Source organism: Stenella coeruleoalba (assembly GCF_951394435.1).
Source record: "Stenella coeruleoalba genome assembly, chromosome: 13".
Taxonomy (NCBI): domain Eukaryota; kingdom Metazoa; phylum Chordata; class Mammalia; order Artiodactyla; family Delphinidae; genus Stenella; species Stenella coeruleoalba.
In genome coordinates this window covers 51,467,444-51,611,622 of record NC_137159.1, presented here as the reverse complement: position 1 = coordinate 51,611,622, position 144,179 = coordinate 51,467,444, and the positions used below count along the sequence as shown (strand labels likewise).

The 144,179-nt window shown below is 40.3% G+C and overlaps 2 protein-coding genes across 2 annotated transcripts; both read left to right on the top strand.

The window, feature by feature from the left end:
* Positions 1 to 41,867: 41,867 nt before the first annotated feature.
* Positions 41,868 to 54,221, top strand: EPCAM (epithelial cell adhesion molecule). Its single transcript, XM_079941021.1, has 9 exons — positions 41,868 to 42,827; positions 45,960 to 46,067; positions 46,347 to 46,587; positions 47,519 to 47,584; positions 48,620 to 48,683; positions 49,518 to 49,619; positions 51,022 to 51,222; positions 52,943 to 52,987; positions 53,768 to 54,221. The coding sequence occupies exons 1-9, from the start codon at positions 42,752 to 42,754 to the stop codon at positions 53,807 to 53,809; spliced, it is 945 nt and encodes a 314-aa protein (XP_079797147.1). The 5' UTR covers positions 41,868 to 42,751; the 3' UTR covers positions 53,810 to 54,221.
* A 9,134-nt stretch (positions 54,222 to 63,355) lies between these two features.
* On the top strand, positions 63,356 to 136,560 carry MSH2 (mutS homolog 2). The gene is made up of 16 exons (XM_079940640.1): positions 63,356 to 63,604; positions 68,502 to 68,656; positions 71,559 to 71,837; positions 73,085 to 73,231; positions 75,516 to 75,665; positions 76,334 to 76,467; positions 88,960 to 89,159; positions 107,458 to 107,567; positions 121,772 to 121,895; positions 123,335 to 123,485; positions 125,893 to 125,990; positions 129,063 to 129,308; positions 130,401 to 130,605; positions 131,843 to 132,090; positions 133,921 to 134,096; positions 136,130 to 136,560. The coding sequence occupies exons 1-16, from the start codon at positions 63,394 to 63,396 to the stop codon at positions 136,298 to 136,300; spliced, it is 2,805 nt and encodes a 934-aa protein (XP_079796766.1). The 5' UTR covers positions 63,356 to 63,393; the 3' UTR covers positions 136,301 to 136,560.
* The last annotated feature ends 7,619 nt before the right edge of the window (positions 136,561 to 144,179 follow it).

Genomic DNA, 144,179 nt, shown 5'->3' with positions numbered 1-144,179 from the left:
AATCATCGCAGATACAGATATTAACCTTCCTGAAATGGGGCAGAGCCCATCTGAACATCTGTGAAATTGGGCAACTTTGCTCTGAGATACTTCCGTCACTGTTTTGCTTTTTTCCCCTGTCTTTTGTGCTCACTGAACTTTTTTCCATGTCCAGTGCCCCTGGCTTCCTGCTTGCCATGCTCCCTCCCTCAATTATCCCACCCTCATCCCATTCCCAGGCTACCCTTCCCGTTAACTTGAAAAATTATTGGAGGGACTTCCCTGGTGGCTCAGTGGTTAAGAATCTGCCTTCAGTGCAGGGGACGCAGGTTCCATCCCTGTTCGGGGAACTAAGATCCCACATGCCGCAGGGCAGCTGAGCCCGCTTACCTCAACTAGAGAGCCTGTATGCCGCAAACTACAGAGCCCACGCACTCTGGAGCCTGCGTGCCACAACTAGAGAGAAGCCCACGGGCTGCAACCAAGACCCAACGCAGCCAAAAATAAATAAATAAAATATATTTTTTAAAAGGTATTGGAAAGACGACAGACTTTGCAATCATACAGATCTGGATTCAGTTCCCAGCGAACTGTGTGCACTTGGGTCAGATACAAAATCCACGCAAGCCTCAGCTTTCTCATCTATAAGATGGGGATAATGACACTTAGCTGATATAATAACACTTGGCTGATCAGGGGTGCTGTGATCATTATTTAAATTAAACAAAAATATACACAGAGTACCAGGCATGTAGTAGGTGCTCAATAAATGCAGATTCTACCATTTTTCTCTCTGGAAAGGCTCTGCCCTCATTTATTTAAGTCCTAGTATAAATTTGAATCATATCTTCCTTTTCCTATGTGTCTGGATATTTACACTTTTTATTATTAAAAAACATCTTTTGTTACTACAACAGCAGTGCATGTTAATTTGCTAAAAACCCAGAGAAGCAAAAAGAAAACATAAAAAACACCACACCACCACCATCTGCACATTTACAATAGCAGCCACTTGAGCAATATAAGCAAGGCAGCGGCTAAGCCCATTTGAAAATTTAATCCTCACGACCCTATAAAATAGATGCTATCTGAATCTCCATTTAACAGATGATTAAACAGTCTCAGAGAGACCAGGTGTGCTGTCCAAGTTCACACAGCCAATAAAGAGCAGAGCTGGGACTTGCAAGGCTTTATTCCTTATTAAGAAACTTTCAGGTGGCAGAGAAGGTATTTGGGATCTGGGGAGCTTTTCAGGGACTCAGAAATCTCAGTTCTTCAGCAGCCTCCCACTCCGGAGTTCCTTGCCTGGTTCCGCTGTCCCTGGCCACACCCACCTGCCCACATGTGCGAGTTGCCATGGACGCTTCTTCTTTGCCAGCTGCAGCAGCCATGTCTTTGCATGTAACCCTTTTGGGGGTACTACAGAGCGTGGACAGAACTCTCGCTGGGAGGGCTGCTGACACAGAGCCAGAGGTCCTGCCCATCACTACCTTTCAGCGTAAACTTGGACAAGTCTCTTGAGAGTCCCCATCTCTTACAGTCAGTTTTTCCTGTGGCTCTAACGGAGGTAAAGTAGATAAGACCACCCAGATAGTTTAAATGCCATATAAAAGACAGTTTCTGAGATAACTGAAAGCAAAAATAATCTACATATAATGTCTTTACAATGTTCAAAGGGCATTTGATGACTTGAGATTGGGAGAAGCAGACCAACCAATATCAAAGTTGCCTTAGACATGGTATAGGAGTGGGCAAATGCATATTGATCAGAAAATTTACCTGACATGCAAACCCAGAACAGATAGGTTCAACGTGGCAGTGGATGGGGGGAGGCTGGAACCCTGAGGACGAGACTGAGATTGGGTGGAATCAGGCGAGTCTGGGCTGAGGAATTCCCATTTCTCATCTGATCCGGTGGGACCCTTCCTGGAAGAGGCTGAGTTCCATGATCCAGGTCAGCCTGGTTTAGAGAATTTCTGGAACCTAGGCTTTGTCTAAGGGTCATTTACATCCCTTTGAACTTCGGAATAAGAAGATTAAACTGAGAAATAGGAGGAGAGGGTGGGCTGAGGCTACCCTCGGATGCTCAGAACCCCAGTGGTGGGTCCTGCCGATGTCCGCGTCCGAGCATGGGCAGCCCAGCCAGTCCAATGTGCTCAAATCCAGTGACTTGTTGGTCAGACTCATGGCTTTCTTGGTCTAAAGCCCTGTGACTTTAGATGGCCAAAAAGGACATGAAAAGATGCTCAACATCACTAATTATTAGAGAAATGCAAATCAAAACTACAATGAGGTATCCCCTTACACAGGTTAGAATGACCATCATCAAAAAATGTACAAACGATAAATGCTGGAGAGGGTGTGGGGAAAAGGGAACCCTCTTGCACTGTTGGTGGGAATGTAAATTGGTACAGCCACTATGGAGGTTCGTTTAAAAACTAAAAATAGAGCTACCATATAAGCCAGCAAACCCACTCCTGGGCATATATATGGAGAAAACCATAATCTGAAAAGATACATGCACCTCAGTGTTCATTGCATCACTATTTACAATAGCCAGGGCATGGAAGCAATCCAAATGTCCATCGATTGATGAATGGATAAAGAAGATGTGGTACATATATACAATGGAATATTACTCAGCCACAAAAAAGAATGAAATAATGCCATTTGCAGCAATATGGATGGACCTAGAGGTGGTCATACTGAGTGAAGTAAGTCAGAGAAAGACAAATATAATATGATATCACTTATATATGAAATCTAAAAAAGTGGTACAGGGAATCCCCTTGTGGTCCAGTGGGTAGGACTCCTGGCTCTCACTGCTGAGGGCCAGGGTTCAATCCCTGGTCAGGGAACTAAGATCCCTCAAGCCATGTGGCGTGACCAAAAAAAAGAAAAAGGGTACAAATGAACATATTTACAAAACAGAAATAGAGTCACAGATGTAGAAAACAAACTTATGGTTACCAAGGGGGAAAGGTGGGGGGAGGGATAAACTGGGAGATTGGGATTGACATATACACACTACTGTACATAAAATAGATAACCAATAAGGACGTACTGTATCGCACAGGAACACTACTCAGTACTCTGTATTGACCTATATGGGGAAAGAATCTAAAAAAGAGTGGATATATATATATACATAACTGATTCACTTTGCTGTACAGTAGAAACTAACACAACATTGTCAATCAACTATACTCCAATAAAAATTAATTAAAAAGAAACAAAGCCCTGTGGTTTTAAACCATCAGCTTCTGCAACAGGAAGAAGAAAGTACTGTATTTCTTCTGGGCTTCAACAGGCTCTTAAAACAATGGTGTTTCTGTTTCAGACAATGATGCCCCGAAATAACCTGCCTGACCCTCCAGCTTTGCACACACCCAGTCAAAAATTAATCGGCCAACTAGCATTCTTGGAGACACCAGTAAAGACCTGGTGCTGTGTTGGGCCTGAGAAGATACTCAGAGGTTCACAACCCTACTCCTGCCCTCAAGGAGTTTAGCATCCAGATGGTGTTTGAATCACCTAGGAGCTCACCTTGGGCACAGGAGAAAAAACTGTACAGGAAATGCCTTCCTTAGCATCGGCTTGAGCAATATACCACCCCTGATGACATTTGCCTGGGTCTGGAAATGTTTACCCAGGGATGGCCCTGTATGGAGCATTCATTATACATCTAAATTTGTCTTCGCAGGCTGCATTGTCCTTGCACGTTTCCCAGGGCTGAGAAAGGGAAGGCAAGGAATATTAATGAGTTGCTAGGTGAGGAATATTAATGAGTTGCTAGGTGAGTCAGCACTGTGGCAGCAGGTTTACAGGTGTCATTTCATCCCCACAACCACCTGGTGGGAAGTCTCATTGTTCCTGCTTGCATTGGGGAGACTGCAGCTCTGAGGGGCACCGAGGTGCTTGGACTCAGGGGCTGGAGCTGAGGGTCCATGCTTGTGAGCGAGTCGGGGTGAGGGGGATTAAGGAAGGTTCCAGCTCATGAAGGAAAAACCCTGGGTTCTGGCTAAGGAATGGGCCTTTTTCCTGGAAGCTACAGGGGCCACTGAAGGACAATAGTGAGAGAGGCATCTGATCAAATCTGCAGGAAAATTCTCTGGCAGCTGTGTGAGTGCTGGTGGGGCTAGAGGAAGAGGGATTGCAGAATGAGACCAGAAGAGAGGGCTCTGGAAGGGCAAATCTGTTTTCTCCCCCTCCCCAAGACACACGCAGAATAATGATCTCTGGATTCAAATAAATCATTTTAATAACCCAATTTAAAATTTTACACCCCAGTCAGTGGTCCCTATGTTAATCCGGATAATCAAAATTGGCTAAATGGAATCAGCTGAGTGAGAGAAGTTTGTGCTGTGGGCAGCAGCCCTGGTAGGTGGCTGCTATGAGAACAAGCTTGACTGAGATTTGGCATCATGACCGAGGGAGTTCAGGTGGGTGTGAGGGGAGGGACGGGAAGGCCCTGGATTTTCGATTTGGGCAGGCTTGAGTTTGAATGCTGGCTCGGCCATTGAAAAAGTCATTCAATCTCTCTGATACTGTTCACCTCTTTACCTTGTCTGTAAAATAGATTTCATCATCCCTCTCTTTCATGACTATGGAGTTAGAGCGTTCATAGTGCCTAGCACATCAGTGGTGCTCAGGAAATGCGAGGTAATGTCATCACTTTCACCTGGTTACTCCACTGGGGTGAGCTCCCGCCAACTTGGCTCTTCCCTGTGGAGCAACAGTGCCCCTTAGTGGCTAAATGGGGGAATGACAGGTCTGCCCGGTGCCAGGGCCCTGATCCTTCCCCACCCCATGTCCCACAGGCTAGAAGTCTCCTTAGTCCTACACTATCAGAGCTGACAACTCATGCCCACCCAGCACATACCTCTCACGAGAGCCACCTTCTCATCCTGGCCATCAAGTGACAGGCTCAGTTGTCCCCAGTACTGGAGGACCTCAAACCCAATGGGAACCGTGGGCTAGGAAGAAAACACAACACTGAGTAGCCTGGGAACAGTTTTCTAGACATGACCATGACCTCCAAGCCCTCCCACCCCACCCCCAAGAATATGTGAGTTTTAAAGCAACATGCCAGCTTCACAGACAGGCAGCCCTCAGCAAAACAAGGAAGGAAGGAATTCATTCAGCATGTAGCATAGAGGGCACCATCCAGGCCCCTGGCTCCAGACTGGGCTGCACATACAATGGCCAGCAAAACACAAAAGCCCGGCCGTCAAGCAGCTGACTATTAAGTGAAGAAAGGACGTTAACCAGACAATCACCCGGATACGTAATTATAGACTGTAACAGATATGAAGGAAAGGTTCAGGGTGCTGACTCCACCCAGGACAAGATATGTGTGTTCCTCGGTGCTGCTATGGGCCTCACAAGCATCCTGCCGGCTGAGGTGCTGCCCCTAGGCTCCGTGCACATAGCACACATTTAAATGTTCACAGCTTTTGAAGGTGGGCCCGTGTGGCTCTGGGCTGTCTACCCCTCCACCTGGTAGACAAGAGCCAGGGAAGTCACCAAAGAATGAGTAGGCATTAGTAAGTACTGTTGTTTGTTTGTTTTTTAAAAAGGGCATTCCCAGAAGCAGGAACAGCATGTTCAGAGTCCTGAGCTGGGATCTCATGGAGTATCTTTGGTGCACAGAAATCAAGAGTGATGGTGGTAACACTAGAGCAGTAGGCAGGAGCCAGGCCATTAGGCACTGGGAGCCATAGTCAGTAGTGTGGCCTTGACCAGAAGAACGGTGGAAAACCACATTCATTGCTCCTGCCTCCCTGCCACCCACCCACATACCCTGCCTGCCCCCGGGGACAAGCACCCTCTTGCTGCCCCCCTCCCCCCATCACTGCCCAAGGTACCTCCATCCAGTCTTTTCTGGACTCTATCCCTTTTCGCCTTCTCCCAGTAGCATCCTATCAAGCTGTGTCTGAGATTTGTTTCCCTTTCCTCCCCTCCTCCCTACTTTCCACAGTAAAATCCTATTAAATAAAAACTGACATTCAAAACCATACTCCCACTTCTAACTAAGCTGCAAGGGTTTCTTGCCAGCCGGTGTGACCAGCCCTATGGTAGCCTGGGTCTGAGGATGAAAGAGAATATATCCTCCCTCTTTACCCCAAAGGGACTTCGCGTCTTTTCCTGAAGCCAGAGACTGCCTCTCAGACAGAGGCACTCATATTCTGAGTCCTGTCAATGGAAACAACACTTATCAATCCTCTCTCTCTGAGTGTTCAGGTCCTCACACAGGAGTCACTCTGCTGGTCAGTCAGTTCATCTGGTTAATGGTTTGAGGTACACAAGCAAAGAACACTGGACCTGGAGTATAAAAACCTGGGTTTGGGGACTTCCCTGGTGGCACAGTGGTTAAGAATCCGCCTGCCGATGCAGGCGACACGGGTTCGAGCCCTGGTCCGGGAAGATCCCACGCGCCATGGAGCAACTAAGCCCGTGCACACAACAACTGAGCCCACGCGCCTAGAGCCTGTGCTCCACAACAAGAGAAGCCACTGCCATGAGAAGCCTGTGCACTGCAACAAAGACCCAACACAGCCAAACATAAATCAATAAATTAATTTAAAAAATAAATAAAGCGTGGGTTTGGACCTGCCATTTTTTAACTGTGAGTCCTTAGACAAATTTCTTAACTTCTCTGGGCTTTGGTTTCTTCATTAATAAAGTAGGGGTTAATAAGACTTTCTCTGCCTACTTTGCCTACTTTATAAGGATCAAACGAGGCCCCACAGTGGTCCCAGATGAGGGTCCTGAGACACTTATCACCCATGGGGACGTCTTCACCAGACCACAGTGAGATGAGAAAAGTAAGGAAAATGGAGGGAGACTTTTACAAAGGGAGATTTATTCAACGTACAGGGTGGCCTGTATTCTGAGACTGTGTCCTTTACACTGAAATTACATTTACTTTATTTTACTATTTTATGAAATGACTTTAGAAGATTTTTTAAATGTTTTTACATGACAAAATAAAAAATAACTCCTCAATGTGAGGGGAGCTTACTGGTCTGTGAAACCCCAGATCCTCCTGAGTAAGGGAACAAGAAGGCCCTCTGCAACCCCAGGGACTGTCTTCCTTCACAACCCCACCACCTGGACTCCTGGCCACAGCCTGGATCCTCGGCTTCTCACCTTGGCATTAAAAGCACAGATTCTGGAATCAGACTCTTAAGGTTTAACCACTGGCTATGCTGTCATTAAGCTGTGTATATCTTGGACATGCTGCTCGTGGTCTCTGTGCTATAATGTGTGTCTTAACAGTGAAGATTAAACCTGACTCATGTAGAACAGCATGTGGCACCAGGAGTACTCAGTGAATGCCAGCTGTGGTTATGATATCATTTTCCTCCCAGCCCAGCTCACCAGCTCCCAGCTGCCTGTGTCGTCTTAAGCCCTTATGCCCCCTGCTTCTCTTTCTCCATCTTCAAGGCCTTTTCAGATCTGCCTTTCGGGGCTAAGAAGCCATTGGCTTCTCTTGGAAAGTTCTTGGAAGGGAAACATACAGAAATGATCCTAATAAGCAGAAAGAAGAAGAGGGGCTTTACCTGTGCTTTTCTTTTTCACTTAAAAAATCTGCCCACTGACTCGCAAATGAGGAATTGCTTTCAGGTTCTCAGCAATTATTGGCCACAGCTAAGCCAGGGAGACAACTTGAAAGCCAAGAACCCGGGAGAATCACCTGTTGGTGGAGGCCAGGTTTTTTGGTTTGCTTGTTGTTTTTTTCTTTAGTTTATTTATTTTTTATTTTTGGCTGCGTTGGTTCTTCGTTGCTGCACGCAGGCTTTCTCTAGTTGCAGCGAGTGGTGGCTACTCTTCTTGTGGTGTGCGGACTTCTCATTGCGATGGGTTCTCTTGTTGCAAAGCACGGGCTCTAGGCGCGTAGGCTTCAATAGTTGTGGTTCGCGGGTTCTAGAGCGCAGGCTCAGTAGCTGTGGTGCACAGGCTTAGTTGCTCTGTGGCACGTGGGATCTTCCCGGACCAGGGCTGGAACCCATGTCCCCTGCATTTGGCAGGCAGATTCTTAAACACTGTGCCACCAGGGAAGCCCTGCTTGCTTTTTTTTTTTGAAAGGGGAACTTTTTCTACTTTAATATTCCTTCTTCGGGACCCAGACTCACAATCCCTCCCTCTTGTGTCAGATACGTGCGCTCTCTGCCGTTTGCTAAGAAGACAGTGCTGCGCTGGTCTCTCTCGTGATTACAGAGCACAGGGAGCTGGACCGTGCACGTGTCCCGAAGGCTCTCCTTCCAGCGCGCACTCGCCCCTGGGTTAGCACAAGAAGACAATATGCTTAGCCCTGGGCTTCTAGAACAAACTGAGAATGCCAGCTAGTTCTCACCTCCACTCTCCTGGGAGTCAGTGACTGACACCATCTGTAGAGACGGGCAGAGGTAATGTGCTTTTTCTCTTTCTTTTCAATTTTTAAAAATTGAGGTACAGTTGATTTACAGTATCGTGTTTGTTTCAGGTGTACAGCATAGTGATTCAGTATTTTTGCAGATTATATTCCATTATAGGTTACTATAGGATAATGGGTATACTTCCCTGTGCTGCACAGTAAGATCCTTGTTGCTTATCTATTTTACGTATAGTCGTTTGTATCTGTTAATACCATACCGCTAATTTGTCTCTCCCCACCTCCCAATCCCCTTTGTGAACCACAAGTCTGTTTTCTATGTCTTTAAGTCTATTTCTGTTTTGTATATACATATGTTTGTATTATTTTTTTTAGATCCCACACATAAGTGGTATCATATAGTATTTGTCTTTCTCTGACTTATTTTACTAAGCATAATATTCTCTAGGTCATCCATGTTGCTGCATAGGGCAGTATTTTATTCTTTTTTATGGCTGAGTAATATTCCTGTGTGTGTGTGTGTGTGTGTGTGTGTGTGTGTGTGTGTGTCTGTCTGTCTGTGTGTGTGTCTGTGTGTCTGTGTGTATATGACCTCTTTTTAATCCAATTGTCTGTCGATGGGCACTTGGGTTACTTCCACGTCTTGGCTACTGCAGTAAATAGTGCTGCTATGAACACTGGGGCACATGTATCTTTTTGAATTAGCGTTTTCAGTTTTTTCCAGATATATGCCCAGGAGTGGGATTGCAGGATCATATGGTAACTCTAATTTTAGTTTTTTAAGGAACCTCCATACTGTTTTCCATAGTGGCTGTGCTAATTTACATTCTCACCAGTAGTGTAGGAGGGTTGCCTTTTCTCATGTGCTTTTGCTCTTGCTTATAGCTTGTGGTATCTGCATGATTGGAAGGTGGAAGTTTCTAAGCAAAGGAGTTTCCATATTTCTTTTATACTTTGAATGACACAAATAATGGACTCCGAAGTGTTTTTGTTAGACTCCACTCTTTTCACCCCTAAGCATACAGAAGGTTTTGCCTTTCAGGGTTGCTCTATAAACCATACGTACTTTTTCTCTCCCCAAGGTGAAACTTTTTTTTTTTTGCGGTACGCGGGCCTCTCACTGTTGTGGCCTCTCCCGTTGCGGAGCACAGGCTCCGGACGCGTAGGCTCAGCAGCCATGGCTCACGGGCCCAGCCGCTCCACGGCATGTGGGATCCTCCCAGACCGGGGCAGGAACCCGTGTCCCCTGCATCGGCAGGTGGACTCTCAACCACTGCGCCACCAGGGAAGCCCCCCAAGGTGAAATTTAACCCTAGTACTTAACGCCACTGATTACTGGAGATCCCTGCTGGGAACATCTTTTCTTTTAGGCTCCATTTCTCAACCTAAGGGATTTGATGTACAGCATCCACTCTTCATTATGGAAAGTTCTGAAGGCCTCTGGAGAAAAGAAAAGCAGATTTTGAGTTAAACATTACAAAGAAATAGAAAATACTAGGGAAGTTTTCACTGTGATTTCAGAATTGATTTGTGGGAAATTCCCAAGAATGAAAGAAAGCCCCTAAGCATGGAGGCTTAATACCCAAACATAACACCAGGCAAATGAGAGCATTTAAGTTGAGTTATTTAGTCATACAAGTATATCTGAATAAATCCCAAATCTCTGCTGGGCCCCTTCTTCCTATGTCTGCACAGAAACTGGCACCAGGCAGAATGGAGCTGTGGCAGAGCGGAGAATCAGCAGTGCCTGGGCCCCAGTCAGCAGTGGAGCAGGAAAGTCCCTTCAAAGGGCTTAACTGGCCAAGAGGCTTTGTAGAGCCAGGAGCCAGCGAGAAGGGCACGACGGACTCTCCCTGGTGCCCACAGCCCCAGACCATGTGTCGCTAGCCCCTGAGAGCACTGCCGAGGCTCTGAGGGAGGCTTTGGGAGGTGGCCAAGACCCTGCAACCAGGTGGGTGGGGTTTGGAGCCACTGTTGTTTGAATATTTATACCAATGTGACCTATTTTGCTAAGCACAGGCTGGAGAAGCTAGATATACCTGTTTAAATGCAAACCCAAAAAACACTAAGGGGTGATTTCTGAGGGGGCGTGGTGATGGGAAAACCATTCCACATTTGATTTCTCTCCCACCTCATGTGGAGGGTCAATGCATCAGTCTTCCCTAGATTGTGGGAAAAGGACTTGGGAGTCATCTTTGGGTTTTTTTTGTTTTGTTTTGTTTTTTTGCGGTACTCGGGCCTCTCACTGTTTTGGCCTCTCCCGTTGTGGAGCACAGGCTCCGGACGCGCAGGCTCAGCGGCAATGGCTCACGGGCCCAGCCGCTCCGTGGCATGTGGGATCTTCCCGGACCGGGGCACGAACCCATGTTCGCTGCATCGGCAGGCGGACTCGCAACCACTGCGCCACCAGGGAAGCCCTCATCTTTGGTTTTGATGAGCTATACCCACTGTAGCCAGCAGAGGGAGTACTACGTTTCAAAGGGGCAGTCTGAGAACTATTAAAGAATTTAGACAAAGAATTTGAGTCCCCTCCTCACTCCCCACCCCCCTCACATTCTTAGTTACTTGTGTAAAAGAAAAGGCCTTATTTTCTTCTGTTTCCCAGTTCTCGGAAACCTTAAAGAAATTCTGGAATGATTCTGTGGCTGTCATGAGGGAAAAAAATTTTCTTCGTTGGATGGCCTTGAGCAAAATTATACCATCCTACACACCTCCATCACCAACCCCCTGCCCTGCCAGGCCAGGGCGAACTGGACTTTCTTTGTCTCCTTCAATGTCATGTATACCCTCTCTTCTTTCTCCTCTCACAGTCATTTTCAGCTTGCTCTTTAGTTCTGTAATGCAAGTCTTAGCTCCCTGTTAAAAGGAATGTCAGGAGTCGTTGAGCAGGTGGGGAAAACATTTCAGGGGACAGAGAGCTTTCCCAGCACACCTGACATCAATCATTCCTTGAAGGCAGGTCAAGCTAAGTAGAGTCTGAATCTGAATCTCTGGTCCCTGAAACACCTGCTGCTCTAACCTGAGGTCCTGCCTCCTAGCTCCGGACCCAGCTTTCCAGGGGGGTGACAGTCATGGCTTCCAAACTCTTTCTTAATCATGTCTGTAACTAAACGTAATGTGTTCACATTGTAACAAGGGGAAAATACACAAAGGAATTAAAGTCTGAAAGTGGGAATCCTAGCTTTGGGCAGAGACATATTTAAGTGGAGGAGACCACCACATAGGTAGCTGCCTCTTCACCCCTCACTGAAGCCAACCTTGAATCTAACCAGATAATACAGGGCCAGACACACCCAGCCAGGTTTGGAAAGCCACCACCTCTGCCAAATACTGTCTCTTTCACAGAACCCCAGGTGATCTCATCACGGAGGCTGCATTCCCTGTTGTCTGTTCTGAGCACAGAATCGCCTCTGATAACCTTTGCAAGTGATCCTGAGCTCATTCTATCCAGAGCAGCTCCTGTATATTCCACACTGGGCTAAACTCTGAAGAGGGGACAGTCAAAGAACCCATGATCCCTCGTGAAGCTTTCCACCCCCTCCTCCCAGGAGCTACCTTCCCTCTCCATGTTTTTCTCCTGAACTTTTTTTTTTTTTTTTTTGCGGTACATGGGCCTCTCACTGTTGTGGCCTCTCCCGTTGGGGAGCACAGGCTCCGGACGCGCAGGCTCAGCGGCCATGGCTCACGGGCCCAGCCACTCCGCGGCATGTGGGATCCTCCTGGACTGGGGCACGAACCCGTGTCCCCTGCATCGGCAGGCGGACTCTCAACCAGCGCGCCACCAGGGAAGCCCTGTCATGAACTTTTAATGGGCCACTTCAATAGTCCCAGTCCATTGAGCAACACTGCATGCTTGAAAGGGTGATGCCAGACTTTATGACACACTCCCATTCAAACTTCAGCTGTAATATTTACATCTGCACTGGCTCTCACCAAGGAGGTCAAAGCCATTTATGGACCCTGTCTCATTAGGTCCCACAGCAGCCCTGAAGGCAGAAGAGCAGATTCATTCTATCTGGGAACAAACAGGCTAGAAGAAACTTCCAGGCCTTCTCTGGTATAAGAAAAGAGTTAATCATGGCCATCAATCTGTGCTCTGTAGAAACATTGTGAGTTGATAATTCTAGGGCCATTTTGTGAAACTTGCATGTGCAGGGTGATAAGCCTCACTCAGGAGCCAATGTTTTCCTATCAAGTTAATGAGGCCAATTAGAACATTGTGAATTCTGTGGCAGGGGTCAGCCTAAGGACCAAGGCTTAATAGCCTGCCTGGATGGCCATCCAGACGTAACCGTTGCAAGGCCTAGGGGATTAGTCTCAGGTTGAAAACAGAAAGTAGGGCTTCCCTGGTGGCGCAGTGGTTGAGAGTACGCCTGCCGATGCAGGGGACGCGGGTTCGTGCCCTGGTCCAGGAAGATCCCACATGCCGCGGAGCGGCTGGGCCTGTGAGCCATGGCCACTGAGCCTGCGCGTCCGGAGCCTGTGCTCCGCAATGGGAGAGGCCACAACAGTGAGAGGCCCGTGTACCGCAAAAAAAACAAAACAAAACAGAAATTAGAACAACCTAGACATTTTTATTAGAATGGCAATTCGTTCTACAGACACACAGGGAAAGGTAAGGTAAGAACCCAGATGTGTGATGGCATATTTAGGGAAATGACAACAGGACAGTGTGTGGCCGGGAGACTGAGGGCAAGTGCAGTGTGAGAGGTGGCTGGAGAACCAGGTGGAGGCCAAACCGTACATACCCTGTGACTTTCAGACTTTCTAATGGTTCTCTAAAGAGTTTAAATAGGAAGGAGACCTAATTAGGTTTGCGTTTTGAAAGAATCTCTTGGCCTACGAGGAGAAGAATAAGTTAGAGAGACCAGAGTAGGTGCAGGGAAACCAGGCAGAGGACAGTCCCCTGTACCGGAAGGGTGGCACGGGAGGCAAAGAAAGTCGACGGATTTGACAGCTCTGTAAGAGAGAACATCCTGAGGGAGATGCGGAGAGAAACGACTCGATACTAGAAATTGGATTTCCCGGTATAAACTTGGGCATCTCTTACAGTTCTACAGCCCTTGAGCGTCCAGGTATCAGGGAGGATAATAAAGGGGGACTCTAACACCTGAATTCTCAGATTCCTACTATGTGCCAGGCACTGCCTCAAGCTCTTATAACCCATAGGTTAATATGGACTTTGAAATAAGAAGGGTTCCAGTTCTGCCTTTATCACGTATTTGACCGTGGACAATTTACTTAAACTTTCTCATCTATGTAATGGGGTTAATAATGTCTTTCATTCAGAGTTGTTGTGAAGTTCAAATATACGTGAGATACATAATATGAGTTACTTAGAGTGAGGCCTGGTGCATACTAAACACTCTGCAAACGGCAGCTACTACTCTAAGCATGTATTATCTCATTTAATCTTCATATTATCTCTGCGATATACAAATCATTGGCTCTGTTCTATAGAAGAAGAAACTTGGGCTCAGAGAGGTTAAGTAATTTACCCAGAACTTTCACTTCTGGCCCACGGTGGAGTTACAGGAATCAGAATTACCCTCTCACTGTAAACAACCAGAAAACTAGACAAAAATATATAAGACAAATGTTGTTAGACATTGGACGACAGGCAGCACAAGTCTGTGATCCCTAAGAGAAGGAAACAAAGGAAGTGAGACCTACCATTGCCCTGGTGCTGCCTGGAGGCACATTCTAGACCATGGCACAGGGAGAGCCCAGTGGTCTTGCTGAGTAGAGGAGAGAATCAGAGTTCAGGGGCCAGGGATTGAGGGTAGCTGGAATTAGTGGGGCTGAATTCCAGGGAGGGTGGGGTTACAAAGGAGAAAGGGTTTGGGGATCCCCTTGAATCTTTGCTGAACAGTAGGATATACATGAGGAGTGAAACTCCATGAAAACATGAACACACAGAAGAGAAATGGAAGATACTTTTAAAAAACCCAAATGGGGGACTTCCCTGGTGGTCCAGTGGTTAAGATTTTGCCTTCCAATTGCAGGGGGTGTGGGTTTGATCCCTGGTCAGGGAGCTAAGATCCCACATGCCTCGGGGGCCAAAAAAATCAAAACATAAAACAGAACAATATTGTAACAAATTAAAGACTTTAAAAGTGGTCCACATCAAAAAAATCTTAAAAACAAAAACAAATGGAACTTCTAGAGATGGAACTAACAGTAGACTATATACTACAAAAGAAAAAAAAAACAAACAAGATTACTGAACTTGAGACACAGAAAAAGAAACCAGTGAAAGTGGAACAGAGGGAAAAAAAAGACTTTAAAAACTGAACAGAGCCTAAGTGATCTGTGGGACAATATCAAGTGATCTAACATAATTGGAGCCTCCCCAAAACAAGAGAAGGCACAAAAAAAAATTTGAAGAAGGGAATCGCCATTGTAAATCAACTATACTCTAATATAAAATAAAATTTAAAAAACACTGCTGTATATAAAACAGATAATCAACAAGGACCCACTGTATAACACAGGAACTCTACTCAATATTCTGTAATAACCTATGTGGGAAAAGAATCTGAAAAAGAATGGACATGTGTATGTGTATAACTGATTCACTTTGCTGTACACCTGAAACTAACACAACATTGTAAATCAACTATAATATAAAATAAAATTAAAAAAAAAAAGAATCGCCAAAATGTTCCCAAGTTTGATACTATTTGAAGTAAAAAATAATAACAATGTCTTATGGGGTTTATAACATATGTCGAAGTAAAATGTGTGATCACACTAGCTTAAAGGATGGGAGAGAAGAAATGGAAATACTTTGTTGTGAGGTACTTACATTTTACATGGAGGTGTATAGTAACATTTGAAAGTATTCTAGGATACGTGGTTTAGCCAAGGTTGCACATATGGAACTGGGATTCAAATCATGGGTTCTAGCTGGCAAAGCCTCACATGGAGAGAGAAGATGGGAGAAAAAACTCACATAGAGTTAGAGCCATACATGCTCCAAGACAGAGTTTTACCACAGGCTGTGGGAATTAAGCTCTTTTATCCCTGCAATGGGTAGAATTATGTCCCCTAAAAAGACATGTTCAAGTTCTAACCCCCCTGGACCTGTGAATGTGACCTTATTTGGAAATAGGGTTTTCGCAGGTGTAAACAAGTTAAGATGAGGTCAGACTAGATTAGGGCGGGCCCTAAACCCAGTGACTGGTGTCCTTATAAAAAGAGGGAAATTTGGACATGCAGGGAAAATGCCATGTGACAGTGGAGGCAGAGAATGGAGTGTTTACATCTATAAGCCAAGGGACACCAAGGGTTGCCAGCACTACAGAAGCTGGAGGAGGTTGGGAGGGACCCTCCCCTATGATCCTCAGAGGCAGCATGGCCCTGCCCACACCTTGATTTTGGACTTCTAGCCTCCAGAACCATGAGAGAATACATTTCTATTTTTTTTCTTGTTTTTGAGTTGAAGTATAGTTGATTCACAATGTTTCAGGTGTATTATAAGATAGTGAATATGGTTCCCTGGGCTATACTGTAGGTCCTTGTTGATTATCTATTTTATATATAGTAGTGTATATTTGCTAATCCCAAATTCCCAGTTTTTCCTTACCCCTCCCCTTCCCCTTGGTAACCACAAGTTTGTTTTCTGTCTGTGAGTCTATTTCTGTTTTGTAAATATGTATCATTTTTTTTAGATTCCACATATGTGATGTCATATGATATTTGTCTTTCTCTGCGTTTCTATTATTTTAAGTCTCCAAGTTTGTGATACTTTGTACAGCAGCCCTAGGAAACTAATATAATCTCTAAAACTTTCTTTTCCCTGACGTCCCCAGTCTTTTTTTTTTAACATTAAAATTTTTTTTTAAATACATTTTTTTTTTTTTTTTGTGGTATGCGGGCCTCTCACTGTTGTGGCCTCTCCTATTGTGGAGCACAGGCTCCGGACGTGCAGGCCCAGCGGCCGTGGCTCACGGGCCCAGCCGCTCCGCGGCATGTGGGATCCTCCCAGACCGGGGCACGAACCTGGGTCCCCTGCATCGGCAGGTGGACTCTCAACCACTGTGCCACCAGGGAAGCCCCATTTTCTTTTTTTTTAATTAATTTATTTATTTTTGGCGGTGTTGGGTCTTTGTTGCTGTGCATGGTCTTTGTTGCGGCGAGCGGCGGCTATTCTTTGTTGCGGTGTGCGGGCTTCTCATTGTAGTGGCTTCTCTTGTTGTGGAGCACAGGCTCTAGGCGTGAGGGCTTCAGTAGTTGCAGCACATGGGCTCAGTAGTTGAGGCTTGCAGGCTCTACAGCACAGGCTCAGTAGTTGTGGCACACGGGCTTAGTTGCTCCGCGGCATGTGGGATCTTCCCAGACCAGGGCTCGAACCCGTGTCCCCTGCATTGGCAGGCAGATTCTAACCACTGTGCCAGCAGGGAAGTCCAGTCCCTAGTCTTTATAAGCTTAAAAAGCTCTGGGGGCCCAGGTGTGAAGAGAATGCTGAAAGCAGGGCTCTAAGCTGACAAAATAAACCAGCCTTAGGATATAAGAGCCATGAAGGAGGGAACTGGTTGGACTGGTTTTCCCATAAAACTCAGTGACTTTAATCCCCACCAGGTCGAATTTTAAAGTTAACTGATTCAGTGAGTGGGCCTGAGCAGCTGTGTGTGAGGCCCTGTGCTAGGCCCACTGGGGAAAAGCCGGAGGAGTCACATGCCCTCTGTCTGTGAGGAGCTCTTTCTAACAGGACTAGTCTGAGTGCAAGGTGTAATGGAATCCATGAGTGATTAATCAAAGTGTGACTAACAGGCTGTAGAGGCTCCAAATCAAGAGAGTGATTCATTCCACCTGGAAGACGATCAGCCAGCCCCTCCTCAGAGGGGGAGGAGGGGGTGGAAGAGATGTCACCAAATAATGCCTGACTGTGGAGTCCACAGCCCAGAGGAGATACCAGTCTTATGAGGTGATCAGAGACCAACAGGGGAAAGCAAATCTGCCAGGAATGCTGGTGTTTTTCCGGGGAGTGTTTCACCACCAATTAGGTAGTGTTGTCCGCTCTGTGGAGAGGAATAAAGCTGTCCAGCCCCTGCTTGATCAGGGGCAATTCTTTGGTCTCTTAGAATCTTCTCTTCTTTTTCTACCTGGTTTTCCACTCAAAGTCAATGTTCCTCACCATCTTCTGCAGAGGACGAGGAAGGTGGCGAAGTGGAGAAGGTATGGGGGGATGTGCAACTGCTAATGAATGATCCCTTAACTACTATGTTTTCTTCGAGAGATGGTGGTGTAAGAAGGAGGGGACAGGCCCTTGTCTGACATTTGCAGTTTCCAGGGTAAAAATACAGCCTGCTTGTCCAAGCTCTATCCACACTGCCAATAAGTGACACTCCTTGGCCCCAGGTGGGCCTCTTCAGTAGCATGGCCCACAGGTCTGGAAAAGGGACCCAGAGAAGAGACCATGTCAGCCTTGAAAGCAGACTTGACCGTTTTGAGAAAGGAATTTTGACTTGCCAGAATGTGATCCGGAAGCGAGGCGAAGGCTCCAGTGGGCATATTCCCTTGTCCCTGTTGGTCCCTTGTCCCATGGGAAGGGACATGGCTGGCATAGGCCTAGAGCAGGACCCTCTAAAGCCTAGGACCCCAAGCTGACTGACCCTTAGATTTATCTAAGGTAAAACTGGGCAGGAACACTCTTAAACTCAGCATGTACTGACATTAAGTTTCTTGGTTTTGTTCTGGTAGCTGGTTGAACTAATACCCATCATCACAATAGGCCGTATGAAGAATTTCACTGAAGGTAACTTGTCTGAGGCAGTGGCTCTCAACTGGGGGCAATTTTGCCATCGAGGGACATTTGGCAATGTCAAGAGACATTTGGATTGTCACGTTTGGGGGATGCTACTGGCATCTAGTGGCTAGAGGCCAGGATGTTGCAAAATCTCCTACTACCCCACAATCCTACAGAACAGCCCCCCTGCAACGATGATCCAGCTCCAAATATCAATAATGCTGAGTGTTTGATAAAGTGAATTTTAATATCTCGAGCCTGTGCATTCGGACCTGCCTGCTGCAGGATGCTGCCGCGCCTGGAAAGTGTAAGATCACAGGCAGTCAGGGCTCCTAAAGAAGGACCCGGAGTGACTGCTTCCAGAAAAAAAAAAATGGGTCAGTATCAGCAGAAAAGCAACTCGATGGCGCACTTGGAACTGTACTATCAGCCTCAACAAGTGCACCTGAGGCCCAGCAATTGGCCATGCCAAGCTCCCATGAGACCAACCAGTCCTGAACCATGGATCCCTCTTCTTTGTGCAACTTTGCAGCCATTGCCCCCCACCCCCAATCCCCTTGTCTTTGGTCTTCACAGGAGCAGCTCTCATTCAACTAAATCTCCAAGGTTGAAACGAATTGGCTGAGTTTTCTTTACAGCTTAACACCATGCCCCACAGTGTCTACTTTTCTTTTATCAGACTCTACACCTCAGGACACAGACAGAATTTGGACTTAGGTCTGTGTGGTCAACAGAGCAACCAGTACTATCTCCCCAGAGCAGCCAGGAGTCTGGGAGAGATGCTTTGGGCAACATTTTACCAAATGTTTCTGTCTTCCCTCTTGCCCATAGCAGAAAGTGGTGGTCAGGACTGGTTGGGTTCTAAACACCAAGCCCCCTTTACCCCTTCCCCAGGTTGATAGCAACTTTTTAAGGTGAGAATACTGCAGCCACTTAATTCTTCTAGACATAAAATAATCAGTAGCTGTGTCCACTCTGAGCCTGTGAGCAGGATGGACCAAGGTCAATACCACTGCCTTGTCTGCACCGTAAGGCCTGGGATCCCAGCAGTTCTGGGGTCTAAAGGCTTTTCAGTTTCCTAAAACTTCCTCTGTGTCCAATAATATTTTTTCTCTGAAAATTTCCCCAGTAATTAGCTAAGCGAAAAGGAAAAGGTGTACCTTTATTGACACTCAATTCTTTTTTTTTTTTTTTTTTTTGCGGTACGCGGGCCTCTCACTGCTGTGGCCTCTCCCGTTGCAGCCCAATACTCAATTCTTGATTAGGAGGAATCCTCCCATTTTAGATATCACCAGCTTCCTCTTTTGTTCCAGTGTTCTTCATTCATTCATAAATATTTATCTGACATCTCCCAGGTCCCTTAGCACAGGGGTGTACAGTGGTGAAGGGTCATTTTCCTGTATAAAATTACCCAGGCTGACTCTAAGATTTGACATCTCAGTCATGAAAAGGGGAAAAAGTTTTAATGAAATACGTGTCATGCAACTTCACCAGTGTAAAAACAACATCCCAGGGAGATAATTCTTTATACCTCAGTTATTTGGGTGATATATGAAGGTGACTTAAAAATAGTGATATCATCCTAGAAAGGGAAGGGAAGGATCCTGAGTGACTGGTTGTTTTTTAAAAGCACCTTGATCTCATGCATTTCCTACAAGTAAATATGCGCCCATCTTTCAAGATCTGAGAACTACTAGCGAGTGGCAGTTTTATGCAGAAATAGAACTAAGCTTGCTTTCTGCAGTAAGGATAGATTAGCTTGATGTTGCTTTTTAAAAAAAGTTTCCACTGACCTTAAAAACACTGAAATCTACGAAATTGGATACTGGAGGGTGAGGGAATCCCAGGGTTGTGGACACAGAGCCACATCGACGAAAAAACAAAAGGAAAATGACAAAAGGGGGCTGCTGCCTGAAAGACTAGGAATCCTGGTCTCTGCAGGGATCCCAGGGGACTGCGAGGCACACGGCTCCATTTGTGCCACGTGACCCTTCTCTCAGCCTCCCCGGGGCCTGGAGACAAAGGAGACGGGAGGAGACTTGAGGACAAAGAGCTGTAGAAACCAGCCCTCGGGTGAGAGTTTCTGCCTTTGTTTTTGATCTCACCCCAAGGAAGTTAAAAATTAACCCAAGCTGGTAAGAGGACTCGAGTCTGTAAAGGCTGTGAGGATCCTTAAGGGTCCCTGCTCCTCCAGTCTGTTCGCCGTTCTGAGACCAGAGAGCGGATGAGAAAGACTTTCGTGACAAGCTCGAGCCTCGCCCCTCCCTTCCGGTCTCTCCTACCCTCAGGGTCTCCCCTCCCACCCGCCCGGAAGCTCTGGGCAAACCTCCTCTCCCTGCCACCATCTGAGCGTTTGTGCCTTACGTTCCCTGTGCCCCGGCCGACTGGTTACAGAAGAGAAACTGTGCAAATGAGTGTCACCGAAAAGCCAAGTGGTGGGAAAGGAGATCTTTTATTTGTTATTTGATGTTGTTCAGAAAAATGCAAACATCATGATAATGAGGCCAGACTAGAACAGGCCGGAAAGCGGGACTGAGATTCAGGTCCCTGCGTGGCCGTGGAATCCATTTCCTCTGGGTATGGTGAAACTATTTCCTCTAGCTTCAAATTGATGACGATATTCATTATTTGGAGTGTTCGTGAGTTTCTCCTCACTCTCTTCTCCCCCTGCCCCCTCCCGGCCGCCCCCCCCCCACGCATACTGAGAGCGAGATGCAGTTTAGAAATCATATCTCTGTTGAACAGACTATGAAATTAAATTTTGGAGAAAAGGAATAAAAATCCCAGTTCTACAGCTCGATGTTGAGTTTATCTGCCTAGTCTTTTTATTAGTGGTTTTGTCTTGGTTTCCCATCTGCTCTCTTCCCCTCTGATTTATCTTCTGGCCGATGGAGAGGAATCTTGGAGTTGCAGGCTCTTCTAATCCTTTTCCAATCTTAGAGTGAGGATATCCATTGATGAGGTCAGGTTCTCGAAACGGCGCGGTAGGCAGATATAAGGAAACGGCGCGTCATATGTTTTCTTTGGTTGCTTATTAGTCTGTCATTAGCTCTAAGGACGCCATTTTCCTTTACTTTTCACTTTTTTGAAATTGAGATACAATTTACAAACAATAAAATGCACAGATCTTAGGGGTAAGGTTCAGGGAGGTTTTTTTGTTTTGTTTTGTTTAAGCATCTTTATTGTGGTATAATCTACACACCATAAATTAACTTAAGCATACATTTCAATGAGTTTTAGTAAGTTTATGGAGTTACAACCATCACCACCATCTAATTTTAGGACATTTCTCTCATCCCAAATCTGTCAACGTATTTTTTTTTAAATAAATTTATTTATTTATTTATGGCTGCGTTGGGTCTTCATTGCTGTGTGTGGGCTTTCTCTAGTTGCAGAGAGCGGGGGCTACTCTTTTTTGCATTGTGCGGGCTTCTCATTGCGGGGGCTTCTCTTGTTGCGGAGCACGGGCTCTAGGCGCGTGGGCTTCAGTAGTTGTGGCACGTGGTCCCAATAGTTGGGGCTCGTGGGCTCTAGAGTGCCGGCTCAGTAGTTGTGGCGCACGGGCTTAGTTGCTCTGCGGCATGCGGGATCTTCCCAGACCAGGGCTCGAACCCGTGTCCCCTGCATTGGCAGGCAGATTCTTACCACTGCGCCACCAGGGAAGTCCCAGTTCAGGGAGTTTTGACAAATGCATACAGTAGTGTAACTCACACCTCTATCAAAATAAAGAACATTTCCATTACCCACCCCCACCCAAATTTCCTTGTGCCCTTTCCGAGTCACTCCCCTCCCAATCCCACCCCTGTCCAAGGCAACTTTGTTCTGATTTCTATCACTTTAGATTGATTTTGCCTGTACTAGAATTCCATGTAAAGGGAATCATACAGTATGTCCTGTTTTAATCTGGCTTTTACTGCTTAGTATAATATTCTTGAGATGCATCCATGTTTTTGCAGTTATCTGCAGTTTGTTTTAAAGGTACTTTGATAACAAAAGCCCACAATTTACTGGGCACCCTCTGTGTGGAGGCTGATCTCAGGCACTGTGCTTGGTGTTGAGAGCATGTATGGCTTTGTTTTGTGTCAACTTAGCTGAGCTGGAACTATGGTTCCCAGAATTCCCTTCCCTGTATATTCTAGGTATGTGTTGGCTACAAGAGAAATTTGTGTGGTATTTGGAAGATGGAGCAGCAGCCGTGTTTTTCATTCTCTGAAGGCAGGTGTGGGGCACCAGGCACTGAGGCAGTTCACATGCTCTGCTAGTAGTTCATAGGCATGAGGCAACATCCAGTCCGCAGCTTTGCCAGCTCCCGCCAGATCTCCCTTAGCTTCTCCACGGTCCGGGTCAAGTGCGTGTGGCTCCAGGTGAAGGTGACAACATCTCTGGCAGGGCACCCGTAGCATCAAGATTGGAAGTTGTGAACATCAGGCCTGGGTTTTAGTTTGTCCTCATGAGTTCCCGTTGTCCTTGCTCTCATTCAAGTCCAGCTCTCTTTTCTGACTGTCAGTATGGTGACCCATAGAGCCTGAAGGCTAAACACTAGATACACTGGCAACAGCCTTGCTGTCTTCCACCAGTTTCCACGATTATGTAATTCTATATAATCCTTATAATACATCGCCTATTCTGTATCATTCATAAAGTTTCTGCTTCTCTGTTCAAATCTTGACTGATTCAGGAAGAACTAGAAGTCAATATTCCTTGTAGGCAGTAGGCAGTGCATCCAACATAAAACCTAGCCTCCTAGCTCCTTAGATTTAAAACCCAGTAGTCCTGGACTCTGAAAATCCCTGGAACTGCTCCACCTCTACACCTCCCAGCACAAATGCTCTTACTTACCTTCCCCTCACTACATCTGCTCCTGGACCCGATCTAGACTGTCTGCCCTTGACTGCTCCTTTTTTTCTGTCTATAGCCTTCTTCTGGCTTCCCTTTATCTCTTCTCCAGTCTGCATCTCATAGAAGACCGCCTGAATGACTTTCTTGCCAGCAGCTTCAATGCCGTTAAAAAACAATTTCCAAACTTGGAAACTAGGCAAGAGGATGACTACATGTCCTTTCCATGTTAAGCATGGTTTAACAGGCTTACCCATGATTATTTAGTTATCTAGAAGAAAAAATCCAAGATTGACTTTGCTATTTACTATTGATTACATCCCAGGCACTGTGAAGTTACACGTTAACTTACACTTAAGTGAAGTTACACTTAACTTAGATTGTTGTCCAATAGAGATGCAAATGATTTCTGTCCAGTGGGAAAGATAAACTATGGGTTTGTTGCCCTGTTGGCCATCAACCACTTTTGTATCTAACTTAGCAAACATATTCTAGCATTTTGTTTGTTCGTTTGTTTATACATACCCAGTTTCTCAGTGTTCTTAGAACAATCTTTACCATCTCACTGGTTCATTCATTAATTGATGAACCTTTGACACGTGTTTGTTTCATATTTGTGTCAGAATCATGTTTTTAAATTTTGAAAATTTTACTTTTTAAAAAAAAAATTTATTTATTTGGCTGCCCCAGGTCTCAGTTGCGGCACACGGAATCTTCGTTGCAGCGTGTGGGATCTTCAGTTGTGGCATGTGAACTCTTAATTGCGGCATGTGGGATCTAGTTCCCTGACCAGGGATCAAAACTGGGTCCCCTGCATCGGGAGCGTGGAGTCTTAGCCACTGGACCACCAGGGAAGTCCCCAAAATTTTACTTTGACAATATCTTCACTCCTGTCCATTTGGAACATCAGGTCTATAAACCACCAACCCTGTGTGCATCCAGCCATTTGCACCAAACTGTTCTGGGATGTGGTTTTCCTCCAGCAGTGTCCAGCAAGGCCAGATGTGGATAAGGCAGTTATGGTTACTCTGCAGTAGCTGCGTTAACCATCACTCTTTCCTATATCTTCCCCTTCTTCCTCCACTCCTCCCCCTCAGCCACCAAATATGCTCAAATTTCGCCTATCTTGAAAAAGTATCACTCTTGACCTGAGAGCAAACACCATGGTTGTTGCTGGGGTTATCACACTCTTGAATCACTGACCTTTCCTCTCTTGGAGTGGGATGAGCCAAGATTTAGGTAAGAAATTAGCAGGGAAGGAGGAAAGACAGGCCTGTTTTGATTCTTGACTTGAGGTTACCCTGACCCCAAGCAAAAGTAGTTCTTCATATTTTCTGTCTTTGCTTACTGGATCTTCCTAGAACCTGAATTTCGAGGCCAAAGTCTCACTTATAACACTGGATTCCTTTGCTAGCCACATACCTTTCCGTGTGTATTTCTTATGAGGACCCTCGTTCATTCATCACATATTTATTGTCTACATAAATAATGCACTGCACTAATTGCTGGTCCTTGCATCACAGAACCCATGGTCTGCTGTGAGAGATGGACGTTATTCAAATAATCCCCCAGTACAGAACTACATCTGTAAAAAGTACAATAAAGGAGAGCTACTTAGGACTCTAGGAGGATCTGACCTATTTGGTAGGATCAGTCAGGGTTCCTTTGAGGAAACCATGATTGTGCTGATGTCTGAAGGATAAGTAGGTATTAATTAGACAAAACTGAGGAGCCAGGACGTTTTGGACAGGGAACAGAGCACTGGCAAAGCCCTGCAGAATTGGGGAGGGCCAAGGGAGAGCACAGCGTGCAAGGGAGGAGCAGAGAGAAGACTAGAATGACAGGGGCTCCACGAGGCTGGACAGGCAGGCAGGACCAAACCACAAGGCACTTAGGAATTCGGATTTCATTCTTAGAGCAATGGAAGGCCAATGGAATGGAGGTGGGGCAATCAGATTTGTGTTTTGTAAGATTACTCTGGTTGTTGTGTACAGAAAGAGTCTAACGGGTACATGAGTGGATATAGGAAGGGGTGGCTAGAGGAGACCAGGATACAGCTTGATGCCGGGTCCCTTCACTAAGGGACCTTCGTCTCGCACCAAGCACTCCCACACACCTTCAACCTCTTCTCTGTTCCTCCTTGGAGGTCTCCATTACCCTATTTCTCCCTCTACCCCAGCCTTTATAAAAGTGTATAATTATTGTCTCTTTCACTAGCATGAGCACTTTTCAATGGCAACGACTGTGCCCATCACTCTCTCCCTTCCTCACCCTCCCGGTGTTTGTAGCCTGATGATAGATGCATAGTAGGCTCTCAAATAAATGTCTGTAGACCTAAAGTGTATCTTCCTCCAGTTTTCACTCCAAGGTCAGGGAAAGGCTGTACTCGCTGCCACCGCCCTTCCTCTCCCATTCATTTCCACCTCCTCTACGTTCTGCCTCCAACACTCCAGTGAAACTTCTCTTGCTAAGATCACCGCAACCTCTGGGGGTGGCCAAACACGATGGACAATTTTAGTTCTTGTTTTAGCTTGAACTCTGCCCATTAGTTTCTTTCAACTGTTCCTCCCTTTCGAAAACTTCTCTGCCCAAGTTTCTACAACACCACTCTCTTCTGGTACTTTATTTATTTATTTATTTTTAATGTTTTTTGCCGTGCCTGACGAGGATTGAACCCACACACTCGGCAGTGAAAGCACAGAGTCCCAACCACTGGACTGCCAGGGAACTCCCTGTTCTGGTACTTTAATCCTCTGATTGTTTCTTCTCAATAATCTTTTTTTTTTTTAATGGAGTTTCTTTCTTTTTTTTTTTTTTGGCTCTGTTCCGTCTTCATTGCTGCACACAGGCTTTCTCTAGTTGCAGCGAGTGGGGGTTACTCTTCGTTGTGGTGTGCAGGCTTTTCTCATTGCTGTGGATTCTCTTGTTGCAGAGCATGGGGTCTAGGCACACAGGCTTCAGTAGTTGTGGCTCACAGGCTCTAGAGCACAGGCTCAGTAGTTGTGGCACACGGGCTTAGTTGCTCTGCGGCATGTGGGATCTTCCCGGACCAGGGCTTGAACCCGTGTCCCCTGCATGGCAGGCAGATTCTTAACCACTACGCCACCAAGGAAGCCCTCAGTAATCTTTTAAGAACTCTGGTTCTTCCATCTGTCCCTCAAATTGATGTTCCTAGAGATCCAGTCTCAGCTTTCTTTTCTTCTCTTCCTGGCTGATTAATTCATACAAACTTACAATTTCAATTATGACCTTAGGTATTGATGACTCTAGTATCTATCCATATATCCATCCGAAAACTTTCTTCTTAGCTCCAACGTGTATTTAGAACAGTGCTCTAAATAGCTGTACCTCGATGTACAACAAACAACTCAGACTCAAATATGAACTCATCCTCTTCTTAGAACCCACCTCCAAACCTGCTCCCTCCCCTTCACTCCTTGATTCTGTAAATGACACAGCCATTTCCCTTGTCACCAAGTCTAGAAAACTAGACTCATCCTAAACTGCTGTCTTGTTCTTATCTCCTACATCCTGTTGACTCTACCTCCCAGGCACCTCATAGGTCTGTACCCTCTTCTCTGGGACTTTCTCCCCGTCAGTATCAGTTCAAGCCCTTGTTTGCTCTACCCTTTTTTATGGTCTCCCTGCCTTAGTCCTCTGCCCCTCCAGTCTATCCTCTGTAGCACTACCAAAGGAATTTTTCCATGCATCTGACCTCACCACTCTCAGGATTAGTCATCACTTAGATAAAATCAAACTCCCTTAACATCTGGCCTTTACTTCATCCATCTCTCATCATCTCCCTGTATGCACCTTTTACTCAGTTCGGGAAGCTAAACTACTATTAGCTTCCCAAATTTGTCACACAGTTTCCCCATCTTTAGACCTTTGTAGAGCTGTTCCTTCTGTTCCGAACGCCCTTTCCCCACTTGTTGACCTGACAAATTCCTGTTCATCTTCAGGACAATTTGAGCACCCTCTCCTTTGTAAAGCCTTCACTGTGCTCTCATAGCACCTTCACATTTGTAAACCACACTACTTACCTTCTACTGTAGTCATCTTGACCTGCCTTCTTCCTGACTATGAAGTCTTTGAGCAGGTTGACCATGTCTTGTCCATCTTAAGATCCCCAGTGCCCAGCACTGTGGTGAATCCAGTAAACGTTGATTGGAAAGACAGATGATTATGTGAAAAGAAAACCTCTTCAGTCAAGAATTTTACTATTGGATAAAAATAGCTAGTATATAAATAAAAATGCAAAAGGAATGTAGAGTTATATTCAAGTGAATGGAAATTAGTAAAATGCCATTAGACTAAGACCAGAACTTACTAATAAGACAAGCATCATGAGTCTCTTGGAATGAAATGGGTAATTCATTTAATGATATTGGAAATATATTTTATTTTAAAAATATATTAATTTAAGGTCTTGACCTCATGCCATGCCCCAAGATTAAGTTCATATGAGTTAAAGAATTACTGCAAATAATAAAATCATTTTTATACTATTATTATTTTTAAAAACTTTTTTTTAAATCATTTTTAAAAACTAGGAGAAAAATTCATCAAATAGTTATTTGTTTTCTGAATAGGAAATCTCTTTCTAAGCATAACAGTAATAGAAGAAAAAAAACCTGAAGTGGCTGATAGATGTGATCACATGAAAATATAAATCTTCTGTAAATAAAAAAATCATAAATTACAAGTCAAACAATAAACTGGGAAGAACACTTGTCTATAAATATGACAAAGAGTTTTCACCTAAGTGCTTACAAATTTTTTTCTTCCAGGTTTATTGAGATGTAATTGACATACAGCACTGTATAAGTTTAAGGTATAAGCATGATTTGACTTACATATATCATTAAATGATTACCACAATAAGTTTAGTGACCATCCATCACTTTATATGATACAAAATAAGAGAAAAAATATTTTCCTTGTGATGAGAAATCTTAGGATTTACTCTCTTAACTTTCATATATAACATAGACCAGTATTAATTATATTAATCATGTTGTAATTATATACCTAGTACTTATTTATCTTATAACGGTTACCCAGCTTGGGTCTGCTCACCTGATGCACAGTAGAGCCAATCTACTGACACCAGGTTGTGGTAAAGGAAAGTACAGCGTTCATTGCAGGGTGCCAAGCAAGGAGAACAGGTAGCTTATGCTCAGGAGACCCAAACTTCCCAGTGGCTTTTAGGGAAGGATTTTTAAAGACAGTATGAGAGGACTTCCCTGGTGGTGCATTGGTTAAGGATCACCCACCAATGCAGGGGACACAGGTTCAAGCCCTGGTCCAGAAAGATCCCATATGCCACGGAGCAACTAAACCCATGCGCCACAACTACTGAGCCTGCGCTCTAGAGCCCACAACCCACAACTACTGAGCCCGTGTGCCACAACTACTGAAGCCCGCGCACCTAGAGCCCGTGCTCTGCAACAAGAAAAGCCACCACAATGAGAAGCCCGTGCAACTCAATGAAGAGTAGCCCCCACTCTCTGCAACTAGAGAAAGCCCGTGCATAGCAGCGAAGACCCAATGCAGCCATAAATAAATAAATTTATAAAAAAAGAAAAATAAAGACAGTATGAGGGAGAGGGTTGAGGTGTATGTGATCAGCTTGTGCACAGTTCTCTGACTGGTTGATGGTGAAGTAACAGGGTTATGTTTCAGTAATCTCAATCATCAACCTTCTGGCTCCAATTTGTCTAGGGTCTACGTGCTGGTGGTTAGCATGCAGTTAATTTCTTCCACCTGGTGGGGGTTTTAGTATCTGCAAAACAACTCAAGGATATGTCTCAGAAAATTATCTGTAGCCCCTGAGGAGGAACTAAAGGTCCCTGACTTTGTTTTATGGCTACACTATTACTATTTTGTCTCACTTAACTGTTTTCCTTTGTTTCTGCATTTTCTCATGTCTCTGATTAAATCTGCTGTTTGGAATTTGGGGAAAGCCTAGGAGGCTAAAGCTCTTCTACAAACAAGAGGTAGGGGATACGGGGGGTGGTCCCTCCCCAGGAAGACCCTACAGGGTACTGCTCAGTTTCATAACTGGAATTTTGTACCTTTTGACCACCTGCATCCAATTCCCCCTCCTTCACCCAGTGCTTATAAAAATTTATTTTAAAAACCACTAAGATTTCAACAGAAAATATACAAAGTACACCTACACATAGTATAAAAAAAGAAAGTGTAATAGTTAATAAATTAACATCATTTGTTATCAAAAAATACAAATTAAAACAGTGATTAGGTACTATTTTTTTGCCTATCAAATTGGCAAAGATTTAAAAGATGGTAATAGTCAGACTTCCCTGGTGGCACAGTGGTTAAGAATCCACCTGCCAATGCAGGCGACATTGGTTCAAGCCCTGGTCCAGGAAGATACCACATGCCGCGAACAACTAAGCCCATGCGCCACAACTACTGAGCCTGTGCTCTAGAGCCTGCGAGCCACAACTACTGAGCCTGTGTGCCACAACTACTGAAGCCCGCACATCTAGAGCCCACGCTCCGCAATAAGCCACCGCAATGAGATGCCCGCGCACCACAACGAAGAGTAGCCCCCGCTCACCGCTACTAGAGAAAGCCCGCACGCAGCAACGAAGACCCAGCGCAGCCAAAAATAAATAAACAAATTTATTTTAAAAAATAGTATATACATTAAAAAAAAAAAGATGGTAATAGTCAGTGAAAATGAGGGTCCAATGAATCACACACTCATGCCCAGCAGGAAGAAGCTTAAATAGAATAACTTTCAGAAAAGCAATTTGTAAATAAGTATCAAGGGGCTAAAAATGCTCTCACCCTCTTACTCACTAATTCCATTTCAAGAATCCATCCTATGAAGAAAAGAGAAATATATGTAAAGGTTTATATGCAAATATATTTGTCTTGCCATCTCATACTGAAAAAAAAAAAGAAGCAACCTAAATGTCTAAGAATAAGGAAGTTATTGCTTAATTATAGCATATTCATACAATGGAAGATTATGCAATAATTTTTTAAAATCATGTTTTTGAAGAATAATTAATGGCATGGAAAATATTTATGATATAATGTTAAATATTCAGTGTATAAAACTATATACCAGGGCTTCCCTGGTGTTGCAGTGGTTAAGAATCTGCCTCCCAATGCAGGGGACACAGGTTTGAGCCCTTGTCCGGGAAGATACCACATGCCATGGAGCAAGATGCCACATGCCACGGAGTGCACCACAACTACTGAGCCTGCGCTCTATAGAGACCGTGAGCCACAACTACTGAGCCTGCGTGCCACAACTACTGAAGCCCACGCACCTAGAGCCCGCGCTCCACCAACAAGAGAAGCCACTGCAATGAGAAGCCTGCACACCACAACGAAGACTAAATAAAAAAAATAAACACTATATACCATGTGATCTAATTTTTTAAATTACATGTTCTATAGCATTCTAAATATGAATACAAGCAAATATTCTAGAAAAAAAGTATATGTGGATTTATGAGTGATTATGGTTTTCTTCTTTTTTAATGATTTTCTTCTTTATGCTTTTATATATTCCTCCAAGCATGTGTTATTTTCATAATTATAAATCAGTTTGGAGTTTTTTTAACATCTGATTATCAATATATTAAAAAGGTTGGTTTAAGCATCTGCAATGGTGACTTCAGCCTCGACTCCTGGCTCAATACTGATGGAAGTAATCTGCTTGTCAATCTTAGAAGGACTGTGCAAGTTAATGAGTCGCTTGTGGATCCTCAACTGAAAACGATCCCAAGTCTTAGAACATTTACCACAAGGAGTTTTCCTTGTAGTTATTCTCAGAGTCTTGGTAGGCATCCGAATGGGTCCTTTCACTTTGAGATTGTTTTTCTTTGCACCTCTGATCAGGTTAGCACAGACCTTCTCCAAAGACTTCACATTGCAGCTGGTTAGAATAATTTTAATTCGGTGAATTCTCCACCTCTGGCTCCACCGGACTCTTTCTGGTATCTTTAAAAGCCAAGGCTTTGGCGAGGCTTCCTGACCAACTCCTTGTGCGAGAGCGAACAGCGGTGAGTCAGAGAAGCAGGCAGTCCGGGGCTCCGTTGCAGCAGTGATGGGCGATCGTGTCTTCCTCAAAGAGCCAGTTTTGTTTTTTGTTTTTTGGGGTTTTTTTGACCCACATAGGTTTGAGGGGAAGCTGAAGTCCATGTGGAGGTGAGATCCATCAAGTAAAGCTGACTGCCCAGCAGGTGGCTGATGCCACCTTCACCTCTAGTCTTCCCATCTACTGGAGATGCATAAGTTAGCAGCATCAGTTAGGAAACTGTGCTTCTACCAGCCAGTCATCTATCTTGGGCAGAGTTAGCTCATGGGGAAGTGGTGTAGTTCCCTGGGTTCCAGCCTGGCTCTGCTATGCTCTACCACTCTCTCTACTCTTGGGAAGCTACCTGACTGCCCTGCATGCATTTATAAAATGGAGGCAGGGCTTCCCTGGTGGCGCAGTGGTTAAGAGTCCCCCTGCCGATGCAGGGGACACGGGTTCGTGCCCCGGTCCGGGAAGATCCCACGTGCAGCGGGGCGGCTAGGCCCATGAGCCATGGCCGCTGAGCCTGCCCGTCCGGAGCCTGTGCTCCACAACGGGAGAGGCCACAGCAGTGAGAGGCCCGTGTACTGCAAAAAAAAAAAAAAAAAAAAAAAATGGAGGCAGTAATGGTAACACTTAACACCCATTTCAAAGAAGGAAGGTCCCCTGTAAAGATGAGCATTCAATTACAAGCTTCTTTTGGAATCAGCCGGAAGTTAGTAAGTGCCAAAGTTTATCTGATACACAAATAAACATTTCTTTTTTTAAAATATTTATTTTATTTATTTGGCTGTGCTGGGTCTTAGTTGCAGCAGGCTGCTCCTTAGTTGTGGCACGTGTGCTCCTTGGTTGCGGTTGGCGGGCTTCTTAGTTGTAGCATGCAAAATCTGAGCTGTGGCATGCAAACTCTTAGTGGCGGCACGCATGTGGGATCTAGTTCCCTGACCAGGGATCGAACCTGGGCCCTCTGCACTGGGAGCACAGAGTCTTCTTAACCACTGCGCCACCAGGGAATTCCCACAAATAAACATTTCTGTTAGTTTTCATGACTTAGACATAAACTTTAGGGTTGACATCTGCATTCAGTGGGTTAATGCATATATCCAATCAATGATTTCACAAATTATTGAAATATTGTAGCTTAAGGTCTAAATTGTTACAATTTCTTAAAACTGGACTTGCATGAGAAATTAAAATATAATAATATGGTACTTAATTATTAACCAAAATGCTCTCTCAGCTGAAATGCTTACCCATTGGTCTGCCATGAATGTGTTCAAATAAGAATCATTCTCTTTGCTGTTAAGGAGAAGGTCAGTATCCAGACTGAACTTTGGAGCCCTGAAAGAAAAGCAATTAAGTTCTCCTGAAAGATTCTTCTGGAAATTAGTTCATGAACTCCCCAGACCTCAGTCTCATGATGGATTTGGGTACCGCAATGTATCTTTCTTCTGGAAAGCTTAATGTTGTACGCTAGTATTATTGTCTGGTGTTAATATGCAGCTCTTTAGTTTTTAACTTCACGTGTGTCTGATCTCTCCCAGCTGGGCTGGAGGTTCTTGAGAAAAGGCTCTTTTTCTTTTTCTTCCTACTCCTTGGATGCCATTAAAGCTTAGTACAGTGTTGTATAACTTAAATAATTTAAGTACTTAGTATATATGTATTAAGTAAACAAGTTACAATTTAATGCCAAGCCAGCCCTGTGCTTCAGGGCAGCGATTTGACAGGTACGGAAAAACCGTGCTACCTCGAACACCTCCCTCAAAGACATGCTTCTTTGCCTAAGATTCCTATCATCACTTGCCTCTTTTGGATAACAATTGCCTCCAGAAGGCCTGAATTAAAATGTAAATATCTAACCTTGGAGATGTCACTCACTAGCACATTGTCTTTAATAGTTTCCTAGCAGGGAGCTTGGGCCTAGGATTGTGTCCAGGGAAAGAGTCAGAGAACCTAACATCCAACTTTGGGGTGCAGATTACATGGAGTACCCCAACCACGTCTGTGACAGAGGAGGGGTGGAGCATAGAGCAGGAGTCCACTGGGCTGGGCACCGGTGGGGTGGGGCCGGGAATGCCTAACGGGGCCAAAGTGCATCTCCCGAATGGAGCTATAGCAGAGAGCCTTGGCAAAGTAACACAGCGCTGCTGGGTATGAACCAAGTATTAGAGTGAATTCCCATCTGACCAAGAGGCACAAATGACTGGTCCAAGAGCGTTGTCTGAGTGGTGACTAGAAGCTGGGTCAGTGCTCTTTGCAGGCTGTTCTACTTTCAGAAATAAGTGCTGATTTCATTGCAATTGCAAAGAGAACCAAAGCAGGAGAGCAGAGGAGAAACAATTTAGGAGGGAACCAGGGGGCTTTATTAACTCAAGCCCTCAAGAGTCATGGGGAGATGGGTCGATGTGGTGCGGCCCTTGACCCACAACCAATATAGCTTCTGAATTCTCAGCCATGTGTTCATAAACATACATGCCCATGTGCAACATACCTATGCTCAAGTGCCTCCACATATATAATTCCAATTTTTTTTTTTTCTATAAGTTTCCTGCTAGGGTGGGGTAGGAGTCAGAAGTCGGCAGCCTCCCAAAGTCAGTGGGAAGACCATGGCTAACAAACAGGGTCCTCTCTCCTCTACCAACCCCCAGCAGGAAGCAGACAGGGAGGGTTCCAATGGTTGTAAGGGCTTGGCTGCTTTATTATGTTCATTCTTATGGGCGTTTTTACAAGAAATAAGCAAAGTACAAAATATTGTATAGCCTCTCAGTTAGAAAGTATGACATCTTGTTTTAAAGAATGAAGGCCCCCTGTAAAGATGAACACCTGACTACAAGCTCCTTTGGGAATTAATCCAAAGTTATGAAGTGCCCGAGCTTATCTGATACACAAATGATTATTTCTCTAAGATTTGACAACCAAGACATAAGCTTTGGGGTTGATAGCACTGAAGCTACATGACGTGGGGAAAGAGTATAGGTTTTGGTGTCACAGATCTAGGGTCAAGCCAGCCGTGGCATCACCATTCATTAAGGAGATTTGGGGCATTATTTAACTTTGTTTAACCAGTTCTCTCACTTGTAAAATGGAAATAAGTGATACAGTCTCTGTGAAGATTAAGTAAGGTAATGTGAAGAACGCATCTTTTGAGTGTGTACCGAATGTTCATTTTCTCTTCTCTTCCTTTCTAAATGGTCAGCTGAATTAACAAACCACTAAGGAAGATTTCTGACCAGGAGCCAAATAAGGCTCTGAAAACTTTTGAGGGTAAGAAGAATCCAAAAAAATAAGCTGAAAAAGAGAAAACAGCCTGTTTCATTAACATTTACAATGATCTAGAACTGGGTAGTAGCCAGACCAATCCAGATCCTATTAATTCTACACACTGGAGTTATCGGTGTGGGTTTATGTCTCACCATTGAAGCTGGAAACTCATCGACTGAGAACCCTAAGAATTCTGTCTTACTGAAACAGGATCTCCACAGAAGCAGAATGGAGACCCACAGTTTGATTGTTGATTAAAACAGAATCATTTTAATCTCTCCTCCAATTGGTTCTGAATCATTTTAATCTCCCCTCCCCTCCCCTCCAATTGGTTCTGAAATATCATTAGGTCATTTTGGATCCCCTTAAGGCTTACTCATTGGCCAGCTTTCGCATTTTTGCCCCCACTTTATGCCTCCAAATGAATTTACCTATGCTTTCAGACGGACCTATTTCTACGGGGTGAACTAGCTTGGATGGCATATAAGCTGAGCTACAGCTGTGTCCTTATCAATACTTGTGAAATTCCACTGGTTAGCGATCTCCATTCAACACACCTGCAGCTTTCTCCTACAAAGCCCTTTGGACCTAAGGATAGAAGCAGAGTGTGATGTCCTCCATGTTCACATGGCTTACTAACCCTTCATCAGTCTGAGATATTCTTTGAACTATTGGCAGCATTTAGACCCGCATGCTATTTTTTCCGGGCTGTCTTTTTGACCAAAGAGGAGATAAAAATTGGTCCCTAACAGTACTCCAACTGTGTGACTTACTCACCACGCATTAGCCCCTAGCTGTATTCCAGCAAGTTCTGTCAGCAGCTGACCACAGGGGAAAATGCTAACTGTAGATTTGTTCTCTACAGGACTTTGTATCATCACCATCATCACACCACCCCTATTATAACCTACTGCTTGTTCACCTAACAAATCTTTTGTGGAAATGATAATGTGGTCATTACTTTATCACAAGACTTCCCTACAAACTCCTGGCAGTTCCCCTTCTTTTTTTTTTTACAAACAGGGAACCAACAAAGAGATGACATGCCCTCCCTCCCCTCTCCTCTATCCACATTAGTTGTTTCCTCCTCTCACTTCCTTCTACCAGTTCAAGGCAATCATTCTCCCTCTTACTCGGTCCTCAGTGACTGCTGATCCTTAGCACTAGGACAGGGGACAGCCCAGACTCCCTGGAACATTATCAAACCGAGTACATTCTGAGTCAGTACTATATGCAGTGATGTGTGTTGTATGTGGTTCAGCTGGACTGTGACACTTGGTAATTCACTCATCCTGAGTAGAAGTACCAATGAAATTAAGTTTGTGACATTCAGTTCATTCTTATCACACATCTTGGTTTTCTAGGGACATCTCAGGAGTCCCTATTGGGACATACAGATAATTCCAGAAAGGAAAGCAATCTAAGTGTGCATTTTTATCCTTTGTTGTTTCCTTATCATGCTTTGTAAACTGCCAATGCATTCATTCTCAACCAGCAACATGAGAACCCGGGGCCACTATCTTGTTGGGCCCTGTCTAGTTACTAGGACAGGGAACTTCCTCAGAATTGCGTATGTATACTTGGTTGCTTCAGAGATGTCATTAAACATAAACACTGAAAAAAGCTCTCAGGTTTCATCAAGGCTGTTGCCAACACCATAAATGACCCATCATAAAGACCCCACCCCTCTCTGATACGGATAAGGCAAAGGTTAAGGTCCATCTCTGTTTGTTACACTCTTATTTCCTTCTGTCTAGGCCAGAATACAATTTCTGGAACCAACTGATTCCTCTCTCAGCTGTCTTTAAGAACACTGTATTCTTTTTACACTGTTGAATTTACTCATTCACAAAGTAAATGCCCAATATTTGTTAATGATCATGACTCAATCATTCAGGTGGTTATGAGCTAAGACTGGTCACTCCATAGCCCCTATGTTACCATACTCTCCAAGAGACCACAGCCACCCCTCCCCATAAGACTGTCACCACCACTACACTCTGCGAGCGTGGGCAGTCATCCTGAAACTCCTGGACCTTCCTACTAAGTATCCAAAATCCACACATCTCGGGCTGATTTCCCATCTCCCTCCAAGAGCCTGTCAGGTTAATCCTGTCATGCTTTATATCTCATTTGCCTCAGTCACTGCCAGGAAAACAAGCCCTCTAGGAGACCCAGCATCAACACCGGACACTCATCCCAGAATCCCTGAGTTCATCACTTAATCTGATCCAACCCTTCCCTGCCCTCCCTGAACTCTTCCGCTGTTCCCTTTGCAACTCCAGATCCGCCCCCATCAAACATCCTGGTAACCTCCTCTTCTTTGAACATTCCCTCCATCTCCTGGCAGTAAGTGAAACTGGTGGTCCCTGATTATCCCATCTCCCGAGCAGCCCTCTCAGTAGGAGGTACTCATGTCCCAGGCACCTAAGGGCCAGCGGGTATAGTAGGTGTGCTGCTTGCCATTCCCAAATTCTTTCTTTCCTCTCCTCCTTCTAAACATCCAGCTCCTTTGAAGTCCCTCCTATCACCTCCTGTCCTTCCACATCACTTACTCAAGAGCTCCCATTGTCACAGCCCTTCAACCTTGTCTGGTAGCTGCTTTTCTCTCCTCTCATCTTCACTTCCAAACCCTGCTCAGGTCCCATGGCCCAGCATTTTCATCGCACTTCTGCAAACATCTTCCCTAACAATCTTGTCCTTCTCTCTTCTGTCATATTGGCCTGAAATATCCCATTCTCTTTGAACCCAACTTCCTACCTTCTCAGAGCCTGCACCCAAGCAGCTGGTCATTGCTGGAGGAAATCACACAAAGTAGTTGATAGATTTCACTTTGAGTTGGTGATCATGAACCTCAAATGGACACTGCACACTGCCTGGCAAATACTATCAAGTTTTCTGGAAAAGTTCACTTTCCCATTCTAAAATGACTTTCTCCGTTTTTCCTCAAAATCTCCCACATTGCAAAGTTTTAAGGAAAAACAGAATGTTTACATAACCTCAAAGTATCTCCCCCAGAATATCTATTAAAATTCTGATGCTTTCAGGGAACTCCCTGGTGGTCCTGTGGTTAGGACTAGGTGCTTTCACTGCTGGTTTGGGCCCTTGTCAGGGAACTAAGATCCCGAAAGCCACATGGCATGGCCCGACCAAAAAAAAAAAAAAAAAAAAAAAGCAAACAAAAACCCCCAACTCTGATGTTTTAAATTAATTAATTTAATTTAATTTATTAATTTATTTTTTGGCTGCGTTGGGTCTTCGTTGCTGCACGGGCTTTCTCTAGTTGCCGCGAGCGGGGCTACTCTTTGTTACAGTGCACAGGCTTCTCATTGCAGTGGCTTCTCTTGTTGCAGAGCACGGGCTCTAGGCACGTGGACTTCAGTAGTTGTGCCACACGGGCCAGTAGCTGTGGCTCACGGGCTCTAGAGCGCAGTCCCAGTAGTCGTGGTGCACGGGCTTAGTTGCTCCGTGGCATGTGGGATCTTCCCGGACCAGGGCTCGAACCCTTGTTCATTGGCAGGCGGATTCTTAACCACTGTGCCACCAGGGAAGCCCTGATGGTTTTAACATCTGTCCACAGTTTCTTTTATACTTCATCATTCAGGAGGTGATACTTAACTTTCCTCCCCTTGAGTGTGGGCTGGATAGAGTGACTCAAATGAATAGAGTATGAAAATGGAAATGTAGCAACTTCACAGTGGGAAAACCTGGCAGACACCACCTTATACAAATGATCCAAGTAATAAATCATGTTGATATCTTGTACCCCTGATATGATTCAATGTGTAACACCTCTGTGGCATTCTTCCCCCAAACACATAACCTCTGACTACTCATGAGAAAACCTCAGATAAACCCCAACTGAGGGACATTCCACAAAACTGTACTATACAAAATACTCTTCACAAGTGTCAAGGCCATGAGAGAAAAGGAAAGACTGAGAAGTTGTCACAGATTGGTAGACACTAAGGAGATATGATGCCTTAATGATATATGGGACCTTAGATTGGTTCCTGGAACAGTAAAAGATCATTAGTGGAAAAACTGGGAAATTCCCAATAAAGTCAACAGTTTAGTCAATAATATTGTACCAATGTTAACTTCTTATGGTTACGTGAGATGCTAACACTAGGGGATACTGGGTAAAGGACATACGGGAACTCTATACCATATTTTCATCTCTTTCATAAAATCTAAAATTATTTCAAAATAAAATTTAAAATAACTCATATCTCCTCATCCTCATACCCTTCTTGCAGCTGGTGAGCTCGCCTCATACATCCTTGATAAAATAAAATGGTCAGAACAGTTTCATTCTCCACCACCACATTAGTCAGTGTATCTGCATCTGCCTCCATCCTTCTGTTACGGTAGGAAACCTGTCCCTGCTCTTCTCAAGGGCTCACCCCTCCACTCTGGGTCCCATCCTCTCTCCTCTCTCCCTTTCTCTATGTCGTCCCTCCTCTGGTTATTCCACATCTCCCCTATTTCGTCAATCTCCCCTCTCTCCTGGACCATCACCATAGAAACATGTTATATTATCCCTCGGATTAATAAGACCCTTCCTTGAGCCCTCATGTCTCTCAGGTTACTACCTTATTTCTCTCATTGCCTTGGCTACATAATTTCCAGGGCCCAGTACAAAATGAAAATATGGGTTCCTTATTAAAATATTAAGAATTTCAATATTGTTGCAGTAGAGCATTATACCAAGTATGGGGCCCTTCTAAGCATGGGGTCCTATGTGACCGAGCAGGTTGTATACCCATGAAGCTGGCCTTAAGTGCTAGACTAGGCAAACTAATTTATGGTGGAAAAAATCAGAATTAGGATTGCATCTGAAAGGAGCAGGGATTGATTTGAAAGAGAAAAATAGAACTTTCTGAAAATGATGGTTATATTTATCTTGATAAGAGTCCATATCACAGGTGCATGAATTTGTCAAACTCATTTAATGTTACACTTACAATTTTTTTCTCCTTATTCTTTCACCACACCAAAAAACCCTCTAAGCAAACACTGATCTCTACATAATGATACACATACTTAAGTAGTTAGAGAAAAATGTGTAATGAAGCCTGCAGTTGACTTGGAAATGCATCAAAATAATAAGACAGATGAGTAGATAAATGGATAGCTATGTGATAAAGCAAGTACAGTAACACATTAATGGTATAATCTATAAGGCTGGATCTCTTCTCTCAACAACTGATAGAAGTAGACACAAAATCAAAAGGAATTTACAAGACCTGAAAAATACCATCAACCAACCTGAACACTCCACCTCACAAAATTGTTATTCTTTTCAAGTGCACGTGGAACATTCACCAAGACAGACCATATGCTGGGGATGAAAGACACCTTAAGAAAGTGGTTGCCTCTGGAGGAACAAGAATCAGGACAGGAAGGAAGCTCTTATTTTTTAAACTTTATAGTACGACTTGACTTTTATACTATGTACATGCATTTCTTTGATAAAAGTAAAACTTTACTGTATTATTTTAATTATAATAGATATCACTTAATAAGCATGTACATATTGATATTAATGTACTAAATAGTATACTAAGTGCTTATTATGTGGTGCTTTGTATTTTATAAAATAATTTCAGGGGTAGAAAGATATGAAAAGGGTTTTTTCATGGTAGGGGTTAGGCATTTTTGCTTTGGAGACAAAGTTTACTTTAATGACAAACATAATGACACTTGATAAAAATTTATGCACACATATGCATACGTATTAAGGTGGACTCTGAATATACAGACTATTTTTATAAACCTAAACCAAACTAAATAATATCTCCCACTCTGCAGAGAGTACATCCTATGTAACCAGGTTCTTTAGGATATGTGAGAAGTAATGAACAAGTAGTATGAATACCAAACTGTTAACAAGGATTATCTAGGAGAGAGGGGTTTGCTGAATAGTGGTCAAAAAGAGCTTTCATTCTTCATTCTATATAATGTACTTTTGTTTTCTACTAATGTATTATTCATGAAATAACTAAAATTTTAAGAACTAGTAGCCCTTTATAGCAAATGTTTACACATTACACTCTCCTCTAGCCATCTGCAAGAATAACATTCATCCCATTTAAGGTTTCATTAAATTTTCCATATTACACACATATACACACACACACACTCTAAAATCTATGTGAAGAAACTATACTATAGAATATTAAATAAGTAATTTTCTTAAATAGTACCCCTAATTGTTTCTTTTTAAGGAACATGATACTTAACTTTTCTCCAATACTATTTATATTTAACATGTTATCTTTTTGATTTAGAAGTATCTCTTAACGTTCAAGAGAAAGTCACAACCAAAATCCCTAACCTAGCAATACTTTGCACTACCCATTATATCTTTTCTTAACTAGTTTCTCTCCTTTTCTATCCATTCTTTAGCTTTGATGTTGGTTTTTTAATTGGGTTCTTAACTGATGGACTGCAAGAGTTTGGTCAGAAAAGTTTAAATACAATTTTTAGTAGTGTCATATTTTTTCTTAGTCAAATATATATCAAACTGACTACTGTGAAAATTAAAAAGCAACACCTGTAAATTTTAAGAACAATTTAAAGAATATACTTAGGTAGGAAATCTTACCAAGATTTTACGAAATGTTCTTAAATATGGCACTGGAACTAAAAAAGATTCACAAAGCATAAAATGAGAGCAATTTTGAGCAGTGACAAATTGAGAAGGTGCTAAAGAGCTATAAAAATAAATAATATCTTGGATGTGTACTCAGATACTATGAGTCAGATTAGTGTGGCGTTTTGTCATTTATTTAATAATCATGTTTTTTCAATTCACATTATTGAAATGAACCATTTAATAAACAGCTGTCAAGTTATAAAAAGATGAGGTTTTTCTTGATTGGGTAGGTAACAGATTTAGACCTGGCAAAGGAACATTTTGCAAATAAAGCCACAATAACCAGTTTTATTCTTGGGAAAAGTGTGTGCAGTTTGGGGGCTGGCAGTGTGTAACTTCTTGAAAACATCCAAAATGCAGAAGATAACAAAAATCTGGTTGATAGTTGTTCCTGACTTGATAGTACTATTCTTTTCATTTAAAGAAATTTTTGAACAGATCACCAAGCTCCAGAACTACGTCTAGCTCAGATTTAAAATACTGATAGGATTTCCTTAATGTGTCAATAATCAAATAGTTAAATAACTTATTTAACGTCCAACTAAAATTCACATTATACTGGTATTTACTGCAACAAAGTTATTATTTACATTAATCAACTGGCAATAGGCGGATACAACACACTTAAATTATTGCCCAATAAAAGCATAATCCATGACTTGATATATATTTATAGAAATTAATCAAATTTAGTTGAATCTTTAAATTGCCTGTTCACTTTTCCTCTTTTGAACTTTTTCCGATGATTTAAACTGAAAAAAAAAAGACTTTTAAAAACAGGTCATAATAATATTACAGCTAACAAAAATACCATTAAAAACACTTAATACTTTTAATAATTATTAAAAGCTTCAAGTCACTACTTAAGAGTGTAACAACAGCGTGTTGTAATTTGAATTCATTTGCACTGAAATAAATTATTGTCCTTCGTTTCTACTTCTATTTTCGAAGTACTCATCAACATTGTTCTCTAATATGAATCGACCCTGGTAATCTCAGTTTCCAGCATTTCGCTCCATGGGAACACCTTCAAGCGCTAAAAAGGCTTATAAAAAAAAGAAAAGAATTATTGAGAATAATTATAAAGATCACATGAGTTTGTCATCCCGAGAGCTAGGGAGATTCTCCTTTCTTTCTAGTTTCAAAGGAGTACAATTAAACGTACAGGTAAAGCTCGAAGGTCTTTTTTTTTATTGTGCGTGGGGCGGTCTTCCGCTTCTCTTTGTATTCCATTTTACCTTCAGCCTTCATCCTCCCGGCCCCCTCACTCTTTCCTCCAGGTCCAATTTCTTCGAGGTTTCAGAGCCGTGCTCCCTCCGGTAAAAAGAAGTCTCGGTATTTTCAAACTTTCTCCGTGGCCACCCAGGCTCCCACCCTCCCCGCCCCTACCGGCCGCAGGAGCAAGCACCTGGCGAACCCGGCGCGCACCTTGGGGGGGATGGTATCCCAACGGCCTCGTTCCTAGTGGGGGAGGGGAGGGGAGTCTGTTCCCTTCCCCCCGCCTCCCGGCGGTGACTCATAGCCGAGAACTGGCCGGCAGAGGTGAGCAGCCGCGGGCAGGGGCCGGGGGCGGGGCCGCCAGGTCTGGAAGGTCTGCTCCGCCCCGCCGAGCGTCCAAAGCGCGCAGCCCGTCGGCCAGCTCGCACCGTGCTCCTGGCCCCGGGGCACCTCGCTGTCGTCCTGCCGACGCGGACCCGCGCGTCCCAGGTCTCGCGCCTTCCCGCCGGCCAGCGGGCTCCCGGCGGCCTACTCTGTCCGCGCGTCCTCCCGCGAGCCCCCGGCCCGCCTCGAGCCCCTCGCGCCCTTGTCCTCGGCGCGCGCAACATGGCGCCCCCCCACGTCCTTGCGTTCGGGCTCCTGCTCGCCGCTGCGACGGCGGCGGTGGCCGCGGCCCAGGAAGGTGAGGAGCGGAGTTGCGGGGTTAGGAGGACCAAAGGGTGGCGGCCCTCGGCGCCCTAGACGTAACCTGCGGGGACTGGGCGGGCGGCCGCGCTTCTCCGCCCGGAGACGGACGGCGCGGGGCTGCCTAGGCTCTGTGCGGGTGGGAGGCAGCGGGAAGGCGCCCACTCACGCGGGCCGGAGAGAGCAGCCTCGCCTGGCGCTCTGCGCGCCTCTCTCGGGATATGGACCGGGGCAGGGGCGGAGGGGCAGGCGGGGAGCAGAGCGGCTGCGGCCGCCTCGACGCGCCCACCTTCTTCGGCCCCTGCGCACTGGGGTTTTGGCGAAGTGGAAACCTGCCCGGGCCGGGAGGGGACTCTGCGACTGCGACCTGCGGCCCCGCCCCTCCCCGGGCACCTGCGGTGGGCCCCGGATGTGGGTCTCGGGCGGGGACTAGCGGCTGTGGTGAGGCCTCTTGGGCCGCTACGCACCTGTGCGCGGGGAGGAGGGCCTTAACTACGAGGTGTGTGGATGTTTTCTCTTCAAGGATCATATAAATAATGCCAAGTTTATTGTAGGGAACCCAGATATATCGATAATCGTAAAAAGTAAAAAAAAGTCATATTGGGGCTTCCCTGGTGGCGCAGTGGTTGAGAGTCCGCCTGCCGATGCAGGGGACACGGGTTCGTGCCCCGGTCCGGGAAGATCCCACATGCCGTGGAGCGGCTGGGCCCGTGAGCCGTGGCCGCTGAGCCTGCGCGTCCGGAGCCTGTGCTCCGTAACGGGAGAGGCCACAACAGTGAGAGGCCCACGTACCGCAAAAAAAAAAAAAAAAAAAAAAAAAGTCATATTGGAACCACGTTAAGAGAATCCCGTAATTAATAATTGGGTATTTTTTTCTTTTAGATATTGCTCTAAACGTTACCCTAAACCTAAACACATTGTTTTATGTCTTGATTTTTTTCCCCCTACATAAGATCCAGAGTTTTCCATTTCCTTTAGTCTTGAAAAGCATGATTTAAATGGTACAAAACAATTTATAGCCTGGAAGGTCGCACCATTATCCTAATGTTGGACATGTAGTTTGATTCCAGTTTTTCTTACTCTGGAATAAACATCTTGGCTGCCATCTCTTGATTTATTTGTAAGGTCGTGGCTAGCAGTGAAGTGTCAGTTAGCCAGTTTTGTGGAAAGGCTTTTGTAGTCTCACCAGCAGGGCTCAGCCTAATTCACTACACTTTCAAAATAATGCAGTTTAATCAACTCATGTTTTTTCAACTTCAGTCTGAGGCCAAATACTTAATTTTAAATTGCTTTAAAGTGATGATAGCTGCTGTAGGAGTATGTTCAGAAAGGCTGATTGGTCTCTTTTAAATTTCACATTGTTTAGGCATAAATATGTGCTCTGAGCAGGTATAGCGTAGTGCTGCATAAGATTTTAACTCCTTGAGGACCGCTCTATACTTTCTCCTTTTATGACCCCGATACTGAGTTTAGTGCTGGACAGATTATATAGGTGGTTCGTATTGATTATAATTTAAACAGGGAAAAACTAAAGCCAACTTGAGATATGAAGGAGCAATATATAAATTCTTTGGTCTGTTGTAATTAGTTTTTGTTTTTAAAGATTGCACTCTCTTAGCTAGACGAAGAAATTAGATGTGCTTGCCATTTGAAGTTAAAATGAACTTTTGAGGGCTTCCCTGGTGGCACAGTGGTTGAGAGTCCGCCTGCCGATGCAGGGGACACGGGTTCGTGCCCCGGTCCGGGAAGATCCCACATGCCGCGGAGCGGCTGGGCCCGTGAGCCGTGGCCGCTGAGCCTGTGCGTCCGGAGCCTGTGCTCCGCAACGGGAGAGGCCACAACAGTGAGAGGCCCACGTACCGCAAAAAAAAAAAAAAAAATGAACTTTTGAGATAGTCGAAGATATAACTATTAAATTGACATCAATATCCAGGATGGGCTGCTTAATAGCACTTTCAAAATCAGGTTCTAGAATTTAATTTAGTTAGGAAACGCACATCCGGAGGTACCTCCAAATTCAATTGAAAGTATAATTTTTCTAAGATACGAAATTGTCCAAGGGTTGAATATGTTCCCATTAAGTCTCAAGAAGCATCTCTTATTAAGAAAATGAGGTGGGAAGAGGGAGGTAATGTGAGTTATTCACTGATCATAGAATTGGTACTTTTTTAAAGTTAATTTTTATTATATATTGGGATCTAGTTGATTTTACAATGTGTTTCAGGTGTACAGCAAAATGGTTCAGTTATACATATATCCATTCTTTTTCAGATTCTTTTCCCATATAGGTTATTATAGAATATTGAGTGGAGTTCCCTGTGCTATACAGCAGGTCCGTGTTATCTATTTTATTTTATTTTACTTTTTAAATTAAAAGAATTTTTGGCCACGCCGTGTGGCATGTGGAATCTTAGTTCCCCGACCAGGGATCAAACCCACGGCCCCTGTACTGGAAGTGTGGAGTCTTAACCACTGGATCGCCAGGGAAGTCCCTTGGTTATCTATTTTATGTATACTAGTGTGTTGTTGATTTTGGGGAAAAGACTCCGTGACCGACAGACAAATGTTTATCTAGCAGGACAGGAGGAGAGAAGAAGCTGAGTCTGGGAGTATCATGAAGGCAAAGCTGAATCTGGTGTTTGGAGGGTTTATTCTTGGTTTAAAACACAAAAATTGGAATGCATGCAAATTAGACTGTCTATATAATATGTACAAACTATTTAGCATAGTGTCAGCCACTCCAATTATAGCTGAAAAATGACACATTCAGGACCACTTTTTAAGGCTGTATGTTCCTGTAACTTGGGCATTATTGTCAGAACGTAATTTAGCTGATCCAGCATCAGAGTTGACAGTTGGATCCTCTTTTTTTTTTTTTTTTTTTTTTTTTTTTTTTTTTGCGGTACGCGGGCCTCTCACTGTTGTGGCCTCTCCCGTTGCGGAGCACAGGCTCCGGACGCGCAGGCTTATCGGCCATGGCTCACGGGCCCAGCCGCTCCGTGGCATGTGGGATCTTCCCGGACCGGGGCACGAACCTGCGTCCCCTGCATCGACAAGCGGACTCTCAACCACTGCGCCACCAGGGAAGCCCTGGATCCTCATTTTTAAAGTGGATTTTTTTCCCCTGCAGGATGTGTGTGTGAAAACTACAAACTGACCACAAACTGCTCTGTGAATGCACATGGTCAGTGCCAGTGTACTTCAATCGGTACACAACATTCCGTCATTTGCACAAAATGTGAGTAGAATATCCTCATTACCTTTAAGTTTTATTTTGACTTATACTTCTTTAATTGATTTGTCTTGAGTCGGGAAGCATTTAATTGGCTTAAATCTGAATCATGTTATTTTGTCAACATTATCTCATCTCTGAAGTTTCTTATGATTTAGAAAGTAAACCTGGGAACTTATAAGTCTCCGGTAATCTTTGGCCCTGGAAGTTTGGAGTAAATTAAATTTTTTCCTTAAGCATACAACAGCAGTTATTTTTCACTTTGACGTGATGCTTTCTTTTCAGTGGCTTCCAAATGTTTGGTGATGAAGGCAGAAATGAGTGGCTCCAAGGCTGGGAGAAGAGTGAAACCAGAGGGCGCTATCCAGAATAATGACGGGCTCTATGATCCCGAGTGTGACGACAAGGGGCTCTTTAAAGCCAAGCAGTGCAATGGCACCTCCACGTGCTGGTGTGTGAACACTGCTGGGGTCAGAAGAACCGATAAGGACAGTGAAATATCCTGCTCCGAGCCAGTGAGGACCTTGTGAGTTGGGCTGCCTATAAATTACTTGTTTTCATGCTTTTAGGATTTGTTTAATTAAATTTAGTTTTGAACATGTAATATGATTTTGTGATTTAGAATTCAAAAGATAGAAGAGAGTGGACAGTGACAGGCCCCCATCCCATCTCAATCCCCCATGTACTCAGTTTACTTCCGTAGAACAGATGTCATCAGTTTATGCCGTAACCTTCCAGAGATCTTCTGTGAATTTACTAGCAATGTAGTTTTTCTTATTTTTAAATTTTTTTCTTACGGTAGCATACTAAACATAATTTTCCTTAATTTATTTTTACTTAACACTCTTCAGTATTTTAAAGTACGATTAGTGTTAAATGTATATGAATGATTTAAGTTATGTATATATTTGCTCATTTATTGTGTCTTACAGCGAGGTATGATTGTTTCAGGGATTAGGTAATGGAAAGGAATGGAAACACGCTGCAGCTAGCTTAAGCCAAAAAGATTTTACTGGAAAGGACTAGAAAGACCAAGGCAGAGACTCTCTCCACTTCTGTCTTCTGGAGCCTTGTGGCCACTTTTCTGTTTCTCTCAGTGCCTTTTTGTCTCTTCCCATGAACGTGACCCAACATGACCAACTAAGCCTTAGCTGCCTATATGTTATTTGTTTTCGTGCTTTTTGGATTCATTTAATTAAATTTAGTTTTGAATATGTAATATGTGATCTTGAGTGTGGTGACCAGAGGCCAGAGGGTCCATGTTAGAAAGCCTGAGTTCTTTATGAATGATGTGTGTGAGGGCCAAGGAAGAAATGAAGGGCATATCTTTTGTATAGATCCTTTTTCTGTTAATTCTCCTGTAATTCCACTTGGGAATTTGGGTATTAGCATATTAAGAAAATAATATAAAAGGCTGAGTTGTTATGGTCAATCAATACTGTCTTTTTACTTTATAGCTGGATCATCATTGAACTAAAACACAAGACAAGAGAAAAACCTTATGATGTTCAAAGTTTGCAGGCGTAAGTGCTCTTAAATGCATTATGTTTGCACAGTTGGTACTCAGAACTTCCATCCCACACCATTAGATAAACTAAAACAAGTCTCAATGCATTTTCATATTTCTGAAAAATAAAATACTGTAAATAATATTTTTAACTTTTTTTAAAAAATAGAGGTGCAAGAATTGTATATTGTAGTACAATTGTATCCTGTAGTACCCTTCGCTCAGATTTACCAGTAAACATTTTGCCACATTTTCTTTTTATATGTGTATGCATATGTGTGTGTACTTTCTATATCTGAGCATGTATAAATATTATTTCCCCAGAACCATTTGAGAGCAAGTTCTAGATGTCATGCACCTTGACCCCTAAATACTGTGGTGTATCTTTTCCTAGGAACAAAAGGCATTCTCTTACATAACCACTATACAGTTATCAAATTCAGGAAATTTAATGTTAAACCGCATCGTGCCAGTTTTCCCGATGTCCTTTGTGGCAATTTTTTCCCCTCTGACCCAGGACCCAGTCTAAGATCATGCATTTAGTTGTTATGACTGTTCAGTCTCTTTAAATATGGAACATTGCTTTGGCATTTCTTTGTCTTGTTTCTCCAATAAAATTTAAATTTTTAATTAATATTTGAATTATAAACCATGACATTGATATTTTTGAAGAGTATGGGCAAATTGTTTTATAGAATGTCCCTCAATTTTGGATTTGTCTCATGTTTCCTCATAATTAAATACAGGTAATTCATTTTTGACAGGAAAGCTACTTAAAGTGATCTTGTGTCCGTCTCAGTACTTCACATTGGGAGGCACATAACATCAGCTTGTCCCTTTACTAGCGATGTTAACTGGTCAGGTTGGTGTCCACCAGGTTTCTCTGCTATGGAGTTACCACTTTCCTTTTTGTAATTAATAAGTATAACCTGTGGGTAGATACTTGGATACTGTGTAAATATCCTGTTTCTAGTCAAACTAGAACTCAACAGTTTTTGTATCAATTATTATGATGATAGTTGCAAAATGGCATAAAATTTTTTATTTACAGTGCACTCAAGGAGGTAATCACAAGTCGTTATCAACTGGATCCAAAATATATCACAAATATTCTGGTAAGATTTTTTTTTTTTTTTAGCAAGTGAGCTTTAACAGAAAATTGGTCGGATAGTTTGGTTTGGGTATGATTTTTGATAGTGGTTAAACTGCATTTGAATAACAGTTTAAGCCCTGGGCACTTAATCCTGCAAATCCCCTGTTATTGTTTTCCTTCCGTAGTCTTTGAAAACCTCAGTTTACCCTTAAAGAAAATGTAGTATCTCTTACTATTCCTAACACATGCCAGTCTTCACACCTTGGAAAACCTCTCTCTGTGGTTGTTTTTGGCAATACTTAGGATGCTACGTAGTCCTGTTTTCTCTGGTTTCAGGAGCTAGTCTTTAACCAGTTAGCCCTTCCTTAACTCTTTCAACTTTGGTTGAAAAATGCTTGAATAGTGTGATGGAACTCTTTCAAGGCAGAAAATTGCTGTCATTTTTTAGAAGACTTTTTGGTAGGGACAGACTGTTTTCCTTCCTAAAAACAGAACATGGTAAATGCCACTGCGTTTTGGATTGCATTTCTTTAGCATTTTAGCATTAAAGTAGTTCTAACCAAATAAGGTACTTTAATATCTTGTTTAAAATCTTTTAAAAATTCTCTTTTGAAAAGAAAATTATAATTATCTTTGGTTGCATTGCTATTTTAATTCCTTTGGATAGATTTTTAAAACCTCCCAAAGATTTTGAAATTATTAGTGATAAACCCAATTATCCACTAATGGCAAGAAACACTGACACATGCAGATTACAGAAAATCAAACACTGAATATTCTGATTATTGAACAATGGTATTTTCATACAGTTTCGGTTATAGTAATATTAATTTGTATTTTTCAATTTTTCCCCCAGTATGAGAATGATGTTATCGTTATTGACCTGGTACAAAATTCTTCTCAGAAAACTCAGAATGATGTGGACATAGCTGATGTGGCTTATTATTTTGAAAAAGATGTGAGTATAATCTTCCTCATTTTATTCCTGTGTTTAGAAATGTAATGTCTATCATGCCTCAGTGGTTTCAAGATCTTTCACCTGTTTATCTACTTTTAGATCAACTGTATGAATAACTGTTCTCCAACTGGTTCTCATGCTGCAATTAATTTTGTCCTCCTTGTCGTTCACACTCACCTTTCTTATACCCCTTTCTTACTTGCTTGTATATTTATGCCTTTTTATCACATTGTTCTGCCTAGAATATCTTCTCTCCTATGATTCTTACTACCTCCCTGGCAGTTATTTAGTTTGTGAGTGTAGCCTTCCCCTACTATAATTTCCATTAACAAGAGACTATGTAAAAAATGCTGTGTGGGGCTTCCCTGGTGGCGCAGTGGTGGAGAGTCCGCCTGCTGATGCAGGGGACACAGGTTCATGCCCCGGTCCAGGAGGATCCCGCATGCCGTGGAGCGGCTGGGCCCGTGAGCCATGGCCGCTGAGCCTGCGCGTCCGGAGCCTGTGCTCGTCGGCGGGAGAGGCCACAACAGTGAGAGGCCCGCGTACCGCAAAAAAAAAAAAAAAAGCTGTGTAACTGGTGTGATTAAAATGTTTGTTTAAACTTTAATACACTGAAGTGAGCTATTTTCTTTTTTTTTTTTTTCCTGAGCCCATCTCCTGGAATTTCAGTTATGTGTATGTTAGACCACTTGATAGTAACCACAGGGGCACTGCGGCTTTGTTCTTTTTTTAAAAAGTTTTTTTGGCTGTGCTGTACAGCATGGGAGATCTTAGTTCCCTGACCAGGGATCGAACCCGTGCCCCCTGAAATGGAAGCATGGAGTGTTAACCACTGGACCACCAGGGAAGTCCCTTAAGTGAATTATTTCCTGATGAAATCTGGGATTCACCTCAAAATAACAAGGCCAAGGAATTCCCTGGCAGTCCAGTGGTTAGGACTCTGCGATTTCACTGCCAAGGGCTTGAGTTCGATCCCTGGTCAGGGAACTAAGATCCCAGAAGCCAAGTGATGCAGCAAAACAAAACAAAATAAAACCCCACAAAACAAACAAACAAAACAAAAAACCAGGCTGGGAGAGGCCGGGGGGGTTGGGGATAGAAGGAAGAGTAGATAAAATAAGGTTGGCCATGTGTTTATGTTATTGAATCTGAGTTAACAGGTACATGGGATCTCATTATTCTCTTCTTTCTACTTTTGTATATGTTTGAAATTTTCCTGTCATTAAAGTGGTGGGTATTTTTTGTTTTTTCTTCCTTCTGTTTCAATGGATGAGATTGTTATCACCAAAACCATAAAGGTTCTTGGCAGCAGTTCTTTTGGTACATAATTGGCACGTAATTCTATGTGGCCGTGGTAGGTTTTCTTAACTATTTTAAATTGCTTTTCTCCTTCTCAATGTAGGTTAAAGATGAATCCTTGTTCCAGTCCAACAAGATGGACCTGAGAGTAAATGGGGAACTACTGGATCTGGATCCCAGTCGAACTTCAATTTACTATGTTGATGAAAAACCACCTGAATTTTCAATGCAGGGTCTACAAGCTGGTATAATTGCTGTCATTGTGGTTGTGGCAGTAGCAATTACTGCTGGAATTGCTGTGCTGGTGAGCATAGGACAAGTAAAATTTCATTTCAGGGTCTCTTCTTTGAAGAAAAGGTGATAATACGAAAAAGCCACAACGGTGTGCCAAAACAAGTTAATGAAACCAAGTCTTCATTTTTTGTAATCCTTTATGCTGAATGAATCTATTGCATTTCCGGTCCCTTTTTATAAAATAGTCAACCTTATGAAGCAAGAAAGGATACTGATCTGAGAAAAGCTTGTAGCTGAGCACCTCACAGGTTGGTTACATTGCTGTCAAATAGCAAACGTCCTTCAGCTGTCCTCACTGCACACAGGAGTGCAGTTCAACACTGTTGCCAGGGTTAGTGCAAAGTAACCTGAATTCCCAAACCATTCAGTGAGATGAAACTACAGAACACAAATTAATGTTAGCATAAAAAAGAATTAAAAGGGATAAGTGTGAAGCAACAGTTCAAAATAAAAGATTTAATGTAAACTGAACTTAGCAGTGCTTCAGAAGAAGACTGTATCACCTGAACAAGCAGCATCTGTTCTAGATATGTAAGGGTACTTCAGCATCAGGAAATTTTACCAACACAACAAATTCAGAAATAGATTTGATGGTATATGAGAAGTTACATTTTCAGTTCAGCAGCATTATCACACTTGGCTATCCATCTGGAAGAAAACAAAAGTTGGATTCCTGTTTCACCCCACCAGGGCTGGCCGTATTGCTCAACTGTGTGTGAATAGCACGTTTTGGAGCACAGCAGCGTGAAAGGAGTTGGGCAGTATACCCATGTTCAAACACAAATTCTAGACGGGTTATAGTTCAAAATGGTAAAGAATAAAGTAAGTCTCAAAATTAATTTAGGAGATGTTGTACAACCTTGTGATAAAAGAAACCAAGTAAGGTGGGAAATCTGGAATCCGTGAAGGAAGAAGTATATATTTGACTTCATTGAAATTAAATATTTTGTATGGCAGAGATACTGTAAAGTGAAAAAAATGTCAGTGATAGGCTTGGGGAAAATATTCACTACGCATAAAACAAAAGATTATTATGCATACTATATAAAGGGTTCTTAGAAAATGATGAGGAAACTAAAGAAAGAGTGGTAACAGGTGTGAATAGACAATTTACAGAAGAGGAATTCCAGATGGCAGATAAACACATGAAAGGTTCATCATAGAAATCTAATTGTCCTACAGAAATGAAAGCGCAAGTACATAAGGAAGCATGGTCAAGGTCATGTATTCCAGCGTTGCTAGTAAGGTGAATCTGGAAACAACCTGAGTGTACATCCAGCGGAGGATGGATGAGTAAACTGTGGGGTATCCATGCCATGGAATAAAGTGGCTATTAAAAAGAAGGAGTTCAAAAAAAAAGGAGGAGTTCAATCTATAGCTTTTGATCTGGAAGGGTTCCTGTGATGTGGATACAGGCTGTGCAAAGAGGGAAATGATACTCTGCATGATCCCATTTGTTTTTTGAGACCCCCTAAAACTTACATGCATATGTTCATATATTTGTGTTAGGATGGAAAAAGATGTGGAAGAATGCCCACTACGCTGTTACATTTCACTCAAGATTATTCATTGTTTTCTCAGTGCATTTGAGAAACAATGTCTACGGATAGATTTTAAAATTAAATTTGTTCATATCAGAATTGTGTTCATTAAAAGCATATGTGTCAATTTAGACTAACTTTTTGTTTGGGTAGCAGTCCTCAAATAGTAATCATTTTTCTTCCATATAGGTTGTTTCCAGAAAGAAAAGAATGGCAAAATATGAGAAAGCTGAGGTAAGTGGATTATTTAATTAAAAGGCCCTTGTTTTAATCTCTTACTCCTAATAATCCCTATACCTTCCAGACACTGACAGGTCTCAATTACACTTGAGTCCCTTTATAGTATAGTCCTTAGGGTCTTAGGGAGAGTCTCACAATACTAAATTTTCTTGCACGAGTTCCATAGCAGACCAGATTATATTGAATTCTGACCACTTATTGGCTAGGCAAGTTATTTAACTTCCCTTAAGCCTCCATGTTTCCTTTATCTGTAAAACGGGGATGATAGTACAGACCCATTGTAAGGATTTAATAAAGTAATCTGTGTAAAGTGCCGATCCCATGCTTGCCGCACAGCAAGATGTTTGCCATCCGTAGTAGTTGTCATCTTGTCTCGGTTCTGCCTATAATTAATTGTGTGATCTCAGACAAATCATTTAATTCTAAACTTCAATTTCCTCACCCATAAAGTAAATGATTCAAAATAGAAAATGGATTAGTTCTTCCTATATTTAAAAATGGTATACATTTAACAAAAATATTACCCATTCTTAAAGATTTAGCTTACCTGCTACTTCTCTGTCACTTTGGCCATCTTATCTCTAAAAAGCAATTTGGATCATGTACTTAATGTGTGTTTCCTTGTAATATACCTTTTTTAAAAAAAATTTAAATAAGTCATAAATGTGGAAGAGAATTTTCTTGCGTTCCTTTTTGTTTTTTAAGCTATTTCCAGAATAAACAAAAGACTGGGTGCAAAATTATTTTAATTTTTTCTTTTTCCCTCTATTTCAGATAAAGGAGATGGGTGAAATGCATAGGGAACTCAATGCATAACACTCATTTGAAGAGTAACTATAAGAAGGGAAATTAGCAAACAGACTCAGATTACAAACGTATGAACATGGGGCAAAGAGAAGATCTTTGAAGACCACTATTGTGTTAGTTAACATCATATATTTGTAACAGTTAAACCTGTACTCAAAATATAAGCAGTTTGAAATTGACTTTACTAATCTTAAAGTTTGACCACAAGTATCATATATATGCAGATCTGATATAAAACCCAGAATTTGAACTGCATAGTTTGAATTATTTATGCCTAACATTGAAGGGTATGCATTAAATATGCTTCCACAGTAGAGTCTGAGTGACTACTGTCTCGTCTGTTTGTGATTAAATAGCTGCCTTTCTGTCTGCTTTGAGTCTTGTACATATAAATGTTTTTTATGAACTATGAAATAAAAGATTTAAAAAATGACTTTCCTAACTTCATTTCAATCATATTGAATCAAATTTCATAGTATACAAATAATAGGTTAAGAAATGCTCTGAATCCTAGCTACAAATTAGAATTTGCATGAGTCCTTATAATCATGTATATTCAATATAAAATTTATAACCTGTAGTGTGTAACTTTTTTTTTTAATAACATCTTTTTAAAAAAAATATTTATCTATTTTGGCTGCGCCAGGTCTTCGTTGCGGCACGCAGGCTCTTTAGCTGTGGCATGTGGACTTCTTAGCGGCATGCAGGATCTAGTTCCCCCACCAGGGATTGAACCTGGGCCCCCTGCATTGGGAGCACAGAGTCTTACCCACTGGAGCACCAGGGAAGTCCCTGTAGTGTGTAACATCTACACAGAAAAACCAAACAATTTTATTCTGCATGCATCTGAGATTCTATTTTAGTCAAAGTGACATTTTGACAGACACTTAATAGAATTGATGGAGAATGTTGTGAACCATGAATTCCATGGTTGGTTGAATTAGAAGCACCATTTTTTTCAACTGAATAACTATGGTACAAACACATTTTATATGAAGTTAAAGTATCCTGAAATGTTTTGCTTTTCTTAGGAAATTTTTAAAAACACTATGAAAAGAACATTAAAGAAAATATAAAAACTAGATTTAAACATTGGGATATGTTTTTTAACATATGTTTAACATACGTTTAACATTTTTTAACATTATGTTTTAAACAAGGGATATGATTTTTGTCCCTTCCGTAGTAGGCAAATCCTAGGATGGCCCCTAAGATTTCTTACCCATGATGTATATGCTCTATGTAATTTCTTCCCTTAGAGTGTAGGCAAGATCTGTGGCTATGATAGGCTATCACCCCTGAGATTGTTATACGGCAAAGGTGAAGGGATTTTGTAGATGCAGTTACGATCCCTCATCACTTGACTCAATTAAAAGGGAGATTACAAAAGAGTGCCTAAAAGTAAGAGACAAAAAGCTGAAATAGACGTGCTCTCCTGTTAACCTTAAAGCAAACTGCCGTGTTTTGGAGAGAGTCACCTATCAGGAAATGGCAGGCCGACCCTAGTGGCTGAGGGCATCAGTCCCTCAACCATGGAAGTGAATTCTGTCAACAACCAGTGAGCTCAGAAGAGGACCTCAGCTCCTGATGAGAACAACCCTGGTGACATTTTCACTGCAGTCTCGAGACCCTGAGGAAAAGACCCAGTCACGCTTTGCTTGGACTCCAGACCTATAGAAAGTGAGGTGATAAATGTTTATTGTCTTAAGATGCTAAATTTGTGGTCATTTGTTACACAGCAACAAAAATTAGTAGTAGAAAGTAATGAGAACTTTAAAGACAGAATAGCAGATACAGGGAACAGCCACCACCCCAGGGCTGAGACAGTACCCAGAGAAGAGACCCTCTACTTCCGCCAAGCCCCACACCCTGGGCTGGAATCCAGACCTTGTGGGAGAGGGCATTATGGTTTGATAAAGAGCAGAGAAGTTGCTGTGGTGCTGCACTGGCAGAACTTCTTGAAAATCTCTCTTGTGGAACCTACTGGAAAAATTTGCTCTTAAGGGCAGGAGTCATCAAACTATAACCTGCAGCCTGGTCTGCCATCTGTTTTTAAACAGTCTGGGAGTTACGGATGGTTTTTGCATTTTAAATGGTTGAAAAAATTTAAAGAACATTTCATGATATGTGAAAATTACATGGAATAAAAATCTGTGTCCATAAAGTTTTATTGGAGCACAGCTACACTCACTTGTTTATGTGTTGTGTGTGGCTGATTTGCACTACAAGGGCAGTTGAGTAATTGTAACAGACCGGGCCAGTGGAATGCAAAGCCTAACTATTACTCTGGTCCTTTACAGAAAAAGTTTGCTGACGCCTGCTCTAGGGTGCTGAGGGATAGCTCCTCATAGGGAGGTGTCCTGCCCGACACCTACGGCACTGTATAAAGCTGCCTTTTATAGCTGGGGTGTAGCAGTTGGTGCTCCGGGAAGCTGCCATCTGCTGTCCAGGGCTGCAGGAGTGCTGCAGGAGCTGGGCACTGGGGAAGCAGCAGGTGCCACAGGGAAAATAATACCCTTTCTTCTTGCAGTGTCTCTCCAGCGCCCTCTACCGACAAAGCTTCAGAGCATGCACAAAGGGTGAATTTGGAGCTAAGAGGTAATAAATCAGTAACTCTTCAACCCAGTGCCCTCTAGTTTCTGTTCTACCTCTTCTGAAGCTACTCCTGCCAAAAGTCAACACTGACCAGCTAATTGCCAGTTTCCCTGGTATTGAATCATTTGATCTCTCCACAGCTTATCACCACAATGACTGCCCCATATCCTACCCCAGTATGTTGCCTACAGATTTTCTTCTTTGGCTTCGCTGGCATTACTCTCCTCTGTTTTGTTTTCTCTTCTGCTGACTCTGAAATACTGATGTTCCCAGGATTTATCCTTTCTTCTATTTTTTTCCTCTCTTTTTCTTCCGGGAGGATTTCATCATTCCCTTGCTTTAGTTACCATCCAAGTCCTGATGATAACAGAAATACCATCTCCATTCTTTTTTATAAAAAATTTATTTATTTATTTTTGGCTGTGTTGGGTCTTCGTTTCTGTGCGAGGGCTTTCTCTAGTTGCAGCGAGCGGGGGCCACTCTTCATCGCGGTGCGCGGGCCTCTCACTGTCGCGGCCTCTCTTGTTGCGGGGCACAAGCTCCAGACGCGCAGTCTCAGTAGTTGTGGCTCACGGGCCTAGTTGCTCCGCGGCATGTGGGATCTTCCCAGACCAGGGCTCGAACCCCGTGTCCCCTGCATTGGCAGGCAGATTCTCAACCACTGCACCACCAGGGAAGCCCCAATCTCCCTTCTTGTAATTCACCCTGAGTTCTACACTAAACTACGTTTCACTTAACTAGCCTTTAATGACCTCATCATCTTCCTCCAAAAACCTAGTGAACTCTTATATTCTCAGAATCAGTTAATGGCATTGTCACCAGGTACCAAGTCCCAAGTTCTTTCTTCTCTCTTAACTTCTCCATTTTTTTAGTCATCAGGCCCTGAGATTCTCCCTCAGGAATAATTCTGCCTCTAATTTGCCTTTCTTACACATTTTCACTGATCTCTTCACCACCAATCTATTCCCTTTCTAAACCAAATCCCACGTTGCTCCCAGAATTATTTGCCTAAAGTTGATCATAGCACTTTTCTGCCCCTTCCCCCTGCCAGTCTGGCCCTGCACTGGGTGCTGTTTCCCCTTTTGGCTGCTCAGCTTCCCATCTCCTCTTCCATTTGGGGAGAATCTTCCTGTGTATGGTATTGGCAGGCAGTTCTCCAACTCCCTCTGCAGAAATTTAAGGGTGGGTATCCTCCCTCTGCTCTGAGCATCAGGGTACAGGCACCTCCACCTAGGACTTGGAATCTTGTGATGAAAACAAAGAACAGTTGAGAAAACTCTCAAGGGCAGCGATGGGGTGAGACCAATGGCAGCCACAGGAGTGTTCCACGAGTGGGATCCCAGCCCTCTAGCTATGGTCACTCTGCCTGGCCTCTCTTGGTTCCTCCTTTGTCTCCAGTGCCAATACCCTGCTCCAAAACTTTACCACTTGCCTAGATGTAATTTCTGGCTTCCTTCCTCTTCGCTCTCAATCCTTCCTGTGTATTATTCCCAGAACAACGAAAATGGTCACAATCTACCTTATTTCCCATTATACTTCAATATATCCAACTTTGCTGCATTCAAGATTTTCCTTCCCATTCCTCAAATTTTCCTGTTCCCCAGTCCTTTTATACTTTGCTTGGGCTTGACCATGCCTTTGCTTATGTTCTTTCTTTTCTTTTTTTTTTTTTGGCGGTATGCGGGCCTCTCACTGTTGTGGCCTCTCCCATTGCGGAGCACAGGCTCCGGACGCGCAGGCCCAGCGGCCATGGCTCATGGGCCCAGCCGCTCCGTGGCATGTGGGATCTTCCCAGACCGGGGCACGAACCCGTGTCCCTTGCATCGGCAGGCAGACTCTCAACCACTGTGCCACCAGGGAAGCCCTTTTTTCTTTTTTTTTTAAATTGAGGTATGGTTGATGTACAATGTTATATAAGTTTCAGGTGTACAACATAGTGATTCACAATTTTTAAAGTTTATATATTTTTTAACATCTTTATTGGAGTATAATTGCTTTACAATGGTGTGTGAAAGGTTATATTCTTATGTTCTTTCTTACATCTGGAATATCCTCTACTTAGTCAAGGCCCAGCTTAAGATTCCCTTTCATGAAGCCTTTCTTAACACTTTAGTCTCAGTTCTTTCTACTTCTTTCAACATGAAGGGGATCAGGATATGCTACCCCCAAATATGCCACTTTGGCATAAGGATTTTTTTGAGCTAAAGGCAATTGAGAATCAACAGATGCAGAAAGAGTTCTCTGCCCTCCACTTATCTGCCTAAAATCAGGACATAAATTCCCTTTGTGAAGGTGTTTCCCCCATCCCATCACCAGAGAGAGAGTTGACACTGAGATGAGTTTGCATAACTAGACCTTACTACAACAGCCCTTATCTTCCATTAGTTCTCCCATATATTTCCTGGTTACTTCCCCACAATTGTCATCTCTGGAAGCCCAAAGCCTCTTTCCTTTGTTAAGAGGATATATGAGACCCTGAGTCTAACCGATTCTTTGATATTTACTTTTCTGTGAACTCCTGTGCATGTATATATTAATAAAAATTGTGCCTTTCCCCCCATTAATCTGTCTTTTATTAGTTTAATTCACATACTACCAGTAACTGAACTTAAGAGAGTAGAGAAAAAGTTTTCCCTCCTCAATAAACACAACGGTTTCTGTAGATACAACATAATTTCAGTTATTTCCCATCATCCTAAAACATGGCCCCCCAACCCCTCTAAAAATTCCCACTGACCTTGCTTCCCTAACAAGCTGCCATTTCTATCTCTTTTCCTTTCTTAACAAACCTCTTAAATAGAACTAACACATTTTGTTTTCAGAATGAAAATTTCAATCTATAGAGCTTCTGTTGCCCACATCAACCAACCAAAGAGCTTTCTCAAAAACCAATGACTTCTTCAGATCGTTTGCCCACTTTTAAATTGGGTTATTTATCTTTCTATTATTGAGATGTAAGATGTCTTTATGTATTCTGAATACGAGTCCTTTGTCAGATATATAATTTGCAAATATTTTCTCAGAAGAACATACAGAGCACATGAAAAGATACTCAATATCATTAGTCATTAGGGAAATGAAAATCAAAACCACAATAAGATACCATTCATACCCACTAAGATGGCTAGAATCAAAAAGACAGACAGGGGCTTTTCTGGTGGCGCAGTGGTTGAGAGTCCGCCTGCCGTTGCAGGGGACACGGGTTCGTGTCCCGGTCTGGGAAGATCCCACATACCGCGGAGCGGCTGGGCCCGTGAGCCATGGCCGCTGAGCCTGCACATCTGGAGCCTGTGCTCCGCAACGGGAGAGGCCACAACAGTGAGAGGCCCGCGTACTGCAAAAAAAAAAAAAAAAAAAAAAAAGACAGCAACAAGTGTGGGTGAGGATGTGGAAAAGCTGGAACACTTATACATTGCTAAAGAGAATGTAAAGTGTTGCAGGCATTTTGGAAAAGTTTTACAATTCCTCAAAATGTTAAACATAGCATGTTAAACATATGGGTTATAGTTTAACATGAGGACTACAGCTAAACATATATTAAAAGTATGATATAGTAGTCCCACTTCTAGGTATATATCGAAGAGAAATAAAAACATTTGTCCATATAAGAACTTGTAAATGAACGTTCATAGCAGCATTGTTCGTGATGGCCAAAAGTGGAAACAATCCAAATGTCCACCAACTGATGAATGAATAGATAAAATGTGGTATAGCCATTCAATAATACATTATTTGGTAATAAAAAGGCGTGAAGTATTGACACATATTATGACGTGAATGAAATTTAAAAACATTACGCTTAGTGAAAGAATCCAGTCACTAAACACCCTATATTGTATGATTCCATTTATATGAAATGCCCAGAAAAGGCAAATTTATAGAGACAGAAAGTTGATCTGTGGTTGCCAGGAAATAGGGGGAGTAGGAAATAGGGAGTGACTGCTAATTTGTATGGAGTTTCTTTTTGGAGTGACAAAATGTTCTAAAATTAGATTGTTGTGATGGTTATACAACCCTGTTAATATACCAAAAATCATTGAGTTATAGACTTTAAATGGATGAATTATGCAGTATGTAAATTATATCTCCATAAAGCTGTTTAAAAAAGAAAAAGATGTCTTAATACTGAGCTCCAGGGGCCATTTTTAGTCATCCTTTCTCTGCAACTGCAGCTTCTGACATTGTTGACAGCACTTTACTTATTGTCATTTTTTAATAATGGAATAATACAACCAAATTACAAAAATTTGAGAAACTAGAGAGTGGTGGCAAAATTAGTGTTGAATATGAATTTCTCATGGGCATATTATCATAGAAAACTGAGCTAACAATAATTTATTTATTTTTATAAATTTATTTATTTATTTTATTTTTGGCTGCATTGGGTCTTCATTGCTGCGCCCGGGCTTACTATAGTTGCGGCGAGCGGGGGCTGCTCTTTGTTGTGGTGCATGGGCTTCTCATTGCGGTGGCTTCTCTTGTGGCCAAGCATAGAATCTAGGTGCGTGGGCTTCAGTAGTTGTGGCACGTGGGGTCAGTAGTTGTGGCTCGCAGGCTCTAGAGTGCAGGCTCAGTAGTTGTGGCACTCGGACTCAGTAGTTGTGGCACACGGACTTAGTTGCTCCGCGGCTTGTGGGATCTTCCCAGACCAGGGCTTGAACCCGTGTCCCCTGCATTGGCAGGTGGATTCTTAACCACTGTACCACCAAGGAAGTCCCTGAGCTAGCAATAATTTATTTTTAAGATTAAGTTAAGATGCAAGAGGGAGGAGATATGGGAATATATGTATATGTATAGCTGATTCACTTTGTTATAAAGCAGAAAATAGCACACCGTTGTAAAGCAATTATACTCCAATAAAGATGTTACAGAAAAAACGATTAAGTTAAACACTTTAAAATTTACTAAACACTTCTATTTTTGGTTGTTTAAAAATCTTAATTATTACTTCTTTGAAGAGTCTCTTTGTTAGGTACATGTGCCTTTTTGCCCAATACTTACTTACTCTGATTATAAGTAGGTAACAGTCATTATGAATTTGGAAAATATGAGAAAATTAAAACCCATTTGGTGGTAATGATTTTATTGCATCCTATCAATAATATTGTACCATGTCTTCCAGTTATATTTTTGCAAAATCCCTCTTTTCTGTTATTTTTAGAAATTCATAGTTTCCTCTGTAGGACTAGAAAATATAAAAAATTTCTATAAGACAACTATTTGACATAACTTTCGAAATCATAAACATTTAATATGTGCACATGGCTTTAAAGAAAAGATATATATATATTTTTTAAATGAATTTATTTATTTATTTTTGGCTGTGTTGGGTCTTCGTTTCTGTGCGAGGGCTTTCTCTAGTTGCGGTGAGCGGGGGCCACTCTTCATCGCGGTGCGCGGGCCTCTCACTGTCGCGGCCTTCTCTTGTTGCGGAGCACAGGCTCCAGACGCGCAGGCTCAGTAGCTGTGGTGCGCGGGCTTAGTTGCTCCGCGGCATGTAGGATTTTCCCAGACCAGGACTCGAACCCGTGTCCCCTGCATTGGCAGGCAGATTCTTAACCACTGCGCCACCAGGGAAGTCCCTGAACATATATTTCTAAAACAATGCAGCAAATATAATAGAGATATGAACAAAATCATACTCCAGAAGATAATTCAACTAATTACACCTGGGGGAACTGGGCATACTTAAGCCCTGAGGACGGAAGAGTGACCAGTAGTTTGCTACACAAAGGGCAGGGCAAGCCCATTCCAGAGCACAGGGACAAGTTTGTGTTAGAGCCACAGGTATTGAAAGGTAAGGGGAAGTTTATTGCTCCAGATCACAGAGCTGGGGTGGGAGGAGGGAGCACTACAGGAAGTGGGAGATGTAGTCAGCAGTCAGATGGTTCAAACTTTCTGCTTCTGAAACTATTTGAATTAAGTGGTTTCTAAACTGAGCTGATTGTCAGGAATGTCCAGGGAGCTTTCTTACAGATCCCAAGATCCCACCTTCAGAAATTCCAACCCATTATGTGTGGGTGGGGCCCAGGAACACCTTTGAAAAGCCCCCGGGGTAATTCTGCTGCTGAATCAGGGTTTGGGGCTGCTTTTATGGGGGAAGGGTGAGCAAACAGGAGAGTGCAATACCTTTTGTAAGGCAGGTAACTGTGCAGGACGTATCCTGACCTCCTTCAAGTCTTTGCTCAACATTAAAAATAAAAATCACCCCCCCCCCATCTTTTTTACCTAAACACTTATCTTCTAGCAGTTTACTTACTCTAAGTTTACTTAGGATATTATCTGAATCCATTCATTAGAATGTAAGTTCAACAAAGGCAGTGGTTTTTCTCTTCTTTACTAGTGATCCTCAGATCCTAGAAGTCTGGCGCATAGCAGGCCTTGTTTTTGAAGGTATCAATCAATCAAGGAGTGGACGATACGAGAATTTGGCCAGGACAGAGGCTGTGGAGAAGAAACGTGTAAGCTTGATGCAGGCAATTTGCTTAAAAACGAAAACTGAGGCAGTTGGAGAGAGAGGGGCACAGGTTAAAAAAATACTGTGATAGGGAGGAAGGCTAGTTTTTCCTTGTTTTCAAGTTTCTTTCTGATTTCACTCTCTTGCTTCCGGGTACATAACAAACTCAAAACCTGCCAGAACTTTCCACCTGGTCTCCTAAACTAGCTAACCATACACCTGGGACCCACACCAGTGCAGCCGAGAAAACCCGGATAACTGTATTCTTTCAAGGACGGGTGTCTGCCGCGGCGGCCTGCGACCTAGGCTCAAGCATGCGCAATAGACAGAGTCACCAGCGTGCGCGGGAAGCTCGGCCGCGTCCGATTATGATTGGCTGTCGCGGCGCACTCCCACCCACCGAAACGCAGCGCTGGATGCTGATTGGGTGTCTCCTCAGAGGCCGGACGCCTCACGGGGGGCGAGGGAGGGGAGGCGGGAAACAGCTTAGTGGGTGCGGGGTCGCGCAGTTCCATCAGGCAGGCGGCGGAGAGGTTCCGAAATGGCGGTGCAGCCGAAAGAGACGCTGCAGCTGGAGAGTGCGGCCGAGGTCGGCTTCGTGCGCTTCTTCCAGGGCATGCCGGAGAAGCCGACCACCACGGTGCGCCTCTTCGACCGGGGCGACTTCTACACGGCGCACCGGGAGGACGCGCTGCTGGCCGCCCGGGAGGTGTTCAAGACCCAGGGGGTGGTCAAATACATGGGACCGGCAGGTGAGGGCGGGGACGGCGCGGGCTCAGGGGAGGACCCCGCGGAGTTGGCTTCTCTCAGGAAGTGGGAGGGTGTCGGGCAGGGAGACACGGGGGCGGGGACGCTGGTGCCTCGTGGGGCCACTGCGCGTGCTCCGGCCCCTGCCTGGCCGAATGGGGCGCCACCCGCCCCCTGCCCTGCCTCCATCCTGAGTCTGTCCCTCCGGAGCTGCCCCGGATCAGACCTAATAGCGATCGCTTCGTGCGAGGCGTTTTAACACATTGTTCTATTTAATTTTGCTGCAGTCCGCGTGGGTGTCTGCTTCTCGCTCCAGCCTTGGCGCTGTGGATATCATCACAAACGCCGCCAGACCTCTTTATCACAAACGCCAGTCCAGGATTGAGATTTAGAATAGAAGGGGGTTAGGGAGACCGATTTATGTCCCTAGCGTGATTTTGCCTGTTTAGCGAACGTCATTTATATCGCTGTTCAGCGCAGGGACCTATAGTGTCTACTGTTAATAGGCAGTATTGCCAAGTGGTCAGGACCTCGAACTGGAGCCAGATTGCCTGGCTTCAAGTCGCAGCCCCTCCACTTACCAGCTGTGTGGCCTTGAGCTAGTCATGTATGTCTGCCTCAGCTCGGCATTCAGTGCCCTCGGTAACCCATCCCCATCTCTCTAGCATCATCTCTCCCTGGAAAGCTACAAACTTCTCACCCTCTTGTAGTTAGATGTTCTGAACATCGAGTTTTATGTTAATCTCTTTTATCCTTGGTTCCTAGGAATGAACATAATAGAAGGAGTAAGGAGTTGTGGGTTTTAGTCCTGCCTCTGCCATATGCAGATGGAAGGTTACTGACAAAAGCTGTTTCATTCATTAGATAGACATTTATTGAGTGCTGCCTTGTCGAGCAGGGTTATGGACACTGGGAGTACATAGATCAAAAGGCAGTATCCCAGGGCTTCCCTGGTGGCGCAGTGGTTGCGAGTCCGCCTGCCGACACAGGGGACACGGGTTCGTGTCCCGGTCCGGGAAGATCCCACATGCCGCGGAGCGGCTGGGCCCGTGAGCCATGGCCGCTGAGCCTGTTGTGCGTCCGGAGCCTGTGCTCCGCAACGGGAGAGGCCACAACAGTGAGAGGCCCGCGTACTGTAAAAAAAAAAAAAAAAAAAAAAAAAGGCAGTATCCCCACCTTCACAGAGCTCCCCCTTGTGGAGAGCAAGGCAGAAGTAATTCCAATTCCAGGTGAAGACCTATGGAGGATGCTCCATAACAAGTTGCCAAAGAGGCAGAGGCAGGATTGCCAAAGACTGGAGCCATCAGAAGAGGCATTATAAGAGAGGTTAAAGTTCACTTGAGTCTTGAGAAACCCTGTACCCATTAGCAGGAACTTTCCGTTTCCCCTGAGTCCTCCCAAACCCAGGCAACTGCTAATCTGCTTTCTCTCTCTAGATTTGCTTATAACATTGGTCTTTTGTGACTGATCTCTTTCACTTAACATTTTAAGGTTCATCTGTGTTATCAGTACTTCATTTCTTTTTATTGCCAAATATTCCGTTGTATGGATATACAATATTTTGTTTAATCCATTCGTTAGTTGATGGACATTTGGGCTGTTTCTTTTTTTTTTGGGCTGTTTCTTGAACCAATACTTTTAATGTCGTCTGTACCCATTCTCTCCTTCCCTGTTGTGCCAGTGAAGAGATGAGCCTTTTGCTGTGGTCTGGATCCCCTCTCCTCGTCTCACAGATGGCTTTTCTGTTGATCATTTCTTCTCTCTTTGGCTCATTCTTTTGGCATTTAGACTTATTCATATCCTTTTAGCTACTTTTCTCTTACTTTTCAACAACTATCAAAACATTATTATAGGGGCTTCCCTGGTGGCGCAGTGGTTGAGAGTCCGCCTGCCGATGCAGGGGACACGGGTTCGTGCCCCGGTCCGGGAAGATCCCACATGCCGCGGAGCGGCTGGGCCCGTGAGCCATGGCCGCTGAGCCTGCGCGTCCGGAGGCTGTGCTCCGCAACGGGAGAGGCCACAACAGTGAGAGGCCCGCGTACCGCAAAAAAAAAAAAAAAAAAAAAGAAAAAAAATTATTATAATAAAGCTCTGTGAGGTGGGTTAGTACCTAGCTTCAATTTATAGATAGGAATCTGAGTCCCTAAAAAAGGAAGTTCCTTATCTTTTGCCTCTTTTGCTGTCAGAACTCAGCTTAGAAGCATCTCCTCTTGGAAGCCTTTCTTAACTCCCATCTTAAGGCTGCCTGGTTAGCTGCCCCTCTCATGTGTTCCTTGCCCTAGGACCTTCTCCTTACCTTAGACACAGCATTTATTTTACTCTATGCCAATATACTGAAAGCTCCCAGAGGGCAGGAACTCTGTCTTAACCAGTCTCTGCCTTAGAATCCCAGCACCTGGCACAGTGCCCACATGTAAGCAGACACATTATCAGCTGAATGAAGATGGGGGCTCCAAATTATTCTTGAAGAGGAGAATCTTGTATCAACCTGCGGTTTTTTTTCTGCACCACGTGGAGGCTGGGTAGCTTTCTCTTCCAGTTCCCCTTCAGTCTTACTTCCCAGCTTTCAGACTTAAAGCATACAGCCAGGCTCTTCACCAGGAACATCCAGTGTGTCACAAACAGTCCTTTGAGAGAAATAGTATCTTCGGAGGATAACCTTTTTTTTTAATATAAATTTATTTATTTTTTTTTTTGGCTGCGTTGGGTCTTTGTTGCTGTGCGTGGACTTTCTCTGGTTGCGGTGAGCGGGGCCTACTCTTTGTTGCGGTGCGCGGGCTTCTCATTGTGGTGGCTTCTCTTGTGGAGCACGGGCTCTAGCCGTGCAGGCTTCAGTAGTTGCAGCACGTGGGCTCTAGAGTGCAGGCACAGTAGTTGTGGCACACAGGCAGCAGGGATTCTTGTCCACTACTTATAACTAGTGAACTGATATTGAAAGTATCAGCTGCGTTTTGCTGTACAAAACAATTGTATTATGTCATTTAATTAATCTTTATGCTTATTTGTATTTGATATTTGTACTTGATATGATCTATTGTTAAATTTAGGTTAAATCTTTCATAAGATCCAGAATTGTCAGAATAATCTACAACTATAATCTGAATTACCTTTAAGTGAATAATTTGTATTACCTATATTATATGAAAATTGAACTTTAATTCCATTTGATGATGTGGGTGATTTTATTTATTTTGTAAAGAAATTGTTATTTACAAATCAGAACTAAGGTGAGACACTATATTCCATCTAAGACAATTTTTTAGCCTTGGCACTATTCATATTTTGGACCGAAGAATTAATTTGTTACTGTGAGGGGCTATCCTGTGCACATTTAACAACATCCCTGCCTCTTCCTACTAGATTCTGTTATTATTCCCTTTCCCCAGTTGTAACAACCTAAATGCCCCCCAGGCATTGACAATTGTCCGCTAAGGGAGCAAGATCTTCCCTTTTGAGAACCAGTGATGTAAGATGAAGGCCAGGAAGTTCGAAAACTCAGTTGACTGGATAGGGGAAATAGGTGCGCTCATACTTTACGGGTGGTAGTGTTAATTGGTACAGCCAACCAAGGGGGATAGTCTGCAATATTTATAAAAATCACACATATCATCCTTTGATAAAATCCAGTTTTAGGACTTTGTCTCACAGATACACTCAGATATTTGGAGAGTGAAGCACATACAAGGTTATTCATGCAACACTGTTTCAGTAACAAAGATTGGAAACAACCCATAGGGAAGAGGCTAAATTATAGAAATTCCTTAGGTTCATTGGAACGTTTGCAGCTGTAAACAGAAAGAAGCTGATTATGTACTGATGGAACAATCTCCAAAATACTATATCAAAGTTAAAAAAAAAGATACAGTACAGTATGTATAGTGTGCAATTATTTATGTAAAAGAGGAAAAAAGCAATGCCTTATATTTGCTTGTGTGTGCCTAGACTATGTTTGGAAATATATTCTATAAAGTGATAACTTGGGTGGTGAACTGGATGTGTAGGGGACAGTGGTGGAATGCAAGTCTCCTTTTTGATGTACCTTTTTGAGCCTTCGTTTTTTTTTGAGGTGGACGATTTTTTTTTTTTTTTTTTTTTGCGGTACTTGGGCCTCTCACTGTTGTGGCCTCTCCCGTTGCGGAGCACAGCCTCCGGACGCGCAGGCTCAGCGGCCATGGCTCAAGGGCCCAGCCGCTCTGCGGCATGTGGGATCTTCCCAGACCGGGGCACGAGCCCGTGTCCCCTGCATTGGCAGGCGGACTCTCAACCACTGCGCCACCAGGGAAGCCCTAAAGTCTTTATTGAATTTGTTACAATATTGTTTCTGTTCCGTATTTTGGCTTTTTGGCCGCAAGCCATGTGGGATCCCACCTCCCTGACCAGGGATCGAACCCACACCCCCTGCATTGGAAGGCCAAGTCCCAGCCACTGGGCCGCCAGGGAAGTCCCTGAACCTTCAAGTTTTGAACTATGTTACCTAGAACATTTTATAATGAATAATAACTAATTTATTTTTATAGACCTTTTGAAAAAAATCCTATACAAATACTATTGTAGTTATTACATAAGAGTTTTATTCAAACTTGTGAAAAACAAATGATAAAAAAGGACAAGTAGGATTAGCTGTATGTATATTGACCCATTCTTTTGTCTTTGTGTCTTCTCAATTTTTTATTTTGATGTGTAGGCTCCACAGGTGCAGGGGGTTATGTCTATCCACCATTTTATACCCTTCATCTGCTAAAGTATCTAGGACATGTAATAGGTGCTTGATAAATAGTTTATTGAGTGAATGAATTACTGGGAAAACAACATAGCTTGGGGGGAGGCATTGTGTTAGGTCTTCAACACTTATGACTTCAAATCCTCAAATCCGTAACATGTATTTTTAATATTTTTCTTTAGGAGCAAAGACTGTGGAGAGTGTTGTACTTAGTAAAATGAATTTTGAGTCTTTTGTAAAAGATCTTCTTCTAGTTCGTCAGTACAGAGTTGAAGTTTATAAGAACAGAGCTGGAAGTAAGGCCTCCAAGGAGAATGATTGGTATTTGGCATTTAAGGTAATTATCTTCCATTTAAATTTAGTTGTGTTTAAGAGTAGACAAAATAAAAACATGAGAGAATTCTGTGTTGGTTTAATATTTTAGCCAGGTTGTGATAGTAAAATGCTGTGAGAAGCTTTAATATTCTTTAGCATGTGGTTTTTAACATAACAGTTTAATAGCAATTCAGAAATTCAGTAAATCCTTATTATGAGTATGAATACTCTGAGCTTTGTCACTGTCCCTAAAACCTAAATAATAAATAGCCTTTACATAAAGTTGAATACCAGCATTAAAGAATATTTGATTTTACTGTTTCTGAAGTAATATCACGCAAATTTACATATCCCAAATATCTATTTATACACGTTTGTAATGTGTTTGGATATTTGTATGTTCCTTTCTCTTTCATTAGACTGTAATGTTTTTAGAAGTGTGGAACTTTGTTTAATGCTGATCATATTCCTAGGTGTGCCTAGAAGGGCTTATTGACGTGCTTCTAATGCCTTCATGGAGATGGGGGTACTATTTTGTTTTATTTAAGGACTATCTTTATTTTTAGTCTGTAAAATCATGTTTCTGTTTGTTCACGCACAATACCTTCACATAAATATTGGATAATGGTTAAAATGTTGGGGAGATGAGATTTATCCTTGAAAGGGAATAAATGTGTGGTAAGGCGGGACAGTGTTCTGGCCTTGTATTTGGCTGATCTCATTTCTCCTCTGTCCCTCTGCATGACCTTGGCAAATTTCCCAGCCTTCTCCTGTATCTGTTTCTCTTTAAACAGTAAAATTAGAAGGTTTTTAAGATGTTTTCTGACCTGAAAGGCCTGTGAAAGTTTTTTTGTGAGGTTTAATACAACATTTCAACATTTGATGTTGGTGTTGCCCCAAATAGAATATTCTTCAGTATTCCTTCCATATTGCCTGCTGTCACCACCCCCCGCCTTTGTAAATGTTGACGTTTACTGAAGATTATATCTGAGATCATTTATTCTTTATTATGGAATTTCCTTGGAATTTTCATTGCTACTTTACTGAGAAAAGTGGGACTTATAGTTTTATCCTACATTTTGAAAGATTTTAATAGAAAATTGAGGGTACCGCAAAGTGATGTTTTTCTATCTCATTCTTCACAGAGCTCAGTTAGTAACAACACCAAAATGTGGGATCATGAGTTCAGCTGATTAACTGGATTATCAGTCCATCACACCTCACTCCTTTGTGTCATCAGAATCCTTTGAGATGCATTGTTTTTAACCCCTACCTTTTAGGTCAGCGGGGAAAAAAATCTTCAAATATGTATCTTTATCAGGTTAAAAGATAGTATCTTCATCCTGATATTTATTTTAAGAAGTTCAGATCTAAAACTGCTAAAACTGATTTATCTTTTAATTTTTAGCTTATTGATTCTATTGTAAAGTATGTGATATTTAGGATAGTTGACCTCTATAATTGACTTTTTGTTTGTTTGTTTGTTTAATTTTTGGCCTTGCTGTGCGGCTTGTGGGATCTTACTTGATAAGCTAGCTACTAGTTCACTTTTGAGAGTTTTTTTAAGGTGTGCATAACCTGTGCGTGTAAATCCAAAGCGTGTATGTGAAAATATGTTCATATTTGTGATTGAATCAGTGCTTTTTAAATTTGAGTATCAGGTAATACTAGCTTTCCATTTTTTTTTTTTTTGGTCGCAGGGATTGAACCCAAGCCCCCTGCAGTGGTAGTGCAAAGTCTTGACTGCTAGACCGCCAGGGAACTTCCTCCATTTCATTTTTGATCCAGATTTTAATCAATAATCCATACATAGTTACAGGATATTCAGAACCATATTGAGAAAACATAAATGATTATCATGATTATGATGCTAAAGACATTTGAGAACTATTGATGGCTACTGGTTGCTTAAATTTGGCTTGTCACTGTGCTCATTTGGACTGTTTCTGACTATCTCATGTTTCATACTGTGGTCCATCAGTTGCCCCAGAAATGCCTCACGTTAACAGCAACCTGTTAGCTTCTGATCATGTTGAAGTACTGTTACCCACCAGCTTGACACAGGTGGAGCCAAAAGCAAAGAAACTTGACCCTTTACTTACACTGTACAGTCTTAAAGAGATTTCTAATCTTTTTGAAATTTTGAAAATAGGTCAGGAACTTCTCTGGTGGTCGTGGTTAAGACGCCGCACTCTCAATGCAGGGGGCCCGGGTTCCATCCCTGGTCGGGTAACTAGATCCCACCTGTCACAACTAAAGATCCCGCATGCCGCAACTAAAAGATCCCGCATGTCTCAACTAAAGATCCTGTATGCCTCAACAAAGATCCTGCATGTGGCAACAAAGATCCCATGTGCTGCAACTAAGACCCGGCACAGCCCAAAAAAAAAAAAAAAATTGGTCAAAGACCCTTTATTTGGAAATCATTGATTTAGAATAATCTTTGCATTTTACAAATAAATACATTGATATAGAGAGATGTCTATCCAAGGTTAATATTTAAGCTAATAATACTGTTTTTCTATGTGGTATAACTACTCAGGGAAAATTCTGATACGTGCAACCAGTAGGTAGTTTGGCAGAGTGTAGAGGTTTAGGCATACCATTGAGAGGGTTATCACCTTGGGTACCTCAGTGATTGTGTGAGTGAGTGTAAACTTAGATGCCAAATTTCAAACTGAAAATCGCTTTTGATACTGTTATTTTTAGATGTGCCCAAGTGTTCTGAAATTAATTGGAAAAGTAGAGAGGATACTTTATAGAAAATGTGGTAATATTAATTGGACTATATGGTTATAAGTAATTTTTTTTGTAAGAAAACGTTTCATTAATAAAATTCATCTAGGTTGGGTAATTTCTGTTGGTTAGTAAAGTTTTAAAGTACATTCAACAGTTTCTTAAAATTTTTCTTTATTTTTGCTTAGGCTTCTCCAGGTAATCTTGCTCAGTTTGAAGACATTCTCTTTGGTAACAACGATATGTCAGCTTCCATTGGTGTTGTGGGTGTTAAAATGTCTACAGTTGATGGCCAAAGACAGGTTGGAGTTGGGTATGTTGACTCCATACAGAGGAAGCTAGGACTGTGTGAGTTTCCTGATAATGATCAATTCTCCAATCTGGAGGCTCTCCTGATTCAGATTGGACCAAAGGAATGTGTTTTACCAGGAGGAGAGACTGCTGGAGACGTGGGAAAACTGAGGCAGGTAAGGAAATGGAGTGTAGAGATAGAGGAGGATCCAAGGCTAGGAATGGCTCTAAATTAGCATAATACTGTTTTACTGAAGGAAAAAAAATTTAAAGGCAAAACCTTTTAAATCTAATCACAACAGGATTTTGAGGAATGTCTTGATGTTTATCATTGATAGAAACTTTGTATCTTTAATAGGACTTCAGAAGGAGCTGTTTCTTGTTTAAGACTTGTTCTACCTCAGATCATCCCCCCTCCCCCCACCTCCCGAAAGAGTAACTCAGTGCCATTTTAAAGAGATCACAATTGATAAAAGGAGTGCTTTCACAGTTGGGGGGTGCAGGGTGGGGAAGAGGTGATTTAGGGCCATTAAAGAAAAAAAAACTATGACTGTATTTAGCCTGGATATATCAAATAAGTTGCAGTTCTTCAGGATTAATTTTTAATAGTTCAAGTGGAACTTTAGCCTATTATTATTATTATTTTAATTAATTTTTGACTGCGTTGGGTCTTCGTTGCGGTGCTCTGGCTTCTCATCGTGGTGGCTTCTCTTGCTGTGAAGCACGGGCTCTAGGCACACAGACTTCGGTAGTTGTGGTATGCAGCCTCAGTAGTTGTGGCTCGCAGGCTCCAGAGCGCAAGCGCAGCAGTTGTGGCTCACGGGCTTATTGCTTTGCGGCATGTGGGATCCTCCCGGACCAGGGCTTGAACCCATGTCCCCTGCATTGGCAGGTAGATTCTTAACCATTGTGCCACCAGGGAAGCCCTAGCCTCTTATTATTTTACTGATTCTTTTATTTTAACAAAGTTCGATTTTGCTATTTGTATAGATATATGGTTTATTATTTAGATGTTTAAGGGATGTTGTATTCCCCCCAAGGATTCTTTTCTTCTCATGAGCCTCAAATACAATAAGAACTACTTGAGAGTTAGCATATCTGTGATGGGCATTTTTAGCATAAATAGTATTTAGGCAACTTTCCACAAGTATTATTCTGTTAAGAGTTTTTACTATTTAGACTATTTTTTGAAAGCTTTATGTGAGCCTAATTTTAAATTTCCATGAAAATTTCATTTACAGATTTTAAAAATACATGTTAATACATATATTACCAGTGTCTTCTTGCATGTTGTATAAAAATTTAATGTGGGTTAATAATTTGTTAAGCTGTTGTCACTTTATATTTGTCAGTGATACAGCATTCCTTATTGCTTTTCTTGTTCCTTTTCTCCTAGTAATTTAAAATATTTCTTGTAAAATAGGTTATTCAGAGAGGAGGAATTCTGATCACAGAAAGAAAAAAAGCTGACTTTTCCACAAAAGATATTTATCAGGACCTCAACCGGTTGTTGAAAGGCAAAAAGGGAGAACAGGTGAATAGTGCTGTGTTGCCAGAAATGGAGAATCAGGTATGTGGATTACAAATGTGAATTTACCATTAAATAGTGACTTTTTAGAAGGCTGCTTCTGTCATCTATATCTCAAAGCCTAAACTAGATCACTGATATTTAAGCTTATTTTAATCTATGAAGAAGCTTGTGAAAAACTCAAGGATTGACTAGAAAAATTTAAACATAACCTTAAATATAATTTCATTATATTTACACAATATGTATCCTTGGGGTAAGGCAGAGTTTATTGTTTTATTGGTTTCACCTGAAAGAGCCTGATTACTGTCACCTAAGTAGGTGAGGTAGCTTAGTTGTTTAGGGGGAAAAAGACCTATCAAAGTTTTATAATGTACGAGCTGTGGGGTTTTTAATAAATTACTTCAGTTTCATTATCTGTCTTAAAGGATCGTTGTGGAGATTAGGAAGTAATAAGGGTGAAAGTATATACAGTGCATAATAATTGCATAATAAATGTTACATTTAAACAATTCAAAAATTGGCACTGGTTATGTATGTTCAGTGTAGAAATGAATATGCAAACAATGTAACTTTTTATAGGATTTTTCAGTGGTTGAAGTTTATCTTCAGTTTTTCAAATCTTTGAGGCAAGTATGGTTTGAGGGATGTATTTTTATGATAAAATATTAGAAACTCTTGACAGGTTATTTGTGGATCACTGATAAGTAAAATGAAGAATTGTATATTTAAATAAGACCAAGCTCTAGCTTATAATTTTGAAAATTGATTTCAAACTACAATAAACAGACTATTATTACTATCATGATTTTGCAGTGATTGCTTATCACATGATAGTTTGATCCTTATAAGCTAAGTTTACCTGTTTTACTTTTCTTGTGTGACAGAATCAGAAGCAGTTGTGTATGAGCAATAATCCCAATATAGACGTTCCCTGACTTATGATGGTTGAACTTACAATTTTTTTTCACTTTACAATGGTGCGAAAGTGATATGCATTCAGAAGAATCTATACTTCGCATTTTGACCTTTTCCTGGGCTAACAATACCAGTGCAATTCTCTCGTGATGCTGGGCAGGGCAGTGTGCAGCAGCTCCCGATCAGCCACGCAATCACAAGGGTTAAATGGCCGATACACTTACAACCATGCTGTCCCCATAGAACCATTCTGTTTTTCACTTTCAGCACAATATTCAATAAATTTTGAGTTATTCAACTTTATTATAAAATAGGCTTTCTGTTAGATGATTTTGCCCAACTATAGGCTAATGTAATTCTCTGAGCACATTTAAGGTAGGTGAGGCTAAGCTACAATGTTCAGTAGGTTAGGTGTATTAAATGCATTTGACATTTATGATGCGTTTATTGGGATGTAACCCCATCATAAGTCAAGGCAGATCTGTATTAGAGAAACTTACTTCAGCGTTGAAAATGGGAAGAAGCTTTTAGGGCTACTAAAAGGTGTTATCATCTGTGCCTTGTGGTGACGTAGCAGGAGATTCTTGTGACAACCTTATATATTTGTTAGAGTTTGGCAGAGGCAGATAGATGACTGTGTTATCAATTAGGAAATATACGCACATTCACAATGAATCTGGTATCGAGTATAAGTAGAACTTGTCATTGGGCTATCAGTTTGATGTCCTTAGCTTCTTTATTTTATGTAGTAGTAATATAGGCAGTTTATTTAAACATTTTATTTAAATACACATATAGGAAAGTGCATATATCATAAGTGTATAACTAAATTTTCATAAATTATAAGTACCCACATGACCAGCACCCATGAAACAGAATAGTATCAGGATCGTAAAGACCCTTTTTGTTTTCTTCCAGTTGTTACCTCCACCAGGGGTAACCCTGCTTCTTACCTGACAGTATGGATTAGTTTGGTCTATTTTTGTAGTTTATATAAATGGACTCATACAGTTCATGCTCTTGTGTTTGATTTGTTCAGTATCGTGTTTGTGAGATTTATCTATATTGTCGCATGTTGTTGTGGATTGTTTGTGCTCATATCTGTTGTTGTGTGTAGTATTCCACAATGTGAACATGCCAGGCTGTATCCATTTTACTCTTGGTGGACATTTGCATAATTTCTACTTTGGCTATTATAAATAATGTTGCTGTTACAGTAAATTTTCACTTTCTGAAAATCATTTTTTAGTCTTAGGTTTATTTAAACTTTGATTTTCTTGCTTTGGATTGGGAAAGAACAGGGAAAATGATAGTGTTTGAAATTTATTTTCATCTTGCCATTTGTTTTTTTAAAAAATCTCTGGAATTCTGGTGATAGTCATCTTTTATTTTAAATTCTTAATCTTAGGTTGCAGTTTCTTCATTGTGTGCAGTAATCAAGTTTCTAGAACTCTTATCAGATGATTCAAACTTTGGACAGTATGAACTGACTACTTTTGACTTCAGCCAGTACATGAAATTGGATATTGCAGCAGTCAGAGCCCTTAACCTTTTCCAGGTAAGAAAAAAATACATGGGTTAAAAATATTGAGTGGTTAAAAATGTTTCTCTCTCTCTCTCTCTCTATATGTATATATATAAGACTCTTACTAAGGAGCTTAAATATTTAAAAATATTATACTTAAAAGAGATAGTTTTGAATTACTGTATTTTTCTGATTGCAAGCTATATAAATAGTATTTGTCCTGGTTTTATGAATAATTTTGTGTATTAATAGCAGTTTTTAAAAATTACATTCTAAGAAGTTTTATGTCTAGAACTGCAGTAATTTTGTGGGTTTGGTTTGGGGAAAAATATACAGCAGAAAATCAGATTAACAGGTTGAAAGTTTGATTTTCGGATGAGGAACCTTTGTGTACATTTCTATTTAATATTTGAAGAATGTTAAGTGTTTTTTGTTTGTTTGTTTTTACAAGTTTGGGGAGTGTAGGGGTTGGTTATTTTTTAATTTTTTTTGGCTGTGTGGCTTGTGGGATTTTCGTTCTCCGACCAAGGATCAAACCCAGGCCCTCGGCAGTGTGGGCACAGAGTCCTAACCACTGGACTGCCAGGGAATTCCCAGTGTTAAGTGTTCTTGTTCCCCAAATTACTTAATCATTATTCATGGCATAGTAAAGTTTTCACTAATGAGCATGCCATTTTTCTGTTTTATTTTTTGTTCACTAGGGTTCCGTTGAAGATACTACTGGCTCTCAGTCTCTGGCTGCATTGCTGAATAAATGCAAAACCCCTCAAGGACAAAGACTGGTTAACCAATGGATTAAGCAGCCTCTCATGGACAAGAACAGAATAGAAGAGAGGTATATTACTAGTGTATTCTTTTGTAAGCTCTGAGTAACTTCCAGTCACTCCATATGATTATACCACTTATTGTAACATGCAATTTTGCACCTATATTTTAGCATCTAGCTGCACAGAAAGCTAATAAAGTAATAGAGTAGTAATGATTTAGATTGATTAAATAACTTATTTTCTTAATTATTTTTTTTTCCTCCACTATGAAAAAGTAAAATTTTATTAGGGAGGTGGTATGGATAATGTCTCAGCATGAGCTTGGGAGCCGGATGACCTTGGTTCATGTTAAGGCTCTACCACTTAGGAGCTGTGTTATATTGGGTGTTATTCAACCTCTGTGTGGCAGTTTCTTCCCTTTTGAAATGACAGTAATAACACACCTACTTCTTAGGGTTGTTATGAGGATTTGATGATTTTCTGAGGATTAGATGATCTAATGTGTATAAAGTACTTTGAACAAGGTCTGGCACATAGGAAGCACTTATGCTTTATTATTCTAGAAAGGATTTAAGGCAGCCTAAATGTATTTCAGAAAATCTTCAAAATTGAGGAAATAAAAGTTCTATAATGCTGCTGTCCTAATATAATTAGCATTGGAGTAGGTTTTATTTTTATCTTTTGTTTTAGATACAAGTTTTAAAACTTAAATGAAGTATACTGTGCATAAGAGCACAACTCCTAAATGTGCAGTTTGATGGATTTTCACGAAGTGAACACATTGGTAATAACACAAGTCAAGAAACAACATAACTAGCATCCCAGAAACTCCCCTCAATTATCCTGATAGTTACTACCTCTCCTCATTTCAAGAGTAATTACTATCCTTCTAACATCATAGATTAATTAGTTTTGCCTGTTTTTGAACTGCATATAAATAAAATAATTTTCTATAGTGCACTGTTATGTTTGATAGTCTTTTTAAAAACATAATTGTAATCCTGATATAGTTTTGTGCCCTTGTTTTTTCCCACTTGTGCTTACATTATCATAAGCATTTTTTAGTGTTGTTTTATGTTCATATTCAGCATTTTTAATAAGTACATAATTTATTGACTGGATATACTTTACCTTTTTCAGTAATTAGGTTTTCATGTGACCTTATTGTATACCTAATGTTTTTTTTTTTAATTAATTAATTTATATTTCTTTTTGGCTACTTTGGATCTTCATTGCTGCGTGCGGGCTTTCTCTAGTTGTGGCGAGCAGGGGCTACTCTTCCTTGCGGTGCGCGGGTTTCTCATTGCGGTGGCTTCTCTTGTTGCAGAGCACGGGCTCTAGGCGCGCAGGCTTCAGTAGTTGTGGCGCACAGGCTTAGTTGCTCCCTATACCTAATGTTTTTGATTTGGTAAATTAAGATATATTGCCAGGATAGGTAAAAGAGAGTCAGTATTTTTATGGATTTGATGTTGTCAAATTGTTCAAGAATTTGTTGAATATCTACTGAATTCTGATGGTATAAAGCATGGTGATCACTTGACTATTTGGGACTCTGTGTATGCCAGGCAAACGTAAAATAGTTGATCAGTATCATAAGACACCCTGCAGATAACTACCAAGCTAAGTGTTGATCCTGTGGATTCTCAAGGGTCTTACAATAAAAATAACTTATGAAGTCAGTGGGTATGTTGATATATCATTGAAAATGCAAAAATGGAAATGCTAAGGCAACTTTCTGAAGGTAGTTTTGTTGGGGAAGAAAAGTGGAATTTAGTAACTTAAAATAAGAAATAGGGCTTCCCTGGTGGCACAGTGGTTGAGAGTCCGCCTGCCGATGCAGCGGATGCGGGTTCGTGCCCCGGTCCGGGAAGATCCCACATGCCGCGGTGCGGCTGGGCCCGTGAGCTGTGGCCGCTGGGCCTGCGCATCCGGAGCCTGTGCTCTGCAACGGGAGAGGCCACAGCAGTGAGAGGCTTGCATATCACAAAAAAAAAATAAAATAAAATAAGAAATAGGAAGGATTGGATATTTGCAAGTAATTAAGGCAGTTTACAATTTTTTATTTTAATTATTTGTGAGTAAGTAACTACATTAACGTGTGTCAAAAGTCCAACAGAACAGAAGGATATACAGTGATGAGTCTCTTACTTTTGTCTTCCAGTTTCTCAGCACTCTTTTCTCAGGGCCTCTGCACAGCTCCAGGGACACATTTCTTATTGTACTCTCTGTGAATTGCCAACACCTGCCCTGGGAGCAACTGGTCTTAATCAGTTTCTTGAGTATCCTACCATGGAAAGCCTGTGCCTAAACAAGTAAAAGTTTATGTCCTTCTCTCTCATCTTTTAGTTGTTTCTTAAAAGAAATATTAGGTAATTTAAATAATTCCCAAGATCTAGGTCATTGGTTTTATTTTTAACTTTGGGCTTGTGGGAACAGGGCACCTGTCAGTGGTCCTCTTCCGGCTTAACAACTAGAGCCTGCATGTATTTAAACCCTTCAAAAACCTTACATACTGTTACCAGAATAACAAATTATTTAGAAGACAAGATATCAAAATTAATTTTTTTTGACTGTAAGTAAAGGTTATTTTCATAGGACATAGCAATAATTTCCAAAATCTGGTGGCCTTATAAGACTTATTAATTAGAAATAACGTTTGCGAGAAAGGCTTTATTAGTCAAAATATGATCTACTAAGATAAGAGGAAATATTTTCCCCTTTTTATCTTGGGGAGAATTTTTTTTTTTTAACCAGCAGTTACTAAGGCCTGTGGTTTTCAAAGCCAAATGCTGAAATTCCATAGACAGGAAGAAAAAGTTATACTCCTTAAGGCAGACTTTCATTGGAACAGTCTCTTTTTTTTTTTTTTTTTTTTTTTTGCGGTACGCGGGCCTCTCACTGTTGTGGCCTCTCCCGTTGCGGAGCACAGGCTCCGTGCGCAGGCTCAGCGGCCATGGCTCACGGGCCCAGCCGCTCAGCGGCATGTGGGATCTTCCCAGACCGGGGCACGAACCCGTGTCCCCTGCATCGGCAGGCGGACTCTGAACCACTGTGCCACCAGGGAAGCCCCAGTCTCTTTTTTTTTTTTATCACCGTTTCTCAATTCCACCTGCTGTGATACCTCATGCTTTTTAGTTAATGCCTTCCTGGGGTTCTCAGGGCAAGTCTATTAACTCCCTCTCTAAGCATTTAAGATTGATCTTCAGGATTACACACTGAATCAAGTTTTTTCTTTTTTAATATTTATTTATTTTTTGGCTGCGTTGGATCTTAGTTGTGGCATGCGGACTTAGTTGCCCTGTGGCATGTGGGATCTTAGTTCCCTGACCAGGGATCGAACCGGCGTTCCCTGCATTGCAGGACGGCTTCTTAACCAGTGGACCACCAGGGGAGTCCCCAGTTTTTTCTGTTTTTTACTGTCATTGTTTTGGGATGATTTTCTAACAGAGAAAGTGGTGGAAATCTCTACTCCACCCTCTTAAACAGTAAGTGAGGAGTTAATTTTAAAGTGTGTGGCTGTGTGGTGAATTCTGTTAAGGAAAGGAAAGATTTCTCTTTTTCTTCTATTTTTATTAGAGCAGACATAGGGACAGTTATGGCTAGATCTTTGAGTTTAATGCATACATCTTGTCCAGGACTATAGCCCAGTGCTAGGTTCAGGAACAATGATGAAAATAGGATTATTTTAAGTTACTGTCAGGCTCTTAGGAGGAAGAGAAGACAGGTTGCCTGGCACTGTGCTAAGCATCTCATGTTCATTAGCTGTGTGGTGATGGAGGCTGGCTTTAAAGCCAGGCTGGCCTGACTCCAGAGCCCATGCCCTTAAACGCTGTACTGTATTTCTTTTTTTTATATAAATTTATTTTATTTATTTACTTTTGGCTGCGTTGGGTCTTCGTTGCTGCATGCAGGCTTTCTCTAGTTGCGGTGAGCGGGGGCTGCTCTTTGTTGCGGTGCTCAGGCTTCTCATTGTGGTGACTTCTTGTTGCAGAGCACGGGCTCTAGGTGTGCGGGCTGCAGTAGTCGCAGTGCGTGGCTCAGTAGTTGTGGCTCGTGGGCTTTAGAGCTCAGGCTCAGTAGTTGTGGCGCATGGACTTAGTTGCTCCATGGCGTGTGGGATCTTCCCAGACCATTAGCAGGTGGATTCTTAACCACTGCGCCACCAGGGAAGTCCCTGTACTGTATTTCTTGTTTCTGTCAATTGTATTTAATTTGATCCAAGTTGGATTAACATCAGAAGTGAAATGTACTATTTTGGCTTTTATTTAAGTTATATCCATGGAATTGCGTTGTGTGTTCTAATGCTCATTTTTCCATTCATTAAAACCTATTTGCACTGAGACTACAAATACTTTTTAGCTAATGGCTTAAATACTTTAATCTCCAAAGAGAATTGATACGTTATTACCTTTTAGAAGTGAGTTTCTGGGTATTTCTTCCTTTTGTGCTTTATCTAACAATCAAATTAGGAATTATAAGAACACTGTCCATATTACTATTTTTGCACTTATTTTCTGATAGGTCCAAAGAGTCCTCGTGTTTGCACATACACTAGGACTGTTACTGTTACTTTTAATCTTCTGGGATTGTTTTTGTTTTTGTTTTTTAGTCTTTCCATAGATTCATCTGAAGCCTTGGTAATTTTCCCATGTTTTTTCAAAGTTACAATTCTTTAAAGAACATTGAATATATGTTAGCATATGAAATAGTTCACTTGTGAAATTGCTGATGATATCATTTGCATATGTTGAATTTGGTATTCTTATTGCCTTCTAGTTTAAAACTAAGTATTTTCTTTTTTTTTTTAATCAGGGGTGATATTATTTATTTATTTATTTATGGCTGTGTTGGGTCTTCGTTTCTGTGCGAGGGCTTTCTCTAGTTGTGGCAAGGGGGGGCCACTCTTCATCGCGGTGCGCAGGCCTTTCACTATCGCGGCCTCTATTGTTGCGGAGCACAGGCTCCAGACGCGCAGGCTCAGTAATTGTGGCTCACGGGCCCAGTTTCTCTGCAGCTTGTGGGATCTTCCCAGACCAGGGCGCGAACCCGCGTCCCCTGCATTGGCAGGCAGACTCCCAACCACTGCGCCACCAGGGAAGCCCAAAACTAAGTATTTCTTTTTCTATGACATTTAATATGATTAATGTAGCAATCTTATTAGAAATATATATCTCCAAATAAAAGTGGTTCTGGGCTTCCCTGGTGGCACAGTGGTTGAGAATCCGCCTGCCAATGCAGGGGACACGGGTTCGAGCCCTGGTCCGGGAAGATCCCACATGCCACGGAGCAACTAAGCCTGTGCACCACAACTACTGAGCCTGTGCTCTAGAGCCTGCAAGCTGCAACTACTGAAGCCCACATGCCTAGAGCCTGTGCTGCACAACAAGAGAAGCCACCACAATGAGAAGCCCGCGCACCGCAACGAAGAGTAGTCCCCCCTCGCCGCAACTAGAGAAAGCCCGTGTGCAGCAACGAAGACCCAACACAGCCAAAAATAATAAATAAAATAAATAAATTTATTTTAAAAAAGAGTGGTTCCTATAAATGTAGAAATGGTGGTGGTGCTTATGTGATAATATATCATGCTTCTTGAGGCAGTGTACTTCCAGGGTTATATTAAGACTTAGACCTAGACTTCTTTCCAGGTTATATTAAGTATCCTTTTGTGCAAGGATGTCTTTAGTTAGTAGTCTGTATTCTGTAGAAACAGAGAGGTCTGGAGGTCATACAGTGAGTGCAGTTTCTTTAAAACAGCAAAGCATTGCTCTGGCCTCAGAGGAAGAACAGGAGGGCTATCACTCTACTGCTTTTCCACCATTTTCTCTGCTTCCAAATCAAGTTTAGTGGAAACCCCTTTTTTCTGGTCTCTGGGCTGATCTGCTAGTCCCTTTGAATTTTATTTGCCTTCCTGTCCAGTCTGCACCACAAAGGCAACCCTCTTTCCAGTGCTTTCATGGGGGCCATAGAATTTCTTGCCCCATTGGTTCTTTGTCATACTGGCCCCTCTCTCCTTAGCTTTCTTTCTCAATTAAAAGTTTCTGGGGCTTCCCTGATGGCGCAGTGGTTGAGAGTCCGCCTGCCGATGCAGGGGACACGGGTTCGTGCCGCGGTCCGGGAAGATCCCACATGCTGCGGAGCGGCTGGGCCCGTGAGCCATGGCCACTGAACCTGCGCGTCTGGAGCCTGTGCTCCGCAACGGGAGAGGCCACAACAGTGAGAGGCCCGCGTACCGCAAAAAAAAAAAAAAAAAAAAAAAAAAGGTTCCACTGTACTTTCAAGTTATCTAGTTTTCACTGCTGCCTGGTATTACTTTTGTTACATGACTCATTTCAGTGACCAATGACCAACATTTTTTATTTTCCCTTCAGCTGCCTCCTACGTGTAAGCAGATGATCTCCTCCCTGATTCTTACAATCTCAAAATGTACCTGTATTTTCAGTCTTTTACTCCCTGGCTCTTTCTCAGAAGAGGAAATAATGCTTTCCTTTCCAAAGGCAACCTTTCCATTTTGCCTTGGTTATAGTTTTTTTCCCTATTCCTTCTCTGCTTCAGTTTTCTTCCAGTGCATCCTGTACTGTTCTCTCTTCAAGTCTCTGCTCTTGCTGTTCCACCCTCCCCACCCAAGCATTTTCCTCAAGATCCTATCTCTTTAAATCCCAACTATTTAGAATATAGGCAAATGAAATACCCCAAAATGAGGTTCCCCAGCTCCCATAGGAATTCTCTGCTTTCTTACTTGTATCACATTTCATTGCATTTTGTATCTTGGTTGTTACTCAGCACTAACTGTAAGATGCAACATGTCCTCCTCCACTAGATTGAAAATTCCTTGAAAGCATGTTCCTTTCTCTTATATTTTGCCATACTCTTTTTTCTTTTTTAATTTTCTCAAGCCTATGTAGCAGATTATCTGCTATTTAATGTATCAAATGAGTGGTTCTGTCTGCGTTAAACCATGTGAAGAACAGATAAAGAAGAGGCTCAAAAACTTGTATTTAGGTACCAGATTTGTTCTCAGCCATATAAATAAGCTGTCATGAAATTCCAGTCAACTGTTTTTACAGTGAGAGATCAGAAGTGCTGGTTTTAAAGAACACAATGGTGATTTTAAAATATCAAAAATTTCATGACTAATTTTATAATTTATTCTTTTGGAATTTTAGAGATTAACTGACCCTAAAAATTATCTTGTATTCCAGTCAACTTTTGCATTAATGTATCAAATTGTGACAGCTGAGTAATTTTGAGTAGAATTGACAGGTATACTCTGTTTTGCCAACACTAACTTTGGTACTTCTGAAGTTGTGATTTGAAAGTGGGATTGTCATGGAAACAGTAGAGCAGTCTTTTTTTAAAAAAACCTCTGTTAGCCAGAGCACAAACTAATACTGTAATTATTTCTGAAATGGCATGTCGAATAGACTTGTGAAACTAGCAATTTATTAGACTTTTTAAAAAAATAAATTTATTTATTTTTGGCTGCATTGGGTCTTCGTTGCTGCGCACGGGCTTTCTCTAGTTGCGGTGAGCAGGGGCTACTCTTCACTGCGGTGCACGGGCTTCTTATTGCAGTGGCTTCTCATTGCAAAGGACGGGCTCTACCTGCGCGGGCTTCAGTAGTTAGTTGTGGCACGTGGGCTCAGTAGTTGTGGCGCACGGGGGCTTAGTTGCTTCATGGCATGTGGAATCTTCCCGGACCAGGGCTCGAACCCGTGTTGCCTGCATTGTCAGGCGGATTCCTAACCACTGCGCCCCCAGGGAAGTCCATTATTAGACTTTTAATGATATCCAGACCAAAGACTGAGGGGGCTGTGTATCTTGCCTTGTGCTATGTGTTTTAGAAGCTTTTTCATTCCCTTGCTGTTTTACTTAATACTCTTTCTGGAACTTTATGCTCTTTTTTTTTTTTAAATTAAAGTATAGTTGATTTATAATGTGTTAATTTCTGCTGTACAGCAAGGTGATTCAGTTATATATATGTATATACATTCTTTTTTTATATTCTTTTCCATTACGGTTTCTCATAGGATATCGAATATAGTTCCATTTGCTATACAGTAGGACCTTGTTGTTTATCCGCTCTATATATAATAGCTTACATCTGCTAACTCCAACCTCCCACTCAATCCCTCTTGCCCTTGGCAACCACAAGTCTGTTCTGTATGTCCATGAGTCTGTTGCTGTTTTGTAGATAGATTCATTTGTGTCATATTTTAGATTCCACATATAAGTGATATCGTACGGTATTTGTCTTTCTCTTTCTAACTGACTTAGTACGGTAATCTCTAGTTGCATCCATGTTGCTGCAAATGGCTTTATTTCATTCTTTTTCATGCCTGAGTATTATTCCATTATATATATGTACTACATCTTCTTTATTCATTCATCCATCAATGGACATTAGGTTGCTTCCATGTTTTGGCTCTTGTGAATAGTGCTGCTGTGAACATAGGGGGTGCATGTATCTTTTTGAATTATAGTTTTGTCTGGGTATATGCCCAGGAATGGGATTGCTGGATCATATGGTAATTCCATTTTTAGTTTTCTGGGGAACCTCCATACTGTTTTCCAAGTGGCTGCACCAACTTTCATTCCCACCTTTTCTCCACACCCTCTCCAACATTTGTTACTTATAGACTTTTTTAGTGATGGCCATTCTGACTGGTGTAAGGTGATACCTCATTGTAGTTTTGATTTGCATTTCTCTAATGATTAGTGATGTTGAGCATCTTTGCATGTGCTTATTGGGCATCTGTATGTCTTCTTTGGAGAAATGTCTATTTAGGTATTCTGCCCATTTTTCGATTGGGTTGTTTGTTTTTTTGTTGTTGAGTTGTATGAGCTGTTTGTATATTTTGGAAATTAAGCCCTTGTCAGTCACATTGTTTGCAAATATTTTCTCCCAATCTGTAGGTTGTCTTTTCGTTTTGTTTGTGGCTTCCTTTGCTGTGCAAAAGCTTCTAAGTTTGATTAGGTCCCATTTGTTATTTTTGTTTTTATTTCTATTGTCTTGGGAGACTGAGCTAAGAAAACATTGGTAGGATTTATGTCAGAGAATGTTTTACAAAATTATTATCTCTTCTAGGAGTTTTATGGCATCATGTCTTATGTTTAAGTCTTTAAGCTATTTTTTTTTTCTTTCTTTTTGTGGTACGCGGGCCTCTCACTGCTGTGGCCTCTCCCATTGCGGAGCACAGGCTCCGGACGCGCAGGCTCAGCAGCTATGGCTCACGGGCCCAGCCGCTTCGCAGCATGTGGGATCTTCCCGGACCAGGGCATGAACCTGTGTCCCCTGCATCGGCAGGCGGACTCTCCACCACTGCGCCACCAGGGAAGCCCTTTTAAGCTATTTTGAGTTTATTTTTGTGTGTGGTGTGAGGCTGTTTTAACTTCTTTGATGTACATGTGGCTGTCCCAACTTTCCTAACACCACTTGCTGAAGAGACCGTCTTTTTCTCATTGTATATTCTTGCCTCCTTGGTTGAAGATTAATTGACCGTAGGTGTGTGGGTTTATTTCTGGGCTCTCTATTCTGTGGAACTTTATGCTCTTGAACAATGTTGGTTACTTATGATTCTGTGGTCAGCTTGAGAGGAAACAGTGATAAGATACTTGGTGGAACAGGAAAGAAGCATAGGGAGATTCTAGATCAGAGATGTCTTCTCTGTGAATACTTACCATTTATGGAGAGTGGCCTAAGGAGTTTTAGGAAAAGAAGAGGAAAAGAAAGATGAGGTAGGTGAAGCCAACATCAGGTTTCTTTCATCCTTTTCCTGACCCCCTTAAACTTCTCTTCCTGTTTTATCATGAGAACTCAGAAATTTCTTGTGATTGTTAGAACTCACTTTTTTAAACTGTTCTGGGCCGAAGAATCACTTGAGAAGCTCATTGCAATTTCACAGGTGGGCCCCAACCTTGGGGATTCTGTATTCCACCTCCAAGTGATTTTAATATGGGTAATCTTGGATCAAACTTGGAGAAGCCCAGTTAGAGCCAGAGGATTAGCTAGGAAGGCCCAAATTTGCTGTGATTTGGCTGCATCCCTGACTCAGTTTTGTTTGCTTTGTTTTTAAAATCTAGAGTACAAGCCATAGAAATATTTTCTGGAGCAGTGAGTGCCTGAATAATTGCTTGTTTATATAGCCTGTGACTGGTTCGTAATACAAGCTTGGTAGCAGATTATTTCCCCACTAATTTGGCATTTGCTACAACAAATATATCTACTACCAACTCCCTGAATATTATCTTGACATTCTATAGAGTTTGTTATTTTTCTCTTTACTTTCATCTTTTAAAGTGATTCAAGGTCCTTTAAACCAGTGGCCTAGCCTGGGGCTGTCCTCCCCTCCCCCGCCGCCTCTGGGACATTTGGCAGTGTCTGGAGACATTTTGCGTTGTTACTCTGGAAAGAGTATAGTGGGTGGAATTCAGGGATGCTGTTAAACAGCACAGAACAACCCCTCACAGCAAAGAATTATCTAGCCTAAATGTCAGTATTGCCAAGGTTGCAAAATCTTTTTTTTTTTTTTTAACTTTTTACTTTATATCGGAGTATAGCTGATTAACAATATTGTGATAGTTTCAGGTGCACAGCAAAGCGACTCAGCCATACATAAACATGTATCCATTCTCCCTCAGGCTCCCCTCCCATCCAGGCTGCCACATACCAAGGTTGCAAAATCTTGCTTTAATATTTGTAGTCATTATATGATAACTACAGGGACAGCATATTTTTCCCTTCATATGACATGCTAGATGAACATTATGATAATGCAGGAATTGTAAATGCTGATGAAGAGATCAGTAAATAGTTAAGAAATTTAGAAAGCTGATTTGGCTCCTTTTCCTGTTCCTGTGCAATTTGAGGATTAATTTACTACTCATATAATTTACAAATGTAAGGAAAATGGTTGTTCATCTGATAGCGTTCTAAACCTAGGATCGTCTTCTGTGCCCACGCCATTTCCCCTACCTTTGAATGTTAAAGTTTACCTTTCAGCTATTACTTCAATACCATCTACTACATAGTTTTTCATAGTGCATGTTGTGACCCAGTGGTGGGTTGTGAAGTTAGTGTAGCAGGTGATAACTAGCATTTTTGAAAAGTTAAATACAAGAGAAAAATAAAAGAGTGCACCACATATAGTAAGAGTTAAGTTTTGTCTTGCAAAACCTATTTTAATTATATGTTGTCAGGGAAGAAAGTTTCTTTTTCCTACTACTCTCCTAGTTCTTTGGCTGTGGCCCTATGAATTGGACTGACAAAAGACAGATTAACAAGAGAAAAAACAAACATGTTTATGCTTACATGTGGGAGCGCTCAGAGATGAGTAACTCTAGGGTTAGTTGGAACTTGGGCTTATATAGCATCTTAGCAAAAGAACAATAAATTTTCAGAGAAGTGACAAGACAAAGGAAAGGGACTTTGAGTTCCTAGGGCTACAAATTGTGGGAAGGGAAATGTATGGAAACTAAAGGTAGAGAAAGGCTAGCTGGTAGGGTTATGTATGTTCCTCTGTTGCCATCTCCAGGCTGTTAAGGGTCTAAAGTTGAGATTAATTGTTGTCCTTCCTGGTAAAGAAGGAAGGGAGAGCACCTTCGTAAATTTATGTCCTGCTTTTGGGCAAATAGGGAGAAGGCAAAGAGCTTTCCTTCTTTCTGCTCCTTCTCAATTGTCCTCGACTAAAAATAGTCCTTAAGGACCAAAGTAGTCCTTATGGACACTAGAGTGGCATGTTTTGAGGTGGCTTATTTTGCCCGCTACAGTATCTGTGCATGTGTGTGCTGGGTCATGATGTAAAACTATATTTCTTGCTGTGGATTACAGGGGAAAAAATGGGAAGCCACTGATTCCAATAAATTACAAAAGCAATATAAACTGTGTGTTTTATAGTTCTTGAAACAAGCTAAGATTTTATTTACTGATTTTGTGAAGCAATAAACTTATTTCAGTTTTTTAATTAGAAAATTTTGGCTTTTACTATCATGAGGTAATTTTAGAATGCATTTTGAATTTATAAGACTTTCTGATAGAATAAGTACTGAATTTGGCAACATTCTTGAATTGTAATTCTGTTTCGTTAAAGATGTTTCATTAAAGATCATTTTGGCTTTGTACTATCATGAGGTAATTTTAGAATACATTTTGAACTTATAAGACTTTCTGATAGAATAAGTATTGAATTTGGCAACATTCTTGAATTGTAATTCTGTTTCATTAAAGATCATTGTTTCCATGTGCAATAATGTGTCAATATCAACAGTCCCAATAATGAGATTCCTCTATTTAAGAAATGTCAATTTGATGAAAGGCAAACAAAATTGGGTATATTTCAGTATCATATGATACTACTTAACTAAACATTAATTTGGTTATTAACTAATCACAAACTGCTTACATCACAGTGTTATGGAGCTTTCCATCCTCTACAAAAAACTAACATTTCAGAATAGATTCAAGCTTCTTACGTGGAGTTTTTGAGTTGAGACATGCACCTAGTTGCCAAATTTTAGTTTCACAGTAAAATATTTAAGATTAATTCTAGTATAATTTATTTCAGGTTAAATTTAGTCGAAGCTTTTGTAGAAGATGCGGAATTGAGGCAGAGTTTACAAGAAGATTTACTTCGTCGATTTCCAGATCTTAACCGACTTGCCAAGAAATTTCAAAGACAAGCAGCAAACTTACAAGATTGTTATCGACTCTATCAGGGTATAAATCAACTCCCTAATGTTATTCAGGCTCTGGAAAAATATGAAGGTAATAAAATGATTTTGTTTTTGTTTTCCTTCACTCTCAATATACTTAGCAAATGTTCTGTCCTTTTAAAGTTGGTTCTGGTGACTCATCTTTACGTTTTCCTAATAGGTTTGTGTTGCCCTCTGGCTGTATCACAGACAGAAGTCATGAGACAATTTAGAATTTTTGTTTTTTAGAAATGAATATTAGGATTACGAGGTTTATTAATAGGTGTCTTGCACTAACAGTGGCAGTTAAACAGGGTTTGATTGCTAAAGACTCACAGGACCCGAAATGACAGTGCTTACAAACACATGGTTTATTACTGGAAAAGGATACAGTCTAGCAGCCGCACTAAAGTAAGGATAATGCATCACAGCGAAAGGCTGTCACAACAAGGGGGCCGGGGAGGTCAGGTGCAGGTACCTATAAAAAGGTCCTTGGTGAGGTGCACCTTCTCCTATCAGGGACCATTATTGTATACAGAACACCCTGGAACCAGGGAGCCTAAAACAGTCTTGCTGGGCTTCTTAATATTTTGCTGGTCTTGTGGGCGTATTCCTGTTCTGTAACTAGTTTCTACAGCAGAGCCCTCTTGGGGCCTCAGTGAGACCGGGTGCAAATCATCGATCACATGGTGCTAAGCTGAATGAACCACCTTGAATCTCCTGGGACGAGAGATTACAAAACAACACGATTAGTATGTTTCATGCCTTGACCAGGGGTCATTGCCATGCAGGAACTTGAAGAAAACACCGGAGGCTAATTCCAGGCTACTGGAATTAACCTTTCCAGTACACCTATGAAAGAAAGTTAAGACAGAAGGTCTTGGTGGTAACAGTTGAAGTCAGAGGGTAGTTACTACAATAAAGTAAGCAAAGTCATATATTAGTTAATCAATATAGTATTGGTGGATAAAATCAACTTGCTCTTACAAGCATAGTTTTTAACTTTAAGTGAACATTAGTTTCTACAACAAATATTTTAGTAAGTACAAAGTTATATGTCTAATACATAAAGCATTTTAAGTTTCAGAGTTAAAAATCAACATCTCTTGGAGCTATGGAAAACAAACCTTTCAATATTATGAGAAAGCTTTATGAATTTTTTTGTAGGCAGACTTAAAAAGCTATGATGACTGGTACAAAATAAGTATAGATTTAATTTAAATTTTATGGTAACCTTCCCTCTTATTTATCTAACAGAGTGTAAAAGAAGAGCTAACTGCTTATCGTTTCAGAGTACTACTGTATGAAAAGTATTGCTATTCTAGTCAAGGCTCCTCATTAGACTGATGAGGCTTAAATGCCCTAGATTTTAATTTAGTCCCACCAAAGTGGAATTAAAGAAAATGGGTCTTTAATCTTTTCTGTTTCACATTTCTTTAGTGTGGCTTAATTTCCCTCCTTTGTGCCTCAATTTCCTCATCCTGTAAATGAATATCTTCTACTGCTACCATTTTCTGATTGTCTCCTCTGGCCTCATTCCAACAGGATCAGTTGGAAGCACAAGGGGATTGACAGGTGTTAGGGATGTAATCATGGAGATAGGCTCTCTAAACAATTTACTCTTACCACTTAACATCAGCTGTTTTAAACATATCTCTCACATCTCTTCCCTCATGAGGTAAAAAAGCCATCCTTGTCCCTGTGTCCTCCTCTTGTACCTGTACTCAGTGAAGTTTCTGAAAGCCTACATTTTCATATTCCATTCACTCCACTGGCTTTAGCCCTGACCACTGTACTGAAATGGCATTTGCTAAGTGACTTACTTGTTGCTAAATTCAGTGAACACAGTCCAGTCCTTATCTTACTAGGTTTCACTGGTGAGTGTGACAGGCTTTTTTTCCTCCCAGTTTTACTGAGATATAATTGACATATAACATTGTATAAATTTAGATGTACAACACGATTTGATATGTATATATATACTACGTAACTGATCACCACAATAAGTTAACATCGTCACCTCACTTAGTTTTTTTTCTTATGATGAGACCTTTTAAAGTCTAATCTCTTAGCAGCTTTTCGAATATACAATACAGTTTTTGTTTTTTGTTTTTATTTTTTTTGCGGTACGCGGGCCTCTCACTGTTGTGGCCTCTCCCGTTGCGGGGCACAGGCTCCGGACGCGCAGGCTCAGTGGCCATGGCTCACGGGCCCAGCCGCTCCGCAGCATGTGGGGTCTTCCCGGACCCAGGCACGAACCCGTGTCCCCTGCATCGTCAGGCGGACTCTCAACCACTTCGCCACCAGGGAAGCCCTTATTTTTGTTTTTTAATTACAGTCACCATGTTGTACATTACCTTGCCAGGACTTAAATCTTATAACTTGAAATTTGTACCTTTTGCCCACCTTCACCCATTTCCTCCACCCCCTGCCTCTCGCAACCACCAGTCTCTTCTGTGTTTATGAGTTTGGTTTTATTAGATTCCACATATAAGTGAGATCACAAAGTATTTGACTTTCCCTGTCTCACTCTTTTCACTTGACATAATGCCCTCAAGGTCCATTCATGTTGTTGCAGATGGCAGGATTTCTTTCTTTATGGTTGAAGGATACTCCGTTGTACATATGTATCACAGTTTCTTTATCCATTCCTTCGCTGGTGGACACTTAGTTTGTTTCCGTGTCTTGGCTGTTGTAAATGATGCTGCAGTGAATGTGGGGGGTGCAGATATTTCTTCGAGATAACGATTTTGTTTCTTTTAGATATATACTCAGAACTGGAATTGCTAGATCCTTATATTTTTTGCCATCCTCTTCAGTGTAGTCACCCCACGCCCACCCCACAATCCCCAGTTGTATTTTTGGGCCCCTTTTCACTCAGTACCTGAAACTTTAAACCTGGGATTTTTGAATGAGTTCTTGAAAGTATCCTGAAATTTTATGCAAAATTTTGTGTATATGTATTTTTGGAGGGGTAAAGGATCTGCAAGTTTCATCAGATATTCAAAAGTATATGTAAACCACCACCACCCCCAAAAAAATGTAAGAAATATTGCTCTGCATATTCTCTGGGGAATCTTTCTTATTCCCTGAGATAAGCATGGAAGTTAGGAATTGGATTTGAAAGGCTTGGCTCTCTTCATGAACCTCTCTGCATATGTGTAGATTAATGTACTTGAGAGTTTTCAACAAGTTAGTAATTCCCTACTTTTTTGGTGTTACACTTAGTATAAGTCCTGTGAGATATCATACCATTAGACATCATCACATATAGACCTGTGAGATATCATAACATTATGTAAATCAACTGCTTTACATTATCAGTTTGATAACTGATGTCCAGTTAAGGTATTTGAAATCACCCAGCCTAGAAAATATTAAAGGAGGAAGACTGTTCCAAGTTTCGTGGTGCTTAGAGGTGTGTATTTTCTTTCAATAACATGGAACACTGGAGAATCTAGATATATCCTAGTCACTGGGAACCTAACTAATCTCTCTTGAGTTGATTTACAATATTAGTTTCAGGTGTACAACATAGTGATTCAGTATTTTTATAGATTATACTCCATTTAAAGTTATTATAAAATACTGGCTATATTCCCTATGCTGTACAATATATCCTTGTAACTTATTTTACCCATAGTAGTTTGTACCTCTTAATCCCCTACCCCTGTGTTGCCCCTCCCCCCTTCTCTCTCCCCACTGGTAACCACTAGCTTGTCCTCTATATCTGTGCATCTGTTTGTTTTATTATATTCATTTGTTTGTTTTATTTTTTAGATTCTGCATATAAATGATAACATACAGTATTAGGCTTTCTCTGTCTGACTTCATTAAGCATCATACCCTCCAGGTCCATCCATGTTGTTGGAAATGGCAAAAATTTCATCCTTTTTTATGGCTGAGTAATATTCCATATATATATATATATATATATATATATATTTTTATATATGTATGTATATGTACACACACACACACACACACACACACACACACACACACACACACACATCTTCTCTGCCCATTAATCTGTTGATGGACACAGGTCCCTTCCATATCTTGGCAATTGTAAATAATGCTAATAGGAATATTGGGATTTGTGTATCTTTTTGAATTAGTGTTTTCATTTTCTTCGGATATATACCCAGGAGTGGAATTGCTGGATCACATGGTAGTTCTGTGTTTAGTTATTTTTTTTCCATACTGTTTTTCACAGTGGCTGCACCAGTTTACACTCCCACCAACAGTTTATGAGGGTTCCCTTTTTTCTACATCCTCGCCAACAATTTCTTATTTGTGGTCTTTTTAATGATAGCCATTCTGACAGGTGTGAGGTGATGTCTCATTGTGGTTTTGATTTGCATTTTTCTGATGATTAGCGATGTTGAGCATCTTTTCATGTGCCTCTCTTGAGTTTAAAATGGCATTTTGCAGAGTTCAGCATAGCTCCTTAGCCTACTGACTTCATGGAGAAAGTCAAAACTGAGGCTAATTTATGAGGAAAAACCAGATGCACTCTCCTTAAAAGTAAAATCATTAAAAGATTTTAAAAATATATTTGTATATTACTAGAAATTGAGTGTATTCTGCCATCTTGTGATATTTTGGTTTTGATTAAATCTAGGCTTAATGTTATTTTAATGTTATTCCTGGGAAAAAAATGAAAAAAAGTAAATTCAGTGACAGCAGAGGGCAGCAACAGTTTAGAAAGTAGATTTGCATTGAGTGATAAAAGCTCTACTCTAAATTATCTTTCTCCTGTTAAAAAAAAAAAGGCTATGTGAAAAATGTACTTGGCCTCCCTTATTCCTTATCTTTTAAAATTGAAAAGTTGAGACACACATTTGCAGCAACATGGATGGATCCAGAGTTTATCAAACTAAGCGAAGTAAGTCAGAAAGAGAAAGACAAATACCATATAATATCACTTATATATGGAATCTAAAATACGACGTAAATTAACCTATCTACAAAACAGAAACAGATTCATAGACATAGAGAACAGACTTGTGGTTGCCAAGGGGGAAGGAGGTCGGGGAGGGAAGGATTGGGAGTTTGGAGTTAGCAGATGCAATCTATTATATATAGAATGGATAAAAAATGAGGTCCTACTATATAGCAAAGGGAACTATATTCAATATCCTGTGATAAACCATAATGCAAAAGAATATGAAAAAGAATATATACACGTAACTGAGTCATTTTGCTGTATAACAGAAATTAATACAACATTGTAAATTAACTATAGTTCAATAAAATTTTTTTAAAAAATGGAGGCACAACCTAAAACAGTGGTATTCTGCATTTGGAGCAAATTTCTGATAGTGCTTAAAACAACTCTAAGTATCTAGATTTTGTTGATGAATTTTATTGTAACAGCTATCACACTGAGGTATGTAACCCTTCCTTCTGCCCACATCCAAGTAATCATCCTTTTCTGTTTCAGTATATTTAAAAACCTTACATGTGCTATTTTCCCTCCCCTGGTCATTGCATCCTCCTCAGTGAACCCATAGTAATCTTTCTTAGCACGTCTGATCATATCATTTCTTCACTTTTGGTTATGAACACATTAATTTGCTTCCCATAACCTACCAGAAGAAGCCCCATTCCTGTGCCTGGCTGGCTGTTACTTCTCAGTCAGCCTCCCTTATACTCCCTCACCTACTTTTCTCCTCACTGTACTGGTTCTCCAGACTGCTCTGATTTTTTATGCTTTTCCCCATGTTTTTCCTTTGTCTTAAATGCCCTTCACTACCTTGTCCACGTGATGGAACCCTACTAATATTTAAGATTGAGCTCAAATATCACCCTTTCTGTGAAGCTTTCTCTGCCCTCCTCATGCAGTTTTCTGGTTTCCATAGCACCTTCTGCTTATCTCCATTGCTTTTTAACCCTAAATAACATAGTAAGTTAGTCTAATAATAATCCCCCCTTTTAACCTGATTGCTCAGTTTCCTTCTAAATAGAAGATAATATGAAAGCAATTTGGCATTTCTGAAAAGGAATCTGCTTTACTAATGTAGCACTTTTTAAACTTTAGCCTATAAAGTTGCAATTTAAGATCTGGTTGGATTTTGTATTTTGGAGATATTTCCTTTAAATTTTGTCTTTATCAGTTTATAAAAGCAAGGTAAACTCTTTGTAGTAATTATTCTACCATCCAGAGGTAACCATTATTAATATTTTGCTTTATGTTGTTTCATTCTTTAAGCAAAATTATAGAAGGTCAGTTATGCTTAACACTTTCTTTGACAAGGAAGACTTGTTGTAATGTAGTTCATATATTAGGAAACAATTTGAGCATAATGTGAATTTTTTGTTGCTTATGCACATTTTGCCCATGGGAAACACTGGGTGAATGCAGAAAATTGCACCCAGCTGAACTGAGCAGTGTAGGCATACACAAAATGTACACAGACACACACCTCCAACATCCACCATGTGTTCATGAGCCACACTCATTTGCATGTGGTGTTACAGCTTTGCACTCACTGCACTTCAGAGGACTCACCATTTCACAGTAACTTACAAGCTGCAGCCTTTTGGAAGTCCACCTCCACAAGCAAACTTCAAGTCTTTTGTGAGGTAAAATGCATTATTTATTGTAGTATTTTTGTATTTCCTATACATTTAACTTAATTTAACATGTGTAAAACTGCCCTTTAAATTTTTTTTTGTTTTTTATCTCTTTTCTTAATTTTATTTATTTTTTCATGGAAGTATAATTGACTTACCCAGTTAGTGTCAAGTCATAGAGGTTAAATTATGGCAACTAACAATTAGTACTATTTTTACTATTGTAAAATCAGTACTATTTATTTATTAAATGTATAATTAGAACATTTTTATCCCAATATATTCTGTTACACTTTTGCATACAGCCAGTTCTGTTATAATGCAACATATGCATCCCTGTGCAAAACTGTGCAATAAAAACTAGTTTACGAGATAAAAGAGGTCAAGGCACAACACTCAGAAACTTCATCAGTTACATTTCTGGTCACCAAATGTGTGGAGGTTTTGCCCCACACCAAGTGATTTCCTGTGACACTAACTGGGTGTTCTGCAGTTTAACTCAGTTGTGACACTGTCTCCCATCAGATACCATAGGTTAAGGGTTCAATCCCACAAGCCTGGTACCCTGCAACCTCTCTACCCAGTCTCAAGCCCAGGGTATTACCTGTACTTCTGACCAACCAGTTACAGATGAGGTCCCAATGACCCCCTTCTTGGGTTTAATCAATTTGCTAAAACAGCTCACTGAACTCAGGGAAACACTTATTTACACTTAACAGTTTATTGATAAAGGATGCAGATGAACAGCCAGATGAAGAGATACGACGTCTGGGGCGGGGGCGGGTCCTGAGCACAGGAGCTTCTGTCCTGTAGAGTTGAGTTGCGTCACCCTGCTGGTGGACGTGTTTGCCCTCCTGAAAGCTCTCTGGACCGAACATGCCCCCTGCCACCACTACTGGGGTTTTAGGACGCTTCCTCACGTAGGCATGATCAATTATGAACTCCATTTCCAGCCCCTTTCCCCCTCTCTGGATGATAGGGGAGTGGGGGTAGAGCTAAAAATTCCAAGCTCCTAATCATGGCTTGGTCTTTCTGGTGACCAGCCCCCATTCAAGAGCTCATCTCGGGTCACCTTATTAGAACAAGAGATGCTCCTAGTGCTCTTGTCACTTAGGAAATTACAAGGGTTTTAGGAACTCTGTGTCAGGAACCAGGAGCAGAGACCAGTACATTTTCTCTTATCTCACAGAGACTAGCATGGTGTAAAATGATACTCATAACTAATCAGTGGAATCAGAAAAGAAAGTCAGCATAGGAAAGAAAATTACTGTTTTGTCAAAATGACAATAGTAAGAAAGGAAAATGAGGTATATTGTCAGGGAAGGTATTACCTGCAAATGAAGGAACGGAAACAGGTGGCTGTGCTCAACAAAAGGGGTGACGTGACCCGAGAATCTGAAAAGGAAGAGAGGGCGGGGGCCATGAGGGAGGATAAGAGGCCAAAACTATAGGGCGGCTTGTTGGTGGTGGAGGAATAACGGAGATGCCCTTGTGCTAAAGGTTGTTATTCAGAGCGATTGAATTATTTTGATCTTTTACCATGATGGACTGCATTTCAACTGTTGGCTTCTTTGCTAATTTGGTAATGTTTTGGCTCCAGCCTCATATTTGTGTGAATACTGTAAACTTTCATTAGCAGCATCTTGCTAGCCTTTTTTCCACTTACATGAATTTTTAAATCCATTTCATAAATATGTTTAAAGGGTCAGATAAAATTTAATTGTACTTCATAAAACTTCTAGGTTGGAGTTAAGGAAATTACGTTATATTAGTCAAGGGAACGTGGGCATAGAATAAATTTTTAAATCTTTGTTAATTGAAACTCATGTCTTTTTATTATCATTTACCAAAATATTTACTAGAACAAGGATGTTAATACTAACTTGATAATTAATTTAGACTTTAGGTTGGTTTTTCCAGTCATATTCTATTTGGAAAGTCTGATTCAGCAGATTTGTGACTAGTGGTAGGCCTTGGACCTGAGTTAGTGTCTGGAGGACACATGTAGGGAGGCACCTCATATCTGTTACCCAGAACTCTCCTATAGTTCATTTTGATTTTAGTGTTACTTGCTCATTTAACTTGATTAGAAAATCTTAGTGTCTTTTTCTTAATTATTTTGCCAGCCGTTTCCAGTTACTTCTCAGTTACATTAAATAAAATGTAAATGATTTGAGAGAGAAGACGTTTACCAGTGAGTATCAATAATTTAGGTGCAATTACAGCCAATTTACCCAGCAACCTCAATTTTGCCAGACACAGATCTGGGAGAGTCTTCTCGTGGTGGGAAGTTGGGGGCCTGTGGTGTGGTTGGTGTCTGCCTGTGGTGAATAAGACCGGGCATTGCAAGCTCGTGCCTGAAGGGGCCCGTCAGTTTACAGATAATGAGGCAGAATGGCGGGCTGATATTCTGATGAGCTGGGGAAGTCATGGTCTGACTAAAGTGGACCGCTGCTGGTTGGACTACCTGATTATCACTGAATGGGAATTCTGACTGAGGATTTCTCATATGGAAACATGTTTCAAAGTCTACTCTGAATTCCTCCCTCTAAACTCTGCTTTTGGTGTTCTGTCTCTCAGTAAATGGCCCCATTATCTACCCAGTGGTCTAAGCCTTGGGAATCAGCCTTAACTGTTGCCTCTCCCATTTTGCATTCACTCAGTCACCAAGTCCTGTTGGTATCGCATCATATATATTCTTCACCTCGGACACCTTTCCATCCCACTGCCAGCACCCTAGTCCAGGCTATAGCATTTCTTACCTGAATTAATTGTCAGCCTCCTAATGCTTTTACTGTCTCTTGTCTTGGCTCTTTCTAATCCTTTCTCTTTGCTTCAGCCAGCTGTTTTTCTCAATATGTAAATATATTTATAAATAAAAATATAAATGTCTTGTTAACCCTTCAGGGGTTTTTCACTGCCTTTATATATTTACTGCCCTTATATTTCACTGCCTTATATTTTTGTGCGATTACTTGTCTAATGTCTGTTTCCCTCACGTGCTATAAGGGCAGAGACAGGGCTGTTTTGGGGTTTGACAGGCCCCTCATAAATTGTTGCCTCTGCCTATCTGTCTATCCTTTCCCTCCTAGGACTCATTGCCAAAGTTTCTCAGACTTTTTTGACCATGTCTCACAGTAAGATACACATTTTCATTTGACTTAGTGCATACCCATGGGTGTGTCTATGCAGTGTTAAAAAACAGAATTCAACTGAGTGAATTTTAAAGATCTTATTGGCTTTATTGAACAGTTCATGAATTGGGCAGCATCCCATCCAGGAGATAGAAAGGAGCTTCCTAGAGCTGTACAAAATGAAAGACTTTCATAGGCAGAAGGGAGCTGAAACAAGGAAGTTATAAAAAGCAGGTTGGTTATTGTAAGATTACTTTCCTTTAGGGTATTGTAGGGGTCTGTCAGGTGTATTACCTAACTGGTGCTGATCAGGTGATTCCTGATTGGCTGGTTTAAGATTCCATTTCTGGGAGAGCAGAAACTGTAATTAAGGTAAGCCTTGATTTGGGGACATGAGGCCTAGCATAAGCGACTCCATTTGGGGCCTGTTGTCTGTTTTAACAACATGTATACTTGGTATATATAAAAACTGAAATAATTATATAATAAATTGTATAAGCTGAAATAATATGTAAAACTGAAACAACAATACAGTGTACTTTGACATTTTTCAATGAAAAATGCTAAGATTTATTAAATTTATGATGGAGAAAAGTCTGCAATTTGAAAGAACAAACTGCATTTGTTTTTTGCATCTGTTCAAGTGAACTTGAACATCCTCCGGATCTCAAATATACTGCACACTCTTTGGCCTTTGTATGTGCTGTTCCTTTAGAATCAGACATTTATCCCTTCCTGTCTCACCTGGCTTTGTTGTCTTCATCTTTAGATTTTCACCTTCAAAGTCATTTCTTTGGCTAGACCTACATTTGAGTACACTCCTGTCCTAGTTATGCGTTTCCAAAGCACCCTGTATTTCCCTGTCATTATACTTGCCATCCTTCTTAGTAATTAGTTTAATGACTGTGTCATCTCTCCCCGACACCTGCGTGTATGGTATGTCCCCAGGGAACAAGTATTCCAGCCCAACTTCTGACATGTAATAGCCCTTCAGAAACTTCTTTTGGGAGAATGAGAAAATACCACTTAGTGTAGGAGAGAGAATGTGTCAGAAAGGAAACTGAAAAGCAGTAAAAGAATGGGAAAGTACTTAGTGATGAATGGTTGTGCTAGGGGTTCAAGATGCTCTGTCTTGCCATTGTTATTTAAGAGGTCCTGAAAGCTTACGCTGTTCTTTATTTTACTTTAGTGTCTATACTAATAAAGGTATGTTAGCAAAAATTGATTAATTCATTGCTTATATCATAACAAAGGACTGGTACCCAGAGGTTGTTAGGGCAGATAAGGGAGAAGCAGAAACAGCGAGAAGGTTTAGCAAACACTTGGAGTACTCACTGTGTTCCTGACACTGCTAGCTGCTGAGGCTGTGATAGGACCCCAAAACAGTCTCTGCCCTTATAGCATGTGAGGGAAACAGACATTAGACCTGTCACACAAAAATATAATTTTGATAGATGTCATAAAAGGAGAATTCTAAAGTGGTATATCAAGAAAGTGCAACATTTTATTTTGGGGCAGTGCACATGCCAAAGTGGTTTTCATTGGTGTTTTTGCCACTTGATAAGTAGCCGTGCGGTTTGCGGGCTCCTAGTTCCCTGACCAGGGATTGAACCCGGGCCCCAGGAGTGAAAGTGCTGAGTCCTAACCACTGGACCGCCAGGGAATTCCCCTGAAAATTAGCCTTTCTAAATTCACTAAGGATAGTTTCCATAGTATTTCTCTCAATCGATGATTAAGTAGCATGAACATAGGCAAGATGGAGAAAACAAGTCCCCAAACTGGTGTTAATATACCAGTTAAGGCTTAGATTTAAAGCTGGCCAGGGCATCATTCCAGGAGTATATTTAATGAACCACTTACCTTTTTTTTTTTTTTTTAGTATTTAAATATTTATTTATTTATTTATTTTTGGCTGCATTGGGTCTTAGTTGCTGCACGCGGATTCTTCGTTGCGGCATGCGGGATATTTCCTTGCGGTGCGTGGGCTTCTCTCTAGTTGTGGCGTGCAGGCTCAGTAGTTGCGGCGTATGAGCTCAGTAGTTGTGGCTCATGTGCTCAGTTACCCCACAGCATGTGGGATCCTAGTTCCCTGACCAGGGATCAAACCTGTGTCCCCTGCATTGGAAGGCGGATTCTTAACCACTGGACCACCAGGGAAGTCCCTGAACCACTTACTCTTGATAGACTTATGGGCTTTCAGGTTATCCTGAAATTTGTTATAATTTTTATCATAGTAAATGGTGATGAAATGTTTGATAGTGATTAAATTATGCTTTGGGTTGTTACAGAATTGTAAGTACTTATGCTTATTGACCTAAACATTGCAGCAGTTTCTGAGGCACATAACAGCATTCTTTTAAAATTTTTCCTTGTGATGAGAATTCTGAGGATTTACTTACTCTCTTAACAGTTTTCATACGTATCATACAGCAGTGTTAACTGTAGTCATCATGCTGTACATTATATCCTCAGTGCTTATTCATCTTGTAACTAGAAGTTTGTAGCTTTTGACCACCTTCCTCCAGTCCCCCTCCCCTCCCAGCCACAAATCTGATCCCTTTAACTATGAGTTGTTTTTGTTGTTGTTGTTGTTTTAAGATTTCATGTATAAGTGAGATCATAAAGTATTTGTCTTTCTGGAGTTCCCTGGTGGTGCAGTGGTTAAGAATCCGCCTGCCAGTGCAGGGGACACGGGTTTGAGCCCCGGTCCAGGAAGATCCCACATGCTGTGGAGCAACTAAGCCCAAGCACCACAACTACTGAGCCTGCGCCCTAGAGCCCACAAGCCACAACTACTGAGCCCGGGGCCACAACCACTGAAGCCCACACGCCTAGAGCCCGTGCTCTGCAACAAGAGAAGCCACTGCAATGAGAAGCCCGCACACCACAACAAAGAGTAGCCCCTGCTCACCGCAACTAGAGAAAGCCTGCGTGCAGCAATGAAGGCCCAATGCAGCCCAAATTAAATAAATAAATAAATATATTTTAAAAAAATAAAGTGTTTGCCTTTCTCTGACTTATTTCACTTAGCATAATGCCCTCCAGGTCCATTCATGTTGTTGTAAACGGCAGTATTTCCTTTTTTTTTTAATGGCTGAATAATATTCCAGTGTGTGTGTGTGTGTGTGTGTGTGTGTGTGTGCGCACACGCCACATTTTCTTTATCCCTTTATCCATCGATGGATACTTAGGTTGTTTCCATATCTTGGCTATTGTAAAGAATGCTGCTATGAACATGGGAGGTGCAGATACCTTTTCCGATTAGTGTTTTGGGTTTCTTTGGTTATATTCCCAGGAGTGGAATTTCTGGATCATATGGCAGTTCTATTTTTGATTTTTTGAGGATCCTCCATACACAGTTTTCCATAGTGGCTGTACCAGTTTACAGTCCCACCAAGAGTGCTCAAGTGTTCCCTTTTCTCTACATCCTCACCAGCATTTGTTCTCTTGTCTTTTTAATGATGACCATTCTAACAGGCATGAAGTGTTATCTCATTGTGGTTTTGATTTGCATTTCCCTAATGTTGAGCATCTCTTCATGTACCTGTTGGCCATTCATATATCTTCTTTAGAAAAATGTCTATTCATGTCTTTTGCCCGTTTTTAAATTGGATTAATTGGATTTTTTTGCTCTTGAGTTGTGTTGTTAGTTTTTTATCTATTTTGGATATTAGTGCCTTATCAGATAAATGTTTTGCAAATATTTTCTCCCCTTCCATAGGTTGGCTTTTCACTTTGTTAATTGTTTCTTTTGCTGTGCAGAAGCTTTTTGGTTTGATGTAGTCCCACTCGTTTATTTTTAATTTTATTACTTGTGCTTTGGGTATTATATCCAAAAAATTATTGCCAAGACCCATGTCAAGGAGCTTCTCCCCCATGTTTTCTTTTTTCTAAAAAAAAATATTTATTTATTTATTTATTGGCTGTGTTGGGTCTTAGTTGTGTCATGCAGCACCTTCGCTGTGGCATGTGGGATCTTTCATTGCCGTGCATGGGTTCTTTGTTGTGGCACGTGGGCTCTAGAGTGCACAGGCTTTAGTTGCCCTGCGGCATGTGGGATCTTAGTTCCCCCACCAGGGATCGAACCCACGTCGCCTGCATTGGAAGGTGGATTCTTAACTACTGGACCTCCAGGGAAGTCTCTCCCCCATGTTTTCTTCTAGGAGTTTCATGTTTTCAGGTCTTAACAAATTTAAGTATTTAATCCATTTCAAGTCAATTTTTTGTAAGTGGTGCAAGATAAGGGTCTAGTTTCATTCTTTTACATGTGAATATCCAATCTTCCCAGCACTGTTTATTGAAGAAGAATGTCTTTTCTCCATTGAATATTCAGCAGCATTCTCAAAAATGAAATCTTCAGCGAGTTATAAATGAATCTTTAGGGGCTGACAATGAATCTAGAGTTCTTAGTGAAATTATTGAATTTGATTGCTTAGATATTCCCCATTTTGATGCATTTAAGGAGTTAACAGGGACTTCCTTAGCAGTCCAGTGGTTAAGACTCTGTGCTTCCACTGCAGGTTCAATCCGTGGTCAGGGAGCTAAGATCCTGCATGCCAGGGCCAAAAAATAAAAATTATTAAAAAAAAAAAAGAAGCAGCAGCAGCTAACAGTTATTTCCCAGTGTGATCTTTTGTATTTTTCCTAGGTGACTGTTGCATGTATCAGAACTAATGACCAGTGATTGGTTGCTTCATAAGCCCCTTGCTCCCTTTATAATGTCATTCATTCAGCATAGAGTTATCCATTGCCTACTTTGTGCCAGGCATTGTTCCGGGAACTACAATGGTAGATATGACAGATAAGGTCCCTCTTCTTATGGAGGTTCAGTAACAGTGGAAGGGTAGAGAGAGATAAATAAATGAGCAAGAATTTCAAAGAGTAGTAAGTACAACAAAGAAAGCATAATATTTTGATGTGACAGAGTGACTTGACTGGGCCAGGAAGATGCTGGACATGGTGGTCAAGGATGGCCTCTCTATGGAATTGCTGTCTCAGGTGAATCTCAAATGATGACAGAGAGCTCACTGTTAAGATCTAGGGGAGGCTAGTGGGGCCAGCTAGTATAAGTACCTATAGCTTGACTTGTTGAAGGAGTTAAGGGAAGCTAGGGTTGTCAAGCATAGCGATAGAGAATAAGGGCGCGCTTGTTAGGAGGTGAGGCCAGAGAGGTGAGGCCTATCCAAGGTTCTTAACATTTTTCATGCTGTGGACCCTTTTGGCTTCTAATAAAGTCTGTGAACCACTTGTCAGAATAGTGTTTTTAAATGCGTAAAATAAAACACATAGAGTTAAATAGGAAGCCAATTATATTGAAATACATTTATCAAAATATAAAAGAAATTCTTGAGAAATAAGTCCTTTTTATTAATGCATCAAATAACATGATCTGAGTGAAGTTCGAACTTCTTTAATTTTGAGCTAATGAGTTTAAATGTTAAAGTTATCTCCAAAAAACTATAATATGATATGAAAATATATCTGGAATTTTAACTGATGACAAAGACACAAGTACTGATGATACTACAGTGGTTTATTACTTACATTAACAATGGAAGAAAATGCTTGATTCCAGTTAGAGGTTAGAGAAAATGAAGATGGGATTTACTTCTCTTCTTTGTTTATGTACTATGTTGAATTCAAGGATCTATGGACCTTTGTTTAAGACCCTGGGATAGATCATGTAAGGCTTTTTAGGTTGTGGTAACTAGTGGAAGATGGAGTTTATCAAAACCCAATGGTGATGCTCGCTTTGGCAGCACATACACTAAAATTGGAACGATACAGAGAAGGTTAGCATGGCCACTGCGCAAGGATGACATGCAAATTCGTGAAGCGTTCCATATTTTTAGGTAATAGTGTTATTAAGATTTTATTTTAGTTTCTGTACTTCTGTAATTGAAAACAATCGTACTGAAAAGTATGTTATTTTGTTACTAGAAGTAAACCAAAAATGATTTTTAAAAAAACAACAACAACCCAATGGTGCCCATCAATTGATGAATGAATAAATAAAATGTGGCATATCCATACAATGGAAGATTGTTCCTCAGTCAAAAGTAACGAAGTACTGGTGCATGATACAACATGGATGAACCCTGAAAACATTATGCTGAGTGAAAAAAAGCCGTCACAGTATAATGTGATCCATTTATATGAAAAGACCAGAATAGGCAAATTTATAGATTCAGAAGGTGGATTAGTGATTGCCTAGGCTTGGAGGAATGGCAGGAGGTTGGAAGGAAATCGTAAGTTACTGCTAATGGGTACAGGGTTCCTTGTTTCTTTTGAGGGTAGTGACAGAGTTTGAAAATTGATTGTGGTGATGGTTGCACAAATCTGTGAATATACTAAAAACCATTGAATCATACACTTTAAAATGGAGAATTGTTTGGTATATGATTTATATCTCAATAGAGCTGTTATTTTTAATTAAAACCATAACCAATTGGGGGAAGAAAAACCCAGTTGGAAATTGCCAAGTGGGGCTCAGTACAAATTACAAGTAGGGGAAGGAATTCAAGATGCTAGTGAAGGCTTTGCAGGATATGGAACAAGTGAGCAGAGGAAGGGACTTTAACTCTGAGAAGAGCTGCAGCAAGGTGTGAGGGGCTAGAGGACATATTCTGAAGTTTATACAGGTACTTCTGTAATAATACCACTTGTGTTTTCTTGGAAAACCTTACCTTCTTCGAAGTCCTGTGCTAGAAAACAGAACTTACAGAAAAAAATAGAGATAAGGTAGACCTCAAAATATGAAAAATTTTAAGTGATTAATAACAAAAGCATTAACCTTTAATAAAAGCAATAGCCTGCGTAAATCTCCATTGCATTTGTAGCCAGCATCAAGTGACACCTTGCAGCTTTAAAGTCTGGGGCTCATTTCCTCCTTCGAGATGCCCTTTGAGGGCATTTGCTTCAAATGTCAGTTTCAGCAAAGTTAAAAATCTGAACCGGGGGACTTCCCTGGTGGCACAGTGTTTAAGAATCTGCCTGCCAATGCAGGGGACACGGGTTCAAGCCCTGGTCCAGGAAGATCCCACATGCTGCGGAGCAGCTAAGCCCAGGCGCCACAGCTATGGAGCCTGCGCTCTGCAGCCCACGAGCTCACAGCTACTGAGCCCACATGCCACAACTAAAGCCCGCGCGCGCCTAGAGCCTGTGCTCCGCAACAAGAGGAGGCCCCGCTGTCTGCAACTAGAGAAAGCCTGCACGCAGCAACGAAGACCCAACGCAGCCAAAGTTAAATATAAATAAATAAATAAAGTTATTTAAAAAAAAAAAATCTGAACCGGGTATATAGAATTCAGTTGAATAAAAAATTTCTTTTTAAACAGTGGCAAATGTTTTTGTACTCTTCATCTATACTCAGCCTTTCCACATACCTTAACATAGTGGAAAGTATAATGGTCATTAAGCCAGCTACTCTGAGGTCTTTGTATGTTGCTAAGCTTACTCTTAATTGTGTGAAAGCTTTCCCTTGATCTCTTCAAGACATTAATGGGCTGGGGGAAAAATCATTCGTGAACCAGTGCCACCACCATGTTTTGCTGCCATCATTCCCCTCTTTACCAATAGCATATGAGCTAATTCAGAATAAAGAACCAGGCATTGTAGCACAACAGACGTTATGTGGGCAAAGTTGTTTATAGACTGTCTAATGTTTCACACATAGGTACTATTTTCTAAGTATGTCTAGATGCTGTTGTGATTAATAATAAAATATGAATTCTCTCAATAGTTTTACTGATTGCCATCATAACGTTTTCATCATTTTCTCAATCAAGAGCTACCAATACGTCTGGAAAATGTTGGGAATTGTTGCTTTGGAGTGAAATGCAGTATGGTAGAGATTACTTGCAGCATTCTCCTAAGGGAATTTATTGGAGATCAGAAGAAAATCCTTGTGTTATAACCAATAATAATGCGTGGTAACTATTACTGAGCTTCTGTTGTGTCAACTACTGTATATATACTAAGCATAGTTGTCTTATTTATTCATCTTCTAGGTAGCTGTTGTTATTACTCCCATTGTAATAGACAAGGAAAAGGAGGCTCCAGATCACAGAGCCATAGATACCAGAGCAGGGATTGGCTTCCAGGTCTCTCTACTCATGCCTTTCACACTATAGACCCTGTTGCTTCACTTACTTCTCCTCACATAATTCCCCAGCATGTGCTCTTGAACAGCATCAAGCGAAGTTCTATTTACTTGTGGCTTGATTTAACCTCTGTTAATTGGAGCACTGTATTATTAATGGAAATTAGGGATTTATAAGGTAAGTTAGATATTTTATTTTAATGACTTCAACTTTGGGTTATTAAATCTAAAAAGAAACGCTATTCATTTGGTTGTAATTAATGTCACGTTTCTGCATCTATAGTACCTCTTCTGAAGGCGATTAACAGACATGCAGGGCAGGCAGTGTTTTATTAGTAGGAAACTTTGAGTGCCAGATCATCTCCCTTACTATATAAGTACTAAACACATTTGAATTAAGATACCTGAGTGAGTAGTAACTTCAGAGATCTGCTACACAGTTTGTGCTTTGGGGATCAAAGGCTGCTCATTATTGCAAATTTTCATGATTTGTAGTTTTGTATTTTTAATATAGGACCTATTTATTTATTTATTTACTTTTTGCTTTCTTTTAGGAAAACATCAGGCATTGTTGTTGGCAGTTTTTGTGACTCCTCTTATTGATCTTCGTTCTGATTTCTCCAAGTTTCAGGAAATGATAGAAACAACTTTAGATATGGATCAGGTATGCAATATACTCTTTAAAACAAGCGGCAGAATAGTTTCGAAAAGCAAAGGCACATCAGAAAACTTTCCAGATTTCTCTTTTTAATATTTAATTTTGACGCTTCTGTAAGGCACCTTTGAGACAGTGGATGTAAGATTAAGTGATGGGAAAAGGTTTTTAAACTTTTTTTTAATAACAATCATTTCAGTGGACGAAAATTAAGAAAGATTAACAGAGGAAGTGAATGTTGGGCATAAGTGGCCTGGTTAAAGGAAATTTCATAAATAAAAGATTTCACATGTGCAAGCTGAGTTTTGTTTTAATTCCAAGAAAGAAGGAAAGTTATAGTCACTGGAAAAGGGAAAGGTATAGAGGTAAACATAGAACGTAAGAGAAGTCAGCTTCTCTTGTTTTTTTTTCCACATAGAGAAGGTCTTTGGGGGAGGAGGTTAGAGTATGGGTGTATCTCCTGAGTGGTTGTATACTAAAAAGTTAACCATGACTCTAAATACTAATACTTTGAAATTTTTTACACTAACTTTCCTGTTAAATATAATCATGCAGGAAATATGTGCTTACATTATTCTTATTAAAGAATAGTTAGATTCTTTGCATTCTTCTTGATAACTGGATTAAGTGGAGTTAACATTTGCCATATATGATATTGATTTATTTTGTTTTTACTGGATCATTAACTGAGATTTAAAGAAATTAAACCTCGTTTACTCTGTGCCCTTTGGATATTAGAAGCACACGTGTGTGTGTGTGTGTGTGTGTGTGTGTGTATGTATAAATGCTCTTTTCTGGTAATTTGTCAGTGATAGGGCAATCTTTTCCATTTACTTGTAGGTTAAACAGAAAACTTGCATCATTCATCCTTTGTTTAGGAAAACTTGTGTTTTAGCTCTTGTTTCCTCTGTAATGTTGCTGTTAGTGGAATGATTTTAGGTGCCCAACTTTTAGGTCATTGGGAGCCCAGCAATCTGTTTTAACAAGCCCACCAGGTGATTCTGATACATGATTAGTTTGAGACCCACAATATTAAGGCATGGAGATAGCAACTTAGAAGTTTCTAATAAAGCTGGCCACAAAGGGCAAAATCAACTGCAGCATTTCATCAGAGCTTTGCCTGGCCTCGGGGTTCCTTCAAGTGTGTAAATAGGTGTAATGACATGGAAAAGTTCAGTTCTTGCTTTCCCACCTGGATTTTAGTCAGAGTTTTTGTTGACCATCAAGAGCCACACATTTACTTGCTTTCATTTAAAGGAATGTTTACAAATATCCAACTCTGCCCAGTCACAGGTAAGGCCACATCCTCACCTGTTGGGAAGAAGGGGGCAGCGGTATCCAGATGTTTAAAATCTTTGGATTTTAGAAGCACATGAATGTGTGTGAGTGCGTGTGTTTGTGTGTGTGTGTCGTCTGTGTGTGTGTAGGTATAAATGCTTCTTTTCTGGTAATATTTTGTCAGTGATAGGGCAGTCTTTTTCATTTACTTGTAGGTTAGTGTGCTTGTGGGTAGTTTTCCAGAAAGAGATTTAAAATACCAGGATATAAATTTTTAAACTGTTTTCCTTTATTTAGTGCATTTCTACTTATAAATGGAACATATAGTATTAGAACAAGTGAAACAAAATGATGGAAAGAAATACAGAGTCAAAAATGACCGTCCTTGATTTTTCTCCTTCCCTCTTTTCAGATGAACAATGTTAACAGCCCTGGTGTGCTTTCTTCAGCTCCATTGTATTATGCTTATTGTGGGTTAAGGATTTTTACTTTGCTCTGAAATACTTGACACATATCTGTTAAACTAGAATTTGCTGTGACTGTAAAATAGTAGTCAGTGTTCACTCTTGAATGACGCTATGGGATTAGAGCGTTATAAGATTTTATAAATGTCTGGGAAGAGTGGATTGCGAAGGTAAGCAGTGCAATAATTGGTTGGATATAGACTGCAAAAGAAGAGGTCATTTGTCCTCATTTCATTGCTGTCACTTTAGATACGACAAGCCCCAGTTTTTAAATCTGAAAGTAGAATATTAAGTAGTTAACTTTGTAGGGGAAGAAAACTTTTCCTGTCCTTTCTTAGGTTCATTGTTTGGGGGACTGGTAATTAAACTGACCAAAAAAAAAAAAAAATTTAGCAAGAGAACAGACTTGGAGTTCACAGAAAAATGTGACTCAAGGAAGCTGTTAGAATTTGGGAATATTAGGGGAAGGGGAGTGGGAGAAAAGGCACTTATTGTAAAACAAATGGCTTTTAGGAAAGATAAATGAGCTCTTTGGAGAACAGATGGAAGATATGATAGTTTTGACTTCCCTGGTTGTGAATCTCCCTGGGAAAGGACTTAACAACAATTGAGTTCTTTGGGGAGGCTCTGCTTTTAGGGAGATAAGAGAGTTCAGAAACAAAGTCTACTCTCATGCTTTCATCTCAATATAATTTTTATGCCACAGTGACATGTTGTGGACCCCTTCAACATTAAGTACTGTGCCAGTAAGATGTGAGTTATGGGTTTGCTTTTTTAAAATTTTCTGAGTAGATTATTTGTGGTTAAACTTAATATCAGTTAGGACTCTTTATTTTTGCAGGTAATCTAAACTCTCAATATACCTTGGCTCATGAAATTCTAAGTCTAGAGATACGGTAGGCTTTATTTAGAGTCGCTTTATTCAGCAGCTCTGTGAGGCCATCCAAAGGACCTAATTTCTTGATCTCTTCTATTTTTTTATGATTTAAATTTTGACCTAAGGCTGGTTCCTCTTTTGGCTCTAGGATGGCTACCTACCAGTAGCAGTTCATGCCATATTCCAAGAAAGAGTCCTGAAGTTTGCCTTGATGGGACTATTTAAGCAATGATTGTGGCCAGAGAAATAGAATGGGATGTTTGGCCTAAGATACAAGGGGTAGGTTATTTCTCTAGTTGGAGATACACAAAGTAAGAGCACTACTGGGAAGGGAGAAGGAGGGAAATAACTGTTGTAAGACCACCAGGAGTGTCTCCTAAGATTCTGTCTTTATTCTCAGTTACAAACTTTTAAACTTAGCTCAGGTTATGAGGTGAATTCAAACCTTCACTGTCATTGTAGATATTTGTAGTGAATTTAGGTATTTCAGTTACGTGACTCAGAACCACTTTGAAAAAACCTCAAGAGGATATCAATCATTTCATGTATGATTTCATATTTTCTACCTGTGCACTTAAGAATTCATGTGATGAGAGGAGCAGTCATTTATATGAGTGGTTGGGTTAATTTTTGTTTTTTCCTAGGCTTAGCTTTTTATATAAATGTGTTGGGTGTTTTTTGTGGCTGCTTTCCATAAATCTTATAGAAAGGTTTTTTTTGTTTTTTTTTTTGTCGTACGCGGGCCTCTCACTGCTGTGGCCTCTCCCATTGTGGAGCACAGGCTCCGGACGCTCAGGCTCAGCGGCCATGGCTCATGGGCCCAGCCGCTCCGCGGCATGTGGGATCTTCCCGGACCGGGGCACGGACCCGTGTCCCCTGCATCGGTAGGTGGACTCTCAACCACTGCGCCACGAGGGAAGCCCCGGGTTTTCCATTTTTGAAGTAAATGTAGAGCAAAACTACCCCAAGACAGGGTTCAAAAAAAACAATGATTTTTCACAAAAATGTAAACAATATTTGTTTATTGGGTGATTCAGTGAGATGTATTAAATTTTTAAACCTTTCTGTATGTATTTGGACCATTTTATCTTTGAATCTTAGTTTTTACATACACTTATTACTGATAATTCATCTACTATTGGAAAAGTAATGACTTTAGATAAATTTTTATTGAAAATACTGGGACAGAAGAAATTGAAATAGTTTTTAAAAAACCACAATTAAATAATCCTCATACAACTATATCATTATTGTATAAGTATATGTAAGTTATAAAGATACTTTATAACTTTAAATTAACTATAACTTTAAATTAAATATAAATACTTTAAAGTTTTTGTACTCGGAAACGAAAAAGAAATACAAAACACGGAAGTATTCATATTCTTCCATCTAGAATTAACTGTCAAAATGTTGGCATTTTTTCTTATTGTTGTCCTATAAAAAACAAAACACTGTTTTTGTAAAACTGATACCTATATAAAATAGCATTCACACAATGCAGAAAGGTAGAGAGATGGTAGTTAAAAATATCCTCCACATCTACCACCCAGAAATAACTGTTAACTAACATTTAGTCTTTTCTCAAGTATGGGCAGCATTGAAGGTTTAGAGGACAGATGTTGAAATTTTGTGTTTTAGTCCCTTACAATAAAGTATTGTCCCACTCAAAATCCTAGTAGTGCCTCCATTGAGACACAGCTAATGGTACAGCTAATGGTCTTTTTATGGTTATGTACAGACAGATGCATAGATAGAGAAATGAGCTTATACTATAGACGTCCAACCTAATGGTTTTCAGTGTAACAGAAAAAAAAAATTATGGGAGGGAATTGTTGAACTTCAGATGAATAATTTTTTACCATAAGAGAGGGAAAATAATCTAAAACATAGGTTAAAGAAACTTACATTAGGAAAAATATGAGGAGATTGGAGATTTCTTTGAAGGACATATTTCAATTTTGGAGTATTAATTACCTGCTCTGAAAGTTGAGCAGTTAACCACTCTTGTATGTGCTTCTGTAGAACTCCCTTCATACCTCTTGGTATTTATTAATAGTTATATTTTTACACTGGCCAGGGCTAAAATATGCACAACATGTCTGTAGCCTTAATTCCAATTTCCAGGCTGTTTAATGTTCATGTTTATATGTAAATGGATTCAGTGCTTTCCATGTCCTTTTACCATGGCTTCTTCATTCCTGGCCTTAAAATGCTTGATTCCACTTTTATTTGGCTAGATCTGTTTTTCAGGTGTTATGGGTTTTTTAAAAAGAAAGGTTGATGGATATTATAGTCCTTGAATTATTTCATGCTTGATAAGCATATCTGTCTTTTAGCTTTATTCTCGAGCAAATCTTTATTATTATACTTACAGCTTTCCTAAACTTTAATGGTGATGCACCACTATCTTCTGACATTCAGTGTCAATGAAATGTCTGTTATCACTTTGATTTACTACCGCCCTGTCCTCCCACCCGCCTCCCCATCCCCGCATGCCAGGTAATCTGCTCTGCCTGGATGCCTGAAGAATTCTTCGTTCCTGTTCCCTTTCCTTCACCCCTTTATCTTTCCCCACTTTCACCTTCCCCTTTTCCTCTGTCTGGCCCCCTCTGGGCCTTGACCTCTTTTTCTTTCCTTCTTTCTTCCCACCCCTTTTCCTTCCTTTCCCCTTCTTTCTATCCACATTCTTTCTCCTGTTAATTTCTCCATCCACTTTCCCCCTTTTTGAGGTATTTAAAAGTTTAAAATTTTGATTATAAAATACTTGTCATACTAATATAATCAACATTTGTATGCACACTATAAAGTCCTGTTTGCATACATCCCTCCACAGAATTGCATGCTATCCTGAAATTGGTGTTTATTATAATTTTCATGCATTTCATTAATGTTAATATTTTCATCATATCATTAATATGTGCTATTGGTTATTTCTAAACTTTATAAATAATATTGTCTTAAGTATTTTGATTAAAATTGCATTTAATTTAATGATTAACTTAGGGGAGAATCAACATCATTACAACATTGAGTCTTTTTTAAAATTAATTAGTTAATTAATTAATTTAACATCTTCATTGGAGTATAATTGCTTTACAATGGTGTGTTAGTTTCTGCTTTATAACAAAGTGGATCAGCTGTACGTATACATATATCCCCATATCTCCTCCCTCTCAGCATTGAGTCTTTCTATCCATAAATATATTTTTTCTTTTTTTTTCTTTCCAATGATTACATTTTTTGGAGGGGAATTTACATAAAATTAACCAATTTAAAGCGTGTTATTCATTGGTATTTAGTACATTTACACTGTTGTGCAACCACTACCAGTTAGTTCTAAAATATTTTCATTACCACCGAAAGAAAACCCATACCCATTAGCAGTTACTTACTTTTCCCAATTTCCCTAGATGCTGGCAACCACTAATTACTTTTCATCTCTATGGACTTGACAATTCTTGACATTTTTTGTAAATGGAATCATACAATATGTGACCTTTTGTGACTGGCTTCTTTTATGACTCAGTAATATTCCATTATATGTATATACTACATTTTGTTTATCTAGTCACTTGTTGATGGACTTAAAGGTTGTTTCTACTCTTTGGCTATTATGAATAGTACTGCTTTGAACAGTCATGTACAAGTAATTTGTTCAGTTCTTTTAGGTATATACCTAGGAGTGAAATTGCTGAGTCATATGGTAATTTTATGTTTAACTTTTTGAGGAATCACTACACTGTTTTCCATAGTCCCTGCACCATTTATCATTCCCACCAGCAATATATGAGGATTCCAGTTTCTCCACATTCTTGCTAATACTTGTTATTTTCTGTGGTTTTTGTTTGTTTTGTTTTTGTTGTTTTAATAGCCATCCTAGTTGGTATGAAGTTGTATTTGATTGTGGTTTTGAATTGCATTTCCCTGGTGTCTAATGATAAGTATCTTTTCATGTATTTGTTGATCATTTTATTTTATTTTTAAATTTTATTGATTGATTTTTGGCTGCGTTGGATTTCCGTTGCTGTGCACGGGTTTTCTCTAGTTGCGGTAAGGGGGGGCTACTCTTCGTTGTGGTACATGGGCTTCTTATTGCTGTGGCTTCTCTTGTTGTGGAGCATGGGCTCTAGGCGTGTGGGCTTCAGTAGTTGCAGCATGCGGGCTCAGTAGTTGTGGTTCGCAGGCTCTACAGCGCAGGCTCAGTAGTTGTGGCGCACGGGCTAAGTTGCTCTGCGGCATGTGGGATCTTCCCAGACCAGGGCTCGACCCTGTGTCCCCTGCATTGGCAGGCGGATTCTTAACTACTGCGCCACCAGGGAAGTACCTGTTGATCATTTTATATCTTTGGAGAAATGTCTCTTCAGATCCTTTGCTCATTTTTTAAAAATTTTTATTTATTTTTTTGCGGTACGCGGGTCTCTCACTGCTGTGGCCCCTCCCGTTGCGGAGCACAGGCTCCGGACGTGCAGGCTCAGCGGCCATGGCTCACGGGCCCAGCCGCTCCGAGGCACGTGGGATCCTCCCGGACCCGGGCACGAACCCGCATGCCCTGCATCGGCAGGCGGACTCTCAACCACTGCGCCACCAGCGCAGCCCTGCTCATTTTTAAATTGTGTTGTCTTTCTGTTGTTGAGTTGTAAGTGTTCTATTTATATTCTGAATATATTTCTAGTAGATATATATTTCTGAGTTTTCCAATTGCTAAAAGTTGTTCATAGTGATTGCTTATTATTTTTAAAAGGACTGCTGTATTTGCAGATAGATTTCCTGTTTATTTTTAATATAATTTGTTTGTGCCTTCCTTGACACTTCTTCCTTTCCATAGTTTGTCTGTTTTTTAGAGAATCAACTTGTCTAAATCGACCTTTAAAATCCTTTTTTGTATCTTTGGTTTTTTTTTTTTCCCATTAATTTCCATTCTTACATATATATTTCATCTAAATTTGGTCTCTTTTCAGCCTCTTTAGTTGAGCGTTCACTACTTTTCCAGCCTTTTCTTTTTTAGTAAGCACTTAAGATTATACTTTCCTTTCATTGTGTTGTTTTAGCTGACTGAATCCTATACGTTTTGAGAGCTACAATTTCTTACTTAGTTTTAAGTCCTTTATTCCATTATCATTTATTTGTTCTTTGGTTTGTCATTTGTTTAGAAGTAAGTTTTTGTTTAGAAGTAAGTTTTTAAATTTCCAAGCTTGGTGTGTGTCAGTTTCATAAAACTTCTCCATGTGTGTGTGGATTATGAGTGCTCCCTAATTTTGGTTGCAGAGTTCTCTATATGTCCATTAGATAAAGCTTTAGTTGTTTTGTTCACATTGTCTGGATACTTGCTAATTTTAATCTGCTGAGTTACTGAGAGAAATGTGGATGTCTTCATAAATTCAGTACATTTTTGCTTCATATGTTTTCAAGGCACAGAGCTGTCATTTTGTGTGTGTGTGTGGGGGCAATTGAACCTTTATCATTCTTAGGGATATTTAAATAATAGTAATGCTATTATTATGTAATGCTTTTTGCCTCAGATTTATTTTGTCTGATCATAAGAAAGCAGTGCCAGAGTCCTTCTTTTTTGTTTTTTACATGGTATATCTTTTCCCATCCTTCGTGAGTTTTTTTGGTTTAGGTAAAAACTTATAGCTGGATTTTATTTATTTTAAAATTTTATTTGAGGGCTTCCCTGGTGGCACAGTGGTTGAGAATCTGCCTGCCAGTGCGGGGGACATGGGTTCGAGCCCTGGTCTGGGAGGATCCCACGTGCCGTGGAGCAACTAAGCCCGTGTGCCATGACTGCTGAGCCTGCACTCTAGAGCCCACGAGCCACAACTACTGAGCCCGTGTGCCACAACTACTGAAGCCCGCATGCCGCAACAAGAGGGGCCACCGTGGTGAGATGCCTGTGCACCTCAGCAAGGAGTAGCCCCCGCTCGCTGCAACTGGAGGGGGCCCGTGGCAGCAACAAAGACCCAACACAGCCAAAAATAAATAAATAAAATAAATAAATTTTTAAAAAATTTAAAAAAATTTAATTTGATAGGGACTTCTCTGGTGGTGCATTGGTTAAGAATCTGCCTGGCGGTGGGTTTAATCCCTGGTGTGGGAAGATCCCACATGCCGTGGAGCAACTAGGCCCATGAGCTACAACTGCTGAAGCCCGCGTGCCTGGATCCTGTGCTCTGCAACAAGAGAAGCCAGCGCAGTGAGAAGCCTGTGCACTGCATCGAAGAGTGGCTCAGCTCGCCGCAACTAGAGAAAGCCTGCACGCAGCAACGAAGACCCATAGCAGCCAAAAAAAAAAAGAAAGTTTAATTTGATAATCTCTTTTTTTAAAGTGGCAATTTGGATTTATTTCTACCGAATTATTTTGTGATTCTTATTGTTCCTGGTTCCCCTTACCTGTTCTTTCTTAATTTTATGTTGATTGGGTTTTAAAAATTCCCATTTTCCCTCTTATGCTCCTCCTCTATCCTATCACACATGCACTGGTTTGAAGTTCTTCACAAATTTTTTTTAAAAATGTGTATACATAACTCATCAAAGTCAAAAACGTTATCAGCATCTTCTTACTTCTCCCCCAGAATACTAGGACCTTAGAATACCTTAGATCAGATTATATTTCTTCATTACTGGTTGATATTTTAGTTCTATCTTTTTTACCCCTTAGATTTCTCTATAGTCAGTGTTAAGATTTGCCCATCTGCTTACCATTTTCTTTGCTGTTCATTTCTTCTTCCTGGATATTCTTTAGGAGTTCCTTTATTGGTGGGGGGGAGTCTGTTAGTCAGATTTTGTTTGTTGGAAAATGTCTGTATTTCACCCTTGTTCTTTTTTTTATTGGGGTATAGTTGTTTTTACAATGTTGTGTTAGTTTCTACTGTACAGTGGAGTGAAGTAGAATTCCCTGTGCTATATAGCAGGTTCTTATTAGCTATCTATTTTATACATATTAGTGTATATATGTCAATCCCAATCTCCCAATTCATCCCACCCCCGAACCCCTGCTTGGTGTCACCCTTGTTCTTGAAGGATATTTTATCTGAGTGTACAATTCCACATTGACAGCTACTTTTCCTTAGTACCTGTAAGATTGTGTTGCATTGTCTGCTGGCTTGCACTATTATTGTTGACAAGTTTTGATCCCAGATATTGGTTCCTTTTACTACACTGGGCCCAAAAGTGGATTTCTTTTTTATTTTTCTTATTTGGATTTGCTGTGTTTTCTTAATCAGAGAATTCATGTCTTTTATTAGTTCTGGAAAATTATTAGTCATTATCTCTTTGACTATTGTGTTTACTCTTTTTTTCTAAAGCTATGATTAGACATGTGTCAGACTTTTGCATTCTTTTTCTGCCACGTGTCTGTGCTGCTCTCTTTGTGATTATTTCAGATGGTCTCATTCTTCAGCTCTAATATGTTGTTTAACAATCCCATTGGGTTTTTTAAAATAAATTTATTTTATTTATATTTATTTTTGGCTATGTCGGGTCTTCGTTGCTGCGCGTGGACTTTCTCTAGTTGTGGCGAGCAGGGGCTACTCTTCGTTGCGGTGCACAGGCTTCTCATTGTGGTGGCTTCTCTTGTTGCAGAGCACAGGCTCTAGGCGGGTGGGCTTCAGTAGTTGCAGCACATGGGCTCAGTAGTTGTGGTGCAGGCTCTAGAGCACAGGCTCAGTAGTTGTGGCCCATGGGCTTAGTTGCTCCGTGGCATGTTCCTGGGCCAGGGCTCGAACCCATATCCCCTACATTGGCAGGCGGATTCTTAACCACTGCCCCACCAGAGAAGCCCGGGTTTTGTTTTTTTTTAATGATTATATTTTTCATTTATAGAGGTTGTTTGGTTCATTTCTAAGTCTGCCTAGTCTTTTTTTTTTTTTAAGTAGTAGCTTGTTCTTTGCTCAGGTGTTCCATTCCCATTCTTAATATTCCATCTCGAAAATTTCTTGCATTTAAATCTGTTCCTTCTTTCTGCTGAGTCTTACCGTTTTTTTTTTTTTTTTTGACTCTCTTACTCGTGGTGGCTTGTTTCCTTGTCTGTTATGTATGTTTAGATTATGAATTCTCATTTATCTGGGTTCCTTCTGTGCAAATCATATATCCTCTCAGATAAAATTTGCTTTTGCCTTATACCCTACAAATGTAATTAACCCAATAACACATTTATTTCTCAGCCTGTAGCTTTCTACATTTGTTAGGGCAAAGATTTAGCTGTTGAAAAAGAAACCTCAAATAAATCGATAACAGGGGCTTAAACAGGAATAGGGGTTTCATTTTCTATCATGACAGTGTAGGCATAGCAGCACAGGGCTGGCAGGGCAGCCCCACTGTCTCTGCACCCTGTCTCCCCTTTACTTCTCTAGCATCCGTAGGGTGTTGCCTTCATCTTCAAGGTCCAGGATGGCTTACTACCTTATCTTTATTCCAGCCAATGGGAGAGGACTAAAGGGGAAGATGAGGACACATTCTGGAAATGGTACACATCATTCCTGCTCACATTCTGTTGGTCAGAATTTAGTTACATGCCCACACCAGCTGCAAGCAAAGCTGGAAAATGTAGTCTTTGTTCTTAGTAGCTACGTGTCTCATGAAAAATTGTCAGTTCTGTCACTGTAGAAGGAGGGGATAATAGAAATGGCCATACCCAGCAGCCTTTTTCACTGCTGAGACATACAGCAGACATTTGAAATCCCAACTCCAGTGAAGGCAGGCTTTTATTTATTTATTTAAAATTAATTTTTATTGGAGTATAGTTGATATCCAGTGTTGTGTTAGTTTCTGCTGTACAGCAAAGTGAATCAGTTATACATATACATATATCCACTCTTTGTTAGATTCTTTTCCCATATGGGTCATTACAGAGTACTGAGTAGAGTTTCCTGTGCTAGACAGTAGGTTCTTATTAGTTATCTATTTTATATATAGTAAAGGCTGGCTTTTAGTCACACATTGTCAGAGAGGAGATTCTGCCCCTGCCTTCCTTTTTCCAGGGACCCAGGCTGATAGAGGCACGTTTCCCTAATTGTTACCATATCTCATGAGGTAGGTTTTTAACATGGTCCCCCAGCCTTGCTCTATGCTGGGGACTCTCCACTTTGCAGGAGCTCAGACATAGTTTTCCCTAACTCAACTATACACTTATTTGAAAAAGTGCTTATAATATTTTATCTAGTATTTCTAGGATAGTGGAGTTTTTGAAGATTTCTAGTATCTTCCATACTTACTTTCTCCTCTCTAATTACTTTAATCTCTTTCATGTGAATTCTCTCTGATTATATCAAGTCTTTTCTACTATGGCAGTACAGGTAATTTGATTCAACAGTATCTCTCCTCTTCTTTGTTATGTTGTATTTATTTGTATTTTAATGATATTGCTAGGATCTAACTTCCCTTCCTTATTCTTTTTATCTTGCTTCTTGATTTCATTATCCCGTTTTGGAGTTCTAAGCCTGGGTTTATTTTGTTCCATTTCCTTTGTGTAGTCTGGTGTAATGGGTGTGTGTGTTTCTGGAGCTAGGTGGGTGATAATCTGAAAGACAACTCGTAGAGGTCATTATGTTGTGTTTGTTAGAATATCTCAGTTCTAGGTTAGAACACTCAGTTGGGTGGTATATTTTCTTATCCATTGTTTGGGAGGAGTAAGGCTACTCCATTTGGTGTGTGACCTAAGAGTGTTTACTAAGTTAGAGCTCAGTCATCACTTTCCCTTGCTTCACTAGGGTCTCCCAGCAGCATTTTCAGAATAGTATTCCCCCATCTGCGGAAGGAAACTGTAAGGGCACCCCTCAACTTTCTACTCTCCAGGTTGGGATTCTAAGTGAGATTTCTCAGGGTTTTGTTGACTCACCAGAGGATTTCTGGAAGGTGGGAGTGAGGATGGGAACTAAGCCTGGCTCAGCCTCACTTCTCTTTAAGTTTCATTGGAAGAAGGCAGTTCTGTAACACTGTCAATCCACCATTGTAGCATTATTTTTTTCCTTGGATTATCATAAGTCTTGGTCCTTGTTTCTAGATCATCTTCATTGTTTGTTTAAATAACTGTATAATATTCTAGTGATGTATGATTGTGCAAATATTGTGATGTTCTGTTATTTCCAGGTCTTGTTGTAACAGATAAATCTGTAGAGATTTTATTCATCCCTGTGTTGTTTGCTTCTGTTGCATTATTTCCTTAGATTGAATTCCCAGGAGTAGAATTGCTATGTCAGAGTATAACAAATATCTCTGAGTCTTGTCTCATATTGCTTTTTCTTTTTTAAAGGTTATAACAACTTAGATTCTCACCAGAAATGAATGAGTATACTAATTTCACTATAGCCTCATTAGTATTTGGTGATAGGGTTTTTCTTTTTCCTTAAAAAAAATAGCTATAGGCTTCCCTGGTGGCACAGTGGTTGAGAGTCCGCCTGCCGATGCTGGGGACACGGGTTCGTGCCCCGGTCTGGGAAGATCCCACATGCCACGGAGCGGCTGGGCCCATGAGCCGTGGCCTCTGAGCCTGCGCGTCCGGAGCCTGTGCTCTGCAGCGGGAGAGGCCACAACAGTGAGAGGCCCGCGTACCGCAAAAAAAAAAAAAAGCTATAGAATAATATCTTAAGGCTGCTTAAATATTCATGTGTTTTATTATTATGGAGCTTTAGCAGTTTTCTGTGGCTTTAGTTTACTACTTATTTTCTCATCTGTGAGTTGTGTGTTTTTATGCCTGCCCATTTAATGACTTGATGTTTTTCTCATACATGCAAACAAGTGCCGTTTTATAAAAGAAAATGTCAACCTTTACATTTTTATATTTTGCAAAGCTATTTTTACAAATCTTTTGCCTTTTAAAAAATTAGGTTTATTTGAAATTTTAAATTTTAGTGTATTATATAATTAAATCTTTTGTTGGTTTAAATTGAGAAAGTTATTTAATTAACGTTTTATTCTCTTTTTTTTGCTAGCTTTCTGTATTGTGATTTTATTTCCCTATTGTGGTGTTGTGTTCAATTTTGGTATGTGAAGAAGGTGTGCTCCGATTAAGTGAATAGTGATTGGGAGGAATTTATATCAATCTCACTTACTGAAGTTTTAAAAATCTTGTTTTAGAAAACTGACTCATATTTTTACATAAAATTAGGTCTTTTCAATAGTTCTTAATGTCTATAAGGATAGGATTCATTCTTTTTAAAAAATATTCTTTCATAATTTGTCTGTTCAAGTTTTAGTCATTTTGTTTCAAAAAGGGATTTCAAGAGCTAACTTTTCGAGATTCCTAAGATGGATCCTTGATTTGGGCAAAAACTACACATTCTGTTACAGTCTTTAAATATTGCTTAGGGAAAAATATAAATAAAAATAAAGAATACTGTTAGGGACAAAATTATCATCAGCACTATGTTTCATATGAATAATTTTTCTATATCCAGAGACCTAAGCTCCTAATAAACAGAACTCTTTATATCTGTTAATATATAGAAACTCCTTATAGTGTGACTGAGTAACTTATGGATAGTGAATCATTTAACTCAAAACATTAGTGAATTTTAAATTAAGCAAAATACTTTCATGACTTCCATCTTTACCCATCATTGATAAAATTTAGCTACTCTTCGTTCTGTCTCTAGGTGGAAAACCATGAATTCCTTGTAAAACCTTCATTTGATCCTAACTTGAGTGAATTAAGAGAAATAATGGATGACTTAGAAAAGAAGATGCAGTCAACATTAATAAGTGCAGCTAGAGAACTAGGTAAGAATGGGTTCTTGGAAGTTTGAATAATTCTTTTGTCTACACAGTATCCATACTGGAGCCGGAATTGCTTTCCTAGAAGACACAATTGATCATGCCACTTCTTTGTTTCTACTGAATAAAATTACAGTCCCATAAAGTCTACATACAGGGTTCTTTACATCTGGAGCCTGGCCTCCCCTTCAGATTCTTCTCTTACTAATTTCCCTAATCCCACCTTCCTGCCAGACAAATCACCCTACATGCCCTTGCATCGTGTCTTTTAAATAAGACCTGTTTTAAATGTTACCTCCTCTGTAAGCCTAATTCTACTAGGAATAGTTCATTGATTTGGCTTTGGGGTTCCCAAGCACTTCATTAATATCAACTTAAAAAAAATTATTAGATTTAAATTCCCTGGATTATCGGTTCCCTAATTAGTCTCACACTGTTTTGTCCTCTTTTGCTCTGAATTTATAAACCTCTTTGTTCTGAGCCTCTCTCACATGTATGTTGAACAGATAAATCTTAGCATAGTAGAAGACCCCTCAGAGCAGCAGTACTCTTGTATATGCCCATACCAATATATATAAAAATTTTTACAAATAGTTTCCTTGGAGAGTCCTTATATGAACTAGATCCTAGATTTAAGAATCTTTGCCTTGAAGGATATTGAAATTTACCCTCCTCATTTCATAGCTCTCTCCATGTTCTCTCTATGTCTCTTTCCTCTCTGGTCAAGTGAGGTCTGTCTTTAGTTGTTTGCTGCTTCTAACATTCCATAGTCATGCTTTAGCAAATAAATTTGTAGACAGTATCTCTCTCTTCTGGTTTGGGGTCTAAAGATCACAATGATGAATGAGATTATGAGGACAGGACAAACATAAAAACTCAAAAATCTTAGGTGCATGAAGTCTAGCTGATTGGTCATTGCTTGTTTTGTGAAGCTTCCTACACTTAACATGAAGTATATGTCCTAGTTTTTCTAGGGCTTCATTGTCAGAGTCTCAAGTTTTTGTTTGGAAAGTATATTTGTTTTCTTTAATTATACTCTATATTAGTTCCAGAGAAATGCTTTGGTTAACTAAAGAACCCTCAGCAGAACTCCTCAAGGACAGTGACCATTTCTTATCTACCCTCATGCCCACAGCATCTTAGAACAGTGTGTGCCACCCACTGCTGGTGCTCTGCAGCCTTGGTTGGGTTTACCTAGAAAGGCCTCCGCATCAGAAGCTAACATTAATAAGGGGGTTTAAGTATTTTCATGTAGTTTTTTGAGTGAAGTAAGTGAAGTAGGATGTGCATCTTTCCCAGTTGGATAATATTAATAATTTCCAGTATGCTGTCATGTAATAAAAGGGTATTTTTCACTATTTAGATTTAAGTGTTTTAAACACTTACATTGAAAATGGCTGTAGATATCTATGACATACTTTTTCTTTTTTTTCCTGATCATGAAGGCTTGGATCCTGGCAAACAGATTAAACTGGATTCCAACACACAATTTGGATATTATTTTCGTGTAACATGCAAGGAAGAAAAAGTCCTTCGTAATAATAAAAATTTCAGTACAGTAGATATCCAGAAGAATGGTGTTAAATTTACGAACAGGTTTGTAAGCCTATGTTAAATTAAGTCTTTACTAGCCCCATGAAACTATTCTCTGATGAAATGTGAATGTTCTATGGTAAGGAAGTTTTACCGTATTTATTGTTAATATAAGGCATAAGATAAGATTGAAGCTTTTTTTCCCTTACAAGAGGTTGGTCAGATATCCCAACACCACTTGTTAAGTAATTCATTTTTTCCTCATTGACTGAAATGGCACTTTGGGTCTATTTTTAAGATTATTCTTTCATGTATGTCTCTTACCATCCTTTTATCAGTATGAAATACATTGTATTACATTTATTTTATGTTTCCATATCTATTACAGTTAGTTCCCCTTCATATCTCTGTTAGTTATTTTCACATTTATTTTTTCTAAGAAAACTTTGTTATCCTTGATCATTAAATTCTTCTGGTATATCAGTTGGTTGTATCATTTAGTTTAGGGAGATGTCTACCAGCCTTAATAAGGCCATTCATTAGACTACAGCTTTTTTTTAAAAAAAAAAATGTGTTCCATGTTGTAAAAAATCTTACCAGTTTTTTTCTGCGTTTTCTCTTGCTGATGTTAGGAAGTTCCTGAGGCAGATTATTCATGGGTGAAAAAAGAATTATTTAAAAATAAATCTTCTGTGACTGGTAGAGTGAGGGCATTTATCCTTTCTCTTCTGTAATGTTCTAGAACTTATGGCCAGCCTTACTGCCACCCTCCTGAATATTCTTAGTATTTACAGCTAACTTTTGTATATATGATCCTCTTTCCATTTATTTAGTAAGTGTTTTGAGTGTCTGTTACATGTAGACATTATTCTAGGTGTTCAGACAACCTAGTAATGAAAACAGTCGGTCTGTTTAGTTTGTTTCTCATAACAGCTCTCTGAGATAAACAGGACACGTTAAAGTTCTCTCACTTTTTAGATGGAGAAACTGAAACTCCACTTCCCCAGGATTGGACAGCTAGTAACAATAGATACTCTAACCTGGATCTTCTGTTGCCAAATTTATTAGTTGCTTTTCTCAATCACACTATATCCCTGATTCAAGAAATTTATATATGTTATAATTAACCAATGGGTGACTGGAAGATGATTATAACACCTCAAAAGTTCAGTCTTACCTAAGCCAAAATATATATAGAGGTTGAACTGACCACAGTGGTTCCAAAAGTTGTGAAAAATTCATTCGTTCATTCATTCATTGCTTGTTGTCAACAGATTGCTTGCTGTGGATCTGACTCTGAGATCATATAATTGTCCTTCTTAAAAACCTCCAGTGTCTGTCATCCAGAAAAATTTTAAATCTTTACTATAACCCGTACAATCTGATTCCTGCCCACCTCTTCTTTTCTCTCTGTCAGCTCTCCCCGTCACACAGCAGTCTCACTTTTATAATGTCTTTGCTTCTTTCTTTTCTTCCTTTAATTCTTTCCAGTTGCCTGTTTCATAGTCTTTTTGTGCCAATGTACTGTTCTCAAGCTGTATATGCATGTTATGGCATTCGCTGGTTCCATCATGTTCACAGTTATTGCCTTGATTGACTAATACTGCCCTCCTTCTGATAAGTACTTCCCCCTCTTTCTTGTATCCTCTGTGACCCCCTCATCTTGTCTTTTTGTTTTTAATTTCATTTCCTTCCTTTGATACCAGTGAATATTTTTTCTCTATTCTCATCTTCAGCAATTTTTATTTCAACCTTTAATTTTCATTTACTCTTCAAATTGCTCAGTAAGATTGTTTTCAAAACATTTACCTTACTTCGACAACTTTCAGTATCAAAGACCGTTTCCTACAGTAATGAGAGAAACTGTGTGTGGAGGTGTGTGTTATTTATTTTTTAATCGAAGTATAGCTGATTTACAATATTATATTAGTTTCAGGAATACAGCATAGTGATTCAGTATTTTTATAGTTTATACTCCATTAAAAGTTATTATGAGATAATGGCTATAATTCCCTGTGCTGTACAATATATCCTTGTTGCCTTATCTATTTTATACATAGTAGTTTCTATCTCTTAATCCTATATCCCTAATTTCCCCCTCTCCCCACTGGTAACCACTAGTTTGTTTTCTATATCTGTGTCTGTTTTGCTGTATACATTCATTTGTTTTATTTTTTAGGTTCCATTTAAATATTTTAGAAAAGGTCACAGACCAGAATTTTACTCAAGGGAATAATTGTTATAGCAAGAATACTATTGGTGCCATTGGGCCATTCCAAACAGCATAAATATTAATACACTGAATTCTAGCCACATCCACCCCTAATGAGTTGCCCATCTTCTACTGATATTTCGATTTTAATTGTTTTGATGCTTTATAGGATAATACTCTGGATATATTTTATATAGTGCACATTATCTCCAGTAGATGTTTTAATATTTTTAATAATACCATTATCTTGATTTGCAGTAAATTGACTTCTCTCAATGAAGAGTATACCAAAAATAAAACCGAATATGAGGAAGCCCAGGATGCCATTGTTAAAGAAATTGTCAATATTTCTTCAGGTAAATTTAATAGAACCAATACATTAAATGTTGAAGGTTTGTGGCAACGCTACCTTGTCAAATGATGGTTAGCATTTTTTAGCAATAAAGTATTTTTTAATTTAAGGTATATACTTTTTTTGTTATTGCTTATAGACTACAGTATAGTGTAAATGTAACTTTTATGTGCACTGTGAAACCAGAACATTTGTGTGTTGCTTTATTGTGATATTCCCTTTATTGCGGTGGTCTGGAACTGAACCTGCAATATCTCCAAGGTATACCTGTAGTAGTCTTGAAAAAAAATGTTTAATCTGGGGCTTCCCCGGTGGTGCAGTGGTTGAGAGTCCGCCTGCCGATGCAGGGGACATGGGTTCGTGCCCGGTCCGGGAAGATCCCACATGCCGCGGAGCGGCTGGGCCCGTGAGCCATGGCCGCTGAGCCTGCGCGTCTGGAGCCTGTGCTCCGCAACGGGAGAGGCCACAACAGGGAGAGGCCACAACAGTGAGAGGCCCGCGTACCGCAGAAAAAAGAAAAAGAAAATGTTTAACCTGAATAGTAACAAGAAGAAAAAAAATTGGATAAATTTAGATTGTGGCACATACTTTTTAAGGCCTGCACTCTTTAAAAATGTCAGTGTCATGGAAGCAAAGAAGGAATGGGCAGGTTCTGTTCCAGATTAAAGGATACTTAAAGTGACAGAACAGTCAAAGGCAGAGGATGATCCTTGATTGGATCTAGTACTAGGGGTTGGAATTGGGGACTAGCTATAAAGGACAGTATTGGGACAAATTGGCAAAGTTTAATATGAGATAATATGATATTGGTGTCACATTTCTTGGGTGTGCATAGTGATTAAGTAGGAAGATGTCCTTGTTCTCAGGTTATGTGTGCTGGATTATTTAGGGGTAGCAAGTCATTTAAAAAGTATAAGCATGTATAATTCTGTAAATTGTTTTACTATTATGAATTTTTATAGTAAATCAGAAAGAAACATAAAACTTTTAAAGGGTTTTAGTATACTTTATATATTTGTGTTGAGATGAATGAGATTTGTAAAGATTACATTTTTGCTTGGTGGTATCAGATTGCTGTAGCATGGTAATCTTCTAGTTGAATTATGTTCCTAGCCTAGATTGCATTTGTAAGGACCCTAAAAAACACTACATATATTCAAACCCAAAATAATATTAACTAATATTCATTAAATACCTAGTAGGTTAAAGCTGCTAGATTTTAACATTTAAATTGAAGGTTTTGTATTTGGATTCACCTTGAATTTAAATGAAACCTCTTCTTGGTCTAATATACACATTATAAACTATCTTTATTAAAAATGTAATAGATCATTTTTGTAATTTATCTTGCTCTTAAACCAGAAAAGGTGATGCTGTGAAGAGCCAGGTGTTGTGAGATACCAAATATAGACTCTTGATTAAGAGGCTTTTGGTTTTCTTTTATTGTAAACCTATTCTTGTTGGTATGTTAGAAATTTTATGAGTTAAAGTAATTATGTAAGTACTCCACTAATATTTAAGTAATTCTCACAGGTTCCTATTGCTATATGGTAGGGTAGTATGATAAACTCTCCCCCTCCTCCCCCTTTTTAATATGTTAGGTAAAACAGGAATAAATTTAAAAGTGGTTTAAATTCATAAGTTAATTTTTATTTTCAAAAAATATTTTATCACTTTTATGGGGAACAAGGGAATCAGAGATTAGTCAGATTTTCTGCCATTTGATTAAACTCATAATGTTGTATTTTTCTAAAACTAAACAGTGTTCTCTTGATTGTCTTTTGAAGCTTTTGACACATTGATGTCCATGTGATAGTTCTGTGTGAGCCATGTGTCTGTTATACCAGCCCCTCCGACCTATTAAAATTTTAGAATCTATTCTGAAAATTTTGACCATATTTATTGCCTAATCATGCTTTGCCTAGCATGTGTCAGGGACTGTTTTTTTTTTTTTTTTTTTTTTTTTTTGTCAGGGACTATTTAATAGCTTTTAGTTTTACTGCTCTAGCAGAGTGGAATCTTGTTGAAAGTGTTTTAAGAAACAGTTATGGAACTAAATTTATGCTAAAATTTAACTGCATGGGAGAAAAACCTCAAGTAACAATCTTGACAGTCACATTATATCTTATTACCTAGTGTTTGCACGTTTCTTAGGATAATTGTGAAATGCCATCCTGGTTTCAGACTGTTAAAATTTAGAATTGTGCCTCACATATCACTGCACCCTGCTTTTCTTACCTTATCAATATATCATGAAAGCTTTTCCATAGAAGCTTTTTCTTGTTAGTTTTGTTTTTTAACCTCTATCTCATTTCCTTATATAAGCAGCTATGCACATTTTTTTTTTTTTTTTTTTTTTGAGAACAGGCCATTTATTTTGTAGAACATTTCTCAGTTTGAGTTTGTCTGATGTTTCCTCATGATTGTTTTCAGGTGATACAGTTTTGTCTGGAATACGCAGACGTTACTGTTGTCTGTGGATTCATATTAAGGGGCATATGATGTCTTTTGCCGTATCATTGGTGATGTTAACTTTTGCTGCGTGTGGGTTTCTCTATTTGCTGTGAGCTGGGGGCTACTCTTCATTGCAGTGTGCAGCCTTCTCGTTGTGGTGGCTTCTCTTGTTGCGGAGCACGGGCTCTAGGCACGCCGCCTTTGGTAGTTGTGGAACATGGGCTTAGTTGCTCTGCGGCATGTGGGATCTTCCTGGACCAGGGATTGAACGGTGTCCCGGCATTGGCAGGCCGTTTCTTAACCACTGCACCACCAGGGAAGTCCAAGCATTTATGCACTTTTATATTTTAATGGATCTTGGTAAGGGAGGGCATCATACTCTATTTTTGAAATCTGTTCATAGGAAGGGAAAATGTGACAACACATTTTAACCTCACGTTAAGTTTTAGGTGTTCCTTTCATGTTTAGTTATGGCAAACCTCGGTTAGTTTTTAAAAATGATATAAATTAGGAAATGGTTTTTGAATTCCCAAATGGAGGAGGGTTGAATTTATTCTTACAGCTGCTTATATGTATTTTTTCTTATCCAATATTCCTGTGTACCTTTTCTGTTTTTATATAGGCTATGTAGAACCGATGCAGACACTAAATGATGTGTTAGCTCAGCTAGATGCTGTTGTCAGCTTTGCTCACGTGTCCAATGGAGCACCTGTTCCATATGTACGGCCGGTCATTTTGGAGAAAGGACAAGGGAGAATTATACTGAAAGCATCCAGACATGCTTGTGTTGAAGTTCAAGATGAAGTTGCATTTATTCCTAATGATGTTCACTTTGAAAAAGATAAACAGGTGTTCCACATCATTACTGGTAAAAAAACCTAGTTTATGGGCTTTTTGTGGGTAATGTTTCCCATTTATTATGTTGGAGTGGAAATATATTTTAAGTTGATGAAGAAAATCCTAGTCCTTGATGATAGAAAAAGAACGTTGTTCATTCTAGTTAGTAGTATATTAATAATATATGAATGAATGAATGAATGAATATATGTGAACAGAATGAAACCTCTGTTCCAGGGGTTCAGTGCATTTAAAAATGAACATCTCTTCATCCTCCAAGCTTACCTTTGGGCCAAACCTTTCAATAGTGAGGTCATTGAAAGTCAAACAGAATTAGGTGCTGGAATGACCTCAGCTTAGGGTAGCAATTCTTTAAAAGACATGATACTATATTCATGTGAAACTCGAAAAAAGTAGACTTGTATATAGACTAAGGTAGCTTGTCTCAAACTAAAGGGTTTTGAGAGATCTTAACGAGATTCTAGAAAATAAAAGTGTTAGGGTGCAGGGGTGATAGGAGTCTTTGGGCAAATGTGTTTGGGAAACAGTCAGTGATTGTATTTTATTTCCCCAAATGGATTTTCAAGTTGTTCATATAATCTAACACCATTAGTTGGTAAATTGCACATTTTCCAAAAGTAGGGTCATGTCTTTGGGTTTTAGTGTGGAATTTACTTGATTTGAAGGACTTGATCATACTGATTCATTCTCTGATAGATGCATTTATTAATGAATTATAGTGTTTAGTTAATTAATCAGTTAGGCCTGTACTGTTTTCTGAATGTCATAAAATTATCCTGCAGGCAGCTTTGTGAGCTGTGGGGAAGTGGTCTGTATATTCTTTCTAGACCATAGTCAAATTATAGGTAAGATATATTTTTCATGGGTCCTCTTGAAGAAGGGCACAGCATAGGCTTGTCTGAAGAGAAAATAGCATTGTTTCAGGGACTAGTATAAGGCAGGAACTCTGTTCATGCCTTTGGGCAGCCTGTGGTCTGCTTCTTGTATGTCATATCACATGACCTAGGTAATTAGTCACCGATGTGCAATTTAGGAGTAATATTCAATTTATTAGTTGCAAAAATAAGTTAATAATCTTGCTTGTTGATATCATGTTTTGTAGGTCCCAACATGGGAGGTAAATCAACATATATTCGCCAGACTGGGGTGGTAGTTCTCATGGCCCAGATTGGGTGTTTTGTGCCATGTGAGTCAGCAGAAGTGTCCATCGTGGACTGTATCTTGGCCCGGGTAGGGGCTGGTGACAGTCAGTTGAAAGGAGTCTCCACATTCATGGCTGAAATGTTAGAAACTGCTTCTATTCTCAGGTGAGTTCATTTCCCAGTCTCCTGAAAATGGAAATGGATGTCTCTGTCCTTTGAAAAGTAAATTTGCAGGTTCATCTATAAAACATCTGTGATCTTTTATCTAGTTTAATAGTTTTCCTGTGAGCTTTATGCACTTTATATTATTTTAAAAGGGTGACTGGCGATAGTTGTGGAAAGCTTCTTTGATTTTTCATGTTGTCTTCTTAAGGTTTCTGGTAGTTGTTCACCTTATGAATCTCCCCACTGCCATGCTTTTGCTTACGCTGTTCACACTACCCGGAATGGTCCTTCCCTGCTGTTTACCCAAGTCCTTTCTATTCTTTACAGGCCCGTAATGACAGAAATTCTACTTCTCTGATGACTTTCCTTGTCACATGTGCCTAAGGTCATGGGTGTTTCTTCAAACTCTTTGACATGCCTGTAATTTATTAGCTTTTAATTTTAGAGTTTATGAAATCTCTTGTCTTTATTTCATTTTTAGGAGCTTCTTTGAAGACAGGGAGGCTATGCCTTCTATTTCTTGGAGTCTTCTAAAGTACTTTGCATATAGTAGATCCTTAATAAATTATGCTTTGATTATTGTTTGTGGGGAATTATAGAAGCAATACAAATGTTCAGTAATTAGTCAATAAGTTAATATGCATAACTTAAAAAATTAAAGAAATAAGCAAAAGGTGTCAGTGGCATTTCATGGAGAAAGAAAGAAATGACCAATAAGCACATGAAGAACTGTCAAATTCTCTAATTAAAAAAAAGTTCCCCTCCTTTCATTTGGTTAAAGAGAAAATAAAATGCTAATATCTGGTGCTGGTAGGGCTGTGGCAGGCACACAGATTCACGTGACCACCAGCCGTGTATGCGAGTGTTCGTGTCACCACACCCTTGTCCCATCTTCTTGTGGAATTATTTTTTTTAATCTTGACTGATTTGATTGTTAAGAAATGAATGATAGCTGCTTTATTTGGAAATTCTTAGATTACAGCTAATGAGATTGGTAATTTAAAAAATATTTATTCACCATTTGTTTCCTCTTATGTTAGTTGTTTGTTCATGTCCATGCCCATTTTCTTACTGAAGTTTTAGTGCTTTTCATTGACCTCATTGAATTTTTGTATATATTAAGATAATTAATCTGTTACATTTGTGGCACATCTTTCCCATTGTATTGCCTTAATTTTGTTGTTTGCATTACCACATGCTATATCATGGGAAATTTTCATATAATTACGTGTTTCAGGTCTGCAACCAAAGATTCTTTAATAATCATAGATGAATTGGGAAGAGGAACCTCTACCTATGACGGATTTGGGTTAGCGTGGGCTATATCAGAGTACATTGCAACAAGGATCCGTGCTTTTTGCATGTTTGCAACCCATTTTCATGAACTTACTGCCTTGGCCAATCAGATACCAACTGTTAATAATCTACATGTCACAGCACTAACTACTGAAGAGACCTTAACTATGCTTTATCAGGTGAAGAAAGGTGAGTGCATACCACTGGTGTACTGTAAATTTGGTGTTCCTATCCTTGGAATCATTAGTAATTGCCTTATTCTGCATTAGGATGAATTATTGATGTTTTTACAGAACACATTTACCTCTTAATTTACAGACTGGGGACAGGGACGTGGTGTGTTATCTATATTTCTATGTGTCATGGTAGAACCACTCATTTTAAAAAGGTCACAGAAAGAATGATCTGCACTTTTGAACATCGTCACAGGGGTTTTGTTCTACCTCCCATGGCAGCATGTTTTCTTGTCAAATTAGCTACTTGATAGTAACAATAAGCTTTGAAGTTCTGAGGCTCTAGCTGTTACTGTTTAATAAACTGTCATAATCATCTGATTATATTTTTAAGAATGTGTTATGTAACAGGTTCATTTAAAGCTGGGGTCTCCAGAAACCTTGAAATTGTTAGTAGTTATCAGGTAAGGAATGACTTATTTGTTGGCATTTCATCCTTTGAGAAAAGTTTGTCATTAGTGGACCTGGCAGCTAATCAGATGACTGCGTTGATAAGATTAACATACTGTAAAGTTTTTATTGCTTTAACATTTCACCAGTCATCAGAATAGCTTTTTCAGATGGCTCTCTGATTTTCCATGAACGCATTTTTCTGCATCAGTTGATTGCAGATAAATGAGATTATTTTTGATTCTTTGTTGCTTATGCTTCTTAGGAATCCTTCTGAGTTACTGTTTGCATTGTTGTTGATAGAGAATATAGATACTCTTGGTTGGACATGGCATTTAGCATGAAGTTGAGGTTTTGCTTTTAAAAGGTGTTTTGTGTGAGAAAGAAATGGGTTCAGGGCTTCCCTGGTGGCACAGTGGTTGGGAGTCCGCCTGCCGATGCGGGGGACACGGGTTCGTGCCCTGGTCCGGGAGGATCCCACATGCCGCGGAGCGGCTGGGCTCGTGAGTCATGGCCGCTGAGCCTGCGCGTCCGGAGCCTGTGCTCCACAACGGGAGAGGCCACAACAGTGAGAGGCCCGCATTACCACAAAAAAAAAAAAAAGAAAGAAAAAAGAAATGGGTTCAAAGTATTAAAAAAGACCAGGTGAAATTAGGAGTCGATAGGAACAGGTTTCTCCTTCACTGTGGATGTTTATCAAGCACTTGCTTCTATTTTATTTTTGTTTCTCTAAGCTGTGCGGAATATCCAGCTCCAGAATGCATGGGATATATAACTAGGCTAAAGGAAAATTTACGGTTGAGGCAAAAATGGGAGCTCCATGATAACACTGTGAGCATCACTGGTATTTAACATTTGGAAGGAATGTCTTAAGTCAGTTTATTTTCTGCAAATGTGGGTGAAGTTAACATACCTAGTCTAAAAATTTACTAGACTAGATTTGGGTCAAAAATTTCATTGTCATTTGAAATACATTTTGAACTAAATACTCCTTCTAATTAGTGACACTTTACATTTATCTTTTTTTCCCCACAGTACTTTAGTTCCTCCCTTATGAAATGAGAAAACCTCAGAGATACTGTGTTGATTAATTTTTCTTCCGATTCAGATATTTGTCTAGGCTTTTGAGGACTATCTGTCAAGGCTTTTCTCTGCTATTTTTATTTTTCCTACTACATTTGTCGAGGATAAAATATAGCACTGTGTGCCAAGTCATAACCACTTTTCACTGGAGGCTTAATTAAAATTTCCTTAAGTTACTCTGAAACATTTGGCTAATGTATTTGAAATAATACAAAGTTAAGTTTCCTAATGACAAAGTGAGAAAGTAAGTTCCATTTGCATAAATTGCTGTCTCTTCCTACCCTGCCCCTCACATGCCTCAAATTTCTTACAGGTGTCTGTGATCAGAGTTTTGGGATTCATGTTGCCGAGCTTGCTAATTTCCCCAGGCATGTAATAGAGTGTGCTAAACAAAAAGCCCTGGAACTAGAGGAATTTCAGAATATTGGGAAACCACAGGAACATGATGAAATGGAACCAGCCGCAAAGAGGTGCTATCTGGAAAGAGAGGTTTGTCAAATTATTTTTGTAGTTGTTTTTTTCCTGTATGATTCTATTGTTTACTTATTGAACATTCATTATTGGTTTCCACTTACATTTCTTTGCACTGTAAAGAATCCGTCTGTATCATTTTGGTTTCACCACTGCACACATCTGTACAATTGAAAGATAGCATTTCAAGTACCAGATTTCAAAAGTAGGAGGATAGGAATATTAGTATAGGTTAAAATACATAATTCAAAGGAGTTATAGAGGTCCATGCACGTATCTTTGATTACTTGTAAACAAATAGATCGAGTTCAGTTAAATCACATATTTACTCAGTGCTTAGCTAAGATGATGAAGAAATGAACACAGTTCCTTCCCTCCAGTTGTTTAGAAACTAGTTGGGGAGGTAGTAATAGTGAGCATGTCATAGAGAATTATGACAAATGTTTACTCAGGAAAGCTCTCTGTGGGCAGGATGTTTCAGTTCTTGTGGGAGCAGTGGATCTTAAGTTAGGCCTTCTGAGTGGTGGGTGAAATTTAGATGTTCACACAGAAAGGTATAAGCATATGCCCAGTGGATTTTTTAAAAATTAAAGGATTATTAGTTTCTTGTAATAATGAAAATAAAAGAATCTTAATTTACATCTAGGTCCTGGCAGCACTTACTGTGATTATGCATTGTGACAACCTCTTGTCACATTGTTAGCTTTTTTTTTTTTTTTTTTTTTTTTGCTGTACGCAGGCCTCTCACTGTTGTGGCCTCTCCCATTGCGGAGCGCAGGCTCAGTGGCCATGGCTCACGGGCCTAGCCGCTCCGCGGCATGTGGGATCTTCCCGGACCAGGGCAGCAACCCGTGTCCCCTGCATCATCAGGTGGACTCTCAACCACTGTGCCACCAGGGAAGCCCACATTGTTAGCTTTTACCTGGTGAATTTTTTGTTGTTCTTACTTGAAGGATAGATGATGTTACAATAATAGATGATGTGTATGATTTTGGGGCTTAAAAGATGAGGTTTTATCTGTTGTACCTATACAAGCAGGAGATATGTATTATAACTTGTTATTAGTTTTAAGTAGGGAAGGTTGCCATCCTGGATATGAAACGGTCTTGGTATCAGCCCCACAGCTATCCATGATCCAGGATTAGGTAGGCTCCTTTATGTAAATGATTCCCAATTAGAATAGAAGTCATATACCATTGATAATATTAATTACAATGAATTTTTTAAAAATTTTAAGCTAAGGGAGACATATAACAGAATTATCGATGTTACTCAATCTAGATTTTATTTTTTGGGAAAAAAAGGCACTTGTTATTTAATAGAGATGTGTTTCTTCTCTATCTTATCATTTGGATTATCTACCTTTCACCTCTAAGGTACATATTACTAACTGGCTCCCTGGTAAAAAGCAGACTTTTCAGTTCAGCTTCACATGCAGTAATAAACATTATATCCTTTGTCAGGCACTGTTCTTAGCACTTTGCATGCTTTAACTCTTTAATTCTCACAACAGCCCTGTGTGGTTGGTAATATTATTGTCCCCATTTTACGGATGAGGAATGTGTGTTAAGGAATTAGCCCACGGGTCACATAGCAAGCAATAACCACGTTCTTTAGAATGGCAATAACTAGGCAGTAAAATAAACAAAGAAGAAACATCTCATGTGTATATGAGTATTAAATTTTCAGTGACTGTTTATACCTTATAGTGTTTGTAAACCTTGAGTTCTTTTTCCCCCAGAAGGTTAAGTTTATATATCAGTTATAAAAGCTGAGGGATTTGGGAACTACTAAAATATTCAGTTTCTTTGGCATTAGCAGCTGAAAATATATTTATAAATATCCTTTTAATGACTTGCTATGAAGAAATACAGTCAACTAAGGTCTTTGCTATAAATTCTAGATGGTGCACACTTAAAACTTAAAGAATGTTGTTTAAATATTGGGTGGAGTGTTTAGATTGAAATTATAATGGGACAATTCATTACTATTTAATGTGACTTTTAGAAAAGTCATTTTAAAGACTAATGAAACGTTCACATGTTTTTCAGCAAGGTGAAAAAATTATTCAAGAGTTTTTATCCAAGGTGAAGCAAGTGCCCTTTACTGAAATGTCAGAAGAAAACATCGTAATGAAGTTAAAACAGCTGAAAGCTGAAGTGATAGCAAAGAATAATTGTTTTGTAAATGAAATAATTTCAAGAATAAAGGTAACTACATGAGTAAATTCCACTAATGGAATGAAGATAGTATTGATAAGCTGTTGTCTGTAATGCTTTTGTACTGTTTTATATTAACCCTTTTTCCATAGTGTTAGCAATTGATGTCCATGGGATATCAAGTTAATAAAATACTTAGTATACCTTGCTCTACCTGAGTATATTTTCAAAGATCTTTATTTTGAAAAATGAGAGCTGTAACTGAGGAATACTTAAATGGACATGGGCAATAGTAGGCAATATGTTGAATTTTACAAATAAAATCATGTAGTTTTTAGAATTTGATATGTGTTGTATTTCTTTGTGATAAGACTTTTACACATATTCCCGAATGGTGTGGAAGAAACAAGTAGCCCAGAGACTTTGTAAAAAAGTAAGGGGTCTTAAAGCTAGAAGGAAGCATGGAACCCATTTCCAGTGATTCCCCACAGTGTCCATCTGTTGGCACGAGCCAGGTTGGCTGCATATGCGTTGGCCAAGGAACTTACTATAAATCCAGGGTCCTAGTGTGATCCTCCAGCCCATCTGCCATTCTCCCACCCCAAGTTTGTGATGAGATTTAGAAATCTGGGTTTTAACAAAATCTTTCAGATTGAGAATGCTGATTTAGTCTACCTTTTTTTTTTTTTTTTTTGCGGTACGCGGGCCTCTCACTGTTGTGGCCTCTCCCGTTGCGGAGCACAGGCTCTGACGTGCAGGCTCAGCAGCCATGGCTCACGGGCCCAGCCGCTCCGCGGCATGTGGGATCTTCCCGGACCGGGGCACGAACCCGTGTCCCCTGCATCGGCAGGCGGACTCTCAACCACTACGCCACCAGGGAAGCCCTGATTTAGTCTACTTTTATTTTACAGGGAGATGGAGAGGTTAAGAGTATAGTGGCTGGTCCTGCTGAACATGGGAGGAAAAGGATAGCCTTTTTAATAAATGGTGATGGGATGATAGGGTATTCATATAGGAACAAAATGAGATTGGATCCCTATTCCATATCCATATTTTTCTATACGAAAAATCAACTCCAGTGAATTTTTTACCTAAATGTACAAAGCAACACTACCAAGGTTTTAGTGTTTGTAGTTCTGTAGAAAATAAAATAGAGAAATATTTTTACGACTATAAAAATATAGGAAATATGAAGTTGGTTTTGGGAAGGATAGTTCTTAAGTCACAAACACCATTCATAAAGTTTGACACACTTAGCAATATTGAAATTAGGAACTTATTTTCATAAAAAGGCATCACAAAGTTCTAAGAGTACGGTTGACCCTTGAACAGCGAGTGGTCTGGGGCACTGACCCCCTGCACAGTCGAAAATCCACATATAACTTTACAGTCTCTTCATATACACAGTTCTGCATCTATAGATTCAAAACAAATGTGGATCATGTAGTATTGCAGTATGTATTGAAAAAAATCCAAGTATAAATGGACCCACAGAGTTCAGACCGGTGTTGGTCAAGGGTCAACTGTAGATCCATAATGGGAGAACATATTGGTACCACATAAAATATCAAAGAATTTATATCCATGATATAGAAAGAACTATAAAAATCACTAAACAGACACGATTCTTAATACAACTCATTAACAAAAAGACAACCCAGTTAAAAGGCAAAGGATCTGAATAGATAATTTTCCAAGGAAAATTTGCATATGCAAATAGGCAAATGAAAAGATGCAAGATGTTATCAGGGAAATGCACATAAAAACCACAGTGAGCTACTACTTCACACCCATTAGGATACTAAAATCAAATCAGATAAACCAGTATTGAGGATATGGAGGAATTGGAACTCTCCTACACTGCTATGAAAACGTAAAATGGTGCAGTCACTTTTGGAAAAGTCTGGCATTTCCTCAGTTAAACATATGAGTTACCAGATGACCCAGTATTTCCATTCCTAGATATATATCCAAGAGAAACATGTTTACACAGAAACGTATGCACAAATGTTTATAGCAGAATTATTATTTTTTAAATTAATTTTTACTTTGGCTGTGTTGGGTCTTCGTTGCTGTGCGCGGGCTTTCTCTAATTGCGGCGAGCGGGGGCTACTCTGTTGTGGTGGGCGGGCTTCTCATTGCAGTGGCTTCTTTTGTTGCAGAGCGCGGGCTCTTAGGCACGAGGACCCCTTAGTTGCGGCACCCGGGCTCAGTTGCTCCACAACATGTGGGATCTTCCCAGACCAGGGCTTGAACCCGTGTCCCCTGCATTGGCAGGTGGATTCTTAACCCCTGTGCCACCAGGGAAGCCACATACAATGAACTATTAATTGGCCATAAAAGGAACGAAGGACTGATACATGCTAAAGCTAGGATGAGCCTTGGAAACATTAGTGAAGAAGCCAGGCACAAGAGCCGACGTAATATATAATTCCGTTCTTGTGAAAGTCCAGAATAGGAAAAGGTATAGAAACAAGGTAGATTAGCATAGGGCTGGCAGGCAGGGCATGGATGGCTAGGGAGGTGATAGCTAAAGGATATGGGGTTTCTTTTTCAGATGAAAATGTTCTAAAATTGGTGATGGTTGCACATATCTGTGAATATACCTAAAAACCATTGAAGTATACACTTTAAATGGGTGCACTGTACAATGTAAATTATATTTCAAACATTTTTTAATTTTAAAATTTTTATTGAAGTATAGTTGATTTATAATGTTGTGTTAGTTTCTAGTATACAGCAAAGTGATTGAGTTTTTTATATATATATATCTCCACTCAAACAGAATATTTATATATTCTGTTTTATATTCTTTTCCATTATGGTTTATTACAGGATATTGAATTTAGTTCCCTGTGCTATACAGTAGGGGCCTTGTTGTTTGTGTATTTTATATACAGTAGTCTGTAACTGCTAATCCCAAACTCCTAATTTACCCCTCCCCCATGCCCTTTCCCCTCTGGTAACCATAAGTTTGTTTTCTGTGTCTGTGAGTCTGTTTCTGTTTTGTAAATAATTTCATTTGTATCATATTTTAGATTTTACATGTAAGTGATATATGATATTTGTCTTTCTCTGACTTCACTTAGTATGATAATCTCTAGGTCCATCCATATTGCTGCAAATGACATTATTTCATTCTTTTTTATGGTTAGGTAGTATTCCATTGTATATACAACACCTTTATCCATTCATCTGTCGTTGGACATTTAGGTTGTTTCCATGTCTTGGCACTTGTAAGTAGTGCTGCTATGAACATTGGAGTGCATGTATCTTTTTGAATTATTTTTCTCTGGATATATGCCCAGGAGTGGGATTGCTGGATCATATGGCAACTCTATTTTTAGCTTTTTAAGGAATCTCCGTACTGTTTTCCTTAATGGTTGTACCAATTTACATTCCCACCAACAGTGTAGGGAAGAGTTCCCTTTTCTCCAACAAAACTTGTTTTAAAAGAAGTTCAGGTACTTTACCCGAGAAGAAATATAAATGATCCATACACATGAAAAGGTCTTCAATCACCAGTCAGAAAAATGAAAATGAAAACTATTCTGGGTTACACCCTCCTGACTCTGCCCTCCCCATCAGATTGACAGTCCTTTAAAATGTGACAATACCAACTATTGGTGGTATTTGTTGATGTGGCACAACACTGCTGGTGAGAATAATTAGCTCGTAAAGTTGAAAACAGACATATGACCCAGCAGTTTTGCTCCTAGGTGCATACTGTGGAGATACGTATACACACTGTACGATGATGGTATACGAGAATATTTGTGATAGACCCAAACTGGAAACAACCCAAACTATAGCTACACAAAATAACATAGATGGAATCTTAAAAACAGTAAGCAAAAGAAATGACAGATAACAAATAATACCATTTTTCTCCCAATCATATGAAGTTGAAGAATAGGTAAAATACTGTTTAATGGTGCATTCATGGGGGTGAGACGATAAAGAAAAGCAAGAACTTGACTATGTAAGTCGGGAGAGTGGTGGCGGTGCTGATGGGGAGGGGCTTCTAGAGGGCTTCTGGGGTGCTACAGCATTCTGGTTATTGACCTGAGTGGTGGTTATGCAGGTGCTTGCTTTATGATTATTGCTAAACTCTGCAATTATGTGTTAAGCGCTTAATTTGGTTTGAGAACAAATGAAAATTTAATGCCAGTAAACCCTTTAAAATGCTCATCTTGATTTACCACACTGTTTTTCATCACTGATAATTTAGAGTAAGATACATCAGCTTTTCTTTTCTGGCTATCGAATGCTTGGGTAGAAGGCACACTTAACAGAGAAAAAATTTAAATGTGGACATTTTTATTGGTTTAACAAAATCATGTAGCTGCTTATAAGCGGAAGACTTTTTTATATAATTTAAAAGGCAATTTTAAAATTCTAGTGAAATATTTTATCCCCTGGTTAGCTATGAGCGCGTGTTTTTAGATTGCTGTACAAAAGCATGTATAAAATGGAGATCAGCCCATGGTTTTAGTTGTTAGGGCTACGAGAAATGGAGGGGGGGGAGCTGTTGATTCTAAGAAAACATGTAGTCTCTCAAGTTCTGATAAATCAGGCTGCTTTCATTTCTCTAAAAGAGACTTAATGTTTAGTTCTAAGATGTTTTTGAAAGTGAAAAAAACATAATAGACCCGTTGTTTAAGATGTTTCAGACTTAAACTGTGCTTATTACATGAATATGCTAATGAAGCAACCGGCCTCCTTCCTTTTGGAATGGTAGATGTAAAGCAAAAGATAAACTAATTTCTGACCTGTCAAAAGACAGTTGCATTTTAAAATTCTAATTGCAGTGTGGCTTGGTTTTCCTTCTCCACTCAAACACGAACTTGGATAATACCAGAATAAAGCCGAATCTATAAATATTATCCAAGATTTAGAACTCAGCCATACTGTTACCATGAAATCTGTTGGCCACATAACCACGTTTCTGAGAAAATACATGGCGTTTTTGCATTTTAAAAAAGTTAGCACTAAGAATCCATCCAAGATGCAATTGTTTTTGTAGTTAGATTTTTTTTCCTTAAAATACTCTTTTGAGGGTAAAAATTAGAACAGAAGGAAGATGTTTTAGGATATATTTAAAGAATAACTTTTTCCCTGTAAAATCTCAGTGTTCCACATACTAAGCACATCCTGTTAGACTTCATGAGTATTAAATGCATCTTCTATCCTTAGTCTTTCTGCATTTAGCTTTTTTGGGAAGTATGTTTTTACCCACAGCATATGGTATGAGCTGCTGATTCAGTGCTGAGCGGTTAGTTATATTCTGTTGATTAAGATGGTGTGCAGAATAGTCAGAAGGAAAACCAGTGTCTGGTCTGAAATAAATTAAACCATGTTAATCAGCTTATGGGGAAGAACAAATGAGTAAAGAGAATTTTCATATACAAAGGAAATCTCTATTATTGCCTTCCTAGGGCCAGTCAGTGTGTTTGGGATAAGGAGATAGGGTGTGGCCGGGAGAGATGACGAAAGTGCCCAGAATGCTGCACATATTTTCTGACTAAAACTGGAAGTGGAGCCCAACTTAAAATAATAGTTTCCTGCCTGATGTTCTCCCCACTCCGCTTCCCTTGACAGACAGAGCCACTGCTTTCTCTTATTATTCTGCTCCAGAATTTACCTATTTGGCCAGCTTTCAGGTGTCTGTGAACATTGTGGTACAGAGCCAGGGTATCCAGAGGAAGTAGTCCCTTGCAGACACTGTCTCATTGCAGGTAGCAATGCCTCCTGTTCTTTGAGGAGGAAAATGGGGAGCCCTCGCCTTGCCTTTGACACAGCAGCTTTCCCACGGTCCTGGAAGCAACAGTGTTTCCTGTGTCAGACCACATTCAGAACATGATCCAAATTCAATGTATGTTAGCATATTTTTGCTTTGGCGTGTGGTTTGTCCAAACAAGTGCCCACACACATCTTTCATCCAGCTATGTGGGGAACTCAGCAGTGGCATGAATGATACTGGATGCTGGGTGGCCTTCACTGGACCATTCCCATCCTATTTCTAGACTTGGTAAATAGAAGACCAGACTGCTGCTGCCTTTGCTTCACCTCAAAGAGAGAAAATTATAAACTCCCTAAACTTGTTAAATTTAGAAGAAAGGATAATTCTGTCAGTGGACAATTTCTTATTCTAGCAAAAGAACAATGGCAGTGAATTCCTCAGTGTTCAGAATCAACCAGTAAATGAGACCATAGGGATTAAACTGTATTATCACAATATTACTATTGCATTTATTTCCTAGAATTTTGTTGACACTTATCTGTTATAATTAGCAGTTTAATTTTACGAATAATCTTAATACGTTTTAAAAACCAGATTAAGTATAGTTAAATCTAATTAAGGCAGTGCAACTACTTTCAGTTCAGCCACTAATCTGAAATTTTATGGTGCATTGCCCATCTAGCAAGATGTGTTTTATCAGTTTTTTCTTCACATAATGATCAGGACTTCATGTTTATTATCAATTCTAATGTGATGTTTTGTTGCTAAACATTGTTTGGCTCAGCCAAATCCGTCATGAAAATGACTTTCCGCATTGAATCCTTAATATTACAAAGTAGATGCGCGATTTGGCAACATTAAATACTTTGTGAATATCTGAAAATGGCAAGGTGCTGTGCTGGGCTCCTCAAAAGACTCGTCCTCTTCAGCAATACTGAAAGGTGGGTACTTCTATTACCTGCGCTTCACAGATGAGAACGTCGAGGCTCAGAGGTTGAGTAACTTGCCCCGGGCACCCAGCCAGTAAGTGGCAGAGCTGGGGTCTGAACCCCAAGCAGTGTGTCTCCAAAATCCGTACCTTTTTTCTTTGCATTTAAAGGCTTAAAATATTGTTAGGAATCTGAGATGCGCATGTGACAAATTTAATCTTTCTAAATATTATTTAGTGTCAGAATGAGTGATGTCGGCAGTGCAACAGGAGTTAAGGAAGATGGGAGCTGTGGTGCAGACATTAAGAAGTACTATGTCTGTTCTCTTGTGGAAGCTGGTTCTCCCGTGGAAGGCTTCTCTCTCGGGGCTGTGGACACAGCAAGAAGCATCCACCGGGGGCCCTGCCACCCGTCTGGTTCGTGGCAACTACATGGCTGCTCTCGGGGGCTTGATACCCCAAAGGAAACAGGAGCTCAGCAGCTGCATTCTTTCAGAAGTTCACCAGTCACCAAATGCCAACATCTGTCTGGCCAAGGGATTACACTGAACCGTTTGGACAAAGGATTATGTTTAAATGAGAATAGAGACAGTCAGCCAGAAGCTTGCAAAATGAGGAGATGGAATTAAATGTCAACAGTGTTTGGAGCAGGACACCGAATCTGGCACACTCAGATATTCGGATCACTTAACTTGGAGGTTATGTATGTTCTCTCTTGAGCCAGGAAAGTTTTATCCAGCCTGTGGGGAATAACCCCGGAGGTTTTCTCCACCGCTGTGCTCTGAATTCGTGCCTAGTGAGTAAAGTGCTGAGTAAGCCTGCACAGGTCAAGGTATGGGGGAGTTAAAGTGAGCGGCAATGTGGCGCATCAGGAAGGCTGCTTGAGTTGGATTAGCCCTTGCTTGGCCACTTAGCTGTGTGACTAGAAACTGCCCCTCCTTGGATTTCCCCTCTTTTGTAATTTAAGGGGGTTGGCTTTTTAGAGTTCTCAAATGCCACACCTTCAGGGCCAGGCAGGTGCAGAGTACAGAGAATAGTAGGGTTAAGGTGAATGCCCCAACCTAAAAACAAATGATTTTTTTCATAGGTACTATAAAAGGGCTTAAGCCTTGGTTGCAGTTAGTCTAAGCCAGCATCCAAAGAGCCACCCTGAGGTGATACCCGCTCTCCTCAAAGTGCCATGTCAGTCATCCAGCTCGTAATTCTCTTATCAGCAACAGAGCACTTTGCTGCTTTATTTTTTATTATTTTTAGCTGTGATCTTAGCATAC

Bases quoted from the DNA above. Each gene is read 5' to 3' on its own strand.
- EPCAM (XM_079941021.1), top strand. From the start codon at position 42,752: ATGGCGCCCCCCCACGTCCTTGCGTTCGGGCTCCTGCTCGCCGCTGCG. The intron at 46,068-46,346 runs GTGAGTAGAATA...CTTTCTTTTCAG, and splicing joins TTCCGTCATTTGCACAAAAT to TGGCTTCCAAATGTTTGGTG. The intron at 46,588-47,518 runs GTGAGTTGGGCT...TTTACTTTATAG, and splicing joins TCCGAGCCAGTGAGGACCTT to CTGGATCATCATTGAACTAA.
- MSH2 (XM_079940640.1), top strand. From the start codon at position 63,394: ATGGCGGTGCAGCCGAAAGAGACGCTGCAGCTGGAGAGTGCGGCCGAG. The intron at 73,232-75,515 runs GTATGTGGATTA...TCTTAATCTTAG, and splicing joins TGCCAGAAATGGAGAATCAG to GTTGCAGTTTCTTCATTGTG. The intron at 123,486-125,892 runs GTTTGTAAGCCT...CTTGATTTGCAG, and splicing joins GGTGTTAAATTTACGAACAG to TAAATTGACTTCTCTCAATG.